General features: G+C 41.8%; 5 protein-coding genes across 7 annotated transcripts; 3 read left to right on the forward strand and 2 right to left on the reverse strand.

Moving 5' to 3' along the window:
• Window positions 1-17,761: 17,761 nt before the first annotated feature.
• gdf6a (growth differentiation factor 6a) lies at window positions 17,762-24,741 on the reverse strand. The gene is made up of 2 exons (XM_084558041.1): window positions 24,344-24,741; window positions 17,762-20,155 (listed from the first exon to the last, which is right to left on the reverse strand). Exons 1-2 carry the CDS (start codon window positions 24,702-24,704, stop codon window positions 19,170-19,172), a joined length of 1,347 nt encoding a protein of 448 aa, XP_084414167.1. The 5' UTR covers window positions 24,705-24,741; the 3' UTR covers window positions 17,762-19,169.
• Window positions 24,742-32,791: 8,050 nt separating this feature from the next.
• sybu (syntabulin (syntaxin-interacting)) lies at window positions 32,792-40,274 on the forward strand. 3 transcript variants are annotated; one of them, XM_084557567.1, is made up of 7 exons: window positions 32,792-32,830; window positions 33,067-33,253; window positions 33,750-33,950; window positions 35,638-35,737; window positions 36,628-36,780; window positions 38,040-38,195; window positions 38,475-40,274. In XM_084557567.1, exons 1-7 carry the CDS (start codon window positions 32,807-32,809, stop codon window positions 39,646-39,648), a joined length of 1,995 nt encoding a protein of 664 aa, XP_084413693.1. In that variant the 5' UTR covers window positions 32,792-32,806; the 3' UTR covers window positions 39,649-40,274. The 3 variants fall into 3 exon arrangements, with proteins under 3 accessions (XP_084413693.1, XP_084413695.1, XP_084413694.1); XM_084557568.1 differs by lacking the exons at window positions 32,792-32,830; window positions 33,067-33,253; window positions 33,750-33,950 and adding exons at window positions 34,540-34,613; window positions 35,309-35,345; XM_084557569.1 differs by lacking the exons at window positions 32,792-32,830; window positions 33,067-33,253; window positions 33,750-33,950 and adding an exon at window positions 34,497-34,613.
• A 453-nt stretch (window positions 40,275-40,727) lies between these two features.
• ebag9 (estrogen receptor binding site associated antigen 9) lies at window positions 40,728-48,772 on the reverse strand. The gene is made up of 7 exons (XM_084556366.1): window positions 48,499-48,772; window positions 48,017-48,111; window positions 47,553-47,634; window positions 47,233-47,397; window positions 45,875-45,985; window positions 45,505-45,596; window positions 40,728-44,638 (listed from the first exon to the last, which is right to left on the reverse strand). Exons 2-7 carry the CDS (start codon window positions 48,097-48,099, stop codon window positions 44,521-44,523), a joined length of 651 nt encoding a protein of 216 aa, XP_084412492.1. The 5' UTR covers window positions 48,100-48,111; window positions 48,499-48,772; the 3' UTR covers window positions 40,728-44,520.
• A 472-nt stretch (window positions 48,773-49,244) lies between these two features.
• Window positions 49,245-58,470, forward strand: ttk (ttk protein kinase). The gene is made up of 25 exons (XM_084556806.1): window positions 49,245-49,398; window positions 49,875-49,962; window positions 50,065-50,281; window positions 50,409-50,515; window positions 50,610-50,753; window positions 50,882-50,996; window positions 51,081-51,162; window positions 51,248-51,363; window positions 52,030-52,114; window positions 52,220-52,328; window positions 52,445-52,667; window positions 52,899-53,005; window positions 53,856-53,996; window positions 54,077-54,234; window positions 54,353-54,498; window positions 54,755-54,881; window positions 55,121-55,213; window positions 55,605-55,762; window positions 55,882-56,033; window positions 56,153-56,277; window positions 56,419-56,493; window positions 56,582-56,758; window positions 56,980-57,076; window positions 57,174-57,259; window positions 57,341-58,470. The coding sequence occupies exons 2-25, from the start codon at window positions 49,875-49,877 to the stop codon at window positions 57,410-57,412; spliced, it is 3,000 nt and encodes a 999-aa protein (XP_084412932.1). The 5' UTR covers window positions 49,245-49,398; the 3' UTR covers window positions 57,413-58,470.
• A 1,305-nt stretch (window positions 58,471-59,775) lies between these two features.
• bckdhb (branched chain keto acid dehydrogenase E1 subunit beta) lies at window positions 59,776-111,557 on the forward strand. The gene is made up of 11 exons (XM_084557140.1): window positions 59,776-59,990; window positions 62,294-62,371; window positions 63,130-63,198; window positions 67,202-67,335; window positions 69,792-69,947; window positions 72,325-72,433; window positions 75,985-76,082; window positions 78,667-78,777; window positions 99,425-99,511; window positions 109,012-109,163; window positions 111,114-111,557. Exons 1-10 carry the CDS (start codon window positions 59,795-59,797, stop codon window positions 109,150-109,152), a joined length of 1,179 nt encoding a protein of 392 aa, XP_084413266.1. The 5' UTR covers window positions 59,776-59,794; the 3' UTR covers window positions 109,153-109,163; window positions 111,114-111,557.
• The last annotated feature ends 32,622 nt before the right edge of the window (window positions 111,558-144,179 follow it).

The raw sequence follows: 144,179 nt of genomic DNA on the forward strand, positions 1-144,179 counted from the left end.
AGAAATCATAAATATCCTGAAGAGTACATCAGCATCGCACTTTATAATAAAAAAAATTACACTGAAACAAATGAGAACACACTGAATTTAAGTCTAGAACTCAGTTAGCTATGCAAGGTGTCAGAAACGAACAATTTACACTGAAAACAACTTTACGGGGCGCATCTCCACCTCTTCCTCTCATTCAGTCAAGCCAGTGTTTCCTGCCAGCCCCTCACCCGTAGTTCACCTATCAATCCTCTCTCAGCTCAGTCATCAATCTCTCCGAGAAAATCTTGTTGTTTCTGCCAGTTGTTTCCTCGGCTGCCAGCGTGTTTGCTGAAACCCCGCAACAGCTCCCCCTTTTCCTGCCGACTTGGTTGGAAGCTAATAAAACTGTCTTGGTCAGTCATAAGACACCCTCAGAGAGAGAAAAAGGGTGGGGTTGGGGAGTGGGGTGGGGTAGCAGGGTCACAGCCCAGAACAAGCTCAGTACTGTAGGACCTGAGTGGCTCAGCCGAGGGGAGGGTCTCGCTCCCGGACCTCCAAACCTGGAGGATGATAAATGGCATTTAAAGGAGACAGTAAAACACAACTATTGCATCAAGTCATCAGTTAAAGTTAATTACAAAATATATGGGAGTTTGATTGAATGGGTCTCTGGGGAGTGATCAGGCAGAGAAGCTGCAGGCGAGCCATTGAAAGTCGTCCGATGAGCGGCAGTGACTCATGCGCATTCCTTGAAGTGGGACCTGGTCTATGTAAAGGACTTCAGTGAGCGGAGATGATTCATCCCAGGCCGGCATAAAAGCAAAAGCCATGAGCGGATATAGGTAACTAGCATATTTGAGTCTTGATGTTGAAACATTCAGACAATCAGCTGTCATGTCGTAAGAGGGAACTGAGGTCCAATAACCTCAATGACTATTTTAAATGCTTCTTTACGGTATTCAAGTTCAAAGCGGGAGGGTTCCTTTTGCATCTGACAAGCCTTACATTTTTTGGGCATGTTTGTGTTGATCACATAATTGACACTGTTCTCTTTAATTTTGCATGTTGTTCCTAATTTGTCGTACTACAGCTACTACATGTACTTCTATGCGTCGATTATTTTTGCTCCATTCAGCTATCAGGAGCTTGTAGAAGCTTCCATCAAAGCGAAGTGGGAAGGGTTTAAACTTGACAGGCACCTTTTCAAAGCACCTTTACTAAGTTGTGTAGAAAACGATGCGCCTTTAATATAGGCCACTTTGTGACCAATAACATTGTTTCTAATTCAACATATTTATAGCACCACTTCTTCCCATATTTGCCCCTACCCCCAAACTCCATCTACATTGTGTACGGTCTACTACTAAACATTGCCATTGGTTATGAATGGGAAAGAGGAAAACTGTGCACTATGAATGCAATCCCTTGGGATACTGGATTACATTGATACACATTGGAGAAAAATTCACCATGCTGAACTTCCGGACGTCATACAACTGGGTGACTTTTGAGTCTTTTAGTTGTAGTTTGCATGATTTTGATCCTGCTGCATCTCCACAGTTTGAATTCACACCTATGTGAACAATTATCACCTTTAAACAGGCCATGTTATGCTCCTTGACAAGCTCATACTTTTATTTTGGCAGTCTGCTTGTAATGTATGTAATTTTTCTCACACTGTCATACATTCCCTTACACCTGAAACACTCCCTTTCAGCTCCTGACCGACCGACTTTGATTCATCATCAGTGCTTCATCAGTTTCATAACTACCGGCATTTAAAAGTCTTGCATTGTGAAGTAGATAAGAATTGCTGGACAGGAAACGAGATGTTTGAGACAGTTCAGGAGCAGTGTTTCTGTGGGAGAGATTAACTCCTTTAGTTGTGGACTTTGCAGACCTTTTACAAGCACAAAAATCTACACAATCTAACACAATAAAAAATGATGGGAAACACCCAAAATGCACCATATAGCATCTTGGACTGTAAATCTTAAAGCACTGATTCGATGCACATGGAGTCACTACTGGTCGTTCTACTGGAAGATAATTAAAAATTCAAGTGATTCTCGGTGCAATATGAATGTCATCAAACTAGATCACAGGCATCTTTGAACAGCAGAGCCCATGACAAACTATGTAAATGAAAACAGAGAGAATGGTATAGAGGTTAGTATGCATGCTTTATGTATGTGCTCACGTCTATGTTTGTGTGTAGGTGTGTGAATGTATGTTTAGGGGGATCTGTTACGCCTCAGACAGAGGGCTTTGTTACTGCTTCTGAGTGTTGGGGTGCAGCCGTGCATGCAATCAGTCTGTGTTTCTTTATAATTCTCAATACATCTGTTTTTTTGGCCTCCTATAACTCAGCGCCAAGTCGCCAACACAGTCGCACACACATGCACGCAGATGCAAAGAAGCGCGCGCACACACACACAGAAACTTTTGCACTCTCTTCCGAGCCAAATGATTTAAACCAGTTCCTCATTCAACTTGCAGACGCCATGTGTTTCTTATGTTGCCCTGACAGTCCCTTTTCACGAGGTCTTCATGTTTTATTTCAGAGTAAAAGGGACAGAAAGTCTAATCTCTGTGTATCATGTTAAAAAGTACAAATCACATTGAGGGGAAACGCTAGAAAAGAGAAGAGTCAGTGGTGCGGGGTGGGGGTGAGGGGCAGGCATGGTGGTGCTGGTGTATAAATCTTCATGGGGTTTGCAGGGAAGGAAACTCTTATGCTGAGGAACAAGAAGCACATGTAGCGAGCAAGCTACCAGGAAATTGGTATAGTCTTGTATGATTTTATAGGGATCTTGGGCATGCCCTTCACATTAATTAGGATGTGGAGTGCAGAGGTATTTTTTACAGGAAACTAAGTATGGAACCCCTGCTGTCCGCCTGAGGGCTACAGCTCCTGAGTGAAAAAAAACAAAAAACTAGAGGTCTCTGTAACCAAAGTAAAGCAGGATAATGCGGGTCATATGCACACAAACATGCTGACACACACCGAGAGGCTTGAACTCACATGCGCAGATATGCACGCATGAGCAGAACAGTATTCGCTGAGGGCAAATTAATGAGGTCAAATATGCATTCGTCACCAAAAGACTTGTTTTATTTTTGCACTGATGCTGTTAAAGAAAATTGGTTAATAACCAATCCACCCTCCAGATACCATAATATGGATTTAGTCAGTATTTAGTAGTATGTACCCTTTATTTTTGCAGTCATTTTCTATTTGACGGTAAATCTGTGATCTCTTCAAACTAAACTTTAATTGCAAAGTGAAATGCCTTAATTCTTAGCTTAGATCTGCATTCCTGTTCCAGAGCCCTTCTCCATTCTTAGTCTAGTGTGAATGTGTGTGGGTGTGCATGTGTGTTGACTGCCCATTTACAAACCTCCCTCTGCCCACCCAGGTAGCTCTTCAAAAGTACACAGCAGTAACTTCATCCTCAGTCTACTCAAACATGGCACCGCCGAAGCCTCTGCGTTCCTTCGCTACTCCAGACTGAGACCGGTGGGAACACAACAAAAAAAAAAAAAAAACACGTCATCAAAGTGAATTTAACATTTTCAGCGTCACAGGAGCATAAAGTATGTGTTTCTACACTCCAAAAACCTTTCAATTTTTTTTTTTATTTTTATTAGGCTAACCTAGTTACCCTGTGGTAGCCAGACTAAATTCTCATCAAAATGAGTCAGGGTAACACGCCATTTGGGTTTCATTACGGGGCGTGTTTCGACAAGAGAAAGGAAAATGCCTCTGCAGGCAATTAGATAGCCCAGCATACAATCAGAAACATTTAGCAGTAAACAAATCGACTCCTGCCCAAAATAAAGCCCACCCAAACGACTCGAGTGGCCCGGCAGATCTTTGCAGGGGTATAATCAGTTCTCAACGGAGTGACTGTGCTGGCTCCCAGACTGTACCCTATAGAATCAGACCTTTTGTTGATGAATCATTACTATTTTCATTACAGACACAGTTTCACGATTTCACGATTACTTGCCTTACTGTTCTCTCTCCGACAGATGTATCTCAAACAAAGTTACAGCTAAACCCAGCATTTCCTTCTGACGCTGCTCTTAATATTAAAAGCATTCAACTTGTGTGAAAGGGCCACGTCTACGGCCACACATTTGAAGTGAAATATGGCAGTAATTTTCTCTGCAGTTAAAATCAATCAACTAAATACACAAGTAGAGTTTGTTTTGTTTGGGAATTACTTTATTGGCACATTTGACACTACACAGTATTCAGGATGAGGTGCGCACATTTCCAATTATGGAGATGTAGATCTTTCACTTTTTTAAAGCAAGGGTTATTTCCACTCGTCTCTAATAAATATAAACTTGCTTAACTTTTCTATATTCTATAGCTCTTCTTACCCTTATTCTCTACTGTGGGGGAGAAGGCTCATTGCGGTGCAACATAGAAAACACAAAACTCAAGTGAGGTAAACGCCATCAGTTTGAGAATAGATGTGCTGCAAATGCTCTTAATGCAGCCGAACAGCTAAGCGCAGTACCAGCAAACACAGAAACACAATGCAAGCAGCGCAAACGACAACAGCAATGCTGCCAGGGAACCCCAAAAAGTCTGAAAGATTTTCATTAATGCCGTAAAGTCGGCAAATTAGTCGTGTATTTTGTCAAACAAAAGGCAAAAGGAATCAGGAGGAAAAAAAAAAACAACAACTTACATTTCAGTCCGTTTCCAACAGCACTGACGAGCAGCAAAGGTCTACAACTAGAAAAGTCCAAAGCCATGAACAACAAGCGCTGCCAAGCCAGGTCCATCACTTTGTTACTTGTCGTTGAGAATGTTTGCATGGCTGTATTCTGCAGCATTTGCAGCGCACGTGTTATCAAACTGATGAAAACGCTTCCTTCGGCTGCTTGTGTTTTGTCTTATTTTGCACGTGACCTCCGAGGATGCACAGAGCTGAGCTCTCTCTCTCTCTCGCCACCATAAATCTCTTTAATTTCAAGAGTCATCGCTTGAAAATGATTGAAAACTGTTTATTTCTGCACCGGGAGCAGCCTGGAGGTCAAAATAACATAGATAAAGTATTACTGACGGGGCTGCAACGGTTGGGACCGTCACCAGTAACCGTTGAGGAGTCACAAGATCAATTTTCTGGTGAAGTACTGATAATGCAGCCAGAAATATTGTTTTGTTTGAAAGTGTCACAAGACAAAAAAAAAAAAAAAAAAAAAAAGTTGAGATCTTGCTGTGCAGGATGCAGTGATGCAGTGGCTAAGTCTTCAGATCTCACTGGACAAAGAAAAAAAATCTCACTTTCTTCTCTTAAATATTAACTCTTGTTGCTTATACTTGTGACCGTTTGCACTCACACACACACACACAGAGACCTGTGGTAGATCTGGGGTTGCAGAGGAGGAAGACCCATCGGAGAGTGTAGCACAGTGTCAGGACAAGCTGTGTCTAAACGTCTCGATGTATGTTTACACAATCTAATGCACAAGTTCAAAGGTGAAGGGGAAAAGGGCTTTTAATGTTTCCGGGTTTATTTATTCAGCCTAGTGTCTGGCTAAGAACTAACTACTCCCAACCCACCCACGCCACCCCTCCCCGCCTCCTTCCCTCATCCACCGCACAAACCCTCACTTCAGGCCCTCCTACAAGGGCTCCCACCTAAAAATGACATCGCGGGGCCCAAAATGTGATTGGTGAGCCTCACGCAATTGCCTCTACAAGAACAGATCACAAGGTTTAGCGATAAGTCGCTTCATTTCGAGAGAAGAGACGTGAAATCTGAACGATGTGCGGAAGCCTGTGCATCTGTATTGCATATGTGTGCACTCGGATTCAGAGTAGATGTTCAAAATAGAGCTCACGCACACACACGAACACATACACACACACACACAATAAAAGTTGCTTTAGTTAAGCAGGCACAGTATGCCAAACTTTAACTGTTGTTCCTGTGAGCAGAGTCAATCATAAACAGTTGAGCCATTTTATTTGGCCAACTCGCTGTTAGTGGATAGCGTTGGCACTCTGGCCACAGGCTCATAAAATTGACATGTCTGTAAATTCATGCATTTATTGACACAAATTAATAGATGCAATGCCTTACTCCTCTATTTCATTCTGCGCTTTCCTCCGACCAGCTGGGCCGTTCTTGGATGAAGTTCCCAGTCTAAGGGAAATGCTTTTTTCTTTTCTTTTTTTTTCTATCTAGCTTTTTCTTCTTCTTCTTTTGTTTCAAACTCTTTTAGTAGAATCCTGAAGCCAGACTAAACACACAACAGAAAAGTTTACTGTGCACAGATGCACTGAAGTTCAGTCCGGGTCCAGGAACCGAAGCCAGAGAGTCATGGCTGACTGTATATTAATGGCTATCAGGGGGGCTCTCGTCTTCAGACAAGGACAAACCATTACATTACGCGGCGGAGAGTATATTTTTTTTGAGGGGGCAGTTTGAAACTCAGCGCTGGTCCGTCCTGTGTGGAGTCTGGGTGTGTTTGAGTGGGTTACCGGCGAGCGATCCATTTTCTTCTCACAGTCCAAGGAGCTCAGGTGCACAGGAAGCTGAAAGTCAGTGTCTGTTTTCCAGAATTCTGCTAATTTAATCTTATAAGCAGGTAAGTCATATTAAAAAAGCCTTTCACAATCCATTGCCGTATACCTCATTGTACACAAACATCCTTTTACCAACTGTAGAGTTAAACTTTTATCTATACTGAAAACTTATTTTTGGTATTTCAGTTAATGTGACTAAATGTTCAAGGAAATGATGGAAAACCAACTGTAACACCAATTTCCTCTAACACCAAACCTCTGCTCCCCCATTAACAGCTCAAAAAACATTTATTAATATAGTTAGCATGTTTAATTTCAATTTCCTGTTTGTAAAAAATATTTTTCCAGCAGATAATACACTTCGGTCTGCTACAGAAAATATATAATAGTTCAGTTTGGGCTCTCAGAGACCCCTGATTCCAGTGGATTTTTACATGTTCATGTTCACATTTTCTTTGCCTTTTTGGCGAAAAACAAAATAAATGACATTGCCGTGCTATTTTCCCACTCAGTACTCGTACTACACATAAGAATTTGAATGAGGTCAGAGGGAAAGAGAAATTTATGAAACGAAAATGCAGTCGTCATTTTTAATATTTTCGCCCGTAAACAATGAGGAAATAAAGAAAATGTCAACAAAATCAAAAGGACACGCTAAGAGTGATTGCCGAGGCGTGTCTGTTTGGTTTATTCAGCTGTATGAAGTTACACCAACTGGACTGACCTTGCTTAGAATCTGCTTTCTGATCCACCCGTGGATCCCACCCAGCAACAGGAAGCCCTGTACATTACTGGTTAAACGCGCCATGAATTATGGGCTAAGGTTTTACCCCGGAAGAAAGTCCTTTCATGTCGCAAATTGCAGCGAAAGAAGGAATGGCTCTCCTGTGGCTTTAGCTGATGAGTTATGGTGTTAGATGTATTGAAATGATACATTTACGCGGCTCGTCCCCCAGATTAAACCAAAGCAAACAGACAGCGGGCTTGAGAGCGAACTGACTCCGCGTTCTCGGTCTCGTTTTTTCCTCAGTTTCATCCTCGCTCCCCGCTCTCAACAAGATGTGCCAGTCAGTCACAGGACACCCTGCGGGGCTCCAGAGATCGTTGCCTCTGTGGGACAGATGAGGAGCAGGATTTTTTACCGATCAGCCTGGCTGGAAATCAGGAATGCCCTCCTTCTCCACCTCCTCATCCTCTGCCACTACCTCCTCCTCCTCCTCCTCCTCCTCCTTCCTTTCCTAATGGCTCATACCAAACTCACCGGGAGATCTGTGACCACACCGTCCTCAGACCATGAGAAGACTGCCACCAACTTCCCCAGAGGTGGAGGATTACGAGCGCAAATGCTTTGCATCTGTGCGCTTTCCTATCTGTGCATGCCAGAGTGCTGTTTCTACATACGTTTAGTGTAATGGGAGGCAGTCCAGGTCAAAGTTTCTTTTGCCTTGCAAACACAAAGAGGCAAGATACTAAAAAAAATCTTAGTCATATTTAACATCACTTGTGAAGTTTTTATTATATGAACTATTGATCCACTGGACTGGATTAAATGCCTACATATGCAAGTGAATGGCACTCACGTCATGAAAGTGTATCCACCAATGCCCATGCTTGTCGTGAGCCTTTTTATACGTTTCACTACTGTTCTGGTATTTTTATCATTTGATTTTTACGAGGACATCATTTTTTTTTCTCCCTCCTCCCTTTCCGTTGTGTTTCTTTGCCTCAGTTTATTCTCTTTACTGCCCCTTTCCCTGGAGTTCAGCTGGAAGTGCTCTGTTTTCTCCACAAGAATTTTATGACTCTCCAACACAGTGTTGAGACACAAAACACTTAAGCAGCTCTGGAAAAGACGGCGGGACGGGACTGACAAACAGGGACACAAAGCCTTGGAGGAATGGGGAGGAGAGAGATGGATACAGACAGGAAGAGAGTGTGTATTTGCGTGTGTGTGTGCGTCCAACATTTCTCAGTGTGATGACCAAGCATTTCTGTGTTGTGTTTTTTTTTTTTCCTTTGGCAAAGTTATTTTTTAATCTCGCAGGAAGTGTTCGGCTTCCAAAGGCCGTACGGCGTTAAATGTACCTGTTTTGCCCAGTAATGCTCCCGTCTGATGGTGATGAGCCAGATCTCACATGCTTAACGGTTCACAGGAACCCTGTGGCGCCTGTTCAATGTCTTCCTGAGGGTGGACGTGCATTTTTAGGGCCAATAAGTGCACAAGTGGCAGGGGTGGACGGAACAGTTCGCCTCAGATTAATCAGATTCGGTGCAATAACCCTGCAATCCTAGAAGTCTGAGGAGAATTCAGACTTTCATTTCCAACCCCTCTGAAGTAGACAAAGAGGTAATTTGCGAAAGCATCTGGATCCGGTGGCAGAGCAGGCCAAGCAGCAGTGTACGTTCCTATTCCCAAACCCCCCCCCTCCACCCAGACCCTCCCCCCTCATCCCCCCTCCAACCACCACCCTCGTCTGTTTATCATAGGATCTCCAACACACAATCAAACATGAAAGGATGAGTGCTCGCAAGAGCCTTTCTAGATTTTGTGGAAATGTGACATCTCTGGAAACATTTAGCCTGTCATAGCTGCCGCTGCTCTTCAAAGAGTGCCGAGAGGAATAGATTAATGTTGCTTCTGTAACAAACCTTCTTCCTGTCTGTTCCCCTTTCCTACTAAACACGCTGGCTCCCCATATCTACTGTAATCATACACAGAGATTACCGACTGCATAATAATAAATCAGCGAATCATTTTGAGATGTGTGTGTGTGTCTGTGTGTGCGCGCGCGTTGAGATGAAAAGGCATTTGTGCTTGATTTTTATATCGCAAAATGTTTGCTCCTGTATCCCATTATGTAATCTAGATTTCAACTAATCTATATGCCTTTGAGCCATGGCGACCAAATGGGAAAGGCATGTGAACACATAGCTCACGGTTGTATGTAATAATACCGAAGGGAGGTATAAGGTCGGTTATGCTATGCTATGTTGTCAGCATCACCAGAGGTCAGTGGGAATTACTGAATGTATGTGAAGGCGTCGCTGCATGGGTTTTAAAAGGGGTTACTCCTCATTGGATGAACAGACACAAAGACAACTTTCTCACCAGCCTTTACGTAAATGTGCATGTTATGTACACATAAAGTTAGTGTACTGAAATAAATTCAGAATATTTTGATGTCCATTTTGAAGTACGGTTTTATAAAAAAGGCTAAATCGACGCGGGAGAATACCCAAAAAAAGCTTCCACAATGAGCCAAAAAACACTTTTAGGTTGTGCTTGTTTATGGTGCCCATTGTGGTTCTGGTTGTGTGGTGTCTTTGCCTTCAGCCCAATACTGGCTGGTGTGAAAGAGTAAATAAAACTTGCCCAACCGAAAAATTAAATCCTGATGCCCCCTCTCCACTTTCATCTCGTGGAATTGCCAAAGTGGCTGGTTTAGTTTCTTCTTCGAGTTTTATTGACAGCGTGCAACCTTTATTTCTTCTAATATTCTTATATTCTTCTTCTCTTTTTTGACAATTTGCTTCAAATTTGCAGTTATTCTGTACATCCTTTGGTACGCGCTAAATGAAAGATGGGCACAAATACGGTGCACGCAAACTGCACTCTCGTCAGGGCCTTGAGAAAATAGTATTACTGTTTAAGCATGAAGAGAAACGAGAATAATAAAAAGCCTCAGTGTGTTTAATGTGTTTGTGTGAGAGAGAGAGACGCACACACATGGACACAGAAATTACGCTGACTTACATCCACCTCCAACATGTGCGTAAGCCCGTTCCTCACGCAGAGTCTGCATTTTGAAAAAGTGTCACAGTGATTTACCTCGCGAGTTTTAAGATGAGCCACGCACCCTTAAGTGTCCCGGAGAGAGACACTGAAAACCCACCAGCTCCGGAGCAACCTTCCATAGTTGCTCGTGACCTCTGACCCCTCTGTGAAGAAGGTCAGATAAAACAAGACTTATAGTTGCTCTGACATTTTCTTTTATTCTGCGTTAGCCCGATGTAACATAGACTTCAACTGCAGTGGTTTACCGTACCCGAACCTAGCACACATAACACTTTCGAATTAAAAGAGATACCTTGTATGTGAATCAATATAAACCTAAATAGAAAAACTAATATAGAGAGAGCCCCACTGTTCCCCATCAGTTAGCAAGGAGCCACTGTCAAAAAGAGCAGGGATATAATAATAACGCCTTAAGAGCAAATGTTGAGTCATAGCCATAGCAACAAACTTCAAAAATATAAGTCATGTACATGGTCCAAAGACTGATTTACAATAATATAAGTAAATAGCTGAAATTTGCAGGAGCCAGATGGTTGGTAGATTTCAAATTCTATACATAACTTTGGATCAAATTCGAAATTTTAGGCATTTAATAGCACTGTGTTGTGCAATTAAATGCTGTGATTAGGACTGATACTGAACACGCTAGGATCCGCCTCATAGGTGAGATATTAGCAGACATATCCAACCCGACTGTCCCTTCTCATCTAAAATATGTTGCAGAGTTCCTTTTAAATATTTTATTATCTTATGAGCTAACTCTGAATGTCGATGGCTCCCACCGGTAAAGAAGGAGAAACTATTGGAAGCCAGATTTAACACCCGGAAACACTGTGAGGTCCTTCAAAGATGCCATAAAATGATTCGCTCTAAATGACGGCAAAGAGAAAAGAGCTTTAGTTTATTTAATGGACTTGGACGTTTTGGTATCAGGCATGCATACATGAGTCAATTGCGAGTCCAAGTCATCGCAAAAAAGCTCTCCTCCACTGCAGCCTTTTCAGGGCACTTTATGAGCAAGAGAGGAAGGCAGAACTACAGGGACAGAGATGGTCAGACAGAAGGGAAAGGAATGCTGTTTACTCATTGCACTCATCCATAAGAGGGCTCCCCCTCAACAGCGAGTCGGCCGGACATTGCCTTGAGTTCAGGACCACATCCAGCGAACACCCAGCGAACTCCTCCCCCCCCTAAAATCCTCGACCCTAAACCGCCACCACTTTACCAACACAAAAAGACGCAGCACGGCACTTTCCTTTTCAACCTAGCATGCAGCTCACCCCCCCTCCCTCCTGCCAGCCACACCACCCAACACACACTCGCACACACACACACAGCCCTGGCCTCCCCTTTTCCCACCTTTGTATCAGCTGAAAGGCATATGGTTACTGCCATCCGATTCCCCCCTTGGCTGAAAGTGCCTTTCACTTTACCGCAGTTCACAAAGAGGTCAGACTACGGCAAACAGAAATATTGTGTGAGAGCTCCCCTTTTTTCTTTTTTTTTTTGGTGCCTGAGCTAAGAGATGTGAGAGACACAAGAATAGCAGGGGGAGAGAGAGTCTCTGATAAAGTTACATCTGGTCAAACAAACCTCACTCCATTCCTCATGCCAGAGCGGCAGAATTTATGCTGTAGTGAATAAAGAGCGGTATTTGAGAGAACTGACAGAAACTAACCTCAGACATGGTCAGCCATACATCATTCATTCATCTCCACATCCACGCACCACGTTTCTCGGGCCAGGTCGGATTTCCTGGTGGTGGTGCTCAAACAGCTGCAGTTGGAAACATGCAACAATGGGATTTTCAGTGAAGTCAAATGGTGATAAATCCAGGAATGAGTAGAGGAGGGCGCCCCGCGTGAGGTGACGCTCACAATGAGAAAATCAATCACCGGCGGGCAGGTAGGGTTGATAGGGGCGACGTGTTAGAAATATCACAGTGGCCGGTGTGTGTAACACGATGAGGCAAGTGTTTGGGTCACAAACCCCTGGGTCCTCCGGGCTATCTAGTCTCTCCGGCTCTCTTTGTGCTGCTCTAGTAAATGATTAATAGCGAGTGTTCCTCTGCTGACCTTGTTTGTTAAGAGACTTGTACCTGACAATTTGCCACAGTTTGTGCACAAAAAGAAAACCATTTCTCACAGAGACCCTTCTCCTGTTTCAGAACATCACCCCGCGTCGGCTGAACGACTCATAAAATAAGCCGAGCTCTTTGAACCGTTGCAATCTCTACCCCAGCGTCCCTATTGTTAACCTTAATAATTGCAGCCATGAGTTGCGGGGTAAATTTTCAATCGCAGCCCTGTCATTAGGCTGCCTATAGAGGCACCAATTTATGGCCAATATTTTTCTTGGCATTAAATTGACTCAGATTTGATTTCTAAATGGGAACTCTGGGGGAACCACACCAAAACAGCCTCTGGAAAGAAACCACACAGCCAAAGAGTCTTCAGCACATCAAACACTTCACAGCGAGCTAAAAGAGATTAATTCTGAAAAGCTGACTGGTGTTTACGTTGCCCTTTATGATGGTTCCTTTTAGTAGGATAACATTTGGTGAGAAAGTGTCAGACTCGGTTTTACTCGAGGCCTGCTGCTTTCCCGCAGACCGGGGACTCTTCGAGGAGGTCTTCCCTTAGCTACCTCCCTCCCGCCTCCCCCTTTCCCGCTTGGAGAACGGACTGACGACCGGCCTGGAAGTGTGCCTTGTTCCACGGGGCCATCAAACATTTATTCATCTCTTAAGTGCTTGCCAATAGCCTCGCTCCCAGACCTGGGCACTGCAACCCGCTGGGCATGTGGAGGGCACGTCAGGCTCACAGTTATGACGGTCATATAAAAGATAATGCGGTGGATTTATATCGTTTCTGTTGCAGTGTGTGTGTGTGTGTGTGTGTGTGTGTGTGTAAACACGAGCCAGCGTGCAAGTGTGTGTGTGCTTGTGTATTAGGGAATGCGGTGGTGAGGGGTTTTTACCCCTGAATGGAAGACTGTCTTGCACCATAAATCTGTCCCTCATTGGGAAGACAAAATGAAAATGGCCCCGTCATAAAACATCTGTAATGGCTCCATCTACCACCAACACATAATGGGGCAATTACCAAGAAGGGGGCTGGGACAGCATGAAGCCTTTAGGTCTCTTTGGTACACCACACAATGCTTTGGTGTACGTGTTTGTGTCTCATGTGCATATGTCTGCGCGCATGCATATGTTTTCGCTTCATTCTAGCTCGGGACCACTGTGCCAAGACCTTAAATTAGGCACAGAGCAAAAAATGTGCACTTTTGCCTGCTCGTTGACCCCGCGCGCTGTTCCCCGAGAAGACATTCTGCCCATTCAGCGCAGTGACAGACAGGCACATCTAATCTGAGATTGCATTATTGATGCCTGATCTTTTGTGCGGCCCGGCTCGGGGCCTGTGTCTTCCACACCTCGTAATCAAGCATAATTGAGGTTAACTGTACGGCACGGCTGAAACGCTAGACAGGTAAGCCGCAGCCTCTCATGATTAATGTAGTGTGTTAGTGTTCTGGGCTCTGACCTTTTGAGATAGGCCAGGCACCATTTTTAAGTGAAAGCTCTGCCTCTGCCAAGTTGTGGAGTTGTCCATCAAGTCCTCCTGCCCCCCGCCACCTCCCCTTTCCAAAGTCAGATCCTTGTCTTGCTGCCTCATTGCCCCTGACCCATGTTTGTTTGCCTACATGTCTCGCTTTACAATGCAGAACCGAAAACTCTCTCTTTTTTCTTTTTTACCACGCAGAGACCCTTTTTAAATTAGGGTATGTCTTATGTAGAGGAGTGAAAAAGTTAATGGACGATGATAGAGCTTGAATCAGGACAGAAAAAGCTGTGACTCCGACCCTGTGGTGGAGACTCTGGGATTGTTCCTTGTGTTCAAGCATGAAGTTATTCTGAAAAATTCTGAAAGCTGTTTAATTCTCATCTCCTTCTTTGATATTGCCAGTTAAGCAACACATTTTAGACGCGATGTGTACTCTAGTTGCCCCAGTGTCCAGAGCGGCGAACGCCATTGTCCGGCTCCCCATCAGTCAGCGACCCTCCCTCCGCTCTCCACAAGCCTCCGCGGATGTAAACTGGCAGCCAGGTCACGTCCTTGCCTCGTTCCCCAACATGAGCATTGTCAGAGATAACTGTGCAAATTTACTTTTGACTTGACCTCATTCAGACCCTCGCCCGAACACACAGAGACACTCTCGCGGCCTCGCGGGAAAACAAAAAGACGGTGGACCGTGAGCATACAAGAAGACAATCTTCCTTTATGCGGAGATTTGCAGGAGAATCTGAAGGTGTACTTGTTAATCAGGGATGGAGAGGACCCGGGTCACCATCTGTAACATAGACCAGGGGCAGTAAATGGATGAGGAGGGGTGAAAGGGCACCCTCAGACATTCCTTTAGAAAATAAACAGAACAAAAACGGGCTTCTCTGGACAGGTATTCCAAGCAGATCTATCAACTTCAGCGTTTGCTGTTTTCTCAGCCTCTAAATGCCTTCAATGTTGCATCTGCAGACTTTCCCAGCTCTGAAAACATAAATTACTTTTTTTTTTTTCTGGCACAAACACCGTTTCTACTGCAGTTGAAAGAAACTACTTTGGCCTCGTCCTCATATTTCAAAAGCCCAGTTGGGAGTAAGTTTAATGCAATTAGCAGGTTATCTGTGGTGAAGTGGAGGTGTCCGCTGTCTTCCTTTTACCGTATGGTCTCACAGGAGGGAGGGACGGCTTTCTGTTGTACCACAGAGGAAGTGGGAGAGGTGAAGACACTCCAGTCTTTTGTTACACTGTGGCTTCTTTGTCTGGCGTTTATTACCTGTCCCTGCTTCTGCAGCATCTGCCAAGTTCAGGAAGTATTTCTGCAGCACGTGATTTCCGATCTACAAAAAGCAGTTTTTGTTTTTCCAAAATGACCACCAGGAACAAAAACGGAGAAGAAGAAAAAAGCGCGACCTCTGGCTTTAAGGCACAAGCAAGTGTATTTAATGTTTGGGGCCAAGCCTGCCTTTGTGCTGAAGCCAGTGGTTCAATGAAAGGCAGCAGTATAGGGGTCACTTCAGGCATCTGCCGCACCTCTCATCTGCCCATCTGTGTACGCCGCTGCCCTTCTGTCCACTCACATCTAGAATCGCACCCCGCCTGCATAATGTTGCGTGCAAATGCGGATTTATCGCAGACATGCAAGTCTGCAAGAGTGTTTATATCCTGCATCTGTTTAAAAGCACGAGAGGCAGCACCTTGCGCTTGCCTTGGCTGGAGAAAGGTGTCAGGCTTTATTACAGGGGGGAACTGATGTATCCGAAAACCATAACGGTGGGAAGTAGAAGAAACCAGACAAGGAGGGACTCCTCTGGAGGCAGAAAGAAAAACTCAGTGAAGAGAGAAACAGTCGGTGAGGAATAAATAATGCAGTCCTTGCTGGGTTTTATCAGTAGCAGTTTAGAAGTCAGGCGTTGGCAGCTTCTTTTTTGCTCCACTTTCCACGCTTAAACCGTATCCAGTCGACAAATCAACGCAAAAGATCTGAAACCTCGCAGTAAATTCACTAATGCTCCTCAATGCCCGTTTAGCAGAATTTCTGCTTGCCTCGAGTTCCTCGCCGTCTGCGGGATCATCGTGATTTACGCCCTCCCTGTCACTGGTGAGGACATCGCTGATAACAGAGCCGTTAAGTATGAGGAACATTTATGTCTCCGTACGAGCCAAGACGTTCTCTCAAAACTTGGAGGCGCTCCCGGGATTTTCACTTGGAGCAACACCTTGTAGATCTTCACTCATGCGGCCTTCTCCAAAGAGGAGCCTCCACGCACAGATGTGGGGTGTCAAGACTATTTGTGTTATACATTCTCCACATTTCTGATGAAAAGGACCCCTCTCTTGGCCAATTTTGGTTTGCTTAGACTAATATATTAAGACCAAGTTTCAAATAAACACAACTCTCTCTCTTTTCTTTTTTGCTCTCTCTGCCCCAGTGTGGATGGACGGACAATAAGGCAGTTGTGATGAAAAACTTTATAGGAACATTTAACTTAAGAGTGAGGGATTGAAGCGGGTAAACAAAGCATTCCTTTCCCTTTCATCACCATTTAACTGTTCCCTTAACATTCAGTCTCACCTCCAGGCCAGTGCCCACCAGACCGAGGAACTTGTCAAATAAATATAAATCAAAAGGTAAAGGTTTATTCCGCTAAGTTAACATGCGGTTGCTTAGAAATTTAGACTTTAGATCACGCAGCCTAACGGCATTTCTAATCTAGAATCAGCTGCAAAGCCTTCGGTTCTGGCACTGGAAAGAGTCCCGTAGAGGGGGTGGGGGTGTGCAGTGTCTCTCGCGGTGCACTTGCAAGCAGCAGGGATAGCGTGGCTCACAGCAGCACCCCGGCGATGGTGTTCCAGACTCGTAGCCTGGAGGGCCATTTGGTTATACTCAGGGGAACGGTCGCTGTGTCAGTCATTTGCAGCGGCCGCTAAAGAGTGCACTTAGCATCCTCTGTTTCCCCCTAGCAAACATGTGGGAAGTGACATGATACTGTACAAGAGTCTGGACAACATATAACATTTCAAAGCAATTTCCTAATTGTTTCCAGGCCAAGGTCGATAGCTTGTATGGAAGCAATCCCTTCTTTCAAACTTTTCTTTCTTTTTTCTTTTTTTTTGTTGTTGTTGTTGTTGTTTCCATCCACAGATTGGGAAACATTAAAGTGTTAAGTAAACTTGACCCAGGCAGGGCTAATTCATTGGGAAATAGCTGTGGTTCGTGCATTCAGTGCCATATCAGTAACAGACAGACAGACAGACAGAGCGGTTCCTTCTACCCGGATGGTCACCATATGCTGATATGGTTTCTGCGGTGCAGTCCTGAGACATCCAGTCACTGAATAATCACATTTGTTGTCTATGATGAGAAGCGTGTATACAAAGGGTGAGAGTAGATGTGACCTGAAGGCAAAAGGTATATGTGGTCCAGATGCACTGCTCACGTCAAGGAGAATGAAACTTCAGGCTCAAGCAGACTGTGTATATCTACATGAAGCTGGCTCAGATGCTTTCTTACTCTTCAGCGTGACTTGTTTGAGGTTTTAAGGCTGTGATTAAACTACTGAATCACTCGGCGAAGAGAAAATATTATGAGTGCATTAGGTTTTACAATCAGTGACAGGATCACTTCTTTCAATTTAAGTAATCCGCTGATAAGAACTGAAAACAACTTCTAGGCCTCATGTTTTTACTGATAAAGAAATGTCCTTGATGGATGTTTTTGGTTTTTTTTTTTTGGAAGGGAGCTATTAAAAGGGCATTAAATAAATGAAATGAATGCAAAACAAACAAACAAACAAAAAAACGTTTGCATTAATCATGAGAAGGAAGTGCCAGACTGTTGGGCTTTGTTTTGAATTTTATTTGTACAGTAATGGTGTGGAATATTGTCCAGTAATATATGTATATAAATGATCTTATATATCATTGTAAAAGCTCTTTACACTCTAACTGAATGCACCTCAAAACTCAGATCCTATGCAATGATGAGGTAGACATTAATAATGGTATTTTCCGCCCTCTGCAAAATATCGAATACACCTTAAATTACTCTTATCAACGTAAGAAATATATGATTATCATGAAACTCTGTACATCACAAATAATAAAATAATTATAGAATAGAAATTATACCGATTTGAGTGCATTTTGTATATTTACAAAGAAATGCCGTTTGCTCATCTCTTCATTCGTTGCACTTTGTAAAGTTTTCGACTGTACAAATATTTACAGCTCCAAAAAAAAAAAAAAAAAAGGAAAGAAATGAACAGCAGTGCATTCAAAGCTAATGTGCATTTAAATATCGTCTCGTTTGCGAGTCCTTTTTCATTTTTTTTTTTTTTTTTTCATTTTTTTGTAATTTTCATTTTCGTCATCGGAGAAGACAAACTCTCGCTGACCACATGTCCTTGGCGCAGTCAGTTGTGGAAGTGCATTTCGTAAAGATGCAGACTTTTGAGCAAAAAGTTCGCCTCAGTTATGTGTGCTTTCTCTCTCTCTTTCTCTCTCTCTCTCTCTCTCTGTTTTAATATAATTGTTTTACAACAGGGCCCCAGTTTAGGCACAAGTCTGATTTTGTGTCCTTTCTGTCCGCAAATGCTCATGATCATCCGAGCGTCTCTCAGCTGGTCTCCATAAGGCAAAAAAAATAAAAATAAAAAAAATCTCTTGAAGGCATAACCGCCGCAAATCTTATCTCCTCTCCTTGGACCAGTCTGTGTTTGGTTTTATTAAACATTCGGCCCATTTATTATTATCATTACTTTGAAACAGGCACTTGCTCGGGCCTGTAATGACTCCAGAGTGGCAATTACGGCCTGGATGCATAGACCCTAAAGAGTTCAGCCCGGCTGCAGAGCTGCAACAAAGCGCTGCTTGACGGGCAAAGGCCGCTGTCCTCTGGCCTCGGCACGAACAGGTGCGCAGTCGGACTCAAAGGGTTCCCATCTCTCCTTCAGTCGGATCACACAACAGCATCGTGTGAGCCGAGCGGACACGTCTCATTCTCTGGGAAACGAAAGCATGTTTGCTGAGTGATAACTTGTTGCATGGATGACAATTAATGTGCTTAACACTTTAAGGTAGAGAGCGTAAGTTAATGTGACTGTACTGAGTCTGAATAAATAGAAGACGTCGCCTCGCGTGTGCATCCCTTTTGAATAAAGACAAGGCGCGTCAAGCGCCAAAAGCATTTCAGACCCGTGGGGACTTTATGTCTCCAACCTGGGACCCATGAAGACTTCTCTTAAAAAAAATTGTCTGTCCTTTTAAAGTTATTCGTGAGTAATGGCCGCTACCTGCACCCACACTGCTCCACCACCATGTCCTCGTACTGTTTGTACACCACGTTATTGCCCGAGTCTATGTACAGGATGCTGATGGGGCTGAGTTTGGTGGGGACGCAGCAGCTGGGTGGGGTGCTGTTGGGGTCCATGGAGTTCATGAGCGTCTGTATGATGGCGTGGTTGGTCGGCTCTAGGTGCGACCTCAGGGGGAAGTCGCACACCCCCTCGCAGTGGTACGCCTCGTAATCCAGGGGCGCGATGATCCAATCGTCCCAGCCCAGCTCTTTGAAATTCACGTGCAGCGCCTTTTTGCTGCACCTGGATTTGGATTTCTTCCCGTGCCTCTTCCCGTGCCGGTTGCTCAGCGCGGTCCTCCTCCGCCGCCGGGGGCCTTCTCCTTTGACCCCCTTCAGTGGCGACACCCCCTCCTCCTCCTCTGTCGCCTTCACCGCAGCCGCCACTTCCTTCTCACCCACCGACCTCCGCGACTTGATCTTCTCCTTCATCTCGTTGAACAGGTTCTCCCTCTTCTTGGAGCGGGTGTAGGCGACCAGGATGGCCTTCTCCTGCTGGGACCGGCCGCTCCTGTCCAGCCCCAGCTGCCTCAGGTCAACCTCGGTGTCTGACTTGCCGAGAGTGACCCTGAGCTGGAAGCAGAGCTGGTTCCCCTGCTGATAGTAATGCTGATGCTGCTGATGATGGGGATGTTGATAATGATGCTGGTGCGCCTTAAACATTTCCCACACGTTCAAAACCTCCCAGCCGGCTTTGGTGGAGTCCAGCAGGTCCAGTGACCTGGAGTCCAGCAGCCTGTCGGAGCGGCAGGGGTAGAGCTGGATGTCGTAGAGGCCCGTCGTCTGCAGGGAAGTCTGCAAATCCCCGGGCGCTCTCCTAAAGATCCTTAATTCCGCCCCGACCAGCTCCTCTTTTTCTGAAAGGGTTGAGACATCAAACAGATACTTTTGTCTTCGCAGAGGAGAGTGCAAAAGATCGTCTGCAAGGATAAAAGAAGAAAATAATTGCAGTCAGATTCACTTAGGGTGTACAGTGTTCAGAGAGAGGGGGGGAGGGAGGGAGAGAGGGAGGGGGACTCACATTCTCCCACAGAGGCCTTCTCTCTCTTTCTTGTTTTTCAAATGTCCATCCTGAACCTGCCTCAAAAAAACTATAGCTGACAAGACCTCAGTTTGGAGAGGAATGACCATGATTATATTACTCGAAATAACACTTGTTACTATTATTTGTCTCCAGTTAGAATTCTAATTATGTTTTAACATCTTTATAATCCTAAATGAGGTAAAGTTTACTAAGTCAAGTTAAAATTTCTACTATATATTGTGTGTTTCTTAATTTCATTTCATGCCAATGTGCAGCAGATCTGGCAGAATCTGGCTTATTTTGTCCACTTGATATCAGATCTGCCCTCAGCAATTTTCATTTTTTTCTAACAACTGTTCCATCCAACACCATTTGTCTATATTTTAATTCCACCCAGGTTTGAATCGAACCTGTGTCTTTCAATAAAAACCCCTCTCATTTTATGTGCTGACAGATTGATTCTTCATTTCTATTTAGAGCTGGAGAAAACTTTTTTCGAAAACTCTTGCAGAGTTGCACAAAAAAAGAAAGGAAGGAAAAAATTAATAATAATTAAAAAACAAGCAGCAGAGTAATGTGACGGGCCCTGGGTGCTGCCAGACACAACGGACCGAAGGCGACACACTGTACACTCAGCTGAACAATACACAATTAATGCATTATTCCCTGCTGGAGACCCAGGAGGCCTGCAAATATTTCATCAATGCGGAGCAGCGAGGCTGGAATACAACACCGAGACACACTGCACGATAAAAAAAAAGGCTTCGGCGCATATTAAATATCTGCATTTAAATATGTCGAGCGTGCATTTAAATACACACACAGCAGTGTTAAAATGTAGCTTGGACTGGTGTAAAACATATTAGATTACAAGTTGCACTGCATCCCAGTACAAATAGTTTCATTTGTGTGTGTGTGTAATTTCCGCTTTAAAACACATTTATTTATAGATTAAAAACGGGAGTTTTTGCAGCTATGGATGAAATAATTCTCTAATTTCCGGTGTTTTTTTTTTATTATTATTTGAACATTTGTTCCCAAAACTGACATCAGTTTGGGTAAAGGATAAAACTTTTATCTAAAAGATTTAATTTAATTTCAAAATTAACAATGGGATAGCCTATAATGGATGGGATATTTTTATCTCTGTCTAAAGAAACCTAAACTTAAAAATTGAATTAATGCTGCATGGTTTGTGATTCTTAATATTTTGTTTTATTATTATTTATTTCTCAGTTGTTTGTCGCCGTTTGTGTCTGGACGCGTTTCTTAATTAAAGTGACACCGCTACATCTAAACACCACTGTGATATAATTTGTTAAAGTTACTCCAAAGAGATATTTGACTCTGGTTGTCAGTTTCCCCTCTGTGAACCCTGCCGAGTCGAACAGTAAAAGTAGATTGAAACCTTGTGCTCCTTTCGGTGACTTTGTACGTCTGGTTTGCATTAGTTGTTTTTTTTTTTCTTTCTTTTTTTTTCTTTTTTTATAAGACCTCAAACAAATCGAATACAAGTTCGGCAAATAATTAACAGTTCTCAATTCCCATCTTCCTCATTAAAGCACTTCCCCTCTTATATTTCATCTCACCCTGCCAACGACAACATTCCCGTTAAAAACGCGCCTGCACGGACTGACTTGACTGAGCAGGCTGTTGGAATTACTGAGGGTTATTTGTGCTGACAGTTTTAAAAAATGGACAGTTTTCTTAATTTCATTATTATGTAAAAAGCCAATTTTTCCCATTACGCGTAAGATGCTTGACGATGGATAATTGGGGGAGAATGCGGTGGATTTTAACTGCTTGCTTAAAGCCTGCATCCTGTGCACTTTTGTTTGACCTTGTTGGTTGTATCTGAACAAATGCAAAACATGTTTTTGTCATCTATGCCTCTGTTTGGAGAGACAGAAAGAGAGTGAGTGAGAGAGAGAGGGAGGGAGAGAGAGAGGGAGGGAGAGAGGGAGAGAGAGAGAGAGAGAGAGAGAGAGAGAGAGAGAGAGAGGCCGTGCTCCACCATCTGCGCCTTAATGAGTTACCCCAAGTGCCAAAACTAATTTTCAGATTCGGATTATTCTTTTGTGATCTTGCCTTTTTCTGACCTCCAGGAAACACCCCGCCTGGTTTATAAGCAACTTTCATTTACCTACATAAGTGTGGAAGCAAAAGAAGCCGTAAATCTTCTGAGTGCAGGCGGTGTGACTTGTTTCTGCATGCACGAATAATGCGTACCAAACAAAAAAAAGAAAAGCGAAATGGGTATTTTACGCGTCAAAAGTTCTCCCGTGGGTAGAGGCTATATCTTTCCCGATGGAGGCGATTTAAATAACGACAATTCCCAGCTGAGGTTCATTGTGCAGGTTAATGCAATGCAACACTTTGGGGATGCTGGGAGGAATCCGAGAAGCAACCGAAGGCGCTTGAGCTGAAAGAACGGGAAGAAAAATAATTTTCCGTAATTAAAGTGGCGGTCGCAAAGGGAGGTTCCGCAGTAAGAGAAAAAAGAAAAAAAAAAAAAAGAGAGCCACTTCACAGCGGAGGAAGTGCTCTTTCATTTTTTCTTTCTCCTCTCTCGTCGTTTTTTTGGTGATGTGCCCATCGTGGCCGAGCTAGGTCATTATGGGAGAATAGACAGTGTTTGATATGTTATGACATGAACACTCAATTAGATCACCGAGTTCAAATACTCCAGTCAGCCGTTCGATGCCAAGCATCTCTCAGAGGGTCCAGCTCGGGGTCAGAGCCAGTGACACATCACATCAAAATCACAGGAGAGAGTGAGGCGTTTTTCCTATCAAATCAGCTCACACTGCAAGAAATGGCCACACGGACGAGCCATTTAACTTCAGATTCCCTCTTGTAACGTTGTTGTGGATGCGTTCAGCCGCACGACCGTGTAGAAAAACTGGAAAACAATTTGGAGAGTTAAGTTTGAGAAAAATAAGCTTCGAATCTTGAAATAAAGCTACCGATCTCCCTTTATATATAAATTTCATTTAAATTCAGTCATGAAAAAGGTGGCTTTCCACGTGAATAATTTCAGCTGCCCCTCTCCGACTCTGGACTTTAAAAGCTCATCACCAGAATGGACACTTTTTACAGCGTCCCAGAGCCGAGGCTCGGAGCGTTTCAGGCAGGAGGGAACGCAAACAAAGATAGCTTTTATTTCTCTCTCAAAGATTAACTCGGCTTATGTCCCCTTGTGTGTCTTGGATGTGTTTGTGTTTATCAGATTGTGTTTGTTCTCGTAGGCCGGTCAAATCACTTGGTTACACATGTTAACTGACCCAAACACCTGCTTCTCACACCGACCCGCTCTGCCCTTGGCCCCCAGCTCCCTTTGTCAGCACAAGTTGGCCAAACCGGTAACCATAATGGAGACAGATTGAACGTTTTAACCAGAGCCGGGTTTTTTAAGGATTTGACTCTGTTTGTTAAAAGCCAACGAGCACTTGAGGGCGTTCGCGGATTCGTGAAAAAATAAATCGACAATGAAACAGCCAACAAGTGTTTTAACTGGAAAATAGTATCCTCTGTATTCACGTGGAGGCTTGGGGGTAGAAGACTTTTTGCCGCAGCCCGCACTGACATTGATTTACAGCCTTCATTTAGAAAGCGCCTCAATTAGTGTTTTACTGTCGTGTTACCCGGAGGTTAATTTAAGAGTAATATAACTTAATCCTCGGAAAAAGTTACATGCTTCGGCGACTGAGAGCCAAACGGATCCGAAATTCACCACAAAGCGTAACACTTTGCAAGGAACAACAAATCAAACTTCAGCTTCCAAATCTTAACTTTGATTGAGGGCTTACTTTTTGTGATTTTACGAGATTTTATGGGCGTAAAGTGTGCGTCTGAAAACTCCCCCTGCTTACTTTAAAGCGTGCGTAAAAGTTGTAGCAGTTGGCTGTTTTGCCGTTTTTACGCGTCACTGTCGTTTTGACCATATTTTAGTTCTAACGGGAGAATATTAGACCAGTCCGATGTAAAAAAAAAAACAACAACAAAAAAACAAACAAAAAACAAGCAGTGCCACGGAATAAGGCAAACACTGAGCTGACGGAGTTGGCAGCGAATTGTAACCAACCTGTTCCTCTGTCCACAAAACTTGTTATGGTGTTGGCAGATTTAGAAGAGCGGAAAAAGCTGGCGTTTAGTCCGAGCTTCTCTGCAGCCGAGTATGTCCTGTATATAGACAGCATGTATTCGTGCGGAACAATGGCGTCCTTTGGGTCTTCTTTGTGATGTCCCACAATAGGATGCGAAGACGCGAGGATGTCTTTTAAGAATTTGGATGACCTTTGTCCGTTCTGATGAGAGATCCTGGCTCCCCTGTTCCTCCTTGGCGCCGAGGGAGAGATGATAGCAGCAGACTGGAAACACGGTATATTCCCAAGTAAAACAAGGAGGAGGCCCAGATATATCGTAACGACTCGAGATGCGTCCATGGCTGGAAGGGTCACCGGGAGATGTTGAGAAACTCTTTTTTTTCCCCCCTCCCTCGCTGAATAAAGTTGGATTCGGGGTGCCGCCGGAGCCGGAGATGGTGTGCGCTTCAGGGTCGGAGAGCTGCAACTTTTGCGCTCTCCGGTCGCACCAGAAGAAGTGCGTTTTTCGCTCTGGACTCCACACAAGAGCGGAGGCTGTTGGGCCGAGAGGAACACGCCCACATGGCGGCTCAGTGCAGGGCTTCCCAAACAATTTCATGTCACAGACTTTCAAACAGACGCGCACTAGAGCCAACGGACTGCCAGAGGATACAGAGAAAGGAATCAGTGTGGGAAACTTTGTTGTCGGTTTTACAGCGAATAGAATCAGTGTTTGGAAATTCTATTTTTATTTATTAATAGTATCATTATCATTAGAATTATTGAACGATAAAACCTTAATCATGCTATTTTATTAATCACATTACATTGAAATTAATTTCTTGCATATTCCCCCCCTATCGTCTATTGTAAGCGGTTTAAACTAAAAGCTTCTTTTCAGATACATAATGTCTCTGTCATTGACACATTTGCGAAATTGGTCCAAACTGGTTTCAGAAACATTACAACAGAGGGGTAGTACTTCTTATCACGAAGTCTTTGACAGCCTGAAAGCACCCAAGGACGATCATATCAGATTAGATTAGATTTTACGCACAGATGGGCTGAAGACACACAGCGTGACCATAAAGTTGTGACATTTTAAAGAGGACTCGGGAATCTTCCTAAAACGATTAATATTCAGGACTATGGACGTCAGTAATATGATAATGAATGAGGACAAAATAATGTGAAAAATAATAAAACACGTCCGGTCAGCTATCAAGCGGTGAATCTGTAATGTTTGAATTTATTAACAAGGTGGATTCACGTCAATCTTAAGGGACGGGGGCGTCACTGAATATCCTGAGTACTGAGGTCTCTTGGGCTTAAGTGTAACTCGGAGTGTGGACGTCGTAGTCTGGACGTGGAGTCGGTTCAAAGGCCCCTGAAGACTAATGAAAGACTCTAATGACCTCTAGTGGTCATTTTGTTCTATTACAAGAGAGGAAACAAATAGCTCCCGCATCCATGTAAAGAATCCAGGACAAACGCTGCATTTACGTTAACTGGGGAAAAAAAGCTGACTGAATGCGAAACATTTTAAGATAGATTTATGAAGCAGGAAGTGCACTTAACACTAACATCCACGCGTGTGTTTTTACTAGGTAACTCGAAGGCTCACATCTATACAACAGTCAAGAGATCTTGCAGAGATCCGTCTGCGTTGTTGTGCTTTGCCTCGCCTCAAGTTCATCTCTCATTTGTCTTGTGTTTTTCCTGGAATCAACCTTCACATGCACAACTCTCTAGGACTGAAAGTAACCTGAAGGACAGTCCACCATGACAAGTTTTCCCACCAGATAAATTCCTCAGCCCCAAGGCGCTGTGGTGTTAAAGGGTGGTCTTGTGTCTTAAACACAGCTTGACTCTGTCAGTGTACAGATGCCAATTAGCTGACTTCTTGATGAGCAATGAATGAAACAACTAATGTGAAGGTTCTCAGTCATCCAGACAGATTATTGTATGTAGCGAAAAACAACAACAAAAACAGCTAAAAACAAAGGCAACTGGAAGACTTGAAGACATTTCAGCACTCACCCAAGTAGCTTCTTCAGTACTAAGAGACTGGAGGGGAGCTGGAGTTTAGATAGGAACACTTGTGGGCACTGCCTTTGACACAATCTCATCAAAGTTTGCAAAAGTCAGCGCCTTGAATTACATTCTGTTAAATAAATGATCAGCTATGGTCTTATGGTCCAAAGTGGTCTCATTCATTTCAGCTTTTGTTTTTGTCCCAGAAACCAGGAGCAAAAAACCTGCTGCATTTGTGTTCTTGCTTGGTCTCTCTGGGTTGCGGCATCTCACTACACTACGCTTAGGTGTTCAGAGATGAGCGAAGTGGAAAGGCATTCTACACAAGGCAAACTGTGTCCTCCACGCATTAGCTACACCTGCTGTAACACTGAGCGAGGGGCAGTGTGCACACTGGAGAGGGTGACTAACGCAGAGAGCCAGACGACCATTACTGCTCACCTGCACACCTACGGCCAATTTGAAATCACCAGTTAACTTAACATGAACGTCTTTGGAGGCTGAGGGGAAGCTGGAGAAAACCTGCACAGAGGATCATAGAAAGTCTCCAGGTGGCCAGCACCCTTGCTGTGAGGCAACAGTAAACAGTGAAATGTTAAAAGTTCTCAGCTGCAGAATAGATTCCATTTAAATATAAGTCCAAATCTGACTATACTGCATTCCCCTGAAGGACATATATGTGACTTCTGACCTCAAGCATTGTTATTTGGCATATTGAACTGAATATTATTTTGAAGGCATTTGCAAGCACCCAGTGTGAGGACAATTCCAGGGGAGGCTAACACAAGGATTCATTTTAGTTTAACACAAACTATCAATTTAACACCGTCTCAAATAAGGCAGCTACCCTGTCCGCTGTCACAGCTAAATAGCTAATACTATAATGATATCAGGACATGGAAGAGGCTCAGTGAGTTTGCTGTGCGGATAGTCACAAAGACAAAGTTCTCTAAATACAATGTGAATCTTAGTTAAGTTGTTTGTTCTCCGATTCCGGCCTCTCAGCCATCGGTGATTTTAGCATTTAATCATGCTTCCTGCAGTGACATGTCAAATGGTTCTTGTGAAATAGGTCTGTGGGGACGAATATTCGAATGGACAGAGTGGAAAGGTGAAGTAACTAAGAGGATTTTCGTTGCAGCATATAGACTTACCACAGTATCTGGTTGTCCCAGCAGAGGGCCTCAGTGAAACAAGTCAGGCTGCTGCTCTGGGGTCACATGATGGCATCTTTTCAGTGTCCACAGAATTTCTCCAGAATCCCTTTTAAGGCACTTAATTGAAGAAAACACACACAATTTAGAGCAGATGGAACAATTACATGATTTCATAGAGATATAGGGCACAATTTCAATATTAAGGAAGGAGTCTGTCTGGTTTATTCATGGTTGCCAATCAGGGGATAGATAGCTTTCAAAGACTGTTTTTTTTTTCTTGTTGTTGTTCTTTTTAATGATTTTTGTTGTTGTGTTTGTAATTCTTGTTGTTTTTGTGTGTTTAGAATCTGTAAATGTCATTTGGGTGGATGACATTTAAAGCCTGAGTGCTGAATTTGCCTCAGCCCCGATTTCAGCACCATGGAGAGCCAACAGCCAATCTGATCCTGAGTAGCTGTTCAGTAGGCTGTCCCCCCCCCCCCCCCCCCCCTTCATGCAAATCACTGTACACACGGCCATGCGTTATATGACAGGCCTACACTACGCACTTAAGCTGGCATGGTTGTAGTATGAGTCCTGGCATGGCCGTGGGGGAAAAATGATGTTCGAGAAATCCGCGTAAAACCGCATCACTGATGGGCGAAATGTATTAAATTCTGGATTACTAAATATAACACAGATGTCACATGTAGCACATGTTAAAATGCACCTGAATGAGTCTATTTGATAAATGGCTTCTTCAGATGATGAAACACAGCACCACATAACCTACATTTGCCGTTTCCAAACATGCCAGTATAACATATAGCCGTATTATTTTCCTATATGTGTGCTGAGGGGCTTCTGGTGGTTAAGTAACGCCCCACGCGTTATGTAACACCCCCCGGGGATGGCAGGCACACTGTGCGCGCACTGCCAGTCCTCGCTTCTCGTCCGATCGAGTGTGTCATCAGTCTGCACTCGGCTCTCCTCCACCCGACGTCCGCGCAGCAGATCGGAGGCTGGCACCGCCAACAGAGGAACGAGCCCTTTGTGCTTCACCGCCTGACGCGCATCCTTCTGACAGAAATCAGCCACCGAGCATCCAGGCAGGTGCGTTTGTGCAATCATCCGATTTATACAAAATAGTCATATTGTTGTTAATTCAATCGCTGGGGGTGGCTGGGAGTATAGGCGGGTTGTTTACAAGTTGTTTACAAGGGATTTTATTATTTATTTAATGTGGAAAGCATCTGCGCAAATGTGCGGGGCGCCGCTGGGTGAAATCAGGCAAGATCGGGGTTTAAAGTTGGATGTTTACGTCGCCACACTTCTATACTGAAGGCATGAAAACACTCCGAGTATGGGGTCGCCAGATGGAGGGGGAAAATGGACATTGCAAATGTATATCAAGCTATTTGATGGAAGTATGTAAGAAATGGCCGTTATTGTATAGGGGACAGCACCTTATAGGTCTTTGTATAGTCAAGAAAAATGCCTTTAAAGTGAGATGTGGAAAACAAAGGGGGGCATGTAAACATGTGACAGGGTGTATGGGTTCCCTCATGGGGGCAGTGGCTCTGAGAGATGGCTTAAATAGCTGAAGTTCTTTCAAATGTAAGCAACAGCGGAATAATCAAATGATCAATATATTTGATGGAATTCCGTATTGGCTGCAGAAAGCAGAAAATCATGCAATGATGATGCAGTCTGCTGAGCTTAAAAGAAGTGTTGCAAACAAGGTGCTGCTCTGAAGACAATGTAATCTTTCAGTTTTTTTCCAAAATAGGTGATTGCACAGACTCACACACCGTCCAGTTGTGGATGGTGCGTGAGTCTGTGTTATCACCTCTTCTGAAAGTTCACCAGCATCTGCCTTCACTGAAATCAAACGTCTGACCATCTATTAATAAGCACATCACCAGTGCAAATGTACCGGCTGCGTCATGGGGCTGATGTCATTAGTCCGTGTGCATGATCAACATTAGAAAGCATGTACTTCAGCGTGGATTAAGGGAATTATTATCGACGCCCACTCCACGCTGTTTTAAAAAGTAGACCATCTGGATGAGGGACACTGTCAGTGGGACGCTGGTAAACAAGTCTTTAAGCCTCCACTCAAGCTCAGACAGCCTTCAATTCCTAGTATTACCAACTAAATCAGTGCCCCGCTCATTAGTTCATGTTTGGATACATTTTTATTTTTTTTGGAGAGATTATGGATCATGTGTGCAGGCATGTTGGGTTGTTTGTTGCTCGTGAAAGCCGAAAATCCCGTGTTTGCAACTTAGATCACGATTAGCCTTTTACTCAGCGGGTAGCCAGTCAACTTTGTCTGGAGTCAAGCAGAGAACCAAGTGGATAATCCTACCTTACAGACTCTACACGGAGTTTCAGGTTACGAGCTGATATTACTGATCAGCGTATTTTATCCAGGCACCAGAACAAACAGCAGAAGATGACTCTTCATTTGGCTTCAGGATGCCATACAGTCTATGAATTCATAACCTTGATGGTGAAAGAGCCCAAGGAGCATGTTGTTATGCTAAGATTTACCAATTTAGCAGTAGCTGCAGCAGTGTACGTAGAGCTTAGGTAGATGGGAATGTCATTATCTTCCAAGTATTGGACAAAGAAACTATTAGGTACTGAGAAATTTCGGTCAAAACTGCAAATCTCAAAATGATACATCTCCATTTAAAAAGCCAGTGGATCTCCAAAGAGCCAGAGGCATTCATTCACCCAGAGTTTCACGGCAGTTCGTCCAAATTTATGTTGAGATAGTTCAGTCAGGTCCGACTGGCAGCACTGCCCTCCCTAGAGTCACAAGGCTGGTGTGGCTAAAAGCCCAAGCACCTCTCTCTCCTCTCAACCACACCCTGTTTGATGGAATTATCACTTATCTCATCCGCTCAGCTCTTATTTCATTCCATCCACATCTATCATTTATCTTTGCCCCATTTTCATCACTATTAGTCGCTTTTCTGTTTTATAAAATGCTCTGTTTCGCCCTTTACTGACTGCAATACACTGGGACTACACAAAGCAAGCCAGTAGCATTTGGTTTTGTGCATGACGCTCCCTTAACAACACATGCTGGCTCAAGGACAGGCTGTTCATTCAGTCTGGGAAAAACAAAAGCTGAATGGCAACACCCACACATCACCTCAGAACGTTCTCGATATTCACCCAGCGAGGGAACGTGTCTGAGGATGAGCAGCAGAAGCCCACACTACGTACAGATTTATTCATAATTGGTTCCATCCAGCTCGAGTCCTCCTTGCATCTTTTTCTTTCTTTCACCCTCGGTTGCTATGACTGTTGCTAGGGCACGGCTGTGGCTGCTTGGCCTTGTTTGGTGCCTTTAATCTGATTCTGCCATGCTGGCGTGCCAGGCTGCACACTGCCAGCACGATGAGAGCGTGGATGCTTGAAAACAAAAATGAAACTGTGGGAGAGGTGGCGCAGGGCTGCCCGGAACGAAAATCTAATTTTGAGTCAGATAAACGGAAGGTGGAGTTTTGATTCCCACGACTCTCTGATCTATTTTAGCAATGCTCTCTGGGCCTTGGTGGTTTGAAAAAGATGGATTTGAAGACCGGGCTGCTCATAAAAGGATATTAGGTCATAATATTAGGTCGGTAAGTGGTGATATTAGTTCTTTATTAATTGAAGGGCTGTCCGGGGAACATGATCAAGGCAGGACTGACATCAATTTAGGTAAAAAAATAAAAATAAAATAAAAAAAAGGTACCACTTGGATGTAGGCATGGAAGACAGGTTTGGATTCACTGACGCGACAGCAGCACACAGGCCTTGGGGTCAGTTACATCATCTGTAATGCGAAAAAAGAAAAGAAGAAAAACAAAACATGTACGCCCTTACGCAACTGACCCCCTTAGGAGAAGGCGCTGGGAAGCCATCAGCGGGCAAGAGGAAGTGAAGTGACTGTATGCATTTTATTCGAGCATGAAGAAGAAGATGTGCATTATTTAGCTCTAAAAGCATCAATAAAAAATGTTTCTTTCTTGTTTAAGTGTTCACATACAAAAAAAAGTTCAGTGTTAGACTCTTCTGACATTGGTTTCTACTTGAAAGACTTTTAAAAGAGGGTATATCACCGCCCTGTGATGCATACTTTGTAGCTTTGGGCAGAAAGCCCCACAGTTTTGGCACAGGCGCCAGATAACATTGTCATCCTAATCTGGGATGACACTGATAAAATAATAATAAGGATAGATCCAAATATAAACAGAATAGCACCTGTGTTTTTTCTTCATAGCTGTACAGAGTCTGAAATCTGAACACTGTAAAAGCCGCAGAGTTAATTTGAGTTATTTTATATCTATCGCCATCATATATTTGCCTTTATTATGTACTAAAGCCACACCGCCGCACAGCAATGTTGCTCTGTTGTCACTCTATCACTTAGTTTCAGATTCAAATAGCCTGACAACTACTTTGTACGGTTTTTCATGATCCCCAGAGGTTGAATCCTATTAATATTATCCCATGACTTTTCCCCTAGCTACAAAAATCTTGACACCTATTAGATAGGATACATTTTAATAATCATCTTTAGACTTTTCTTGTAGCGCCACCACCAGTTTACTATGACACAGACATTCATGGTTCCCACATGATGTATCAGACCACTTTGCTGATCCCCTGACGCCACCAAGTATTTTCCCCAGGAGATGATTTGTTAAAACCTTAATCCTACGGCATTTCATCTAGCACCATTCTCTGGCAAAATGTGTGTTTATGCAACAGCTTACCTGTAAACAGGCCGATCTGCCTTTACTGCTGCCTTACAACTATCAGAATGTTAAGCATGGAAAACAGATTTTAAAATATACTGCTAACATCAGTATGCCAGTGGGATCTCTGTGAGTATGTAAGCGGACTGCTAGGACTGAGCTTACAGCACCACCGTGACCTAGCTGCAAGCTATAGACTCTGTTTTTATGGAATTATCTCCCTCTTTATTTGCTCTTTCATTTGGTTCCAGATTGACATAAGTCTCCCTATTTTTAGCATTTTTTGTTTGTTTGTTTGTTTGTTTCATGAGGTCATAAATTCTGTGTCATTGCCAGCTGTGGGCATCTTGTGCCATCTGTACCAGGCCGGATGTGGATCTGAGTGTGCGTTGTGTGGTATTTAGTGACGTAACATGAGTTCAGTCAGAGTGCTCTTGTTTGTGAAGGGTTTCATGTCAAAATGCGCCACAGAAAAAACAGACTCGCCTGATTTTTTTTGTCTCCGTTAGGGGAGAACGCTGTGTGAAGCACAATGGGACCATTCCAAGAATATGAGGTGAGTCTTAACATTGCTGCTGGACACATTTGTGAATGTTGAATGCTCCGACAGCCCCCATATTGATTTAGATTTTCTTTTGCAACAATGTGGCAAAGACAAAAATAGGTAATCTGTGAGGTCAACCATGTGCGCAGAAGTAAATATGTTAACAATAATAAATAAAAAAAAAGTTTAGGTATATTTCACAGCACTATACCCCTGCCCCCTGCTGTGACAAACCCTGCTTTGTACAGGAAAAGAAGTCATCAGAGAAAGGAAGCCCCCGCAGCCGCATCCCACGTCTGGTCCTCCATCCGTTCCGGCCAAAGGACAAGGGATCGCCTCTGTCTGATTCCCCCTTTTCAGAGGAGGAGGGCAAGGAGTGTGACATGAGCTCGGACCACTCCAAGAGAACCATCAGCACCAACAGTTTTTGCTCTGGTAAGACGTTCAGATCCAATAAAAGGATAGCCGAGTTGAAACGTCATATATACCTCAGATACTCTGAGCAACCAGCACCAGGGTATCAGGGTGCAAGCTTGTATAATGGTGCCCCTGTTGGTTGGTTGAACAGAAAAGCCATGGTGTATGTGTGATGAATGCCTTTAAATCTTTAATTCGGCAAGTAAGCAAGGATTATGCAAGATGGGATAAAAAATGCAACCATGTATATTTTATGTTAGCTGAAGCTGGCCTGTATTATCAAATACAGCAAGCACTACACTTTAAAAAGTACCTATGCGTGAACACATAATCCACTTTACAACAACTTTACAGAAATGACAAATAGTTGTGAAGGCTGTTGTGCTATCTGTTAAAAAAAAACAAAAAAACTCCCGGAGCTGAACCTTGAGCTCTGATTGACTGCTTGTGTTCGCTTGCCTTCCCTGCGCTGCCTGTTCCCGGCTATTACTGTCTGTGTGCCTGTCTACAATAGATGACACCGGCTGCCCCACTAGTCAGTCTGTGTCCCCCTCCAAAACCCCGTCAGGCTCAGAGCAGAGTGCCCACGGATCGCCCGTACTCCCCGAGCGCAAGACCAAAGTGAAGCGGGTGAGGGTGATGGCCGAGTGGAGCGGCGAGGCACGGAGCGCCCCGAGGCACAAGAGGGAGCTGAGGTCGGCCATGAAAGCCAGAGGTAAAGGAGAGTACGGAGACAAAGATAAAATCCCGTTGCTCAATAAAATCTTAAATCTTGGAATTGTTACTTTAGGTCTGCACTATTAAGATCTGATCCTGTGTCTAGATTTCTCGGTGTTGATTAAACATGAATGATTATTTTTACATACACTGATGTCTATACAGCACATTGCATATACTGCATGTACTTGTGCATGCCAGTGGCTCCCCATAGACCAAAGTAAAATAACAGTGTATTTGTCACATGTCAGCAGCTAACAGATTTCCAGGCATGAACAAACACAGGCAGGGTCGCAGCTGCTTGCCTAAAAGGGGAATAATAATAACTGGAGTGTCATTTGTGCTCTCTTAACACATTTCAGAAAAAACGCACAGTCTTGATCTCAAAATTTAATATCCTCCCTTTTCACCCGGGGGAAAGAGGGAAAACCTGCTTGATTCTGAGTCAGAGAGTAAGAAAGCTGATTGGCTGAGGGAATGGTTTGGGAGCTTAGCCAATTAGGCTGATTAGAAGGAGGCTACTACACTGATTGAATGTGCACAGGCTCTCATTTGACACACCAACTGGTGGAGGATCACTTATTTTTAAGCTATTTGCTTGTCACAGTCATCACTGGACACACTACTATGGTTTTGTTTGATGGAAAAAGATGCTACTCAGGTATGACGTTAAGTGGAGTCTTTACATCGTTTCAGCACAGTATTTGTGTGGCTAGCTTTTCTCTGCTTCAACAACTACAGCTGAGGTTGCCTGTGAAGTGTTTGTCTTGCAGCTTTTAAGCAGATTTTGTAAACGCAGTATCTGCAAAATTGCTGAGTCAATAGTATTGAGATCCTTGTGATCACAAGGCGTTTATCTTTGAGCTCCCATTAGTTGAGAAAAAAAAGGTCACTCACCTAAAAAGATTGATGAAGTCCTCCTTAAAGAAAGTTTGAACTTGATTCTGCAGTAGAAACTTGTGGAACAGGATGAAGAATTTTCTTGATGGATGGCAATCTGAAAAATAGTTGATTAGTTTCATTTAATGTTTTTAATGATTTATATTAACCTTTTAACCAATATTCTAATACTGAAAAAATGCAAATGTTCACCAGTTTGAGAATTTAAATGTAGTTAAATTCCATGTTTAAAGGAAAATATCTCTGGTTATCTCACTTTTTACCAATTAATACTTTAAAAAACTAATTTCTTACAAATACATTTGTGTGTGGTTTAAAGGAGGCTTTACTGGCAAATCTCTAAACACAAAACGAATCCTGCTGTGATTTGCCTAGCTAACTATACTTAGCAGGATTTCAGCTGTTTGACTTGATTTAACATTATTCAATTATTAAAAAATAAGTTTTTCATAGCAGCAGACACCGAAAGCAAGTGGAATGGAACAACAAGCAGGTAACAATTAAAACTACTAAAACGTTAAACTGTAGACATTTGGCATGTAAGATTAGCACAAGTTGAAAAGACTCAAAGTCAGAAATCTATTGAAAGTCTGCTAACATTAGCCAAAGCTTGCTAACGGCCTATATTAGTCACAATAGGCTACTGGTCAGGCCAAGAAGCAAAAGTTATTATCATTACAACTTCTTGTTTAAAGAATAATGTTATATCCTCTTTCAAATGCTGCATTTTTTTTTTTTTTTTAAGCCAGCTAGCATGCTAACACATTGACGCTTCTGCCCCGCAGGTAGTGAGGCAGACTTTAGCTCCTCCAGCAGCACAGGCAGCCTAAAGACCAGGGAGAGCCACACTTCCCATTCAGTTGGAAAGAAGGCTCCGTCACGCAGGTACAGTGGTGTTAAACATAATTTATACGCTACTAAAGTACTGCATTAGAGCACAAATTTGAGGTACTTGAACTTTTCTTTAATGTGTTTGTGCTGTTACATTAGACTGCACCATGTGTTTCCAGATACCCTAACACAAAATCTATATTTTGTGTAGGACTTTAACGACTCGGATCGCTTCTTTATGGAAAGCTACACTAGCCTAAGCAATGCACTCAAAGCATAGAAATCATACAGCAGTAGCTAACTGCAGCAGCCAACCATCACAATTACTCTTATCTTGCTCTTACAAAGCCATTTGAAGATGATGTTGTCCACTGACTGGCAAATGGAGCACTGATACTCTTTAGAAAGCGGCAGCTCAAAGAACTGTGCCAAACACTGCTTGTCATGTGAAGACAGGCTAATGACAATACAATAGCCATCTTCCTATTTGCAAATGGAGAGCACACTCAGACGTGGAAGGAGTAAATGCACTTTGGTTTTGTTGACACTGACAGAACCTCCGCTGCAATTCAGAACATTCCACTTATTCCACTTATTTTACTACTTCATTTATCAGTAAATTTTAAGATAAAGATTTGACAAAATAAATATATACCAAACCAAAAACACATAGGACTAATGCTTGCACCAGTGGTTGCTACGTCTTAGGCTGCCGACGTCAAGACAAAGAGCAGTGTGTATTCAGATCACTTTTATTCCTACAGAACTTATCGCATGTTCCAGTGATCAAATATCTTGCCAAAAATTAGATTAGAGAAAAAGTTCAAAACCCTTGATTTGTGCTTCAGGTTATTAACGGACAAAAGTGATCATTATGAAACATTCAATCTAGTTTTCAGTGACTAATGCTTCAGTTATTAATATTTTAATTTTCTTTGATCAAGTCGTGGCACTCACATCCGATCACTGCCAGTGTTCAAACCAGCCGGGAGCCCAACAGCCAACCGCGATGCAGAGCTCTACGCTCCCTGCAGGACTCCTCCCAGGATCGCGTCTTCAACCAACAGCAGCAGCTGCCACTCCAGTCCCACCTCCAGGTACCAAACATAGATTTTATGGATTTGTCTGTTTGAGGAAGTCCAGAATGTAATCAATTCCAAGGGAAGCAAGTAGATTTTGGAGACTAAAAGATTTGGCCTTTTGCTGTGTCAAAACAACCACAAGTGAGTGAGTGGGTGGGTGGATTATGCTCAGACTGTTCCGGTTTATTTCCCCTCTTGCAGCTGGCTGGGATTATATCGGTCATGATTTGGCTGTAGCTGGGATTAATGAGGACTTAATACAGCAAATGTCGGAATATGGAACCCAGACAGTGACCCCACTCACCGGAGCCAAATCGTAACTCAATTTGAGTGAGTGCACCTCACTTCTCAGAAAAAAATCAGGGTCCTACATTTTTCAGACGAACAGAACTGAATTGCCTAAAGCGCAGAAGTATTTGGGACCATGCCGCTTCTGGCTATGTATTTCTTGGAAGGTTTACCTCAGCTTTATGTCTGTTGGCCGCTCATAAGATTTAACTCCAGCAGTATTAAAAAAAAACAAAAAAAAACAAAAAAAGACCTTTGGGTTTTTACGCAATAGCAGAACCTGTTATATAGGTACAGCTTCCATAAATGCATTATCATCCTCCATATTTTGTCACTTTAAGACCTCCCCACTTTCCTCTGCCTGGCTAAGAGTCATATGACAGCTATTCCTCTCACATGCTACCTCCTCCTGGGCTGTTTCTATTTCTGGCAGGGATGCAGAGTGGTCGCTTCAAAGCCTCACGAATCCCAGGTTGCTAGGATATTGTGCTAGTGGAAGAGAGGGGCTTACATGCTGCTTTGCATATTGCCCAAATCCACCCACTCATCCGCTACATAAAAAAACAAACGGGAATCCTTTTATCAATTCTCTGAGCATGATAAATTACTTATCACAGGACTTGCAGACAACATTTGAATGCCAATGCAATTGGCTATAGATTCAGGTTTTTCTAGTAAGGTAATTTCTTTCCTTGCTAACTCTGCTTGTATTCAGATAACCCAGCATTTTGGGTTTTTAAGTCTCTAGCCTGCATGCCAGTAATCCTGTGTCAGACAGTAATTCCAGGCTTCAGGGAGCATGTGCTCTGACAGTACACTCTCAGCCAGACTAATTACCTTCTGCAGAAAGCGCTTTTGCTTTTAAGCGTCAAATTGACTTGTGCTGTTGTATCAAAGTGTCTGGTTGAGGAATGATAAATGATCAGTTCTGAAGGTGGTTTAACTTGGCCTTCCACTGGACTCATCATTGTCTGTATGCCCAACAGAAGAGTGGGTTTGGGTCGCTACCACTCCTGCGGAGACAACCATGGCATCAGGCCTCCGAATCCCGAGCAGTATCTCACCCCTCTGCAGCAGAAGGAAGTTGCCATCAGACACCTGAAGACCAAACTGATGGAGTCTGAGAACAGAGTTTGCGACAGGTTAGCAGCACAGTAGCTCCTGAGATTGAATCACTAGCCGTTTGTTTTTTTTAAGATGAGATGATAATGGTTATATCGGGGGGAGGGGGAAATGTGATGCAGTGGTTCTGATGTAATGCCTGCATGCAGCAACTCAGCTCAACCGTTAACATCTTGTGAAGTGTAACCCGACTGGGAAATAACCATTATATAAGGTTTATAAAAAGAACAACACTGGAGATGTATCTGAGTATTCAACTATACTTTAAGTAACTGAACATTTTCATTCCTATTTATCAGAGAGACGGAGATTGAGGAGCTTAAGGCTCAGCTTAGCAGAATGAGGGAAGACTGGATTGAAGAGGAATGTCACCGGGTGGAGGCTCAGCTGTCCCTCAAAGAAGCTCGTAAAGAGATCAAACAGCTACGTCAGGTGGTGGAAACCATGAAAAGCAGCCTGATGGAGAAGGATAAAGGGATACAGAAGTACTTCATCGACATAAACATTCAAAACAGGAAGTTGGAGTCCCTGCTGCAAAGCATGGAGCTTGCCCAAAGTGGCGCCAACCTCCAGGACGAAAACACCTTGGACTTTATCTGCGACAGCCCTGAGAGCTGTGTAAAGAAGATGGTGGGGGAGGAAGAGGGTGGGATGGAGCTGGGAGACCAAGGAGCGGAGGCAATGGCTGACAGCGGGCTGCTAGTAAACGATGAGATGGCCAACAGCGCGGACATTTTGGAGCAGGTCTTCATGTCCACTGCCGTGGATTTCAGTCAGGACTCAAATGGCAAGCTGAGGGCTGGCGCAGAATCTGGGCTTGGGGTGTCTGCACTGTCGGAGAGACAGCCAACTGATCAATCTACTGCACTCCCACCATCTTCACCAAACACTGTTCCCACCACCATCACAATCTCAAGCACACCTTCACAGCAGAACACAGAAGATAAAGAAATTCAGACTGACATAACTCCATTGTCTCCAGATCTGCAGGCTGTGCTGCTTCAGCTGTTAAAGTTCCACGGCGCTACAGGAGGGGATGCAGCTCTGTCAGCCCCAAGCAATCTTCTGGTATTCCCAACCCTACCCACATCCACAACTTCTTATCCTGCCACCTCACCTCCCCAGTCCAGCATGCTTCCAGAGACCCCTGACATATCCGCCGATTCTGGCACATACTGCTCTGAGCCTGCGGAGAGTCGAAGGTTTATGGAGGAGCTGGACTTTGACATTGGTGAAGAAGAGGGTTGCCTGTCACCAGGACTGGATGAGGTCGGCAAGCGTTACTGGAGCAACAGCTTCCTGGTGGATTTGGTGGCAGTAGCAGCCCCAGTGTTACCCACAGTGGCCTGGCTCTACTCGCGCCACGGTGTGGATGGAAGCTCTCCGGTATACAATATTGCCGCTCTAATCAGGGGTTGTTGCATCATGGGATTGCACTCGCTTCGTCAAGTCACTCACAGGCCTGATGCGTAATGGCTTCCGCATGCAAACACCTAACTTTAAACTAAAAGCACTTAAGCATATTTGTGAGATCTGTTTTTGTTTGACACTTGATGATATCAATGCAGTTACTTTGGTTCCGACACTTTATTTTGCACTGTACAGTTACCATGAGTTGAAGCTAATCAGATGGTGACAAGTAGGGGATTATATTTAACAGGGTATATTTATTTTATTTATCATTTCCGTGTATAAGCAGATCATCTGGGTAGATGGTTGTGTGTTATCATTGTCCTTTGGTGTCCCCAATTGTTGTTTAAAAAAAAAAGTTCTTTGTTAGGATGAGAGATTGTTAGGAGATGGAAGACTGAATGCTAATTTCTGTTTGATGGATTCTGAAATTTGTTATTGTTCGAAAAGAAACCTTAAACCTTCAGCCAAAGCTTTAATGTGAGTTCACTGTTTTGTGGAGTGCGTGTGTGTATACATTTTTCCTCCCTGGGAGTAGAGCTTTACTTGGTACAGCCTGTGTATTGTTCATAGATATTAATTAATGCTTCAAAGCAACCAACACTTGTTATGTGCCTGAGCAATGTGCAATACTGGCGGTTTACTTCAAATGTCCTTGTATCTTTATTATTAAAGCATGATAATTCTGACCGTGTGTTTGGATTCCTGATATTACGGACATGACAGGTTTGTTCTAGAATTATTTGACTTTAAAGTTTGATTTATGTAGGGGTCTGTTCAAATGTTTAGAAAAGACTGGGAGAGTTTCATTTGTTAAAGTTGTTCACATAACTAAAAGGGAGAGGGGGGAGAGTCTTAACCCAAGTTCAACCGAGCATTGTGTTCTCATGACGGCACATCTTGCGTAAAAGCTTTCTTAGCCAGTGTTTTCAGGCATCCTCTGGGTTGTGGAGCTGACAATGTAGAGTGCATTAGATACTTTACTGGGAACTCTCTGTAAAATGCTGTCTGTGCCCTTCATTAAAGTCCACCCACAAAGGCTTCCAATATCGCCTTTAGACTTTACGTAACATCTCCACATACTGAAAGTGAAAATTAAAGAAAAAGCTGATTAAATCTAAATGAACTTTCAGTCAGCCTCTTTGCTATGACGACTCCATTTTCACTCCTGCCATATGGTGCTGTGTCTTCAGTTGCATAACCATGACCTATCACTTCATAATGCATCAGAATAATGAGTCATCGGATGCTGTAATCCCTACGCCAGTCTGTGGATGCTAGATGCATTACTGGACAGCAGTGGGGTAAAGTCTGAAGACGTGAGTCTTGTAGACTCGGATGTGATTCTGCAACCACACGGCTTGTTCCCTCTCTGAAAACTGATGACGTGCATGGTCCCGTTTGAAAATGGGTCAGTCTCTCGGAGGTTTTGGCAAGCAGGCAGTGTCCCCAGGCAGACAGAAGTTACATCATTATGATGGGGGTCAAATGAATGATGTGGTACATACAGTGCTACTTTTCTGTTTGGAGTTATTTCTGCAGAAAACATAACTCAAAACATCCCATTTATTTCCCTTGTCTACTTTCAGGACCTGGAAGTAGACAAAGAGAATCCAATCAAAGTTCAACAAAAATATTATTCTTGTGCATTGGTTTATTGAACAAAATTCATCATTTTTACAGATCTGTGAGGTGCAAAAGTAACTGAACCCTTGTTTTCAGTATCTGGTGTTACCCCCTTGTGCAGCAATAACAGCAAAGAAACATTTCCAGTAACTGCCGACCAGCTAGAGAGAAGCAAGTATTAGTCCATTCCTCAGTGAAGAACCGCTTCAGTTCTGAGATTTTGGTGGGTTTCCTTACATGAACTGCTTGGTTCAGGTCCTTCCACAACATTTCCATTGAATTAAGGTTAGGACTTTGCTGTTCCAAAATGTACATGTTGTTCTCGTTTAAACCAGTCTTGTGTAGAACGACTTGTGTTCTTGGGGTCGTTGTCTTGCTGCATGACTCAGTCTCTCTTAAGATTCAGCCAACGGACAGATGTCCTGACATTTTCTTTTAGAATTTGCTGGTATAATTCAGAATTACTTGGTCTATCAATTATGGCAAGCAGTCTTGGCCCAGATGACTCAAAACAGGCCCAAACAAGGACGTTACCACCCTGTATTTTACTGATGGGATGAGGTTCTGATGCTGGAATGCAATGTTGTTTCATTTCCAGACATATCATTTAGACCAAACCATTCTACTTTGGTCTCATCTATCCACAAAACCTTTTTCCAGTAGTCTTCTGGCTTGTCCACGTGGTGTTTAGCAAACTGCAGAGACAGAACTGTTCTTTTTGGACAGCAGTGACTTTGTCCTTGCCACTCTGCCATGCACACCATGGTTGTTCAGTGTTCTCCTGATGGTGGATTCATGTACATGAACATTAGCCAATGTGAGAGAGGCCTTCAGTTGTTTAGAAGTTACTCTGGGTTCCTTTGTGACTATAATGCATCTTGCTTTTGCAGTGATCTTTGTTTGTCCAACACTCCTTATAGAGGATAACAATTGACTTAAATCTACTCCATTTGTTCACAATCTTGCTGATTGTGGATTTACAGATTCCAAACTATTAAAGGTTTTATAACATTGTTCAGCCTGATGAACAACAAGCCTTTTTCTGAGGTTCTCCACAATTTTTATGCAAAAATGTATAAAATTCTGTGGGTGGAAAACTTTTAAGCGGCGCTGTAAATTAGGGACTTTGTGAAACACTGGTGGCTTGAGCTAATGCTTAAGGCAAGGCTAATGTGAATATTAGCAGGAATAACATATACCATATTCACCATGTTTTTAGCATATTAGCATGCAAAGATTCAAACTAGCACTAACACCATCTAACTCTAGTTTTGCACATGGGTGGTCATAAAACAAAGGTGGAGGACGTATTATTACAATTCTCTACGAATGGATGTTCCAGATTTCATGGCAATACATCGAATAGCTTGACATTTGAATTAAAATTAAAGATAAACAGGAATCAATGAAGTTAATCTTAAGTTCATCTCCTTCTGACCACAGATGTCAAACAAAATTTGAATATATCAGCCTGGACCAGTGGTTCAAGCCCTGACCCACGCCGCTAGCATGGCTAATAAAGAAACTGTAAGTTGTAACTTCAATCTGTAATGTTACCTTTACCACAGCGATTGTAGGTAGTGTTTTACAAATTACATAACGGGTATAGCCAAAGTTATTCATCTCTGGATGTATGAATCCAAGCATTTTATTAAAAACCTGTGGACTATTACAGCAGCTACACAATCTGCCAAATCTGGACTGAGCTTGTAGACTCATTACACCATGTAATGTCTTTGTTTGTGCTAAAACATTACAGTGGGGGGGACAATGTGGGGAGAGGGGGAAAATTTCTGGGAAACATAAAAAGAAGTGAAAAATGAAAACGAAAACAACAATAACACCAACAGAACATCAAGCTGTTTTCCGTGAAAAAAACTCTGGGGGAAAGAGCACTTCCAAAGAAAACACATCCACAGAGACAGTTTTCTGAATTCCCTTGAAATAAACATCTGCTCTCAATTAAACCTGGCCATGCAAAGATCATCATCATATTTATCATCATAGTTTTAACTGAATCAGCACATATCAATGAATCATTTGATAACTATTAACCCAGCGAGGTCACACTATTTGCAAAGCTTTTCTAATTGTAACATTAAGTACAGACGTTTTCCTCTCCTGACTCGCATCAAACCATTCACGATCAGTCATGGACCAAAAGCGTATCACATCATCTACATACATTTCAGTTTCTCCACCTGCCGATGTTTCCACGGCAACAGTGACCAGTAACTCCATTTCGTAACTCTATTTCAGAACCATCAACTCAAGCTGTCAGCTTTATGTTTTCAGCAGAAGAGCAAGGAAGCAAAAATGTATTCTTCACCCATTATTGGCCAAGATATCTGGTCTGGGATCTGGGATTCCACTGTTTTGGAAAGATTTGTTTTATAAAAGACGGCATCTGTGCAGTGAGCATATCGACTATTTAACAGCAAAGATCAAACCCCCAACCCTCAAAAAATGAATGAACTGATGACTGGAAATTTTCTCCAATATTAAAAGCTGAAAAAAGGCGGAGAGTGAACGGCAGATCAGTAGCCATGAGATTACCATAGGAACCCACAGCTAGCGTTTATAGTTGGGCTAGATTCTAGTCTATGGTAATTTATCCGTACTCAAGTTTGAAAATCTCCAAGCTTTCTTCTAACGCCGATTTCCAGTGTAATAGGGGACAGCACAGCACAGGGAGATCACGTAAATATTGAGCGACATTAATTAGAAAAAAGACAATGAAAACATAAATATAAAAACACAATAATCGAGCAAACTGAGGGATGTCACTGGCATACAGTGATGCATTAAATAATTTACACTCCTTTGTCCTTTGAGGTCATAAAAAGACAAAGATAAGGAATTGTACTCCCTATTTGAGTTTCAAAAGGTAGCACAGGTACCATTTTATTTACAAATGTTCCTGGGAAAAAACTTAAAATTGAGTATTTTCCTATGCTACCTAACTCATTGAATCAGAATCTAAATGGTGCTTTCTATAGCTGCTTCTAACCTTTAACCTAAAATGGACTGGATTGTAGACCAAAATGATATTGCCATGTGTAGTGAGTACAACGAGTGTCTTATCTGCCCTCAAGACTGATGCACTGCACACTGCCGTAGCTGGAAATCCGACTAAAATGGCTGCTGGTTGAAACAGAATGAGAAGGAGGGCAGTTTGCTAAAAGATAAATAGCGTACAGTGATAATCCTGGTTGGTGTGACGACGTTAAAGACAGAGTAATGATCGAGCTAGTGTCTTAGTGCCCCCACCTCAATCCCTTCGGCTCAAAACTGAGCATTTCTAAAATGTTACGAGAGCTTGACAGCAATCTTCTGCTCCTTCTTCATCATCCTCTGAACCTCTTTCTCCATCTTTTTCCTTTGCTGCTCCATGGACCGCTTCTCTCTCTCAGCCATCTTCTGTTGTCTGTTAAAATGGGCAAGACAAACACACGATTGTAAGCAGTGTCATTACAGAGCATGTCAACACGAGCTAGGTCAGATGGGACGTTGTGCTCCTTGAGCCGCTGGTGTTGTAACGCTGGTGTACACTGTCACCTGCTGGCCATGAAATGAATCAACACTCCTCACGTAGAAAAATGACGATCAACAGGTTACTCAGAGAAAGCAGGTTACATGTGTAATTATAGAACGGCTGCATATGCACTGCAAAACGCAAAGCATGTGTCAGTGAGACAATGTCTACCCTACATCCAACTTAATTTGGAAACAAGGTTTACAAAGTCTGAATTTTAGTCGGTGGAAACCAACTTATTATTGATCATAATGATAATGATCATTTATTTATTGTTTTGTCAAATACAAATCTGGACAAAAGGATTTCTTGTTTATGTGGCACTTAGTAAAACCACCTACTGAGCCAGTGCTAATGTGTAAATGCAAAGATGCAGAGGTCTCAAAATAATAAGGCTCAATTGTATGTTGCCTTTAAACATTCTGGTTATTTTTGTTTTAACTGTTAACCATTTCAGAATGAACACAATTGTTTATTAAGACCATGAAGCCTATAATATGAGTTTTTTTTTAATGTTTTTTTTCCAACAAACTCTGCCCTTCATAATTAAGAATTGGAAACTTTGTCCTTCTACAACCAGGTCTCTACAGGCTGCTTTATGTGAGCTTGTGTGGTTAAACTGCATGCTTAGTATTGAGTTTCAATGTTTTCTTCTCTCCTGCACTGTTCATGTGGCAGTCTGAGAACTGGTTGGTTTAGCTGTTAAACTAGTATCTACTGCATGTACTGAATGCACAGAAGCTTTCGATTCTGGTTACCTGAGCACTTCTTCTGCCTCCCAGGCAGCATCAGACTCATCCTCCCAGGCATTTGTGTCTCCCTGCCAGTTGTCCATTTCTCCCAGTTCAGCCTGTTCCAATGAATAGTTTTGGATTACACCCATGATCACAGATTTTTTACTAAAAGAGCATACATTTCACACACATTTACTATATGAAATTATAGTACAAAATCTAAAACCATAATTCAGCCTTCAATTTCTTGAACTGTATTTTATGTTGTATTACTCTACAGTAGAAACTCTACCTGATCCAAAACATTTCAAACAACAAAAACTCTGGATATGTGGGGCAGAGAAAGCCCGCCTGAGAATTTACAGGCTATAAAGCTGCGCAACGTGCGACTTACTGAGGGTGGACTGAATGTCATCATATCCTGAGATGCAGCCAGTCTGCTGGAGAATCCTGCTGAGCCATCAGGCACCAGATAGTTCAAAGGCTCCCTTTTCTTCAGCACAATCTTAAATGTGGAAAGCAGAGAAAAAAGGGCAGTATTTAAAGTGAAACTCTTCACGATGCATTACTGCTTAACGATTACTAGAACAGACAAGCACAATGTGAGGACAAGAGCAGGTCAGTCAGTCAGCTGATGTTCACGTAACACTGGAGATTTGGTTACTGACCTTTTATTTGCTCGTCTAACCTGACGGTGAAATCTATACTCCAGTCCTTTATTTTCTAAAATGTACCAGTACCTATACCGAGCATTTCAATGTCAATGTCAATTCAGACACCTGTTAAGAATTTAATGAAATAAAAAATTAAACTACAGCTGTAATACTACACAATCCCCAGGTTATGCATGTAATATTCTATATTTACATTTTCTCAGACATGCACAGGTCTGATCATGCAGAATACATTTAGAGGTGATCTGGGACACAAAATGGCTACATTGTTTTAGCAGAGTGAGCACAAAGCATCCTGGGTCACACTGAAGGACTGCCTACTCAACGCCCTCTGTGTACATAGAGTTTATCCTCGTTCACTTTACGCTCCAACACGACAGCTAGAAGTGTCTTTTGGTTGAAAGCCACTTGTAGCTATTAATTAAGTGAACTGATACATACTGTAAATGTAAAAAACAAGAGATTAATAGCGTAAATTAATATTGAGTGTAATTCAGTGACAAGAATGGGATTCGTTAGGATAATTGGTCACATGTTTAAGCCGATGTACAGTATGTAAATTAGCCATGTGGAGTTAAGTTACCATGTTGTGCTACTGTTAGTGAAAGTCTGCTCCGTTTAGTCAAGCAACATCAGTTTCTTTTTATTAGGGAGATTTCTACATTTCCCAATCTCACAGGAGGCCGTTTGCAGAAGTGACATAAATCTGCATATGGATGCGTCCTCGGTTAGAGCTATAATCTGAGTTCAGGAGCAGAGATGAATAAATAATAGGGTGTGCTTTTCGTGAGTACATTAGCACATAAAACATTGAACTGAGATCTGATCACGAGTCGTCACCCGAGTTGCATGTGCATCAACCAAAACGCATGGTAACACCAAGTGTGAAGAAGGATTACGTTAAACAATATCACTCTGTTCTCAGTCTCTGAGCAAAGTTAGGATAGGGACATCACAGGGCTCTGAATGTGCATACATGGGTGAAACTGCAATTAATATTTTAATATAGAGAGCTTTACAAATCAATACCATCTCAGGGAGACATGTGACCACCCTGCTGCCTTGTTTGTGGACATACCTTCTGTGTTTTCCTGATAGTGGGAGCCATGTCTTTGAAGTAGTCGGGCTCTTCGTCTCCATCATTGGGCGAAGGGGAAACGTTTCCGTTGCCACCTTCAATTTTAATACTTGTGGGAGCGTCTTCATCCCAAGAGCTCCATTCTTCAATTTCTGGCTGTGCAGACTGGACGACAAAATACTACTTTAACGCAAGTGTACAGAGGGAGTGAAATCTCACACCACAGCACAAGCAAAATTGCACTACTCATGTCATTAGAATACTAAAGGCTAGCCCCTAAACACCCTAGGGCAGGTGCTGATGACTGACGCAACACCAACCTGTTTTGGTACAGATGATGAAAAATCCACTGTTGTCGGAAGGGTGATTTGATCACCACTGAGCTTGCGGCCCCTTCCACTTCTGTATTTAGACAAAATAAAAAGTTAAAAGGAAGTAATAGGTCAGCATAAAAAACAACAATGAACTGATCCAAAACACCACCGTAAAGTCACATCTCTTCCGCGTGTAGAGAGTGTGCCACCATCCAAGGTTTGAGCATAATAAACGTCCACATCTTAGGGCACGCGTTAAAAGCAAGCTATTTCAGTGTTATTTCAGCATAAATGTGAAGAGATATCTAATTCTAGATCAAATACTTAAAATAAAGAAAATCATATCTAGGTCCTGTCTGCTAGGTGTTGCACTACACACACATCTTAACTTGCCTTACAAGATTTTGACAGGAACGGCATGCACGCAGGCAAGTGTACAGTTTTAATGTCATGTATTCATTTGGCCTTACCTGCATATCAACCTTTTGAAGAAAGAAAGTAGGCTTGCAAGACATGTGCAGATCTTGAATAGACGAAATTGAGTGATGGCCATGATGAAAATGAGCTGGTGGAAAGGAAAAGTGAAAAGTTAGAGGTTAGCAGGAATGAATACAGCTTGTTTTGCTTCATCAGGATGTGCAGCAAAGCAACAGCAGGCTACAGGGAACAGTAAAAATGACAGGCTGGGCCAAAACCAGTCCATAACAAGTGTGCTGGCGTAGATGAATATTATGTAACAAGAACTGTTCAGGTTATCTCTAATCTGGAGAGCTGTGACACTTGCTCACTCTTATTTAAATATTGTGTGCCTTTCAACCAGAGAACAGGAACGAGCTATGGCTAACATTGGATGGCGCGAGTTCAAGCTATGTTTAACCACCAAAACACAACTAAACTATGTCTTCCCGCCAGGTTTTTGCACGAATTAGCTATTATAAAAATGCATGCTCACCTTGCAAGATGTCAAAATACCGTATGCAGGCCAACTGCTTTCTCCGTGAGTGGCAAAAGAGCCAAGTTCATTTATTTGCTAACCGATGCTTGCTAGCTTAGCCCACTGAAATACATGTTATTTCTGAACCCGTTAATACTCTTTCTAGGACGACATATTGGCAGGTACAAAGGTTACCGGTTTCATGTCCGAACCATGCACGTAACAGCTTTATAGCCCGATTCGGTTTCCCAACAAAACTAAATTTGTGTCGTCGCTCGTCTCTGTACCATGGCTGCCATCTTTGAATTGGGAGGAGCAGGAATAGGGAAGTGCCAACGTGACCGTGCTACATTCAGGCACTGTTCGTAAAAGCGCAATTTACAACTGATTTAAATTGTTTGAGCGAGTGTTCAAATCATACAATGCATACAAATATAGCTTGCAAATATATTATATTATATATTATAATATATTATATTGTATTATGTATATTTAAGTATACATGTAAAAATATGCTCTGTATTAACAGTTACAACGCACGAGAGATATGGCAATGTGGTAAACAACTGCGGTTTATATATTTAATCTCGGACACAGAAACACCAAAATAAAGCTGGTTTAAAAAGTAAGCATCTTAATTCATTTTTACATTTTTTTCATACATTTGCACTAATGTATGAAAAAGTCTCATCGTGACTGAACTACTGAAGCCGTTGCTTGATTGTACGTGAACACATCCTGACGACATCACGTTCTGCCCAATCAATACACAACTTGAACGGAAGTGGCATATTTGAAAACTGGCAGTTGAAGGCGAGCCTTTTTTCCCTTTCGTTGTGCATACTGAAGTCTGCTGGAAATATCACAAGAAGAGCTTTTTTTCCCCCCGTGTGCAAGGAATTAAAGGCGTCATAAACCGTGAGAAAATTTGAAAAGCTTTGTTTTTATTGTTATTGAATATGTTTTATACTTGCCCAGCGTTTCTCATCGTGAACATTGTTGCATGTACGCTAGCTAGCTAACCGAGCTAAGTTGTAAACATGAAACGGAAGAAATGAATCCATTAATCTGTATCGCGCCAATTAGATTCTGTGTTGCTAGTTATACATGACGGCTTTCCTCAAAGTTATTTTTGCTGGTCTTCAGAGTCGGATGGAACACAAAAGCAGTATTTCATAGGGGTATCACGATTTTACAGTGTCTTAACGTTAGTTGTTGTGATCGCCACATACTTGATGACATGTTAAATGCCTCTAAACGGTAAAATTACTAGGGCTTGGCTGTACCACAAACCGTTTAGACATATGCGACTTTAAGTTGACATTTCCTTTGTACGCCGCTTTGCTGTCCTTTCATTTAGCGGATGACTATGCTTATCCACTCCTCACTTTCAGATGGAAGAAGAGGAGCATACAGACCGACAGCAGCAGCTTGCCATGCTTTTTCAAAAGTTTAACAAAATTAAACAGCATCTCCACGAAGGTAATGGGAATTTAACTTGTCTTCTCGGTTATACGTCAGTGATCATTTGTCTGTTTTCACATCGTTATATTAGCCTTGCCCTTTTTTATTTTTTTATTTTAGATGACACAGATAACCAGGTCATCACCTCGAACTCGCCTGAATCAATCCTCTCATATTTGATGAACCTGGAGAAGAAGGGTGACCCTCACCTGGATCGTAACCACCTCACCCGGCTCGTCAACATTTATACCAGAGTATTCTCCAATATGCCACTGGGCTTGCATTGTCAGAATGAAAGCTACGCCAGGATGCTGGTCAGATTTGCAGAGCTGAAAGCGTAAGTAGAAATTGTTACTTGGGTACCAAAGTTGTAATCGTTTTTTTAGTTTTAAGTGTACGCTCATTGGCAGATCAAACAGGTAAAATTAAAGAAATAACTTTGACATGCGTTTTACTCCTGTTAGAATTCAAGATGTCAACGAGGCAGAGGCCAACTTCAACGTGGCGAGATCTCACAGCCAGAACTTTGCTTTTGTCCACATCGCACATGCACAGTTTGAGTGTTCTCAAGGTAGACAGATGTGCTTTTTGTTGGCTGAATATGTACGGATTCTCCATGAGGATATACTTCTGGGTATTTCATGTTCTCTGTATTACTTTAACAGGCAACACAAAGCGAGCCATTTACATATTACAGAATGCTTTTGATGTTGGTGCCGAACCAAAGGAACTGCTGGAGGCTGCCTTACAGAGCATGCAGATGGGAAAAACACAACTCGTGTTTTCAGAGGATAAGGAAAATGTACCACGTGAGTGTTTATTCATGTGTTACCCAGTGACATGTACAGCAGTTTTGAAAATAATAAAGTTTGCGTTTATTGGATCTCTTAACCAATCAAGCTTTTCTCATCTATCTGTTTTGTTTCCCTTCTGTCAGGATTATCAAACAATAATGTGCACGATTCTGTCAGAAAAGGCTCAGAGTTGCAAAAAGCGAGCAGAATATCAGACGGAACAGGCGACTTGCAGCTCTCCAGTATTTTTCCTTCAGGGTAATAACAAAAGCAGCATTCAATGTTTAAGAATTCTTCTGCTGAGAGGAATTACATCTGACTGTTTGTGTTTGTGGACCTCAGTGTGGAGCCCCTCAGTGGATCGTTGGATGACCAACTACCAGGCTGGAGATCGGGATCTCAACGCAAGAGAGCAGTTGGCATGGTGCGTTTCATCCTCCTGCATAAAGCTAATTACCAAAAAGTCCTTTTGAAGTATTTAATTTGTGTTCCTGCTTTTTGGTCCACAGCCAGGGAGAGTTTCTGTAGTACCTTTCTCAATCCCAGAAAAAGATGACGATGATGATTGCGTTGATGAGAAGCCTTCCAAAAGAAGTGATTCATTCATTCCTGCCAGTTTATCCAGGTAGTTTCTTGTTTAATATTTGTTTGTGTTTGACAGATTATATGTGATACCGTGCATTATACAGCATGCTTATATAGTAATTGCATAACACACCAAGCACTTCATGAAATAGTTGTGTACATCTGTGTATTTGTGCAATTACACAATCATGTGGCGATCATGTGATACAGATTAGAAGCTTCAGTCACTGTGTCGTGGTTGATGGTTCCAGGATGGTTTAATAATATTTGAAACTGCAAATGTCCCCCAGTTTTCAGCACAGCTTTCCCTCGAGTTTATTTAAAATGATGCAGAAAAAGAAACCTCCAGTTAGTTGCAGACTGGCGTTGTTGCTTAGAGAGGTCAGGTGTGAATAACTATAATGGCTGAGACCGCATTAACTCTATGGCTACTACAAGTCGGAAAAAGGCCCCTGTCACATGTCAGGGCTTGTGACATCTTTCTTGTAGTAGCTATATAGCTAATGTGGTCTCAGCCATTAGACCACAAAAGTCATCCCAAATCGATGTCATGAACATGACAATGTAGTTCAGTGACATCTCCAGTCATGGGATTTACAGTTTTAGTACCTTTGGGATACAGTCATGTACACTTTTCATGCATATTCTCTTGAATGTCAGTCAAATATGTGTTGTTTTTCTTTTAACTAAGTTAATTCTGTCTTAGGCAAACGTCTGGTTCAAATGTCAACTCAATATTTGGGTTCTCCACAAAGAAAAATGCACTAGAAGGGGATTTAGTCAATCTTCAAGTGAGTACAAATCATTATTTTTTTTGGTTCTGTGCTCTGTCCTGCTAAGGTGTTTATCCTGAGCTGACGAAAGAAGACTGACATTATTGTCTTTTGTGTTCACAGCCCCCCACTCTCAGCCCAGAGACTTACCCTGGACAGGATAATGCAGCTGCAGATTCCACCACCACACTCCTTCACACACATGACTCACGGGACCCCTCAAGATTTGAAGGTACTACATTACCTCTTGCCATTCTGAACTGAGTGGAGTGTGTCCGGGGTTGTGTGTGAACATCAGGCATTTAGTCCCATTTCCCATCTTGATGACACTTTGCATTTCTCTGGCAGATGTAACTCAGAAGTTCGATCAGGTCATCAATTCCAACTCTCCTGAGTCGTGCTGGACATACCTGATGAACCTGGAGAAAAGAGGCAACCCGCACACAGACATCAACCTCCTCAACAAGCTCAAGCACTGTTATTCTAAAATCTTCTCCAGGCTGCCCATCAGGCAGTACAGCAAAAACGCCAGCTACGCAAAAATACTCGTCAGATATGCAGAACTTAAGGGGTGAGTTGGGTGTAACGACCTACTTTTTTTAGTTTTTGGATTTTCTGGTCTGTGGTTTGGATCAGGCTAAATTTCATAGCTCATACCTAATCCTGTTAAGACAAGTATTTATTTGCCTTCTGTAAGTAGTTAACAATTTTACCTCCATTGTTATCCATACATTAATATGTTTCTATGAATGATTACATGGTTGTAGTTATTTAGTCGCATTTGTTTTGTTTTTTTCTGCAGGATTGAAGACTCGGATGAAGCGCAGGACCACTTCATAGTAGCCCGATCCAACTGCAAAGGTTTTGCCTTTGTCCACATTGCGCATGCCCAGTTTGAGGTCTCTCAAGGTATGTCATTGATTTTCCTGAATAGCTCCTAAATTTATACCTGCTACTGATGTATTTTCTCTTATTTTAATTGACTGCCTTGTCAACAATCATGTTGTGCCCTGGTCTAAGGGGATACGAGGAAGCGATGGTTGTAGACGCATGGGTTCTATTTTCACGGCCAAGCTTTGCTGCTGCTGGGTGGATTTATTCTTTTTCTTTCTGGATGTAGAGTGGGCTGCTGAAAGCCGATCATAACACGAAACTGACCACCTCAGGGCCAGGTTGCACCAGCTGCATGTTAAAAAAGCCGAGTATGCAGATGCACGTCCGCACTGACACATTCTACCGCAGTGACAGTTGCCCCGGTTCCCATGTTGCTATGGTTACTTTCTTTATCTTAACTTACGCTTTCGCCGAGAAACAACTATTATTGAACTCTAGTGAGTATATGCACTGCCACCATCTCTCCTCACACCCTCATGATGCATGCATCACGGCAGACTGTGCTGCCACATCAGTTGGTTTCAGTCTGCATGGGACACATTTTATACACAGGCGTCCAGCTGGTGCAACCGGACCCAGATGTTTGTACAATAAACGATTGTGGTGTCTCTGATCCAGTCACTTTTCATGCGCTCTTTTCCTTTTGTTCCTTACTATAAACCTATCAAAAGAACTCATTTGTATCTAAGTTAAGTAAGAACGGCCAAATGTGGCTTGTATGAAAATATTTCAGATCTAGCTCTTTATTCAGGCCGTGTGACAATAACAAGTTTGTGTATCCAAAAATGTTCATGTTTCAAAAGCTATAGATCTATAATGCCAAAGATTTGCTCTATGTGCTTTTAACTTGCTTCCTTCCTTTTAGGTAATGTGATCAAAGCAACTTCAATTCTGCACAAGGCCCAGGCTTTAAATGCTAAGCCAGCTGAGCTCCTGAACTTGGCCATTCGTAACCTTAAAGCTGGGGAGAAGCAGCTGGTGCCCAACCAGGACGAGGACCCCACAGGTAAATATTCGGTGAATCATTGTGTGGTGCAGAATTTGGCTAGTTTGACTGTAGTTTTAAATACTTTATTTTTCTAACAGATATTCCAGTAATCTCTACTTGGGGAGGAAACCAGGAGGTGCAGCCTCCTGCTCGCGTCCCTGTGAACCGCACAGTGGAACAACCGAAACCGGCCAGCAAAGAGCCCTTATCTCAGTGGAAGATCCCAACTCTGGTCAACCGGCATGTCTCTCCAGAGGTCTGATGGCTTCCTCTACTTTATAATTTTGTGCAGGTCTTTCTATGTGCTACCTCATGTTAGCCAATGTTTTGCAAGACATTAAACCTCAATTTCCAAAACTTTTTCGTCTTTTAAGGATAAACGCACCACCCCTCCTGACCCCAGACCCGTTCCTCGTCTGGTGGAGTCATTCCCTACTCCGTCCTTCCAACCTCCATCCAGACTGAACCCACAAGCAGTCTGTCAGACCCCCAACAGCTACAGTAACCCCAGTGCCAGCAGGTAATATTTTCACTTGGTGTCTTCGTGTTATGGTTTTAATACGAGTTGCAAAGTCTAATGCATTTTCATTGTCAGTCATTTTTAAATAGTACTTTAAATATCTTACGCTTTATTGTAACCCTCCACAAAGTTCCATTAACAGTCACTTCTACTTGAGTGAAAACAAAACAGTGTTTCATTTTTAGAATAGTCCTATTCAAATAAATTGTCCTGTGAATAGATATTTAACTCTTCATCTCTCTATTTCCTCACTCAGCTTTATTACTCCTGTTGTAAAGAGAGGCCTTGAAGTGTCTTCCTCTGCAGTAGCTGCACACAGAGCAGGACACGCTCAGCAGCCATGCCAATCTGTAAACCAACCTGCAGGTTTCCAGACTCCACAGGTAAAGCTAGTTCATGTCCTACTTTCTTATATTGTATTTTCATACATTCTATTCATTTTTGAGACTTTTCTGGTCTGTCATTAGCCACCTATATAGAACAAGCCACAATTCCTTAAAAGTGTCAAGCAGATGTGATTTCTAATCAGTTGGAGACATCGATAGACATGTAGCTTGTGGGGGAGTATGAAATTATTTCTAGAGGTCTGACAAAATCTGTCTTTGTTTGCATCTCATTTTAGCATTCCTTCAGTGCCTTGTCAAATGAATCCATTACGATTAAAGGAAAGCAGTTTTTCATCCTCAAGATGATTGGACGTGGTGGATCGAGCAAGGTAAGACATTCCAGATGAGTTCTTATGGTGTCCTTATGCTCTTTAGACTAGTGTGTAGGATTTAGTGGCACCTAGTGGTGGGATTGCAAATTGCAACCAGTAGAATTTAAGCGATCCTGTGGTAACAACCAGTTCAACATAAAAGTCAGGCAGTGTGTGGTTTGTCATTTTGGTTTTCTGTGGAAACGTGGTGGTACAACATGGCTGGCTGTGTGGATGAGAACTTGCTCCCTGTGTAGCTATGACGTGCTCATAAAAACACAATAATTCATGATTGCAGGAGATTATACACTAAGTCAACCAAATTCCACTCCTACCTAAATCCTACACACTGTTCCTTTTGATATTGCTTTCAAATGTCACAGTATGGCTTTTCCTTGTTTATGTCCAGGTCTACCAGGTCCTGGATCACAAGAAGCAGCTGTTTGCTGTGAAATACGTCGACCTCGAGGAGGCTGATGCTCAGACGGTAGAAAGCTACAAAAATGAAATTGAACATCTGAACCACTTGCAGCAGTACAGCGATCAAATTATAAAGCTCCATGACTAGTGAGTACCTGCCTGTCCAAAATAAACGTGTTTATCTTATGAAAATGTGCTATATGTCATGTTTACTTGTAATGTAGTTCCCTGCCACATTGTCCTGATCGATGCATATGTGTTTGCAGCGAAATAACCAACAGCTACATCTACATGCTGATGGAGTGCGGAAACTTGGATCTGAACACTTGGTTGAGAAACCGGAAAACTGTGAACCCCCTTGAGAGAAAGTTCTACTGGAAGAACATGCTGGAAGCCGTTCAGACCATCCACAAACACGGTTCTTACTCTTTGTGGTTCACATTATTGTTCCCTCGTTGATTTTCTTTGTCGTTCACTAAATGGCAGAGTAAATGATCTTAATGTATTAACTCTTCATTGTATACATGTTCCATCCAGGGATTGTTCACAGTGACCTGAAGCCAGCGAATTTTGTCATAGTGAATGCTTCGCTGAAACTGATCGACTTTGGCATCGCAAACAGAATCCAGCCAGATGTAACGAGCATTATGAAGGATTCACAAGTAAGGAAGTGATGTGTTGCTTACTGACTGCAGCCTAATTGAAGTGCCAGGTTTAAATATAACTCATTTGCGAGAAGAGATGCTGTTTAATCCAGAGTAAAGGGCTCAACGCTTTAAGCCGTGATCGTTTGTCAAACACAGGTAGGAACCCTGAACTACATGCCCCCCGAAGCCATCAAAGACACGTCATCCCAGGCAGGAAAAGCACGCTCAAAGGTAAATGTCTGCTACCGATTCAACAATAGGTGAATTAATTTGTGAATGGAGTTTAATATGAAAAATCTAATCTAATTTTTGACCACAGATCAGCCCCAAAGGGGACGTGTGGTCCCTTGGATGCATCCTGTACTGTATGACTTATGGGAAGACGCCGTTCCAGAGCATCACCAACCAGATAACCAAGCTGCACGCCATCATCGACCCTTCTCATAAGATCGAGTTTCCTGACATCGCGGAGAAGGATTTGCTTGATGTGTTGAAGGTGAGAGGCCACAATTAGACTTAATTAGTTTGATCTTAACTCAAATAATACTTCATATTTTATAACAGTTAAATGTACACAGGTGTTATATTCTCATCTAAGACCTCCATGTTGCAGATTTAATTCAAAAATTGATGCTTAATTAACTCCACAAATTAAAACGGTGAAAAACTTACAAGTGTTTCTGAGTCGATGTAAAAAATATTGTCTGATTTTATCAGCGGTGCTTGGTACGAAACCCCAGAGAGAGAATCTCTATTGCAGAGCTGTTGGAGCATCCATACCTGCAGCTGAAGCCACAAGCATCACCTGAACCAGGTACACACACACACGCATGTACAAGGTTTCTGTACGTAGAATCCCAATTCCCTGATCACAATTTGACATTGACCTTCCCATCTTTTCCCTGTTTCAGAACATCCATCTGACAGAGATCTGAAAAGGATCCTAACAGATCTTGCAGCCCTCCAGTCTCCAAGCAGCATTGTCCGAGCAGCTAATGTAAGATTCACTGGGTGCAGGAGAACTTCCTCTCAGAGAATGTGTGTCTGAAACACTAACCTTTCTTTCTGCTTCTGACAGAATTTGGCAAAAATGTACAGCAGCGGCAGGAAGCTGGATGTTGCAGAGTGTGCAAAGTCGTCGTCGTCTTAACTGTCCTGGACAATGTGATGTGAACGTTTCTTCTGTTTCTTTTTTTCTTTACTGCTCACTTGAGTATGTTTCCTGTGGCTATTAGTTCATATGTTTGTTTCCTTGAAACAAAATCACTAAACTGCTTCATTTTTACTTATGGTAGCTATAATAAATGTAAGCATATACAGTATTATATAGTCAAATAAACATACTGTATCCATAAGGGTTGTTGGCTGATTTATCACAGGTGATATAAACTGCTAGCTGACCATGTGTAACATCTTAAAATTATACTTTTGGTACAATGATTTGTAAAACGTGAAAGTTTCATGTATTTAAGTATTGAACAACACGATGTCACAAAGTTGGTATGTCAGGAAAAACAACTGATATGTTCCAATGTCCCATAGTAGCCTGGGAGCTAGATAAACTTCCCCACCTACAATGTCTTTGTGGTGGAAAGGTTGTCTGTAACCTCTCTGTTGGGAGTTGATTATGCTCCAGCAAAGATCTGCCGGGCCAATCAAATCTTTTGGGCGGGTTTTATACGACGATGGACAGAAGAGTAAAGGCAACGCAGTCATTACACGTCATGTGATGTGAGTGCCATGGAGCTGAATGTGTTTACTACAAAGTGGCTGCCTTTGGAAAAGTGAGCTGTCGGAGTCGTCTATGGCATCTGTTGTATAAGTTATTGACAATGAAATGACTAAAGGATGAACAATTAACAACGATGATGCTTAATGTGACATACTTTGTTGCTCTGATTGGTTGCATTTTGCTATATTTTGCAGCACAGCATTTTTTTTTATTATTATTCTGACAGAAATTAAATGCACATCTCATCAAATCCACTTTGAAAATGCTTCACACTATTAAAGATGGTGACTGATCTCTAACGCTAATTACTGCATTTGATTAGCCTCAAATACATCATGCAAAGGCAGGGAAGATAATGATCAATTGTGGATAATGGTACGTTTACATTTAGGTTTATATTATGCTTTCTTGTATGTACAACTGATGATGAGAATCTTCTCCATGTCACGGCACAAAAGACTGATGAGACTTGATCTCTAAGCATTGTAGATTTGTAACAAATCAGTCAATTGCTCTTGAGTCTGAGAACATGTAAATAGTGAAGAATAATCTCTGTCATGTTGGAAAACATATGCAAAAATAAAGTGTTGTAAAACTATGACAATGGACTCCTACAGTGAAAAAATAGTCACTGATATCGGTCCTACTAATGGCAATTTGCACACTATTAAAACTTATATTGTGAAAGATTGTGCCACATTTAAAACCAGAGTTGTGCAAAATGGGACCATACCCTGTGTGTTAGAAATATCCTGAGATCTCAGCACAAGGAATTTAAAGATGATACGTAAATACATCCACTTATTCCTAAAATCCGTAAGTTTGAACATCTGCATTAGAGTGCACACCGGATGCTGGCACGCACACCGCCCTCCCTTTTGACCAATCAGAACCTTTATCCGCTCTCGGATGCTGACAAAGAGGAGAGGCAAACAGGAGCTCTCACTCTGCCACTCTTTTCATGGGTACCACATAGAGGAGACGTTCCTCTGTTTTTTTTTGTTTTTTTTAGATTAAAAACCAAAACCATATTTGAACTACTGCTGTAATATCTCTTCAAACTTCAACACAATCATCTATTATATAATATAGTACTCAAAAACTAATAGGATAGTATATATCATTATACATATATCATTATAGTAGCAGAGCAAACAGAAATCAGCATGCATCTTCTCTATTTCGTGTTCATTTGTCCATATGCTAATATGCTAATTTGTAAATTTTTGCTTATACTATTTTTATTTTATTTTACTAGATTTTATTTTACTTATTTTTTTATTTCTATTGTATTTAATTCAATCTTTTTTATCTGAGGTTCTTAAGAGTGTTTTTTATGTACAACTAAGCTACTGTGACCAAGCAATTTCCCTTGTGGATGAATAAAGTTTATCTAAGTCTAAGTCTAAGTCTTATAAAATAAAAGGTATGAAGAAGTGTAACATTTATAGCATATATAAATTGCTCTATGTTTTTTTTCAGGCTTCTGTAAATTGTGATCATTTACATTAACAAAATATATAAATAAGCTTGAACTGAACTAAGTTGAATTAAAAAAAGATCAAAATCAAAATGACAAAGGATATTGTTCTGACATACACTATACAGTTGTCAATTTAACGTAGGATAATGACAGTAAAACATCTGTCTCACATATAAGACGAATGGAGTAAATAACCCGGAAGTGTTCTTATACGGACCACATTTTCTCCAGCGAGTGACGAGGTCTTCGCCCCACTAGACGATCTCCACGCTCCGATTCATTTTGCCCTTCCTGCTGGCCCAGTCACAACAACAGAGATGGCGGCTGCTGCACGGTTCTTCATCCGAGGGGCAAACTCCAGACTTTCCCTCTCGGGAGTCGGCAGCGGGGCGCAGAGCTCTCTCGGGTCCACTGTCCTAAACCTGTCGCCGGGCTGCAACTCTCGGTCCAAAACGCAACGGAGACACGCGGCGCACTTTACCTTCCAGCCTGACCCCGTCCCGACTCAATATGGTGAGTGAGTGGCTAGCCGGCTAACGTTTGCTAAGTTTATTTCATTAACAGCGACGTACTTTAGCGCATTCTTTGTTTAATTCAAGGACACAAGAAGCTTATTAGCATCGTAGACACCTAATGGTTGTTATATAAAACAGCTGTGCACCAGTTTTCCATTCTATTGTCAACTCTGGACAGAGAAACCAATGTCAAATGTATTTTACCTGCACAGCTGTGAACATAAATACTGATTATTTGGGTAGTGCATAGGTATTTATTTTTTACCCACATACTATAATAGTTTAATTGCGTTTAGGAAAAGTCATATCTGCTGCTATCATCTGTTCTTTCACCTTCACTGAGAGAGAAAAAAAAAAAAAAAAAGAACAGTTGGACCCAAAATGTCCTCCACTTATCACATTACAGTTGATGGGCATGCGGTTGGCTCCCTAGTAAAACAGAAATCATCTTACACTGTGCTGAAGTGAGCTTTAAAGGGACATTCCAGCTTCAGAGTAGGAGGTGGTGGTCGGGGCACGTCTCCTGTCTGCAGAATCAGACAGTAAGAAATGGACTTCTGTGTATGGGATCAGCAACAAAGCACATATTAGCCTCCGTGAACAAGGCCCACCTAAAACAATGTGTGTCAGTGCACGCTATAATTAGAATATTCTCGCCGCTTAAACCTACTGTCAGCCAGATCAGCACAACAGCCAGCTGAGGCCGTTACAGCGGCCGGTGTTGCTGTTTATTTAGACAGTAATTGTACCTTGCAGGGTAATTAAAAACTAATAGTGCAGTATGTCATGCTTCCTCCTCACACAAGTCAAGTAACGTGAAGCAAAAAACACACATGCAACGTACCGTCTTTCTTTCTTTCTTGGTTGCTGCCATTGCCAGTAAGCCCAATTGCCTTTGCATGATTTCATCAGCTGTTATTGGTCTATCATAGGTATATCAGCACTGGTGTGAAAACTAAATTAATGCTTTAATTAGGGATAATTTCACCTCCCGATCCGATCTTAAATAGACAAAATTTCCTCTCCTTTGAGATGCCTGAAGGCTTTCCTTATCTTGCTTGTATTCTCCTAGATCAGTGGTGTCAAACTCAATCAGAGAGGGGGCCGAAATTAAGAACTGACCCCAAACTGACCCCACGGCCCAACCTGAACGGATATTTATTTAAAATGAGACACCAGTTGTCTTTTCAGATGTATTATCAGAAATCATTCATACAGAAGTGTGAATTCAACTTTTTCTAAGCCGTACTAAAAAATATAGAATAAAATCAAGTCACGTCTGTGGCCTTTTTTGTGCGTTGCTCTCTATTGGGAGATTTCCACTGACTTATTTCAAATGAAAATGTTTATTTTTTTTTCTCACAAGTTAAACAGATTTAAAGGGGATGAAAATCGCACCTTTTGAGCTTTTTCTACATTTGGTATTTTTCATAAAACATCGTGAGATTAACGGTCCTCAGTTTCCTAACGTTATTTGCATGTTGTATGAATTCGCCGTCATCGACACTTTGAACTGACGCAAGAGGAAAATCGAGACTCGTCGAGACAGATTCTGTTTATTTAGACAGCAATTGTACCTGGCAGGGTAATTAAAATCAAACTAATAGTGCAGTATATCATGCTTCCTCAAACAATCAATGATAAGCAAAACACACATGCAATTTACCTTCTTTCTTCTTTCTTTCTTGATTGCTCAGTTTGCTGCTGCCGTTGTCAGTAAGCCCGATTGCCTTGTACAAGATTAGAACTCAACTGATACACCGTTGGCAGATTTCCTCAGCTAATATTGGTCCATATATCAGTATCGGCGCACAGTCTGTCTGATGAAAACAAAGTGAATACGTTGATTGGGGATCATTTTGCCAACCAATCTGATTCCGATCTCTTAATTTTGATGTATGTGTTTGCTATGCTAGTGAAGCAGCTGGCGAGCTATAGTTGTATACTATAGTTGTATAGTATGGCTCTAAAATCGTATAACTTGTCCTGGTATCAGAGTCTAAGTCACTCAAACAAAGTATGAGTTTGTTGTTTGTCCCATTGTACATATGATCCGGATGTTGGCGCAGTTAAACCAACGTAGTACTGAGAAATGACTAGTATTATTTGTTGAATTCATAAAAACAAAACACTGTGTGTCTCATTGACTGAAGGAAGTAAATCATTGCCAAGTTGTTTTTTGCGCAATAACTGGTATGATGAGTCATATTTGTCTTCCACAATATACTGTTTGTCATATCTGATTGCAGCGTGCAAGCTAATGATTTGATTTGTTTCATGTCCTTTTTTTTTAACTTATAGGACCCACCCAGAAGATGAACTTGTTCCAGTCGATTACAAGTGCCTTGGACAATACCCTTTCTACTGATCCCACAGCAGGTAGTACACCAGAAAGGGGAATTTATATAGTCTGTAAAAAAAGTATGAATCTAGTTGTCCAAGCCACTACTACATTAAAATCACCAGTGTGTGAAGTGAATAACATTGATCCCATTATAATGTATAATGTTCTTTTGGCATTTACAGCGATCAGCCACAACATTAAAACCACTGACAGGAGAAGTAAATAACATTGACCATCTTGTGACAATACAACTTTTGGACCTGGCATTCATTCATGTGGATGTCACTTAGACATGTAGCACCCACCTAGACCAGACCAGGCACCCCCACCCATTAGCAATGACACTCCTTGATGGCAGCAGCCATCCCCAGCAGGATGCAGCCTGACACAGGCACACACACAAATACGGCTTAGGAACAACTAAAAAAAAAACCCTGAAAAACAGCACAAGGTGTTGACCTGGCCTCCAAATTCACTAAATCTCAAACTGATCAAGTATCTGTGGGATGTACAGGAACAATCCTGATCCACAGAAGCCCCTCTCCTCAACCCATAGGACCCAAAGGCCCCCACTAATGACATTCTGTTGCCAGACATCACAGAAGGCCCATGTCCACAATATTAGACCTGCACAATATTAACAAGGTGGTCATAATGTTGTGCCTGATCGGTGTATGTATGTATTTATCTTTATAGATTTCAGTTAAAATCTTTAATGTGTGTCTTCTCTCTTCTGTTGATATGTGCTGAGCGACATAAAACTTTCTGATTGCTCTGTCTTGTCTATCTGCAGTCATCTTTGGGGAAGATGTCGCCTTTGGTGGAGTTTTCCGATGCACAGTGGGTCTGAGGGACAAATATGGTACGACGCACCTTCAAACAACACCATTCAAAAGTCACAATTGCAGAATTCGCAGTGTCGGCAACCTGTTGTCCAGTCTGTGCGACACGGGTTCGACACTAGATGGTAGCAGAACACTGCAGAGACTCTCATCACCCACTGCTCTTGCAAGATCACATTACCGCTCACTGTTCACCTAGAGGACCAAAAGGATCCGTTTGCACGTATGTGTCTAGTGTAGCAAGGTAACCTTACAAACCTGAGACAAAGACTTGATATAGAATGACAGTGCTCATTGCTGGGAGTTTGCTTTTGCTGCTCCCTTTTTTTCTCAGTTCTCACATTTGGAATAGTGCATTCATAATGCTGCAAGGTCTACCAGAGGATCTCTCCAGTCGTACAAGTGTGATGGAAACATGTACAGAAAATTAGACACATTAATTGTAATTAGGATTTAACAGTTTCTATCATATATGCAGCTTTACAGGCAGGGCTTAATAGGACATTCTTAGTGTTGTGCTTTAAAACTACATGCTGTGTTAATTACAGAGCTATACAATGAACGACATATACACCTAAATGCTGCTTTTGTGATCTCTCGCTTAAAGTGAGCTAGCAGTTCAACTTTATTTTAACGTTGATGCTGCTGTTTGTTGTGCAGTTGCATTTTACTGCATTTTGTGGTAAGATCTGTGTGTTCAGTGCTAAAACTAGTACTTCAGAGCCACCGTGTTATTTCACACTGTATCGTAGTAAGCTATTTGTTTGTTCTCTGTGATTTAAGGCCTTGAAGGAAGTACCAGCGCTAAATCACGCTCGACAGAAGTTGCTGCCGCACTGCTTCCTTCAGACCTTTTCCACAGCTGACGTTTTGGCTCATCACAGTAGAAAAAAAAATCACAGGTGTTACTAATAACATAAACGTGGCTCTATTCTATTCAAGTGTCCCACTAATCTGTGACGGAGAGCCAGCAGGCACAAATTAGGACCATGAAGCCCAGCACACACTATGCATTTTTTAATAATTGTCTATGTTGTGTCAGTTTAAGCTAAATGTTTTATATCCATGCAATCTTTGTATGCATGCTTAGACTAAACAGGACCAGTTCCTCTTCTTCGTACGGATTTAAATAAATACTACATGCCTTGATGGAACACAGAAGCGGGGGTGGACAGAATGAGCTTCTCTTATGGATGTGTTAAGGCCTGCCCATTGACAACTGAAGCCGCATCCTTCACAATGAGAGAGAAAAAAAAAAATCTCTAAAGGCGATTGTGTTTTTGCGACGGTGCAGAAGCTTTGCAAAAGCTTGTGGAATGCACAGCGCATAGGTGGACGGTAGATTCCTGTCCACACAACACGCTCTCTGGCGTTCTTCTTTGTTAGGTGCTCGTGCAAGCACGCTACGCAAGCCCCATATCCTCCAAACTGTGAGGAAAAAAACAAGTGATGTGTTGTAAAAAACAGTTGTGGTGAGCAATTTGTGGTTAAAAATCAGGCCAGATTAACAAAGCGTGTGTCCGCCTTTAAACCAAAGAACCAAAAAGGATTTCATTTTATCAATCACACCTGGGCTTTTCCTGTTGCGGTCGCGTTTCCATCCAAATGTCGTGCAAGTTTTAATCGGATTTCTAGAAAAGCAGCGGGACACGTTACAAATTAATGTGCTTTTCCGTCCAATACTCTTATGTGAATATTAGAAGAAAACAATGGCAACTGGGACTTGTTGAGATTTCTTTAAGACACTTCACCACTCATTAAAGTGGCTTCCACATGACTGATGGCAAGTTTAGAGCAAAAACAAGCTCAGTTGCCTTGAAATAGCTTTTTTTTGTTTGTTATATTATGACCCGATTGACTGAAAATCTTCAGGCGGCCACACAAGAGGTGACCACACAATGAAACAGCTGGTGGTGCCAAATCGCTGGGCAGACGCTATTGTTAAACTACAGCAGAGGAAAATACTCGTAATTATTATTAGTTTATTTATTACAAGAGGGATAATCAAACCTCATATAGATTAAAAACGGTGGTGGAAAACGTGGCATTTATGTTTGCTGAATTGATTTTAAAGTTTACATTTTTGTCATCGAGCCACACAGACATAATAGCTAATAGGATAGTGTCTCCAATGATACAGGAGTTTCCGATATTTTTAACATATATCGTATCATCTTTCGTGTATTTTATGATTTTGTCTCTTTACACTGGATAACAGTTGACAAGATTTCTTCCTCTGCCAAGCTCAAAAGGCAGTATTTCCATGTTTAAATTCAAAATGTTGATAAAAATAGGTGTGTCCAACTGTCTTACAATATGAAGGTGATCGCATCCTCCAGCTGAACAGCTCACTGTATATATGGCTGAGTTCAGGTCCTTCAAAACGCTCCGTGCAATTACACAAATTAATCTTTTTTTTTTTTTTTATGTTTATCTTGGTGTAAAAATAATTGGACGTCAACATTTTGCCTTCGTCGTTTCAACAGCGAGAAGTCTCGTCTCCATCCTACAGAAGCTGGCTTTGCCTTTTGTTTTCATTGACGTCAGAAGTGTTGACCTTTGGAAAGGGATCATTATTTTCCATCTCATCCCGGTGTACAGTGACGAGTGCAAAGCTGTTTTTATCCCTCTCACTACTGAAAGGGATGGTGCACACCTCTGCCACCCGCAGCCATTACACAGAACAGAGGTTAATGCAGGTTGGACACTATATGAATGGCTTTTTACGAGGCGGATGCACTCACATCGCTGATCAGCTCTCGCAACGCTGGCTACTTCTGAGTGCTGTTTCCTCCCTGAAAAAAACAACGGCACACATTGACTCTGTGCTCTCTCAGTGTTTTTATCCTTTTTCACTCAAAGCAGAGTTGATATCAGACAGCTGACTATAAAAGTCACATGTTTAAAGTTGCATTGTAGACTCATGTGAACATCCGAGGCACATACATCAACACGACAGAGTTATTTTTACATGCCTGTGTGTTTTTGTCATTAGTCGGCTTACTACTTATTGCTTGGATGACACACAGGAGCACACACACATGTTATTTGCTGTCACTTTCACAGAATTCTGCATTTTTGAGGTCAGCTACAGTCTGAGCGGCATGGCACTAAATTTTGATGTCTTAATTGTTTGTTCCTCCGAGGGTTTGTGGTGCTGCGGTCGCTAATTGAACTTTTGTGAGCACAAAGGGCACGTAAGGGCACAGTTTGACTGCTGAGAAGCACGCTTCCCAGCAAAACAGAAAAAGACTGCACTGGCAAATACACAAAGATGAGAGCAAAAATAACATTCTCAGCCCAAATTTAGCTTCCCACTCCTGCGGCTCTTTTTCAGATTATAGGGTGGAGAATGGAAAATAGTTTTTTTTTTTTTTTTAAACTTCTGTTTTTATTCAGTGGGGGTTGTGTGTGTGTGTGTGTGTGTGTGTGTGTGTGTGTGTGTGTGTGTGTGTGTGTGTGTGTGTGTGTGTGTGTGTGTGTGTGTGTGTGTGTGTGTGTGTGTGTGTGTGTGTGTGTGTGTGTGTGTGTGTGTGTGTGTGTGTGTGTGTGTGTGTGTGTGTGTGTGTGTGTGTGTGTGTGTGTGTGTGTGTGTGTGTGTGTGTGTGTGTGTGTGTGTGTGTGTGTGTGTGTGTGTGTGTGTGTGTGTGTGTGTGTGTGTGTGTGTGTGTGTGTGTGTGTGTGTGTGTGTGTGTGTGTGTGTGTGCATTGCAGGCCTGCTTAGCTACAGCTGAGGAGGAGTCATCACCTTGACACTTCATTTATCTTAGGACCGCATGGCATTGTAACAGAATAATCTTTGGAATCTCATCAGGAAGTGCGAGAAGCAACAGAAAAGCCCTACTATTTCTCACAATTGCAGTCATTCATCCCAAATGAGTAATTAAATTCTTCATGCTTTCGGCAATCCTAGCCGAAATGGCAGCCACCACACCTTAAACCTTTCAGAGGACTTTTATCGTTGCCTTCCTCGCTCAATAGTTGCCCAACATCATCTTATTTTTCCTCTGACTTTTTCCTCAGGTAAGGACAGAGTCTTCAACACTCCCCTTTGCGAGCAGGGGATTGTGGGATTTGGCATCGGTGCGGCGGTTGCTGGTGCCACGGCCATTGCTGAGATCCAGTTTGCTGACTACATTTTTCCGGCTTTTGACCAGGTACGGCACACTCCCTAACTCAGTGGAATAGTAACCCAAACCAACCCAGCGTTAGTGTGAAAACTACGGTTGTCAGCGGGGCTCAGAATGGAGCAAAGAATGACATTTACTGGCACTCACAAGGTGTTTGGGTAAAGGGATGTTGGAATCCTCTCCGAAAGCTGCCTTTTACATCAAAACCCCCGTCTTCTCAGTGTCACAACTCAGTAAAACCAGGACACGCACCATATAGTCATCGCTGCGATGGGCACAGTATATTCCAAAGATGAAATTCAACTAAAAGAAACCCAAAACATCGGATCACATTTACAATTATAGAATAGAGCTTCTCTTTTTTTCTCTATGAAAAACAAATATGTGGAAAAAATGAGCCTCAAACAAAACCTCAAGCTAACTTGACTCTCTGGCAGCATTATACTGCTGCATCACACAAAGCTTTGTAAAACTGTATTTGATAAACTCCAAACATATTATTCGCTAATAAAAGAAATGACAACAATAAAGGAAAATCTAGTTAGAGGTCTTGAGGAAACACCTTGTGTTTTGCCTGATGACTAAAAATTGAAGGTTGGAGTTAAAAAGCAATGGGGTTACTGCAGCCCTATAATCAGCTTATCATATCTGCTTGAGGCTAGTGGCTGAGGTTACATTAACTGCTACTAGAATAGAGTCTTTTAACCAAACTGTCAGCTGCTGAGCTGCGGTCTCGGTAACACAGGCCCCTTGAATAAAAAAAATTACTGTCAGTCTATTCTGCATTGTTTTTAAATCCTGTTTTTAACTGTTCATTGTGAAGCTCAGTGGGAGTACTGTTTTAAAGGCCAAAACCGGCTTCAAAGATCTTGTGGCAGAGAAGACTGACAGTGCCGTCGCACAGTTCGTTCTGTTCCGGCATGAAAAGAAATAAATGAGAAACAGTAAGAGCTAGACAGGAAGCTGTCTCGTCCTAGCGGAGTAAGGAAGAGTTAAAACCAGAGCTGGCTCCTCTGGGACCATGCTAATCAGTTAGTCTTCAGTTTCTTCATTGCAGATGATCGTGTTCTTGTGAAAATATCTGGAATGAAGATGAAAAATGAGAATATGCTTCTGTGTACAAATGTGGGCTGAAAGGTGTCCGACACGGGTCCAACTAGAGACTCACAGATGGCACGACATTTGCCAATGGCTGCTTGTCTTGCAGTCCCTAAAAATGACTATCTGCGATATCAAAAGAGTACACCACAAGCCCTTAACGTAGTGTCTTTGGAAAAATGATATGCCCAGTGTGTCTGAACTGAAGGTCTGCTATGTGTGTCAATTATAATTTGAAATCACAACTGCTTTCAAATTACTTCTTGCACCTATGCCTATGCTTCTTTGTGTTTCTAACGGAGACGGCCTTGCTTTTGCAGAACGTAATAGTGCATACCTCTATTGTTACGGCATCAGCAATCTAAGTTCGCCATCTTTTTTTTTTATCACTTTTTTTTTTTTATGTCTTTCCTTGTATAAATTTAATAATTCTCTCTGCAAATGCAGTTCAATTTGTATGGAAGTAAAGTGGATTCCTAGCACTACATCCAAAACTAAGACATAAGGAATGCCAGACAAAGAACTTCTTTCTGTCTTCCTTTACAAATGGATCTTCTTTCTCATTTGTTTAACATATTCCGTGTAACAGACCCTGAATGTCTGTCGTGTCATATACTGCAACCCAGCTCAGACAAAGCAGCCGAACAAAAGAAGCCCTTTCTGCAGCCTTCTTTTTGGTCCTGAGGAAGATTAATGTGACATTGACAAGCCGAGCAGGCCGGTGGGCAGTGCTGCTGTTTTACCACGCATACATGTTGACATTAGTGTCATTCTGTGTATTCTTGCCCTCCACAAGACAAATGTGAGCACCCACTGCTACGTCAAGGCGACATAAAACAGAATATGTGATAATGGAGCCTGTTTCCAAGAGCCTCCAGCCGCGATTCAGAGAAACGGATGATTGAACGTGGTGTCGGACCGTGAGTGGGCTCCCTCTCTCCTTCTGTGCTCTCACTTAAAACGATGCAGTCCAAACTGACCTTAGAGACGTATAAAACTTGAAATAACAGCCCACCTGAGTTTCGGGGAGGAAGAGTTGGGACGTCTTATTGGAGGAGGCCCAGTGTCAGAAACTGTAGAAGCAAGTTAGTAAGTGAAACCGGAGACACTTGGGGTGATAGTGCTCGTTAAAAATAAAGAAGCGTTTTAGTGTCTTTAAGAGGAAAAGCAGAGAGAATGGGTCTGCACATAAAGCCAGACACACTAGTGTGGTCTCTATTTAGAAGAGCAGGGAAAACTCTGTATTTATAACGTTTTTTTGTGAAATTGTTTCATTTATATGTTTATATATAAACAGTGTTTTGGCTGACCATTTCTCACAAAAATATCTTCCAGGCAGAGATTAATTTTTCTGATATTTTTTCCTAATATTTGCCCCTTTCCAGATCGTCAATGAAGCAGCCAAGTACCGCTACCGCTCTGGCAACTTGTTTGACTGTGGGAACCTCACCATTCGCGCTCCGTGGGGCTGTGTCGGCCACGGATCTCTTTACCACTCTCAAAGCCCTGAAGCCTTCTTCGCCCACTGCCCTGGTATCAAGGTCAGACCTGTAGTTCATTACAGATGTATTTTTTCCGCATTTCCATTTCCATTTTTTCTTCTATTGGTTAAGTTTTGAAATATCATCTCTCGTCTTCCGGCAGAACATCAAGGCTGATTACATTGGTGCTATGTTTTAATTCATTAATTGTTCATGCAAATGCAACTAAACTACAACTCACGTTTATTACTATATTACTGAAGGCAATGTGATATATTAGCACAATAAATACTATAAGATGGTCAGTGATTCCACATACAAACACAAACAAGCACATCTCCAAGCTGAAACGACAGGTTGCTGTTCGTCGTGAATGCATTCTGCTGGTTAGTACTGACCACTGACGTATATTTTCATATTTATCACAATATGAGCTTGTGCAGTGTAAACCAATTACAAAAGATCGTCTGAAATTTGACCAATCTGATGAAGCCCCTACTACCATCGAATGAACAGTATCATTTTATTGGTGAGCACAGCCAGCAGGATGGCTGGGGGATGAGAGAGGAGCTAGGAAAATGTAGTTACACTTCACATTTGTTTACTTCAGCCACATCGTCATCGCAGTACTGAACAATGTTATCAAACATTGAGGATTTTCTGCATATTGTGCAAGAGAAGGCCAAGTTGAGAGCGATTCACCTTACTGTTCTGTTAACCAGTCACACTTTTTATTGTCCACTCTATAAACAAAGGGAACAGATGTTTTATTTCCCAACTCAATTAAGTGAAAGTACTTCAACACAGTGGAAGGAAGGGCTGATCACAGAGGTCAGCCTCTTTGTCAGTCGGTCAGTATGTGACTAAAAGCTGAAAAGACTTGAAGACACGACAAACAAAGACGTGTAGCAAACTGACAAACACCTGGCCAGTCGTGCGCATTTTGTATTTGTGGCACGGACTTATTCCTCAAATGCTCGGCACAGGCAAGCTGCAGGCTTGTAAACCGAGGGCCTGCTGCTTGGACTCTGTATGTGTGAATATAACCTAAGGAATGAAACTATTAATCTCAGCTGCCCATTAGAAGTATGAGCCAGTGTTCAGTAAGCCCTGAGCTCTGATGGTGTCACTGCGGTGGAATTAACAGCATGTGTTCAAAGTAAACAAGTTCATGTTAAAATGTCAAAATGTCATATAACATCCCTCGCTGCCTCTTTTTAGCTGACCATACATGCGGTCATCGTGGAAATTTCTAGTATGCCTTGCATGCTGGGATGGACTGAGCAGTTTACAGCTAGAGTTCATCCGCTTTGAGTAACCACCGCAGAGAGCAATAAACATGTTGTCTCACTGCAAAGGTCAGCCTGATAAATTCTCATCTTTTTGCGTAATATCAGCTCTGTTCGCCGCATTTGAGGGTTTAGTCCCAACACACACCCTGACAGGCTCGACTAAGCTCTGTTGTCATATTTACATAGATTTCATGATTTGATGCTATTTTTTGAAATTTTGTCTATGTAAACAGCTGACATATTTAAAGAGCTAGAGAGGAGAAGATAAAAACAATTGCAGCTTCATAAAGCAGATTTCTTGTCCCTTCCGTAGAATTTGTTATTCCGTTTTGTGAGTGAGACGTAGCTCTTCATCCAACAGCTCACTGTGGCTGCTCCATCTTTTTCCATCACTCCCTGAAATGTTTCACTGAACTGCTGAGCCAATCGGCTGTCATCTGATGATTGTTTAGCCTTCTGCATTCATATCCAGATACCTGTTAACAGACATTACATTAGAAGTCATTACATGTTCATTCATTCATGTTCTGTAACCGCTTGTCCTGCGAAGGGTTGCGGGGGGTGCTGGAGCCTGGACAGATCGCCAGTCCATCTTTATTGGAAGCAACACAGAGAGACAGACAGCCATTTACACTCAATTTAGAATCACCAATTAACCTAATGTCTTTGGACGGTGGGAGGAAGCCAGAGTACCCTAAGAGAACCCACACAGACACAGGGAGAACATGCACAGAAAGCCCTAGTCGGCCCATGGATTCAAACCCAGAACCTTCTTGCTGTGAGCCACTAATTAATACAGCATTTTCCCCAGGATTGTCACTGTACTTCATATAATGGAAATAAATAATGACTGCAATACTTTTATCAGTGAGCCAATCTCCGTTTTTACTTCATATGCTGATATATAGTGACTCAACAGACTCCTTTTTAACTGAACATTTACAAGATTGACACATTTAAGTGGACTGGGAATCTACTTCAAGGCTTGTTGGCCTTGTATTACTGAGTGCCTTTTAGTCAAGCTTACATCAAAATGATACAAGACAGGCTATGAGATGTTAAATATTTATAAAGTTGTATTACATTTGAAAATCAAGGTGTCTTGGCTGCTTTACTTGGTCTGATCAATGTCATGTGTTCCCCAGATTGTAATACCTCGTGGACCAGTGCAGGCCAAAGGGCTTCTCCTCTCCTGCATTGCTGACAGGAACCCGTGCATATTCTTTGAGCCCAAGATCCTGTACAGAGCAGCAGGTAAGATGGTTTACGTGTAAACATAAATATGGAGTCAGCGTGAAACAGAATCCTTGTTTAGTTTTCTTCATTTGTCCGTCTGATGTTCAACTTCCTCCAGCACCGTGCCTTCCTTGGACCTCTGTCTATTTGCCTTCATTCTTTATTGGAAGCAAATGCTGTGCCTTTTACAAGCGTGAGGGAAGACAAGCAAACAATATTCCTGACTGCAAACAATGTGAGCGAGGTCAATAGTACCACGAGTGTGAAGCAGACATTCTAAATGGACTGTGAAGTGCCAAGCTGAGACCTCTCCCCTTCCCCCTCCCATCCTTGTGTGGAGGGAACATCAGTGTCCAAGGATAATCGTAAGGCCAGCATGGCTTTGGGCAGGCTGCCATGCAAAAAGGTGTCCAGCAATACTGTAATAAACTCTTTACAGTTGTTGGCAGCTCTTGCAAAACAGTTTTCCCTTGGCGACATAATAATAGTTTGATATCCATGATTTAAGACAGCAATGGAAGGCTCATTATTGTCATGAAAGACTCGACTGGAACAGATTGGCACCACCATCCACAAAAAAAAGCCTCTGATGTTTTTTTTGTGTGTGTTTGTTTTTTTAAGTTTCCTACTTTGATAATGGCCAGATGGAGTTCTTCGAACCATGTTTCTTTGTTGGAACTGGTTATACTTTAACATAAGAGATTAGTTAGAACTTGATGGTGTAACAAAAATAACATTATAGTTACTTCTACTTTTTTGCACCGTCCTTCTCTGTGTTACCTCAGTGATTTGCCTCTTGTCAGGACAGCAGTCGGCGGTGGCTAATTCATAGGCTCGCAGATTTCACATGTGTTTAAGTAAATATAAAAATTAGTATGGGTAGTTAATTCAGTCATTGTGGAGGCTTCACTGGAATTAAGTGATTTTGCAAAATTTTGTTATATTAAATCTTGATGTGAACAGGTTGATAATGATATTAGGTACAGTTTGCATCTAAATTTATTCTCCTTCACTAAGATAAAACTCAGTCATGATGTCTGACTGTCCAAGATTATCACTGACGTCCATCACAAATACAGTAAATGTCATGAAAGCCACGTAGAAATCATAAAAAAATTTAAAAATTATCATCTGGTAATTTTTCTTGCATTTTTCTGGGATAGTCTGTAGTGAGGAGGCAGAAAAGAAAATGAGAGAGTACCAGGACATGCGGCACAAGATTCTGGACTGAAACTGAGCTGTCAGTATTGCAATTGTGACTTTGCACCTGTATACCTAAGGTTAGACTGCAAACAGGAACTCCTAATAGCTAATATGACATACTGTGATATCTGGCCAACATGTAAACCCATACAGCTAACTAAGTGACTCTCGGACAGTGTTACACCCCTTGTTTACGTCCTCAAAAGCCATCACATTATTGCTATTGTGTTTTAATTATTACCCAATTAAATGTAAGAGGGAAGAATTGTAGATGGTGGTGTCATCTCATATTCGTCTAAGTGAGGGGGAGGCACAATGTCTAGTGTACCTGGTGTCCCTTAATAGACTTTAAATTACTTACTAAATGCTAATTAGTTGTTATTAGATCTCTTGCCTGTTTCCATAGTTATGAAACACAAAGTATACACATAGAATATATGACAAAACATAAAAGCAGATACTTAATACAAGCTTTCATCATTATTGATGTCTTTAATACCTCACAACTGTGACCTTACACTGTAGTAGTCATATGTATGTAGGAGCTAGTGGCTGTGAAAGAATTGGTCGACAGGGGATATGATAATGTAATACAAGCATTATGTTTCACATTAATGGGCGTCAACGGAGCAGCTAAGAGCCGGTGTCTGAGGTTGTGGCGGTGTTGTTGTTTGCAGTGTTGCTCAGGTGACTTTATTGGCCTCTTGTGGAGTGATGAGACGTTACATGAGTAATATATATATATATCTGTAAGACAGGTATTTCTTGCATCATTTCCATGATTGAATTCTGCCAAACACAATAACTTTTTATGAGGGGATTCAGAAATGTGCTGTTTCTGAATGATGTCCGGGTTCAAGTAGCAGCTTTACCTTGGTTTTCTTGCCTGTTCTTGTCTGCATCTCTTCCGACTTGCACTTTATTCAAAGTGATATTAATATGTTACCAGGTCTGATCTTGTAGTATGGCACCGTGTGGCTTTCACCAAAAAGTGGGAAGGGTTTTAATTTAGTTATGAGATCAACTTGTTAAACTGTCCTCTGAAAGGGGCTTTTACATTTTGACAAATCACTCATTTGCTCCTCACTGAGGGCTAGTGGTAGCATGTTAAGTTATTTGGATTTCCAAAAGGGGCAGAGCTAAGCAGCTCTCGTGCCATGTGCCTGTAATGATCTCTGCCTGGATCATGAAGTCATGTTTTTAATTGCAGCAGCCTCTACTTTCTTGTGCAGAAGAGGACCAAAACCACACATTTGTCCCATTGAGGCTGTTTTGTGGGGCCTGAGATTCCACTTATTAAACCATAACCTAGTTTTCATAATTTAATTTTAACATTCTGAAAAATACCATTATTCCACTCAATTGGCCAATTTTCTGTCTAGCCTGGAAGCCTAAACCAGGAGTTCCATATGCTTCACCAGAGCACTTGATGTTGTTTTAACATGGCGACTCGTCTGGATGGGCAATCTTTCTTTCCTTTATGGCTTTTCGAATGGCCAGGAGGTTCATGAAAGCCATTCAAGGTTTCCAGAAAGACCTCTCAGGAGTGTAATTACAATGACTAATTGTAATTTTGACTTCATGTGTTGCCTTGAAGCAGATCATTTAGTTGTTCACTTCCTCCAAAGTCCACTCACACTTAAAGTTCCTGTGTTCTGCAAGTTTTGGAACCAAAATCATAACGGTGAACGGTGTTAAATGCACCAATTTAAGATGATTGTTGTGTTCCTGTAGTATAAATACTGCTAACACACTGCTTGTTAAAAAGCAATGGCAGTTTGAGTTTATAAGTTTTTGGATTGTAATAAATTCCATGACTGTGCTTTAGTTTTCCAAGACATTGACAACTATTATTCAAACCATACACTTACTTGTGCTTTATCTTGGACTTAAGTTCAAAGGGAGGCCGTCTGCGGGGCTCCCCCTTTTGGACTGATATTCTGTTTATGTGGCCCCTTTTCTGACTGATACACTATCCCACCAGTGTTTTGCTGTCAAGATTAATCGGAGTTAAAGGCCCCTAGCTGGCAGAAGATCTCGTTAGATCATGCGTTTGATTGTGCTGATAAAAGCATACTGCCTCCGATGAGCGATGAGGTTGTGGAAAAAGCATGAAGAAGCTTTTGAAACGGGCCAGATAAAAAGTTATAGAGTAGGAATTTGTGTTTTCGACAGCTCGTTGTTTTTTCTTACCAGATTGTCATCTAGTCTATCATTTAGATGTACGGTCAGTTTAAGATTGGGGTATTTTACACGAAAACCACAGGGAGCATGGCGGAATGATGAATGGCTGTGTTTGAGTTTGACCCTCAGTTATTTTTCATGTGAGCTTGAATATAATGTGTTTGAAATGTGTGTTTCCTCAGTGGAGCAGGTTCCCATGGAGCCCTACACCATCCCGCTCTCGCAGGCCGAGATCCTACAGGAAGGAAGCGATGTCACTCTGGTTGCCTGGGGGACGCAGGTAGGCAATTCCACTTATCACTGAGGAGGCTCTCAGCGGGTGACCTGAGCAGTTTGAAGTTGTCATGTGTCTCAGGCTCATTTTCCATGGCCACAGGAAGAAAGGAGGCAAATCTCATCTCCACTAAATGACATTTAAAGCCACAGAGGCTAGCAGTGGATTAATTTTAAGACTATCACAAGCCCCCTGTGTCCTAGCAAGGCCACTCAGCCAGCAGCCTGAGACTGTATCTGCCCAGACATCTCCACAACATCAAGGCCGTTCTTAGCTCTCCGTGTGTTAACACTACACGTCAGTTGCACACTTTCCATTGTTGCCTTTCCTTTCATCCGAGAGGTTTTATTTTCTGCAGCTTGGTATAAATGTGCCTGTAACTCACCAGGAGTCATCTCCGACTTCGATTGTACCCAGACACTTTAACGGGCTTATCCAGGGCGTAATGTACCTGTGGCATGGCAGGGGGGTCGGAGGGCATTGAAGGAAAACGTCTCCATCAAAGCCAGTATTGTTGTTGAAGTGTGGACTGAAAAAGAGGATCCAGTAAAGTCGTGGAAAGCATAACAACCTTTTTGAAATTACTTTTTTTTTTTCCCCCACCCCATTACTTCCTTCGACTGTTGCAGGCTCATGCAAATGAAAATAAAGAAAACAACTTGTACAGACTGAAGTACGAGGAGCAATGTCCAATCTTAACAACAAGTGTCTGATCAGCCAAAGAAAAATATCTACTTTATTTGCTGCAAATAAGATAGTGTATATAAGGTTGAAGTTTTAGACTGGCTTAATGGCTCATCCTTATGAATTCATCCAAAGTAGCAGACACAGTTATTAAAATGCTGAATAATAGAGTCCTACCTTGAATGCTTTGGGGTACAAATTGTGTTTATAATGCAGTCCTATAATGGATGCTGTGCTTCTTTAGCAGAAAGTAAAATTAATCCTTAAATGATCTTATTCATTATTATTCTACTATGACTTTACCACCTATATACCGACAGCAAATACAAAGTAGCTCATTTGAATGTTAAACTTGTTTGTATGCATTCCACAATGTAGTTAGACGACGGTAAGCTTTTGTTTTATGCATCCAAAGCTAATTTATCTCATTTTATTTATTCAAAACTAAAAAAACAAATATTTGCTTTGCACCGTATTGGAGGTAATGTTTGAATACTTATACAGTATATACTGACTATACAGCTCAATAGTTACACTCATGAAAAGAAGTGCACTAAATCTTGTCTTTCTGAATGTTATGGTATTCAGCTTTAGTTTATAATAACTGAGAGAACTGTGTTTTCATGCTGGAGGCTGTGGTCTGTTAGTCTGGCTTTCGCCAGACTAAGTTCAATCTTTTAAGATTGAACATTAGTCTGGGGAGTCTGCCATGTAATTTCTACTGCACAAGAGGCGTGATCAACGAGCATAGTTCAAATGACTCTGTATGCAATTGGATAGTCATTCACCAATCAGACCATCGATCCGGGTGACGTACTTTGCAGAGCGACGCAAAACTCCAGGCAGGAAACGTGTCAACAGACGTGGATGGTTTGTAGGATTGATCAGCAGTCTGCAGAAGCAGCAATGGCAGAGAACGATTTTTGCAGGTTGTGCAAAACAAATATGAACTTGCCTTTGAAATCTTTTAAAACAGCAGCGACAGCGGCGTCGACGGATAGCTGTGCTCTGATGGCTTCCATGTTTCATGTAAACAACAAGCTGCTTGCCGACTTTACCGTCGCTTCTCTGACGTCATCGTTTTGAACCCACCAATAGCGCGCCAGGCGGATAAGCCCCTTTGTGATTGGCTCCAGAAAAAGTGGATCGGCTGCAGGAGAAGTGAATGTGTGGGTTTCCAGACTGATCTGCAGGGCGGAAAAGAAACCGCCGTCAGATCAGGCTGGCGAAAGCCAGACTAGTGGTCTGTAGTAATATTGAATTGTACCGATACACGTCTCTATTATTGTGGCAACTCCGTTTTAGTCAGTGGGATAGGCTAAATAACAGAAACACTTAAGTGTTTAATTCAATCCAGTTTAACAGTGCCACAAATTACATCCTCCAAAATGATCATACAGTTGATTTATCACCTTTCTGATGGTGATTCAGCATGAACTGAACTTAAGAACACTCATGATTTAGTGCAGGACTGTTGGAAAAGAATGCATTTGTTTTTCACCAGTATGCCTAATGATTTGTCATGGGAGTGTATGTCATTATAATTGTAAATGTAAGGCAGTATCAGTACTGTGGTATGAACATTTGGAGCAAATTTTGCCAGTGATGCATATGCATTATTTAATATCGCGCAACTTACATAATTATTTGGCTTAATGGGCATTTTGCAGCAGCTTTAAAATTGTACTCACGTTAAAACAGAACACGTCTGTTTGGGTTATAATAAACGCTGAACTCTGTGGCTTCTGGACATAATGTAAAAATGTGTTTATTGTCACTTGCATTAGATGTTTTTGTGTAAGCCTGTTAGAATTGGAAAACCACAAATCTAAGGCAGAATTTATGTTGTTGCAGGCACTGAATTGCATTATCACATTTGATTAGAAGGTTTTCTTCTTTCATTTAGATCCACGTCATGAGGGAGGTAGCCAACATGGCCCAAGAAAAACTAGGTGTATCCTGCGAGCTCATCGATTTACAGACCATCCTGCCCTGGGATAATGAAACTGTTTGTAAGGTAACGAACACACACACAGCTCCACATGCTTGACAACCTGAACAAAAATGCATTCGGTGCCAAACACATGCATTTGATATGTTGACTGCCAGTTTGAATCTTTGCTCATGAGCAGTGTCCACATTCTGTATAACCAAGTGGTAACTTTGATTCTTCTTTAGATTTAGATTTCACATAAATACTGTTATGCATTGGGATAATTTCCCTGCTGGATTTGTGTTTGTTGTGGTGCAATGTGAGGCAATGTTCCTCTGGACAGTGTGGTTCCCTTTGGTGCTTGATAAACAGGATTCCTTCCACTGCTGGTGAGGCTCCACTACTAGTTTATGTTGCCTCAGCCTTACCCAGGCTTCGGCACTCACCAAAACAAAATATTTAATTTGGGAGAGCTTTGAGAAAGGAGGTTGCTTTCCAGACAGTGTTCCATCTTTATTTACTTTGAAGTGGGGGAAGGAGTATGACACAAGACGGCTTGGGGAACAGTGGCACAGAAAGATTCTTTCCTGCTCACCAGAGGCGAGTGTCAGTAGACTAAACCACCAGGAGACCAGCTGGAGAGAGACAGATTTTCAAAAAGCTCCTTGGAAAAGCCAAAGGTGTGTGTGTTGAGGTAGACCTCTAGGGGCTTTATAATCATAAACTTTCATTATGCATGCTCTCCGCACTCAGGATGCCGCGTTTTAAATCTCTCTTGAATATATCACAAGCTGTCTTTCTGTGTCAACATGGCTGTTTTTTGTAGTTGAATAACCACATATAATTTTGCATATTTATTGTCCAAGTTTCATTCTCCTGCAACGTACGACTTTGTCATTGGGCACTGTGCTGCTCCTGCTGCCAAGCAAATCTTATAACCAACGGTTAAAGCACAGGATGAAACTGCGGTCGGAGGGTAGTAATTTAATAGGGAGTCAATTGGAACGGATGGCAGAGACTGTAATATTGTGCTGGCCCTGAAATACTCGCAAGTAGAAGTGAGCAGTAGTCAGTTACAGATTGTTTCTTCAAAGGGGGATTTTCAAGTCAGTGTCGTGTCCCATTAAAACAACAGCCATGAAATTGAATAGCGTGTTTAAGTGCTGCCTAGCGGGCCTAATGCCAGGTCTGCCACCTCAAGCTTGTCAACAACATCTCTCTGTCATTACCAAATACCCGTTAAGTATCTGTCAAACCCATACTGTTTTTTCCCACAACCCCTAAACACACAAACACACAAACCGACATTTGTGTCTTTGTGAGGAGGTACCATCTACATAATCCTTACCCTAACTATCTCAACTAAGTGCCTAATCCTAACCTTTACCCACTATAAACATCATCTCATTGTATCCATCCATCCATCCATCCATCCATCCGCTTTACAATATCCGGTCTGAAACCCAGTCTGAAACCCTCAGAGCAAGCTTGAAGGCGACGGTGGCAACGAAAAACTCCTGTCTAACTGGAAAAAACCTTGAGCAGAACCCAGCTCATATGGAGGGACCCATCTGCCTAAAGCCGGCTGGGTAGAGGCAGAAAAGAGAGCAGAGAACCTCAGGAGGAACGAGATAAACATACTGTCATCTGTCATAGACACATATATCTGATTAAAGCTTACATGTAGAATCTGATGAAGATACAAATACAACATATAACTGATGATGCTACATGACAGTTTGAGAATATAGGAGGAATCATCTGCAGGTTGGAGAATTGTTCATTCATGTAGGAGTGGATAACTGCAGGAGGCCATGAAGACTGGGCAGGTTGATGAGACCACGACAACAGTTGTAGTATGGAGCTCCACAGGTCAGAAACACACCACTCTAGGCCAGAGACACTCACAAGAATATGGTGTGGGGGTATGGTGTGATGGGGATGCGCGGGAGGTGGAGCACTGTCTAACAAAGTTTTGCTTGCCTGTGAATTCCTGCCCCAAGCGAAGGTGTTAAAGTATCTTGCAGTGTTATTTCAGATCGGTGGTACAGTGGAGCTAAGTATGACATTTACCCTTAAATCAAGTCTTAACAGGTTTACCCCCTAACAAATTTGTTGGGCCCAGTAAAATGGCACACAACGACAAAATGGCCACACAATGTTGGTATTCCTCAAGAAACTCACCCCCACAACTTAATAAAAACAAGAACACAAGCACACACACACGCACACAGACCTCGCTCCTTCTTTCATATTCTCCATTGAAGTCACTGTTGCATTACACTGATGCACTAGTATCCCCAGTGTTTCTTTTCTAGTGCCTGAGCAGCCAGCCTTTTAATCAAACTATTATCAGATTTCAGTGAAGGCTCCGAATTAATTTCAGTCTCAATCATGATTAGCATCACCAAGACTAATGCATAGGAATACACATTAACAGTTGTCATTGTATCTTTTAATTAATCTCACAGCTCACAGACGAATACCTAGGTGTGCAGTATACAGAATGAAAACAAATGTGAGTAGGTTACATAAGACTTGTCACTACAAATAAAAGATAGTAGAATCTGTGCTGGTGAGACGCACAGATGCAGTAGCTTGTTCCTTTGATGCCGAAAAGGAGCTGAAGACATAACGCTGAGATGACCTTTGGTTGTCTGAATGTAGACATGTCTGCCATTGTTTATTTGTAATGCTCGGCATGAGCTTTGCCTGTATTGGTGCTTCCTCTAGATTTAATCTGTAAATGTTACAGATACATTTTCTCTTTCACAAGAACGGTCTGTTTTTGTTCTTTGTGATTACGTTAAGGAGTTTGGGGTGAACAAAACATCGATAGGTTGGCTACTCTAATGGTTGAAAAAACTGTTTTATAATCTGTTGATTGACAACATTGCTTAAAAAAATAATACAAAGAAGTTTTTGCTTTCAGATTTTTAGGTTAGAGGAGTTTTCATTGTTTTCAGTCAGTGGTTGAATGAAACCATATTCTTAATTCTGTCATTTTTAGTTAGTTAGCTTTATGAAGATTACCAAGTTCACTATACACGGATCAGTCATAACATTATGACCACCAGCCTAATAATGTTATGACTGACCCATCTATCCACAGGCTCCACTAGACCTCTGAAGGTGTTCTGTGGTATCTGGCACCAAGCCATTAGCAGCAGATCCTTTTAAGTCTTGCAAATTACTTTCTACCAGAACCAGCGTAAACCTTTTCAGCAATTTCAGCTATGGTAGCTCATCTGTTGGATCGAGCCACTTGGGCCAACCACTTTCATCAATGAATATTGGGAGCAGATTAACTGCTTTTCTGTCACAGACTCACTGCTGTGCCCTCCCTGGACTACATTTGACTGGGATGACTGCTAAGTGGGAACACCCCAAAAGAGCTATAGCTCTGGAGATGCTCTGACCCAGCAGTCCCAATCACAATCATAATTTGATTGTTGTCAAAGTCGCTCAAATCCTTCCAATACTTGTGCATTTTCCCTGCTTCTCACACACCTGCTTTGATGGAAAAATGTTTTAACTAGCTGCCTAATATACCTCACCCACTCCACTGACAAGTGCCATGATAAGTGTGTGGCACTTCACTTGTCGTAAAGTTGTGGCTGAAAGGTTTAAGTGTGTCATTGACAAAATAATTATACTTATTATTAAATCTCTTAAAACCAATCAGACAAAAAACACCAAAGCTTATTGGTCATTTTTTCTGTGCCAATGAGAGTAGACGCAAATGCTTAAAATGAGAAACGGCCCTGAATGTCCTCAATAACCCTGCACTGTGGTGCCCTAACTACTGGGTGCTGCACAGCTGCTTTGGACTGGCATGACTTTAAATGCAGCCACAGGACCATCAGCCACAGGACCATCTCAGAGTTTTGCCACACTGTAACACACTCATGCAAGTTTTAAGCTTAATATCTATATTCGGCCACAGCTAGTGATTGGTCGTTACCAGTTAATCTGTGGTATGGTTTTGTGTTGATTCAATTTACTGTTCAGCCCAAAGATATAAAATGTATAGTTATTTAAAACAGAAAAGCAACAAATGAAAAGTAAAGAAAAGACATTCATTGGGGATTTAGTTTCTCACTTTTTTTACTATATTGGGAAGTCGTGTCAGTCTTGTAGTACTAAATGCCAGGTTTAGTCATCCCATAGAGAAGAAATCTAATTTATTGGTCAAAATATTATACTCTTACTATTAGATGTGAAATGATAATATCCCCTCCTGTAAGGCCATTATTATTTTCACTAGCCGTTCATTTAATCATGGCAGCAACACCCTTCAGAAACTCCTGCATGGTAAACTGCACTAATAACACGTCTTCAAAGCGGATTTACTCCAAGAGACACATAGCAAAACTCCTACTCTCACGATTGCTCTGATCCGACTATGCATTGGCGGGATCTTGGGTTATATTTTATTCCCTTTTATCACATCCTTGTGTAGCTCTGAAACATGGTGTGGTGTAGAAACCAGAATAGTTTTCTGCTCAGTAAATGGTTAACAACTTGTGGAGCCTTCTGAAAAGGCCCCCGATGAATGGATTTTTTGGTACCGATGCTATTCTTAGGTTTAAAGTGGGAGTAGCCAACACATTGTTTCAACTTCTTAATTCAAAAGATTGTACACCTGGTGTCTAGCTTTTCCGGCATGCACACGTCTCTGTAAGGCTGACTCTTTGTGCTTCTTATTAAATGGACGTCAGATGCGGCGAGCGTGCAGACATTGAGATAGGCCGCGGACACGCATCCGGCTGCTGGCAGCCAATTAAAATTTTTCATGTCCTGTGAGTCACATTTACCTTGCATATCTTTCAGCCAAGGATGTGTGCACTTGTGTATGTGTTCCATAGTGAGCTGATATGTATGTAGACTGAGTTGTTTTTTAACGTGGATGTATAAAATAAATGAAGAATGATATGTCTTCCTGAATGAGAGATCATTAAGCCAGCGCTATGGAGGAACATGGCATCTTTCTTTTCCTGAGGGATCCATTCTGGCAGCCACCAGCTATACTTGGATCTAAATATATTCAACCCTCTTGTTGACAAAGGGAATCATGGGCAGAAGTTGCTGTAAAAGTACAGGAAAACGGAGTGTTTTTTTTATTTTGTCCCTCCGTCCAGAGCGGTTCAGTAAATGTAATAGTCCTTCTTTAAGGGATAAACGAAATGGACGGTTTACCTCTGCCAGACCCACGGCTCAGATGATATGCTGTGGATAGACTTCCTGTTGTGCTTGGGCAGAGTATGTGTGGAGTTGTGTAAAGATGCTCATGAAAGGAGCACATCCTACTTAAGAGCTTTTTGATTCCTCACTGAGTGGGCTGCTTTACTCCCCGCTGTTTAATGGCCTTTGTTTTTGTTGTTCAGATGGGCATTTAGCCAGCATTTCCATCCCTTATTACATGAATCCACATTTGTTTGACTTGGCTTTGACGTGGCCGGTAGGGAGTATGAAAAGTTCTCTGTTGCTTTCATTATTCCGACAGACTGTCGCTGGCGATTCTGTCTCATCCTCAGGTTTTCCAGACTCTAAATCCAGCAGGTGAAGAATCCTAGTTCTTGCCAGGGCTATTTGTAAAGGCAGTCATCGGTTCATTAACTATGACTGAGCACAGTGCTTCCTTCAGTACCACACATGGATTTGCAGCAGCTTCTGCACATGGCACCATAAATACCACAAATAATAATTTTTTTTTTATTTTTATTTTAAAAATAATTGTCAGACTGCAGTGTCGAGCATGAAATGTCCACCCTAAAGAGGCCTTTCAATAACATGACCTGCTGGCTAGAATTAAGTTGTGTTAAGTGGGAAGCCCCATAGATGGACTCCAACATCCTTGTCCAGTCATCACAAATAACAAGCTCAAAAGTCATGTGAAAGTATGCATATAATAGTTTACCCAGCTCCTGGGACAGATTGGATCATTTCCTCTTTTCTTCTTCCTCATCAGTGTTTTGCAGCATTGATTTTCCCCTTTTTTTCAATGATGCTTTACATCACTACTAACTAAATAAGCATTTTACAAAAAGGAAGTTGCACAAGATGCAGTGGGTCAAGATGCACTCAGTGTAATGATACTGATATCTTTTGCGATGTTTTTATAGCCAGTGTTGTGTTGCTGTCTCTTAGTTACTTGCTAAGCACAAAGCTCAGTGTGTCATTTTTGTGTCTGTCTTTATCTCCTTTACCTCTCTTCACTGTTATTAGACTGCAGGGAATATGTTAGTCTGCACACGTCTTAGCAAGTGTGTGCTAGCCTGTAAGTTTACAAGTCCCATCAGCTTATAAAACCCCTAAAGTGATACTCCATCCAATCATTTCAGCGTCAAACACTCAAACCTGCTCCTTCATGAGCAAAGGCTACTTCTTGCTCAAGCTAATTTCAGTTGCAACATAATCCAATGTCAGTAATTCTTCATAACAGGTAGTCTAATCTAAATGTATCAGAGCTTTCCAAATCTCTCCTCCCCCCGGCATGATATTCATAATTCTCTTCTGTCAACCCATAAGCAGTGAACAATGTCTGCCTGTCTTCCAGTGAGCGTCCCTGCAGCAGACAGGAAGCAAAGCTCAAGTTGTATCTAGACTTTGAATTTGGCACTTCAGACAGATGATGGTGTTTTTCACAACGAATGTCCTCAAGCTACGCAGTTGGCTCACTGACCAGTCTATGATGGGTAACTAAAGCTGGGCTCAAACTACAGGATTTTTGGGTTGAATTATCCCCTGATTCATGCCTCAAGACAATTAGAGCAGAAATCTGGTCCAGACCTCGCTTGGTACCGAGGTTTGGCCCAGATTATTAGTTAATGTGAGCGGTTGACAGATCTGATCTTAAAGTACCCGAACCGCTCACAGACTCATTGTAGTGGCCTGTTTGACATTTAAAATCTTGGTGATTAAGTCAGTACTTTCTCAAATGTTCATTTGTCGTTCTGTCGCGACCTGTCCAGGATGTACACCGCCTCTTGCCCAATTTCAGTTAGTTAACAGGTTAGTTAACCAATACTTCAGTATTCTGAGGTGTACAGTGAGCACATGCTCAGGCGAATGCTTATGTTGCCATTCATAATAATTTTAAGATACACCAATCAGCCACAACATTAAAACCACTGACAGGAAAAGTAAATAACATCTTGTGACAATATAGTGTTCTACTGGGAACCCTTTGGACCTGGCATTTGTGTGCATGTTACTTAGACATGTAGCACCCACCTAGACCAGACCAGACACCCCCCACCCCATAGCAATGACACTCCTTGATGGCAGCAGCCATCCCCAGCAGGATGCAGCCTGACACAGACACACACACAAAAACGCTTTAGGAACAACTGAGAAAAAAAAAAACATGAAAAACAGCACAAGGTGTTGACCTGGCCTCCAAATTCACTGGATGCCAAACTGATCAAGTATCTGTGGTATGCACTGGAACAAACGTGATCCACAGAGGCCCCTCGTCTCGACCATAGGACCCAAAGGCCCCCACTAACAACATCCTGTTGCCAGACACCACAGGACACCCTCAGAAGGCCCATGTCCATTCTCTGATGAGTCACAACCTTTTTAGAGGCCCAAGGGAGACCTACAATTTCATCCAGGTGGTCATAATGTTTTGCCTACATCACCAAGCAACAGCAGCTGTTTTACCTGTGAGTAGTTGCTATTGTTAAAACCTCTTGGATTGTGACATGGCAACGCAGTCACACCAGACAAGTTGTTTAAAGTAATGCCAGAGTGCTTGTCATTATATTCACATTAGTACTTGATTTGCTGGACCTACTACAGTGTATGAATACTGCAGAACACTGCAGACTCTGGTCTTATACTCCCAATACTTGAGCTGGCCGGTGGGTCTCTGGTGTATCTGTTGAGATTTCTCCAGCTCATCTTCTTCTCTTAAATGCGAGGAAACTCTCTCCCTCTTAAAAGATGTCTCTTGGCTGGCGCTTCAGTTTAAGTCTCTGTGACTGCAACGCTGTCTGGATCCCAGCCCTTGAAGTGATGCAACCAGTTTGGCTGAACCTGTTCGCCCCCCAACAACACATGCACAAGAAGTCGCCTAAGGACATGCAGTGCACAAGTACATCAATATCTCAAGTATTAAGCAAGAATATAAATAAAATTATCTTGGGAGTCCCAAACAAAGGCAGAATTCACTGGATGGGTAATAGAGGACGAGGAGCGTTGTAGGGAGGAGCGCTTAGAGAGGAATGTGCATCAGCATCTGTTCTGATTCTTGGAAGTGATGCAGGTTATGTTTTGTGTTCTGAGTGCTCTGGGTCTGTTGACTCACTGTGCAGATAAGACGTCCTTATCAGGGCACGGCCCCCCTCATTCTCACTTAATGGCTTCAAGCTGTAATGTGTGTACGGAGTCAAAGATGGCAGGTAAATACAGCGTATGAAAGCAGCCAGGAGCCAGGCAGGATACAATGCACTGAGATATGTTTGTTTGTCATTCCCTCAGGTGGAAAAAGACGTGAAAGCAAACGGAGTCAGGGACCCGCTTGTGTTTTCTGTTCAGCGTCATCTTCACCATCACGTTCTCGTCTTGACTCCTGTGGTTGTTATTATTTTTAATACCACCTACAATAATTATATGGGGTGAATAATCTGTTATTTAAAGTTTGCCTTAAAGAAACATTAGCTGAGCAGCACTTTAAAACGCTTTGAATTTCTGTACTTTTCGAAAAAAACAAAACAATCTTGGCTTCCTCAAATGGAAACAGTCTCCTGATAATGCACAAAAGGCAGACTCGCAAGCAGTTTAAACCATAACTTTAGTATTTATGACTAATAAAACTGGCTGTTGCTTTCACTGGGAAAACCAAACGAGCAACATTGACACAAGTTGTTTTTACCCCATCCCCTCTCTTCTTCTGAATATGTTGTGGAAAATTTGATTTAAATGTTTGATTGTTCCAATTATTGTGGTTAAGTGATGTTTTTAATTGTAAGATCAGTTTGCCTTATGGCAACCATCCGACAGAGGTTTTTTCCATTTCCCCAGTTTTGACACAGGGTTGTAAGGACATATCTGGCAGCAGCATTTTTAATAACTGCATAATAAAGATCAAGAGGTTTTGTCCATTCTAAAGATATTCTTAGCTCAGTTATAGAATAAAACATGATGATGATGTCAGCTTATTAACAACCCTACTACTCAAAGCATTTATGTTTGTCAAGCAGTCCATGGAAAAGAAAATCCACTTGATTTTTAAATTTATTGATAATAAGCCAGAGAAAACTGAGAAATATATACTGTACAGACCGGACACATTTCCTGCCCCACCACTGAATTAGTCTGCTTTGATATCAAGCCCCCATAGTGGCCTCATTATCCTTTGGTTTTAGCGAAACTCGTGTTGAATTATGAAAATGAGTGGAGCACATCCAGAGAAGCCATCCCCTGATTGTCCACATGGAAATTTGTTGGAGTAAGTCTGCTGGCAAAAGCTGGTTCACATTACCCGTACTCGGTCTTAATTCGCCCATCATATGTGTTTTATTTAACCTGTCACAACACTGATGATGCTGAAACCCAAATTTGAAACATGCTCATTCATTCAAAGTTAATAAAGTCACAATCTAAACACGGAGGCATCACTTTTAATTTGATGTAATTTGACATTGTTGTGTGGCCTTGTTCCACCAGCACCCGCTGCCTCCTACGCACTTTACATTTTCATGTGACTTTAAGTAGAAATGATGACCCACCCTGTTTGCTTCATTTCCCATTTTGAAATATGAGCCTCAAGCTCATAATGATCAGCTCAAGGCTCGTTATGATAATCGTATACAACTGCAAATCGTGGCTACCAACAGGTGGGCTCCAGATGGTGGAAGAGGGCCAGTCTGTTCTTTGTGTGTTTAGAGCTGGTGTTAGTAGTAAGAAGAGGTGTTTCCACTGTATTTTAGACTAGTATTACACAAAGAGCAAGTGACCTCCCATGTGCTGCAAACTGTAATCTACAATTCAGCAGAAACTTTAAAGTGGTAGCTAAGAAACCAAATGAATATCAAGATTTCACGGTTAAAATATGTTTACTCTGTTGGTGTAGAAATTTGTAATTTTTGCAATTTATAATTATCATACTAAATAACTTTTTTAGGTTAGGTTATTAATTATTTTTTACTATAAAATGTAACAAAATAATGAAAACAGCCCTTTTATAATTCACCAGAACCAACTTACAAATTCTTTTAATTTACTAAATCAACGAAAAACAGGCAGTGTATTCTCACATTTAGTATTTTTGCTAATGCATCACAATCAGAATAGTTGCTAATACATTTTATGTTGATCAACTAATTGATTCATCGACTAATTTTAGCAGCTTTATGCTTCATGGTCTCAGATATAATTATCCAGATGTACCAGATTTCATGTGGCTTCTATGAGACCCGTTCCTGCTTAGCCATGATGTATTAGTATCTAGCAGCAGCTCTTACAAACATCTGACAGGTTAATGGCGAACTTTCAGTGAGAGTTGCGCATAGAGAGCGTCGTTCATCTGTAGATATTGGGATTGTGCAGGAAAATCAGTTTTTGGACAGATGGGAATCCCCTGTGGTGTGTTGATCACAACTGCAGGACTAAATTCTCTGAACTGGCTGTACATACCTCCGTTTCTCTTCAGCCGACTGGTCTCAGCCAGTATATGCTCACTGGCCCACCACAGCACCCCTAATATCTTTGGCCTGCTGTCACACACACAGACAGACACACACACACTGGAAACAATCAAAGTAGAAAATTAAAAAAGAAAATGGCACTGGAAGAAAGTGGCCAGAGGTTTGGGCCCAATATTCTTATTAATGCAGTCCATGTCTATGAGTTGTATGGGGGTGAGGGGGGGCAGTGTGTGTGTGTGTCTTGCTCGAGGAGTGTTTCAGTGATTATATCAGTGGAAAATTACTCATGCTAGGTTTTCATTGGTGGATCCGGCTCCTCTTTTTCTCTCCTGGGGTTGCTGGTGAAAAACATGGCGTAATGCATCATGAAAGAGCAACCCTCGACCAGCACTTCACGTCACGGCGTTTGGGTAATTCATCTCGATTAGATATGTATATCACAAAATACGACTTTAATGACGCCCATTTGGGGTTTGGGAGACGTTTTCAAGGTATGATAATCTCCCCTCCTCGTCTCCTCCAACCCCTCCACTTGTCTCCGACGGCTACGGACCACTTTTCCATTCTTCTTCCTGGCTGTAGTTAGCGCTCACATTCCACAGCTAGGCACTGGAGATTTCTCAAATTCTTCCCAGTGTCACTCAGTGGAGAAATGTGGCCTTTGAATTTGGCAAATCCACCAGTAGAGGTATTGAAAAATCATATACGCTCACAGTTGTTGAGACACATTGTTAGTATTAGCCATGGTTATTCTGTTGCCAGTGAGCACTACAGTTTGCTGAGCTACGTCTCCAACGCCAGACTGTCTCCTATACACTTTACTATAGCATACCCCTGAGATTAATTACCACAGAGCTTTGACAGTAGCTGCAAAAATCTAATTGAGACAGGGAAATGACACATTTTCTGATCCATCTCTTGATAAATTGCTAAATGTGGTACCAGATGATGGAGGCAATGACATTTTTTTGATTTAAAACAGCCCCTCTAAAAGCAAACGGCACACTGAATTGGCCGGTCTGTTGGTTCTTCGAGCCAGGTTGTCCGTTTTCCACTGCAGAGAACAGTTTAGCTAAAGAGCCTTGGCCAGAGGTGCGGGCAGATTGAGATCATCGAGGTCAACCCGCAGGCCGATAACGGGACCGAGCGGAAAACGCAGAGCGTCTGAAGTCACAAAGACGGGAGACACGTCCAAGAGCTCTGCTCAGATACAATACACACCACCAGATCGTCTGCTGCCCAGGGATTTTCCAGGCCCATTTATAAGTCAGTTATAAATCATCAAGTCAGTTACATAAACTGAAACCAAACCAAGACGTAATAATAATTTTTCATCGGTATTAAACTAAGTTTTTCTTTTTGCGCTCTGAACATGAATACAAATATAATATTTAGCCCTAATCTTTCAGACACACTTCAGAAGTATTAACAGATATTTAAACTCTTAAATATATTCATGTTTTTCACAGATACTCTAAACTTGGCTGCTCACTTTTGAAGTCTCGACTACTTTTTTTTTTTTTTCTTCAATGCATACTGTCTTTCGTATTGACATCAGAGTTTCCGTTTGTCACCTGTTCAGATGAGTGATTGTGTGTTTAGCCTGTGTCATGTACCAAAAAGTAATGCGGGGGTACTTTCAAAATCAATGCACTTAGCAGTTATCAGTGACCTTCATATAAAGTGCAGTAAACAAAAACAAAAGAGCTCCCATTTAACAGCACCGGTTTTCTTGGTAAATACGGTTTGTAAGGTTGTGTCTAGCATCTTGGAGAACTTGCCCCTGGTACTTCTGTGGATTGCATTTCTCTGTGTGTGCTATTTTTCTTCATGTAATACCACACCAAACCATCTATTGCAAGATTCCCTGTTCTTCTCTGCAAGTCTCGGTGTAGGTTTCGGCTCGTTGTCATGCTACAGAATAAGCTCAAAGACTGATCAGATGCCTACTTAATGGGATTAACACCTGAAGAATTTAAAACTGTAGGGAATAGGGGTTTCAGTCTGGATTCTGCCACCTCTATCCAATCAAACAATTGTCTGGTGATCCAGTGCAGTGGAAGAGAGGAAATCTCACCCAAGCCACTCCCATGCTGCAAATTGGATATACTCTTAGCCCCCCTCCCTTTTTTAAAAAAATAATATAGTTTCATGCTCGAAAATCCTTCCAAAATTTTATTATAAATAATTCTGGCTTTTGTGTGACAGTCACATTGACTACTACCTGACAAAAACAGTCACTTTTTATAAAGGAGACAATGGATCAAGGACAATATTTTTACAAAAAAAAACCTTCCTTTGTAGCGTATTGATAGGAGCCAGATGCAGTGGCCTCTGCGAGGTAGGAATGTCACAGGCACTGGGACGCATTAAACCAGCTTCCTGTGTGGAGGTTTGACGTTCTGCAGCAGGGGTTCTTTTTCATACTTTCCTCTTATTGTATTGTGGCTTGTGTTGACATTTAATGGTGCGTAATGAAAGTTATGGTGACACCAAGTACCGCTGTTTGCGTGGCATTTCCTTTTGATCATTATTATTATTATTAGTGTTATATACACTATACAGGATATTATAACTAGCCATAAAACTTCAACACAATGCGGTGAAGCTGTTCATTTCATTATCCAAGAATGTGTTGTGATCATATGGGGCAGATTTATGTTTGAGGCACAATGTGCAGTAAATGTGGCAGTTGTAATTTGGTAGTCATCCAAATGCAACTCCAGGCAAATCATAGCAGTTTATTAAGTTCTATGTAATGAAATAGGTTTTTTTTGTCATGTTTGAATTTCCAAACCACTGACAAATACTACATACTAGTTATAAATGTTTTCTTTTAAATTTTGAAAAGTTTACTTAAATGTATATATGCACATTTTACATCTTGTATTCTAAACACTGCAAGGAAAATTTAACAGAAAAAAAGCCAACTGTGGTTAAATGGTATGTTGGTGCCTAATAATTAACTAGACTGGTGGTGGTTGGTAATTTTTATATCAATTATATTGTATGTGTAAAGACCATCATTTGGTTAAAAAAATAATAATTATGAGTAATTTCCAGGCCCCAAGTTAATGCCTGTATAATGTTTTTTTTTTTTTATCTAATAGTGCAAACCCATTTTATAATGATGAACCAAGAAAATGCACAAATTTCTCATGTTTTAGAAAATTGAAATTAATTCTCTTTCATTTAGTTTCATTCAATTTCATAATTGTCTATTAATTTCTCTGCGAACAGAGAAAGAGCTGCACTGTCAACCCAGCATTATGAGCTTTTTAAATCATTATTAGGCTATGGCGTTGGATTGCACCGGGCCTGCATGTTGCAGTTGTTCTATCCAGTGTCTGTAGTATCCCTCTCAATCATAATAAAAAAACAACTTGCATGGTCAAATCAAAAAGTTCCCTGTAGATTACAATGTTGCCTTTCCAGTTCCTGGTGTGATGCATTGCCATGGTTTCCATCCCGAGTCAAAACTCCCAGTCTTAGTTGCTTAGAACAGCTATATAATTTTACATTATACGGGTTATCCTGCTGAGAGAAAATCCTCCTCACATGACATAGCCAGGAGGTTGCGTCCATAGAAACCGCTCGTATAATATGGTATACATGACTTTATGGAGCCTTTAAAAATGTTGATTGATTTTTACTACCTTTCTGTCTGCTCATACACGGGGCAGTGTGTGGGACGCTTGCAAGGAGTGTGCTCTGTCACGTGCATGTGTATACACACCGATTTGCGGTGTGGTTGCAGAGCAGAAAGGTAGTGTGTGTGTTTTTGTGCGACAGGGAGTAATTGAGTCGAATTGGTTTTAATGGGTCTTTATGGGATGTTTGGAGTTATTTCTGTCTGAGGTCTCCTCTGGCGTGCTGGCTCCTCTGGAGGATGGCTTGGCCCTCTGCCCAGCGCCGGGGCTGTTCTACACTTTCTCGTCTTCTCTTTCATTCTAGTGCTTTCTCGCCGTCTCTCTCTGGTTCTCACTTTCCCCCTCTCATTGTCACGAGAGAGAGCGAGTGATTGTATGGCACCGAAAGAGTGAATGTTTGTGTTTCCTCCCAACGCTGTGATTTAACAGGGCCTCCGGTTTGCCGAGCAGTCACCCCTCTCCGCTAATCGCAGAGCGCCACTTTAAAGGCCCCAACAAGTACTCGAGCCTCGTCCCGACTCTCATTTGTCACGGAGATCACATGGTGGCGCATGAGTTAGGACCCTGTGGTGGCCTCTCAATTACAGGGTCGGCAGAAGGGTGCACAGCCAGAGGATCCAGTGGCAAAGACGACTCCTCAGTGGCGGCACAGAACTAAACCCTCTGCTCCTGTCGCGTTTTGATGGACGGCTTGAGGGAAGAGAAGGCACATTATATGGGAAGACGGGGAGTCACTTTTACAGTCTTGTGTGTACGTGTGTGTAGGCATACAGTATAAAAGCCGAGCCGATTTTCTTTTTGTCATCGCTACTATTTTTATATTACGCTCGACCAATTTAGTGGTGTAAAAATAAAGATCCAACAAATAAGTGTTGGCAGCGTCTCCTGGAAAGATCGTTGCATGTGTTTCGAAAACCTTTAAAGCACATTATGTGATTCTGCACCAGTCAAACCACATCCCAGTTTAGCTCCAAGAATTGACTGGTCTTATTCACTTCTGTCTGCACACTGTCCTTTTACAATGAGTTAGTGCTCCATGATAACCATATATGGTTTAAACTTCCTTTCAACATCCTTTTCCCTATATTCTTGTCAGAGTTGTAGATCAGTCGATACCGATTAAGCAGTGTGCGTCCGCATGTGTGCAAACAACGCACAGATGCATATGTGGCTGTGTTGTGTGTGTGTGTGTGTGTGTGTGTGTGTGAGAGAGAGAGTAGGTTTATATGCCATGGGAGAGTGACATTTCCGACCTTAGCCTCTGAGGCCATGCCAGGTCGTTGGCTGTCAGCCTCTGAGTGTATAGGCTGCGTACTGGGGTCAGTGCTTTGACTGAGAGAACAGTTTTCACGAAAACAGAGTGGGGTAAATGGATAGTGGGAGGAGACGAACCGCAGCACGGAGGAACAACATAGCCAGGAAGGAGCCTGATGGAAGAAGAGACAGATCCAAGTTGTATGCATAGAGCAAGTCCTGAAGACGAGCTCCACGCTGCTCATTAGGTTTGGGTGTGTATGGGAATGGCACTAAACATGACATTTCCCCTGCAGCCAGCGGAACGACTTCGGCATCAAATAACAGCCCTGGAGCACAATGAGTAGTAAAGCCGTAGCCACGAGAGCTGTCGTCCAGCTCAGCTACCACCAGCCGCCACCAACCAGGAGCCCTCAATTTGAGTCGGAGTCAGCACTGGGGCAGGGAGCAGGATGTACCAAACTAGCGTCTTGCTTTGCTGAGGTTCTGGTATCATAAATATATGAAATATACCGCTAAAACGATTCCAACGATGAGGGAAGCTATCCCCAAAAATACAAACCTGGATCTCCAAACCAAGTGGCAAATACAGTTAATATACTGCATAAGGTTATATTCTACGTGAAGTAGGTTTTTCTACCCAGACATATATTGGAAAGTTCCACCCTCCTCTGAAATAAAACTGCTGAGGTGATGCCACAGTGTCCTAGCTGGCACTTATATCAAGCACGGCTCCGGGTGTGTAGCCTTGTTTTGTCATGTAATTATTGTCTGCAAAAATTCTCATGGCAAATGACAAGTTTACTAATTTATAGCTGAACTTTCTTGGAGATGGTTGCTTTTTTTTCTTAGAAGCTAGCCGGTGTTAGGAAAGATTTAAAGCCAATGCTTGACTGAGTAGAGTAGATAAAAGATCTGAATTTGAATTAAGTGTGACACCGGATCTCAGTTTCCCGTTTGTTGTAGGGTGGCACAAAATAATTTATCACTGTGTATTATATTATCTATCGGTTTCCCTATTGCACTCTTTTCATTCATTCATTCTGTTGTTTAATTAGGGTCGTTTTGGAAAGTGCATAAAAGACAGAGTACAGTAAGCACAAAAATACCTCTTAACTAACTGAACCTACTTTAAGGACCTGTTCAGCTGTACCCCAAAACTCTATATTCATCTTTAACTCACCTTATGTGTGTGCTTCCTTTGGTGTCCATTTTTTATCATTTTCAAGCGTCACTGCTCTTATTTTGGAAAGAAGACCGTTTTTGATTTGCAGGACATGAGCCACTCGGTAATAAACCCATCAGGCACGTGTCCATGATGTAGCCATAACAAAGAGATCTCCTAGCCAGCATGTCTTCCTGAGGTTGTATTGAAAGATTCATGGCGTGTTTAACCATCCTTTCCTCACTAAAGGCATATCATTTCTCCCCGTCCTTGGATGCGTCTAACTGATCATCTTCTTACAGTGTCCAGTGTACTTCCTCTGGCTCCAGTGCTGTCTGAGGAGTAGCAGCCCCCGGTTTTAATTCCAGTTTTACCAACATGAAAGGTTTCTGTCGTGGGCAAATAAGAGGACTGGGTGGCTTTGGAGAAAAGGGTCAAACCGCATGATGAGCGCGGGTGGTTCTGTCTCTTGAAAACCCTTCCAGCAACCGGAAGCAACTGGGTTAAATGCTACAGCCACAATTACTATGTAGAAGTTGGAGTGCTGTCACAGTCTCCTGTCAGAGATGTAAAAACAGCGGCGTCTGTGTGTGTCTCTTAAATGCCTCCTGAAATTGTGTGTAATTGAACCTAAGGCGATGAGGTGAGTTAAATGAGTTGGACAGCTGGGTTGTAAGGCCGGCCATGGATAGGTTGTAATTTCATGACAGAAGCCATTGCATTTGCCCTCCTGTGGAGACGGTGACTGTAGTGCGTTGAAGCAGGGAGAGACATGTTTAGCCATAAGCATCTTTGAGATGAATGTAAAACTCCTTGTGTTTTTATCTTTCACATGAATTGATTTTATCCATTCTGGCAGTGTTGCTCAACTCATGGCAGTGGCGATTGGGTGGTCACTTGGTCAGGCCTACTTTGCTCTCTTAATATGTATTAGGGTTGTCTCAATTAGTACTGGGTAGATGGTATCATGGTCCAATTCAAGCTTTTTTAGAATGGTCAGATCGGATTGGTATCAGGCTTCAGCCAAGGCCAATCTTTTGTAGTCATTTATTTAAGGTCCACCATAAACCTAAACCACGTCCCTGTTGTGTCAAAACCTCTTCTTCCTCTTCTGTTTCAAGGTGGATGGCTAGCGTCACAGCTGCCTAAAATGAACCAAAAGTACGTGACTGAACATGTCAGCTGTGTGGAAAAGCTTCATAAAGCAAGTTCTAAATTGTGCAATGTGAATGTTTGGCAAGATGGTAGCAGGAGATCATTCAATACTACCAACTTTATACGCCAAAGGGCTTCTTCAGGTACGCTCAGGCAAAGGCTGCAGTGAAACGACAACAGTGAACGCTGCGTTTAAAAGGAGAGAAAAGTTTATTCGAGACAGCATCAAGGTGAAAAATATTTCAGAGAGGGCGTATGCTGCTGGATGACCAGCCCAATTCTCTAACGGAGAACACAAGTTTTTCTGGAGCCATGGTATGAACTTCCCTCTCCTCGCTACATTAGCATTGGTAGCCTTATTTGTTGGACTTGATCCAGTCACGCGGTGCACATGTGATTTAGGAGAATACGATGAGGATTATGAATATTCAGGAGAGGAAATTTTGTTAATTTAAGATTGGATCAGTAACCAGATCGGCAAATGCTGAGTATCAACAGATCGTTTTTGGATCAAGGGGGAAAAATCAGTTGTGATTTATGACCAAATATTTATGACATGTATCCCCATACAAGTTTCTGATGATAGATAACACACACACCCATATACATATGCATCTATATCACAGTAAAATTTTAAAATATGAAGGAATTTTGCCAGCTTTCTTGGGATTTATACCCCAAGTTTGTTAGGCAATGCATAACATGTTATATAGCTGCAGTCCAGCAAGAAAATGCTGAATGTTTTTATGCGTTTTGGTTTTTCCCTTCTTCCTTTGTCACTGAAATGCATTGACTTCAGCTCCTCATATGAACTGCACTGCCTGTCCTAGACAGTGCCATATTCTGCCATGTTTTTTTTTTTTAAATATTTTTTCATTACACACTGACATGTATTTTTGTAGTAGGTTGAACATGGCTAATTGGTGGATACTTAATAACAGTCACTTGTGTTTAAGCTGCATGCCTTTGGTCTGTTGAGTCTATTAAATGGATTGTGATTTCACTCCATTAACCAGTGTCTGAAATTCTAATCCCAAGATATTGTAAAAACAGTAGCAAACTCCTCTCATGTTGCAAGCATCTTAGGAATGCACTCCTGAAGTGATGGATGCTCCCTGAGGGAGTTGACCAACGGGGAGATCAGGGCAATGCTGGTGTCGCAGCGTAAATAGGGAAGTTATGTTAACACTGCCTTTGTATATGTGTTTGCGCAAGATGAGGAATGGGTTCAGCATCAGGGCGGGGTAGATGATTGGGCAGCAGCTCTGTGTATTCGCCAGACCTGTATGAGTCATCGCGCTCAGGCAAACCTCACGGCAACATGTCATATCAAGACATCGCCCAACTCTCAGCCTCTCGCTTGATTCCTCCCCACTGTGCAGATTGCCAGCTGTTGTTATTGTCTTGCACTGTTGTTATTAACTTTCAAATTCCTGAAGATAGTGTCATATAATCAGTGAATTTTGCACCGTGAACTCATTTATCTCAGCTGGTCAAGGATGGCTAAATATGCAGCCCCAGAAATTGACTCACGCAATCTTAATCTTTGCATTCCTCCATATAGCTCAGCTTACAATACAATGTTTCCAGTGTGTTTTGAGGCATGTTGGCATTAGTGACGCAGTGCTGACTCAGTTATCCTCCAATGCTAGTGAATGATAGTGGCCACAGATATTTAGTGCTTGACAGCCAAACCAGGAACCTCAGCAATGTAAACATTCGGCTGTTTAGCATCAGCTTGAAGCCCCAGAATGCATGTTTGTGTGGATGTCAGGCTTAATTTACAGTGCCATATGGACATGTGATGCTTATTTTCAGCAGGTTATTTAGTTACGATGGCAGTTGGGTTTGGTTAGTGGCTTTGAGGGATGGAGAGGTATGTGACGTTCACCCAGCTGTGCTTAAATGAAGAGTGTATTGTGCAAAGCTGTGGAAAATCCATGCACATTCTTAAACATTCTCCAGAGATTCCACTCGTATACAGTAGTCGTTACACATTTCTTTAAAATGCTAAAACAGACAATAATAGGATAATTTCTATTGGTCATGTATCATATCACATGGGCTGGCCCTATTAATTGCAGGAAAGAAAGCACGACTGAATAGGGGAGAGTTTGCTGAAGTTGCAAAGAGCAGACATAGCTTTGGTCTGGACCGGTGGCAAGTGGATGAGATTATAGTATCGTATTGGTTTTATGCTGTGGTAGATAACGGGTGGAGCAGAGGCATCTTTCTGCAGTAATGTCAGGTTACAGAAAACCCAAATGCAATGCCTGGGAGGCTGAGACCTCTAATGTCCATGATTGTCCCGTTGGCCCGGTGTACCAGCCTAAATCAGCCCTCCAGCTCATACTGTTGTGTCCTATCCGTTTTATGCATGCACTCACAGACACACACAGCGGAACACAGCCAGACACATGCAGCCTGAGGGAAGATATAGCATACCACAGCAGGCGCTCTAAGTTGGTAACACCCATCTGCTGGCCCACATACTGCCTCGAGAGTGGCACGTTCAGTAGTTAAGCTCTCACCTCTCGATCCATAATACACACAAACTGGCACAGAAGTTTCTGTGTAAGCATAAATGTCAGACCGAGCAGCGACGGCCTTGTATTACAAGATGTTGTTAGGTAGTAACTGTTAAATGTAATTATCACACTGCCTTAATGAAATTAAATCTGATACAGTGGACTAATAATAGCAAGTACTGTTACTGTATTTGATGAAATTCATTTTTGAACTGTTCTCACTTGCAGTTTCAAAATATCTCACTGTGTCATCTGGTAAAGATTATCATGAGGTTTTTGAGTTTGGAGACCTGTTACCAATTTTTAAATCTCCTTGTTTTTCAGTCGGTGGTGAAAACCGGACGTTTGCTCATCAGTCACGAGGCTCCGATAACAGGAGGCTTTGCAGCTGAAATCAGCGCTACAGTACAGGTGAGAGTGCGCCGTCTGTGAGTGCATCCATGTATCTGGTGGGTAATGTATGTCTATGCATGAGTGGGAACAAACTGCATTTAATGAGTTTTTACCCCTAGGGGTTTGAGGTGGGGTTAAATGGTGCAGGTACTTAATGGTTTTGTCATAAAGTTGCACATTTGCAAATAGCCTCGCCAAATGTTCCCAGAGCAGTGTTTTCAAACGGCGAGGGCGTGCCTTCCAGGGGGCATGGGAGAGTTGAAGGGAGGCACAGCAGAGACGGGGAGGCGAAGATGATGTGTAAGATGAAAGGGAAGGTGTGTGCCAGCTGGCTGCTCACCAACAGCAGTTGCTGTGACAGTTCACGGAGAGAATCAAATAACCCGCTTTAAAAATATTTAGTGCTCAGTTGCCACACAACGAATAATTTCCCTTCTCTGAGGCAAATCTGAACACATTTTTTAACTCACTGTGACGTCACTTCTTGTATAATACAAACTTTGATGACCTTTGGAAAAAACTATTGCAAATTAAGTCCATACATTTGCTTAGAAAGCATGAAAAACATGTTTCTTATTTTAGAATTGTATTCTTTTTATCATTTTTTTTATATATCACTATAATTTGATGATAGTGCTCTTTACATCCTTGCTACACTGCAAACAGGAACTGATAGCTAGTAGCCATTTGTGCATTTGTATAGTAGTAGTGGAGATGCAACATGAATTTTCTCAGTTAGAAGAGTTTGCATATAACTTACATTCACATTATCTCCATATGCATGGTATAAACAAAAATCAAAACTATTCTAAACCAGTCACGCGTACAGTATTTATGCTTAAATGTCATACAAAATCAGTTTTAAAGAATGGCTCCCTGTTTCTGAATACAACCACTTGATAAAAAATGCTATTCATTTAAACATAACTGTGATTATATATGTTGGCTCTGACTAAGAAAGCATAGAAAGAATGATCTCCCTAGGATTTCATATTGTGCCTTGTGGAGCTCATTTGGAACGGTACTTCAGCATCATAAATCATTCAGGTACTTAATCATATTTGATGCTGCACATTTTTTTCAAAGTATTGGCTAAAGGCGTCGCACACTGCTAGTCTGACTCACCAGATATACTGCACACAGCTGGGATGAAGCCTGTCATTGGCTGTGAGTTTCATGCAAACTAGCATACACTTAAAATGGCAGGTTCCCATGAGGATTCGGATATTGCAATAAGGTAAGCCTATTTAGTTTGTTTGGTGAATATCTACATTTAATATGATTACAAGATTTGCTGTCTAACAGGGACCTTCTTGCATGATGCATTTTCTGACACCGGTCCTCAGTAGAAGTTGATTTGCCACATCTTATTACTCATGCAGCAGAATGCATGAGATACATTGACTTAATGAATTTCTGCAACAGCCGCATCCAGATAGCAAATGTTATGTGGATTTAATGAATCCGCTGAGCTCCTCCAGAGCTGAAGTATAGGCAGGCTTCACCTCTAGGTCACTGATCATCAAATTATGTTTGTCTTTCTTATCACAGTCAACATGCTGTGTGTCTTTTACTAGTTTTATGCTGTTTACTCTTGCGGTGTATTAGCCATTTTTATGACATGCACACACTCCTCCTTCTCCTTTGATAGAGCACCTTGACTGCATCCAGGATTATCCAGTGCAGATGCGGATCTGCGTAGTTAGGTCTGGCTATAGTAAACTATTACTATTACTTGCTTGTGCCATAGCATTATAGCAATTGTAGTTACAAAACATTATTATTTACAATTTATTGTATTGAGTGATAGTAATTTTGCCAATTGATTGTAAACAAAAGTAAACCTAAGAGTAAAGGAATTACAGAGCAGGAATATATACAAGAGCAGTGGCTCTGGTAATGCAAAAGGACTGGATGCTGTAGCCAAGACATGCCAGAGACTGCCGATGTCCAAGTCAGAGCTAAGTGCGATGACAAAATGAAAAGTCCTCCCCCGTCCCATCATCCTAATTGCAGCTACTTCTGTGTGGTGAGGTAATTACCTTCAGCATTGGGGTGGTTTCTCCCTGTGAGCTTCTCACTAAAGCAATGAGTACCCCTCTCCTCAGGGAGTAATTTATTGAACAGTGTCAGCTCTCCCCTTTATACCCAGCTCCTCACAATTCAGCAGACTAATTGTATGCATGACACTTCATGTGTTACCTGCAGCAGTTTCCTTGTTAATGTGCATGAGTTGGAGCTGTCAAATCAATGAATTGATCCTCTCCTCATTAGCTGTCTGTCAGATGTTGCTTTCTCCCCGTCTGTTAGGGCTTAAGTGGGTAGTGAATCATCCCCCTCATTTCCATGCTTCAACGTTTTAACATTGTGTACGGGTGACGTAAGTTGTTGGTGTTTTCACTGATTGCATTGATGTGCAGAGTTCACATGGCCTCAGGCGATTTGGCTCGTCTACCAGCTGGAAAGAAACTTTTAGAAATGTAGATAGGCTTTAATAGGGGTTCAGTCTGACCTACAAGGGTTCGGAGCACCCAACTGAACCCGACACCCAGAACTTTCTTGTATCTTTCCCGAAAGGATTGTGAGGCAGGCCCCAAAATTAAGTTGTGTATTCAGCCTCATTTTGGAAGAAACTATATACCAAGCATGCGGATGACTGTGGATAATGCTGTTTGACTGGTCTAAGAGGATTAGTGGGAGTTTTGGTAATTTTTTGGTTGCGAACGCTGCAAATCCAAGCAACAGTAACCACATCTTGGGAAGCTAATCAAGCTTACAGTATTTCCCCCCAAGATAATTGGTAGTGGTGTTTTTGCTTTAGTTTGGTAATGCCCACTAGTGTGATAGGAAGCAAACTTGGGGAGAGAATGACGTGCAGTAAAAGGTAGTAAAACAAGGGTGTTAAACCTTGGTGTCCATGTGGTATGCACGCTAACCATTTAGCCATGATGTCACCCTGATTATTGACTCTGAAATCAGATAATGCAGTACTATTTATTTCACATTTTCCTCTTCAGTTTCTCTTTGGTGCAGCTTTTGCTGAAGTCATTGCTGCCTGGTTTGATGCAATTCAAACTCAAATGCAGAAGAAATGCTGAATGGCAGATTGCTTTGAGTCAAAAAAATAACATGACATTTTTAATATGATTGCACAGTCCCACTCAGCTTTGATAACGGGTTGATAAGCTTCTTAAAGTACAGCTTTCGAGGGGATTGTGAGTCACGGGTCCCCATCAACAATAAACATCCTGGGTTTCAGGATGGAGTCTGACTTGTTCTGATTAGCAGGAGTATGAATGTGCCCTAAGTTGTACCGCAACTCCTTGTTTACTGGTGTGTATTTGTATCCATGAGGTTTAAAAACAAAGGACAAAAGGAACAACTAGTTGTCAGTGAAGCATGTATAGCCTGGACTCTGTTGTCCAGGAGCACTGTTTAAACTAGAGTTTGTTATTTCTGGAGAGAGCGTCTTCAGCTACTACCTGTCTACCTCAGTCTTCTTGGATCTAAATGAAAGAACCATTTATGGGTTTGATTCTCTCTTTTGTATTAAAAACAGAGGAACGTTTGGTAGGGCTTGGCAACCGTTTTTATCAGGCTGTTTAATATTGTGTCATTGGCTGGCCCCTTTTTCTGAGTGTGTGACTTATGACTGGATAGGATAGAGTAGGGTAGAAATAGACTGCGCATTTGTGGGCCTCAGGGATGCACAGACAGAAATGGTGAATCACCTTCTATGTCTTAACTCTTTAAACCGCTACAGACATGACTAAAGTAGATTCAGATTCCAGTTATTTGTGGGGACCTTGAATTGCCTGCTAGCAGTCACTGGTAGTGCTTTCATTATACTTATGTTATTTGAACTAACACAATCTGACATCCAGCCCAGCGCTCCCCGTTGAGTTGTGGTACTGAGCTAGGACATGCTTCAAAGACTGCAGTCTCCACTCATGCCCAGTTTGTGTTAACTGAGGATGCAGGCCTTCCACATATTCTGCTATATATGCCTTCTGAATAAGAGTCAGATCACTGGTCATGCTTGTCTGAACGAGAGGCAGCACACAGCCTGGGGCATTGCACCCCACTGTAAAAGTCATTGTAGCCCCCAACATGCCTTTCTTTATCAGGGGGTATACTAAATTGCTTTCAGAGCCTAATGTTTTTACAAGAGGGCTCGTTGTATAGATTTGAGAATTGGATACAGGTACGAACACACTACACAAATTCGTGACCCTTTATCTGATGAGTTAGAAGTACATTTTCATTCCAAGTCTTTTGACATACAGACGCGGTTCTGCATAAATAGCCTTGGGATACATTTGAATTTGAATCAGCTCAAAAACTGTAGCCACTCTAGCATCTCCCTGACAACCCAACGCTAAACACAAAAACGTATTAAATGGAGGAGAAATGGACTGAACTCACTTTTTTTATACTATTTGGAATTGGCCTTGTTGATGATACAGTATTGTAAGAACGACTTAAGACATATACAGTAATTTTTAGCTGAGTAGTTTTTTTTCTGCCAGTAAGAGCAAAGCAATGGTGCATGTGGCATGTCCAAGTACAGTATTTGTTTTAATGTTCTATAAATTCACAAATAAAACTTTGTATTTATGTAATAGCCAGCACGAACAAGCGAAGGTGAGTTGCTAATAAAGGCCAGGCAAGACAGACATTGGAGTTCAACAGCTGCATACAACAGTACACAAATGTAAATGTAATACCAGTTGCATTTTCACAGTTATAACTCCAACAGTATACTGTAACAATCATGTTATACTCACCAGTCCATTTCTCTGAGTGACGCACTTTACAGTATGGAGTAGCATAAGCAAACATAAGTAATGGGTTGCCGTGCCAGTTAAGGTGCTTTCAAACCTGTATTTCATTCCGATTGAGAGACTATTTTTTCCAAAGACGCATCTTGTAACCTACTTGGTTATGTAATTATATGGTCGTCGTGTAGGTCCGTGTATAATGGTAAACGAACAAACCTGATGGAAAATGCTCCCGGTTTAGGAACAACGACCTAGGTGTGAAAGCACCCTTTAGATTCACTGATAGCAAATCCATATTTTAAGCTTATCAGTATATTTGTGAATCAGGAGGACCATGAAACGAGGCTACAGCTGTTTATTTGTCGTTTTTGACACTTATGTCTCAATCAACAAACCTTGATTTTAACTTTGGTTCCAAATAGAGGTCTGAAGCCAACTTTATCCCACCCCTGGCTGAGTAATAAAACTTGTAGCTGCTGGCTAGGAGGTAGCATGTCAACTGCATACTGACAGTGATTTGTTGGTTGTTGTAAGATAATGTATTTCCAGAACATTAACCGTAGACTAACTACCCTGTTATCACATGAATAAAGCTACCCCCAGGTTATGGTATCCTCTGTATATTTCATTTTATTTCGTTGCAGTAGGATTTAGGACAACGCAGACTTGTCAGCGTTGCTTCTACACAGCCACGCTCAGCTCTTTATTTTCAGGCATGTAACCTCAAACATGAACCATCTAAGCCATTTGAAGCCATAATATAAACATTAATAACCGTTTGACTTGCATGCACTTTGCAGAGCACCACTTTATCTTTATTATGTTGAGAAGATAAGAACAGAGAACAAAATGATCTGATCACCCCCACAGGCTATATTTTACATCACAGGCTATGAGTGATGATTGTTCTTTAAGCTGAACATCACTGAGAAACATGTTGAGAACTCAAAACCAGTTTCAGCCTGTTTCCAGCTGAAAATGGTTTGGCCTGCCATTGTCTTCACTGATATAGCATGTGATATTGGCACTGCAACCTCCAATCTGCGGGTGTTTCTGACAATCTCTGATTTTTGTTTGACAGGAGACACAATATCATCACTGCGATTCTAAGCCCCGACCGTGAAGTATTTTTAAATCGTGCTCCGCTGCAGGACGCACGCTCTCTGGTACTGCCATGTTGACATATTTTTATTCTGACATTTAAGTATATTCCATATAATGATGCACTTCCCAAAAGATAAACACCGATTTGAATGAAATCTGAGTTGTGTGGCCATCTCTTGTCCAGCTGTGGTGGCAGGCAGTCAGACTACTGTACTTTTCTCCCACTTCCAGTAAATGTATTTAGAGGAGATTGCAGATCTGACCCAGACAAAAGAGCAAACTCCCTGGTACTGTCTGACTGGTTGTCTGAAGCCGGGCAGAGAATAGATCTCAGGGTTGTGATCTCGCTGGACATGGGTAATCACATGGGTGTCACTTCCACTAATACACCGAGATGAAAAGAAAGCACCTTGTGGAGTCTGATCATATTAGTAGGAGGTTTGTTTTCCCTCTTCAGTCTCCTGCAGAAATTCACTATTTAATAAATACCTTGAACAAAGGCTCATTCACTAAACACCATTCTGCCAGCTTTTTGCACAAGTCTAAACAGAAGTAAATTTACATGAATGCATTGAGGCATGATAAAAATGTTCTTATGCATTCAAGGGCTTGGCTCCAGGCAGACATTATTTAAGTACACTCACTGACATTTGACATGGAAAGTTTGTGACTGAACTTTGCCCAAGAAAACACCGTTGTAAGCTATGTGCCAGCTATGGCATGCATGATTGGCGCTCAGGTGATCTGAATAATCAGTATTGCAATTTATTGACACTTAATAAACACTTCTGATGATATCACAACCCAAATAGACAAGTTTGCTGCAGGCTGAGCAGAACTTCACATTTTCCATGAGCCAGATTTTCACTACTGAGATTGAATAGCCTTGATAGACCCTAAGGCCATGGACAGTTGTCAGAACATGAAAGTAGTGTGCTTAGGAAAACTTAAAGAGAAAATGAATGGAAAATACCAAGATTATCCTCTCACATCGCAGTAGTACAGTGGCTGTTGTCAGGATCTGCCACAGCCTGTTGGAGAGAATCCGTCACAGGTTACGCTGAAGTCCACATGGAAGGAGGAAACAGAGCAGTGAAGAGGAAAAGGAGGGTTTGTTGAGCTAGCTGTCTTCATTCAGTGTACATTCATTAAAGCTAATCACCGTTCATTAGCCGGGGCGAAACAGACGGCCTGTTGTATGGCGCTGGGTCCAGCCGCCAGGCCAGCACTTTATCTGCTGGTTCACTTATTATAATTAATGGTTTTAACACACAAGATGGCTGGTCCTTGTAGTTATATCAGTTTGGACATTTCAACTACTGCATAATTTCAACTCATTATATTTTAAGAAAATGCATGCAAAATAAGGTTTTCATCAGTAAACTAAATTCAGAACTTGCAGGTAGTACACACTACAACAAATATGTTTCCACACATTTCAACAAAAAATTAGCTTAAGGTATCTTGTTCTTTTTAAAAAAAAAAATAACCAATAATCTGATATTGCCTCCTAGTAGTTAAAGAATTGCTTCAAGTTGTTTTCCATGTATTTTGCCATTTCTGGGTTCTGGTGGATCCTGCCTTTGCTGCTGTCTCCCCAGGGTGCTTGAAAAATCCTAGACGTTTGGAATGTGACATATTCCTGAGTTAATGTGTTGGCAGGGTTTCGTCTCAAAGGGAATTTGGATCAGATTATTCAGGGATTGGACTGGATCGCTATGCAATACAGATCGGCAGCTGGCCTTCACCCACAGCTCCTTCACCTGTGTAGTTAGATTAGGAAGAGTACGACGGGGGAGAAATACGAGAAACCACCGCAACCACAGTTTTATCATCCAAACACACGCATCCAACTATGAAACCGCCGCTAAATTGTGTGATGTGATTGGACGCATTTATGTGCGCCTGAGTGCAGGAAGAGTCGTGAGAGTTTAATGGCAAGAAGCAACAGAGGGAATTTGATGTATAAATGTAAACAAATGTAATACATGTGCTTTATCCGTAGATATTCCAGTATTCCCCTTTAATCAAAAGCTTGGATTTATTGGTTTGATGTTTTTACTGTTACAAGGATTGCTTCTTACGTCCAATCTTGATAATTCTGGATTTGTCTTCCTATTTGGCAATCTGATATCCAGACTGGAAAGCTCCCTCTGCACCATGTGAGCTCCACAGACACAGAGAGCGAGCAGCAAGCTCCTGCTGCACTTCTCTCTCTGCCTCTTTCAATTTCTCTTGTTGTGTTGTATTTTTACAAGCCATAAAAGCGCTGAAGCACAAAAGGCCTCCCCATCAAGTCTGACATTCCCCTATGCTCGGCCAGATGTTTTATAAGAAATGAAAAACATAGTGTGAAACATACAAGTCCTGCCCTGCCAAATTTCAAATTGCTCCATGGCAGCCAGTTGGTAGGTTCATAATGTGGAATTACACGGATGGCTGAGTTTGTGATGCTGTCAGTGTCACAGAAACAGGTCAAAGTACGCTGCGTGTCAGAGAAGGCGAGCAGCTCCGTGGCAGTCAACCAGCATGCTTTTTTGCTTTGGTTGCTTGACTTGCTCAAAGATCGGTTTTAATGCGATAGAGGGTACTTCAGGTCCGTTTCTGCATCTGTGTGCATGTGGGTTCATTTAACTCATCGGGGGGTTTGTCCCATTTGGAGTGTTTTGGCCAGCTTCGTTCGACTTTGTCTCCACGGGAAGAGGTCAAAAGCTAATATAGAGACACGAGTCGTGCCTTGTTTTGCACTCCAGCCAAACTGCCCTGAGTAGCAGCCTGCTCTAAGGAGCCTGAATGATCCATTTTGACAATTAAAGTCAGCTCCCAAAAACTCAAACTTGACAAACTTGAAGGAATATATAATAACTTGTCTTATCATACACTGCCTGGCCAGAAAAAAAAAAAAGTCGCCACCTGGATTTAACTAAGCAAATAGGTACGAGAAGAAAGACAGCCACTAATCAGTGAGGCTAACTGACAAAAAAGGCTTCAATTTACTAGGGAGCATAAAAATTGGACTCTGGAGCAATGGAAGAAGGTCATGTGGTCTGATGAGTCCAGATTCACCCAGTTCCAGAGTGATGGGGGCATCAGGGTAAGAAGAGAGGCAGATGAAGTAATGCACCCATCATGCCTAGTGCCTACTGTACAAGCCTGTGGGGGCAGTGCTATGATCTGGGGTTGCTGCAGTTGGTCAGGTGTAGGTTCAGCAACATTATGTGCCCAAAGAATGAGGTCAGCTGACTACCTGAATATACTGAATGACCAGGTTATTCCATCAATGGATTTTTTCTTCCCTCATGGCACGGGCATATTCCAGGATGACAATGCCAGGATTCATCAGAATTGTGAAAGAGTGGTTCAGGGAGCATGAGACATCATTTTCAGACTACTGCATATGTATGATTGAGACAAGACAGTGATGGGTTTACAAGGATTTTGAGGTGAAGCTGATCTTTATCATTCAGCCTTTATCTCTAATGAACACATCTTCCTTCCCTTAAACATGTTTTCCATCATTTAAAGGATCACAGCCGTCACAGTGTGAACATCTTGACTTATCTTTCCTGCCCGAGAGAATGATGTTCGACAGCATAGTATTTATCCTGATATTTTTTTTTTTTGTACTTGCAGGAGGAGTGCTTCCTTAACCTAGAGGCTCCCATCAGCAGGGTCTGTGGTTATGACACCCCCTTCCCTCATATCTTTGAGCCCTTCTACATCCCAGACAAGTGGAAGTGCTTTGATGCAATCAAGAGGATGATCAACTACTAAATCCCTGTCAGGTAGGACAGCTCCGACAACTTCTTTAGAAGCAAATTTACGATGGAATGTAATTTCATTTTCAAACAGTAGCTGTGTATATTAAAGCCTGCCAACAACCCTGTACTCTACCCTGTAATCTGCATTATTTATTCCAGTAATATAGTTAGCCCTTTTCTCTACGCACTCTTACTGTTTCACATATCCCACCCTTTTGATGGAATAATTTACATTCTGACGTCCTTCTGTCATCACATTATCAGAAATCTGTCACTGCCACACAGGATTGCACTTTATCCTCCAGCTCACATTACTTTTTGTCTCTCAGTTGGTGCCACCGCCAAAATAAAATATTACACATTTCCAGTGACTGTTGCAGTGACTGTTTTATGAACAGAGGCCCGTAAATGTGGGCACTTTACAAATTGAGGGCTACCTCTGCTATTACCGACTCTGACATTCCGACTGGCGACATGCAATGAATAATGGAATTACAGTTTCTGGGAGTTATGCAAGATATGTTTCATAAGCCAACACCAAGGGCTTAAGGACACCATTAAAGGATTTATTTAAGATGGAAAAAAAAAATCTCGTACAGTTATAAAAGTAAGCAAAACATTACGGCAACAAAATAACAAAGGGATAGTTGCATTGCTCTGGCTTTGCGGAGGACATTTTAACTGCAATTAATGTCTTACTTAAGTCCGTGCTGGATACTTAATGGGGCACTCCAGCAATTAAATATTGTTCTGCAATAAAGTTAATGGACTTCAGATGAGGGAAAAATTGCGATATACCAGCCTTTCATTCCCACGGTGAGTCAAGCTTCAAAGACACCAGAGCCTTTACTTCCAATGATGCAACTTTGCAGCATCTGTTGTGTCGATTGTGTGACTGTAAAAGGCCAAGTTTTCAAATCTCCCCAGTTTCAGTTTGTAACTGACATCATCATCGTCATCATCGCTGAAATACTGCCTGCCGTAATGGATTACACTGAAGCTTTGATCTTAAAATCTTTCCCTCCATCAGCTTCTGTACAGCATAATTACCTTGGTTATCTTGCAATCTAGATGCAAGCTGTGAGAAGTGTTACCTGAATACCTTCCTCAGGTGTGACTAGATGGTTAAAATGAAATATGTGGTTATGGGGTGTACTCGGCCTTTCAGAGGAATGAAGAGTTGAGCTTGAAGATTTGGCAGAGGCGCCTTTTTACTGCATATTTAACAATTAAAAAAAGTTAAAGAATCACACATCTAAATACATTTTTGAAACTGGTCATGTCACTCAGTAGCGAATGCCAGAAATATAAAACGATGGACAGATTTTTCTGTGACACTGTAAACTGTCTTTGTCGGGATGTATGCAGTGGAAATTTCTTGAACGCATATTTTTAACGTGTGTTTCTCATCACTGCAAGGTCTACAGTTTTAGTGAAGCACGCACTGTGCATACAATGTGTGCGCATGCCTTTCTGACACTTTCAGTCTCCTGCTACGAAGCTGGACGGTGTCGATGAATACGTAGCATCTGTTTTGGGTGCATTCACACCTGCGTTTAGACCCGCTGACCTGTAATCAGACCACCCAAGGCTGATTGTAGTGGCAACTGTTAACAAGACGGGCATGTCGTGGATATGCCCATGGAGTTGCGTAACCTTACACTTCTTATACTGTGGTATAGCCTGTCGTTTTTCATTGTTTGCAGAAGTGTATAATAATTCTTGGAGATGGGACAGTCAGTCTGCCAAACGGTTTCATAATTCCTTTTTAATTGTCAGTGTCATCTTAAATCATAGCCATTAAAATGTTGGCCTATGAGGGATAAGAAGCCATTTGTTGAATTCTTAATTGAATCCAACACTTGTCACTTCTCGTCCTCACTGTCATCCAACTCCATCCAGCTCTACTTTTCCTCCTCATCTGACATCCAATGTGGATCGTTATTCATTTACTGAACCTTTCTCCTTTTCCAGAGCCAACTTCTGGTAGCCCTCAACTCCTTCCTTCTTCATACAACCAGTCAGTGGAGAGCAGCCAGGAAAAGACACTTTGTTGACCATCCAATCACAAAGCAGTATCCAGATGGGCTCCATGTCCTTGTGTGTCCTCAAGCTGAAAGACTGTTACCATATCTCTGGATCTCTGTTGCAAGGAAAAGTGACTTGATCCACTCTATACAGTAAAACGCTAAGTTTGCTCCAGCCTTCAACATAATGCTCATAATTTCATTTCCTCTTAAACAAAAGTTGGATACTCTGGGGAAACGGTATTCGGTTAAGTTTGTGATTGTCTGCCTCTGTGTGGTGTTACTTTTGAGGGAATTTGTCACTCTGTTCTAATCTTTCTCTAGTTTGACACGAATTGTACTAATATAACGGATCTGTGGTTTTTAACGAAAATAAAAATGTTCAGCATTAGTGTCATTTCATTTTTTTTCTCCCTGGTTTTTCTCAAATCATTTAGTTCGGTGGTTTATCTGGCTCATTTTGGAGGCTGAACCAGTACACACTGGTTTGATAAAACCTCAGAATAAATCTGGGAACATATTTTACCAATGAATTTTACAACTTGTTGAAAGTATTTCATGGTATTTATTACAATTGCTTTAGATCTTTCAGCCTGCCTGCTCTTCCTGTTAACCCTTCAGGGAAAATCTGAGTCATAGATGTTTTCCAGTAATAGTAGCACTTTGATTTAAACATATCTGAATTGAACTGCAGAAAATGTCAGAATTTTATGTCATGGCTAAAGTTGAAACTGCTTGGAAGTTTAGGACCTTTTCCTTTTGCCAGTGCTTCCATCACAAAATTGTCTTTCCTTGTTAAACTTCTTGTCCATCTCTTTCCATTTTAGATATTGTTATGGGGAGTATTGAAATCAAATCAGGGCCGCTATTGGAACCCTGCAGTCATTCACTGGGTGAACTATTAACTAAACGACAATGAAAACGGCCCTTTAAAAGTTGGATTTCTGCCCATGCTTCCATTAGGAGACATTGGCGAGAAACAATGGAGTCCTCAGCCCGTCTTGTCACTCTCTGAACCTGTGTTTGTTTGTGATGTGCACACACATACTTATATTTTAGCAATTTTTACATTCAATTTTTATGAATGTAAAGCTTGCGGTCAGGAAGTCATTAGAGAACAGGCCACATAATCAGGGGAAATCAAAAGAACTATGAATGTGGTCAGCAAATGTCTTGGCAAGTCTGTTAGGATAAATGCTTCTTTGTATACAAATGGAAGTTGTCACTTCAGGGTGATGCAAATATCAGCAGATTGCATCCCGCTTGGATTTTGATCAATTCCAGCTGCCTTTGAGATATGTAGGCCATGCATTAGTATGAATTGTGGCTGATTACCAAACTGGTAGCCTGGAAACCAGTGCAGCCTCCCTGCCTACAGTTTTTTTCGTGGTAGAAAGTTGAACGGGAGTCTCTCCATTGGAAACTGATCTCTGGCAAAGATGTGTTGGGCCAATCAAATGATTCGGGTGTTGTGGTGTACTCTACTCGATAGAGTAACCGCAGCATAGTCATCCACATCATCTGAGCACCATGGAGTTGAATCAAGCGCCCTAATGACTCTTATTCTGATAAGAATTGAGTGTGGCTATGCCAGGCTACCACACTGGACCAAAGGTCCTCCAGGCTGCAGGAAACATTAAAAGTCTGCCATGTACATGTAGAAATTGAGTTTTCTAAGGGTATTAGTTTCACTTGAAGCTCATGCTATCAAATCTCAAAACAATGAGCTAAAATAGACTAAAAGCTTTGTAGAACTGCTGTTCATTCAGTCATTCAATTCCCTGCTGATATGAAATCCATTGCTTAAAGCAGTATTTTGAGACATGCAGCGACATTAGCATTCATCAAGGTTCTCTCCGTGTGACACGAGTTAATCTAATTTTCACTCCCGTTTGACTTCACGTCTGAGAAATGTATCTCCGTGCCATGAAGTGCTGGATGAAACAGTGAAGTCGCTGGCCAAAAGGAAACACAGCAATGAGCTTCACCTATAATTAATCCACTTTATGCCTTCACTATATAACAGAAATGTGAATTCCCTCTTTGAGTCAAGGTTTCCAGTTGTATTTGTGTCAGTTGTGTTCCCATCTCATTCTTCAGGGCTCTCCAACGTGGTCTTCAACGCTGCACTGGCAGCCTACAAGAAAGCACAAATTGCTGTTCAATGAGCCAATCTGCCATGGCGATGCTGCGTGCCATATTCCCCACATATGCTCGGTTTACAGTCATGTTTACAAGCATGCCATGTCGTTGATGCGACGGTCTAATTGCTTGCCCTCGCAGTACATCACAATATCACTGCGGTATAGTCATTTACTCCTCATGCTGAAGGAAGAAATAATCAGCCTGCTAATGGAACATGTACAGTGGAGGCATAGAGCAGACCAGATGGCCCCGTGCCTCAAGGTCTTGCTTTTAATTTGTGCCTTAAATGCACATCAGTGGAGTTTAGGGGAAAGGTGAGAACGACTTCAAAGTGTGACTAATAGATGAACAGAGTCATGTTTTCCCTGTGGCACTGACTGGGATTTTTTAAAGGAAGGGGAATGTGGTGCAAATGTCTTGACAGGCTGGCCTAGAGTCAAATCAGCACATCAGAGAAAGTCCCGTGGTTTTAATGTTAAACAGCCATCTGGATGTTACTCGCTTTGCAGGTTTGGCCTCCTCTTTGTGTTATTTGGAAACATTTTTTGTATAGAGATCAAGACGTGTGCTCTAGTGTGCTCCACTTAACCGTTTTTTTGGAGCAATTGCTTCCAGTATGTCACTTTGTAAACAATTTGTGAAAGTGATTGGAACGGCTTCGTGAACTGTACAAGAAAACTGCATCACCGATGTTTTCTGGGTTTCCAAGAATTACACTCTGCTGCTAAATAAAAACTGGTTGGCAGCCCGTATTACAGATTGTTGCAAAAATAAACACATTTGGAATTTCTGTGATACGGTATCTGCAATGCATTCTCAGCCCATCTGGACTTTCAATCGTGGACAAGGATTTTTTGCACATTTTCAAAGCTGTAATGTAATCACTACTTTCCTCTGCACCATAATATTAGAGTTATGCTGGACTCTTTCCTATCCTACCATAGTGGCAACTATCAGATTTTAGGGCAGTTTACAACGCTTGCACTCAGCAGTCAATCAGGAAAAAGAGAGCATAGACTCGGGGAGTAAAGCAAATGAAAAGAAAATGGAGGGGGAAACAGTAAAACAATTCCACTAATGAGCAAGTATCTACTAAATCCTTGTGAAGTTTCAGATAGGATTCTCAGCACTTTCCACCACAAACCCTGGTCAAAATGTAAAGATAAAATCATGTATGTCATTTTGGTCTGGGTGAAAGCAGTGCCTCTAACCACGGCGGTGAAGCGGCCCCTCCTTTGGGCGGGGTGGCAAAGATGACCTCTGCTTGGTAGGAAGGCCATAATAGCATCTGTGCTCTGACAGTGTGTTATTACACACTATATTTACATGAAACGCAAAAACCAGGGGTGGTAGCTTCACGACGTGAAGCTATGGGGGGTGAAGATGCTCTGGTGCATGCCGAACCATACCACTAGAGATTACTAGAGATTATAGAACCGCTCAGTCTGTAATGTGGCCTGCAGAGCAGTTTAATGGTTGCACTGGGATGTTATACAGCATCATGTTCATGGGAGTGCAATGATTGAATATACCCAACTTCCATTTGCCATCTCATTTTCATAGTTAATTATAATATGTACAGCCTGTGATTGTTTGTCCTTTGGTTAATGTGGAAAATTAAGATGTTGGGAAAACAAATTTTGTGCATTTGACATAAAAAAACAGGTTGGATTCCAAATCGGTTCATTTCAGTTCTGCATCACTAAAGTGTGTTATGCACTGTTGCATAAATTGAACCGTGAACCCATTCCTCAGAAACATGTTCATTTTTACTGATAAGAAAAACACTACTGGTTTTTATTAAGAAAAAAAAAAAAAGCCAATGAGCACTACACCTTGTTATGACAGTTCATATCTGCATGACCACATTTATGTTGAACATACCTGCAGTAATGACGGCTGCTAATGCCTCTGTCAGTCAAATAAAAACTCTCCCAGCGTTAGCTTTGCAGAAACATCCACCGAAGTATTATACTCAAAAGTTAATACTCAACTTTTCTATAAGGCACTTACAACAATCAGCCACAACATTAAAACCACCTGCCTACTATAGTGTAGGTCTCCCTTGCGCCTCCAACACAAATCAGAGAATGGACACGGTCCTTCTGAGGGTGTCCTGTGGAGTGTTGTTAGTGGGGGGCCTTTGGGTCCTATGGGTTCAGGGGCAGGGCCTCTGAGGCCCTTAGCTGCAATCACCTAAGCCTTCAGCTGTGTCATGATGAAATAGCATTCTGCATTCATATCCAGTGCTATATTTATAGAGATTATATTAGCACTAATTGGATAAGTGATTCATCAAATAGTGCAAACATAACATTACAATACTTTAATCAGTGGGCCGTGTTCCCGGTCACCACTGTGTTAACAGACATTAAGTTCAGTGGTTTCCTGTTCAACTTCTTACTGGACAGCCCTATCAATCAACTACTTTCTGGAGACTTTACACACAAACTCAGTTATAGTTTTATGTGTAGCCGGTGCAGCCCTGCAGTGACCACAAGACCGATCCTGTCATCCTAAACATGCCATCACTCTATTCTCTAGATAAAGGATTATTGTTATAGCCTGTCATATTGATGGAACAGCCAGAGTTCTGTGATATCAATCCTCCCAGCAAGACTCATGGCTACCGTGTCTGGGTCCTTCTTCTCACAGAACAAGTAGTCGATTAGTCAACTTCACTGCTGCGCCACGGCGCTTTTAGCGTCGTGTCGACTAGTCACTGATCACGTGACAATAACAACATGGACGCCTCGAAACAGGTGAGGAGACCGGTGGGTCGTTGCCACAAATTAGCGGCTGTTCATCAAGCCTATGGAAATACTTCACCAAAGATGAACTACCCTGACAAGCAAAATATAAAGTACTAAAATACAACGAAAGTACAACTGCAATGCACACTCATCTGAAAAGGCATCCGCTAACACTAGCAGTGGAACGGTCCAAATCCTATCTCGGTTAACGACTTCACTAAATGCCCTGCGGTATCAGAGAGAAGGCTGAAAAATCATCAGTTTGATGCTGTATTTCATTGTCAGAGTTAGTAGACCTTTAGCTGCTGTACACTGAGAAGGCTATAGCCACTGTTTTTTCTTACAACACACTGTGAAGTACCATTGAATGCTATTAATGGTGCCGATTGGAGCTAAACATATATGCAGCATACAATATTGATAAGCGTGTGTGTTTATGTTCAGTGCTCTTGTGTTGTATTAGCTGACATTGTTTCTGTGGTTGTAGAGCGTGTTTTTTTTTATTTGTTGTTTTTTGTCCTTGATGTCAGTGAATGTATCATGCGAGAGACAGAAGTTATGGTCGAGTTGAGAGTTTGCCGAGTGAGAGCCGCATATTAGAAGTGTCAGAGTGTTTATGGTGTTGGTGACGGTAGCCCATGTTCAAGCTTCAATAAACTTTGTTTGAGATGCTACAATATGTGTTCAGGGCAAGTATATAGATTTAATTGTTGCAAAGCATTACTTTCTACTGTGTTTCTATGAGTGACGTCATCGGCGACTAGTCAACGTCTACTCGACTTTCACCACATGCAATCGTCGACTTTAAAAAATCTGAAGTCGTTCAACCCCAATCTCATAGCAGTTGACATCGGAACAGATCACTGACTTCTGTGGTTCATGGAACACAGATTGTATCTGCTTTACATTAGCATGTCAGTACATTTTATTACTTCCTGGAGATGGGGAGATATGAATATCTTCTGTTTCTTACATTGCTATCACTATGAATTGTGCTTTACAGACAAGAAAATTGTCAGATGATACCAATTCTACCCCTAAAGGCAGAACTGAACTTCTCTGTGCCCCTAAAGATTATATCATGTTAAGCAATCTGTCAAACCTTCAATTTGCTGCCGACAAATACTACTTTTAAATGATATGTGTATTTGCCTTTAAGAACACAGACCGTAGTGTTTGCCTACTAGAATCACAAGGGACTGATGGAGAACACCGGTTGTTTTTGTTCCATTTATCCAAAGCTTCATTACCCCATCAAACATTTACCTGAAAGCAGTGTGCTTACACGAGTTCATGCACACATATAAAGCATGCACTGTACATTAGTTCAACGATGCCGTGCGACTGAAAGAGTGCACTGCACCGCATATACTGTTTGGGTTTCCAAGCTGTGGTCCATTGCCTCTTTAAAAACCAAACAGAGATCTCACAACAGCACTGAAACACAAAACATATGTACATCTGCCCATATGACAGTCAGACTTTCTCCTCTCACACAAATGAGCTGGATATTGTGATTTTTATTTCTTTCTTTCTTCCCGGATGGTTTTATTTCTGGCTGTTTGGCCTGATGAATGGTTGCTATGGCGAGACCAAACAGTCCTGGTGCAAGGGAGGTAATTTTGCCTGGCTCTTAGCTCGACAGGGTGTTTCATGTACCAGTGACATCCTGTTGGACACAAAGGGTCGTTCAGTTTCATCTGACGTAAGTGGTGCTAATTTGTGTGTCTGAGAAATCATTTCCAGCCCTGATTGAAGGAGTTTTACTTGTCAGACTCGCACGCTTACAACGTCCATGGTAAACATGGATTCTGTTTTTTAAGTTATTCCCCACTTAACAAGGACAGAACTGCTATACTCCAGCCTGGTGGGAATAACACCGTTATTTTCTGTGAAAGCTGATACGACACAAATGCATACCATCTGCCCAAGTCTGAGTGTTAAGAACACAATGTTTGTAAAGCTCCACCTTGAACTTGACTCTAACAGACCCAAAATGCTTTTGGTGATGGAAACATTGTAGTTGTTGGCGAGATTATGTCATCATAGCTTTGATCGCTGTGGAAGCAGATTCAAGTCTGTTTTTGGACTAGGCTCTTTAGGACAGATAACTAAATCCCTGATAGATGATCTACCAGATTACTGTTATACACTTACAAAGGAAACATACAGAGCCCCTGAGTGCACCCGTGTTAATTCTTCTAATTCTCATCTTCACAGGAAAATGCTTATTAGTTTTAGTCACTTTTAGGACTGTTGAGGGCAATAACTATGTGCAGTGCGAAACAGCAGTTTGAAAAGTACTGAGATGAGACTTACACCGATCCAGGCAAAATATTCCTAATATTGTGCAGGTCTCCCTTGTGCCTCCTCCAACAGCTGTGACTCATCAGAGAATGGACATGAGCTTTCTGAGGGTGTCTTGTGGTGTCCGGCAACAGCATGGTGTTAGTGGGGGCCTTTGGGTCCTATGGGTTGACTGGAAGGGTCCTCTGTGGATCAGGCTTGTTACAGTGCATCCTACAGATACTTGATCAGTTTGGGATCTAGTGAATTTGGAGGCCAGGTCAACACCTTGTGCTGTTTTTCATGTTTTTTTTTTGTTGTTCCTAAACCATTTGTGTGTGTGTGCCTGTGTCAGGCTGCATCCTGCTGGGGATGGCTGCTGCCATCAAGGAGTGTCATTGCTATGGGCTGGGGGTGTCTGGTCTGGTCTAGGTGGGTGCTACATGTCTAAGTAACATCCACATGAATGCCAGGTCCAAAAGTTTCCCAGCAGAACATTGCACTGTCACAAGATGGTCAATGTTATTTACTTCTCCTGTCAGTGGTTTTGTTGTTGTGGCTGATCAGTGTATTTAACTTCAGTGTCAGTTTACATACCATGATAGAGGCTGCAAAAATAGCATGGTGATGCACCTTCAAAGGCCATATTCTTCCCACCTAATTTGCCACAAGGCAGTTTGCTAGTTTTCAGATTAGATACCTTATCCAATGCAATGACAGGGGTGCAAATTTTGGAAGACTGTCAGCCGTAGAAAGAGATTATGTATTTTGAATATCCAATAATCAAATAACATCATATCATATCAAGCAACATTGTAGTCCCATATTGTCTCGTTAACATTTTGTCTTTTTATCATCTGATATTAGTTTTAGCTTGTCAACGTGTCAAAAGTGGTCGTTGACAAATATGTTTCATCTCCATTAACGAAATTAACAAGCTACCTTCCAAAAAGTCAAGCAAAGTCTCTTAAAGTTTAACCTGAGTATCATCCTCTTTGTCCGTTGGTTCACTCAAGAGAAGGAGGAAAATCTGACTAATGTTCAAGTTTGGTCCAAGTCAATGTAGAGAAGAGAAAATCAAGAGCACTTTTAACAAGGAGGTCCTACTACCCTGCCAAGGCCCACATGCAATTGGGGCAGTATGCTTCAAACTAATTAAATTAAATTAAATTAAATTAAAATGACCCGAATTCGCATCCGATGATTGAGGTAAGACGTAGCAAAGTAACAGACATAGTGAGGGGTCTGTCTGTGTCTACATAGGAGGTGTTCAGATACCTCATTGACCACAGTTACCCATTACACATTAATGTAGTTGTGAGTTTCATGTCGCAGCCACACACTTCTAGTGCAAGGAAAATGGCAGGGGCACAAGGCTGGTTTGGCAGCTCGACCGATTAAAATCCAAACTCTCAGTTCCGGCAAACACACGATGCCTGATACACCTACATCGTGGACACGTCATTACTCGTCTCATAGGTGCAAACAATAACGAAGATTGTTCTGAAGTTAATTCCTGGCAATGATCATTCACTGTGATAGTCAGCTTTTCATCACTCTCTCGCCTTCACACTGTTAAAAGACATTCAAGCATAACCCAGCTTTTACTCTGGTTTAGGGTCAGTGAGAGTTTGCACACAGGACTTGTTCTGTCACATTTTCCACTGCAAAGCGTAGCTTTAACTGCCTACAGAAGTTAGTTCATATGGAGTTCAATATTCATTACCTATTAATGCTAATCCTAAGGTCTTGGTTTCGAACCCATCAGCCTCTACTGCCTACACTGGTTTTTGCCAGGTGCTCCATCCCACAATCCAGAGACATGCATGATTTATTGGTGATTCTGAATCATTTGTGAGTGTGAATGGTTGTGATAGACTTGTCCACGGCGTACCCTGCTTCTTGCCCAGTGAGAGCTAGGATAGACTCCAGCCCCCCAGCAACCGCCTAGATCTTGTCGGGAGGCGCCCTGCTGTCCAATACAACATCATAAAATACCACGTCACAAAGATCAGTCAACATTTTTATAAAATCTAAATCTCTTATCAAACCATTCATACAGTAGCAAAGACCAATGTGCAGAATATTCAGGCTTCTCGGTTTTGGCCCGATCCTTTCATCACTTTAATCCTTCCTCTGCCACTGGAAGCAGACAGTAAGTAGTGCATAATTAATTTCAATTAATTAATCTAATTAAGATTTATTCCGTTAATGACTCAGCCAAAGGCAGAAATTAAAGTTTTAGCTTTAAAATAATGAATCGTCTGTGGTTTTGCAGTTCAACGAGACCAGCCGATGACTTGTCACAACTTTGATTATCGGATCGCTGTAATAGAGTACAAGTTTTAAAAGGGAAACTTTATTTATTTGTTTTTATTTTTATTTTTATTTTTTTTTTAAGAAATTCACTTGAAAAAAGTAAGTAAGCAGATTACTTTTGTTACTTTACGTAAAATTTCGACATATTTTGTGCTACTCTGTCATTTTCACGTTGTAGATACCGTTAAGGAGCATTACTTAAACCTATAGTATAGGTTAAATTAGGGAGGATAAGGATTTGGATTCAGCAATCACACTTCACACATTTTTTATTTTTTTTTAAGCTGGACCCACAGGTTGAAGTAATTCTATCATGTTGGCTCAGCAACTTCGGTCTCCTGCTGTTTAAAGTCATCTTTCAGCACATCCCGATGGATTTTGTTTGACAGAAAAATGAGACAGTCCAGAGGCCTATTCATATTAGAGCCTCAGTCCTCAGATCTTTATTTTTTTCTCCTTTTGCTAACTCTGGACAGAGCCGGAGTCTGAATTTTTGACATTCAACACATTCTGGCTTCAAATTTGAAACTGCTGGTGACTTCTTCTGTTTTTAATGGACAAATAATGGTTCCACCAGAAAAAACAGTGCAGACTGTTACCCCATTTCAGATTTGAGTGATTGATGAGCTACAGTTCTGGGATGGAATGATAAAGTCTCAGCCTATGTGAACAAACAATCGGCGCTGGTTTATGCTTTGCCTTTTTGGAGGTCAGAGAGCACACGTGTCTTATCTTTTATTTAGAGTATGCAGTTCCGTTCAGTATACTATTCGCCGTGTGGGATCAGCAGGGGCCTTCGCCTCAGCAGCTAGATGAGTCCAAGAGATTTCAAATAGTGAGGTCAACTGCATCTACAATGCTTCATCTCCGTCCAGCACTTTGATTTGTATCTGCGCTGAAACCACCGGTGATAAGTACATATCACTTGTATCTCTCATCTCAAAATGATGTTTTGATTTCAGCTGCTCAAGATTTATTATCAGCCAACACAGCTTGACCAGTACTGTTTTCACCTTGTGAGTCTGTGTGTGTGTGTGTGTGTGTCTGTGTGTGTGAGAGAGAGAGAGAGAGAGACAGAGCGAGAGAGAGAGAGAGATCATGGCTAAATGGTGGCTTTGAGTACTGTGGCTTGTGCCTTTGGACAGGCGTTTTCCAACCATGCAAGATACTACCATAAACTTTACAGGTGTATAGCTGACATCAAAATGACCATCTTTGTTGATGGTGTGATTGTCATGAGTATAAAAGCTGCATCTTTCTGCATACCAGAGCTCCCTCTTTGACGCTGACTTGTGTCAGGTTGTGCATTACTGTTCAAACTAGCTTTCTTATTTTACACCAGTTATCTTATCCTCTGCAGCTGCAGTTACTAATTAGTTTGCTATGATGTTAGTCAGCCTAGACCAGACCATTAAGAAAGTTTGCTCTGGACATGACTAATAATTTCTGCTGGTCACATATTTCCTCAGTTTGAACATGCCAGCCCTCGCATCAAGCTCATAAATATGCTGTTACGCTTTTGGATTTCTGCTGGTCACACATTTCCACAGTTTGAACATGCCAGTCGAGGCTTGCGGTATAGCTTCCATTCTTCAACCCATGACGCACTGTCACTTTTTTAAAAAAAACAAAAAAACACTTGCAGACACAGAGCACTTAATCCACCCTTGCTTCCCAGATGTGTCAGATGTGCTGTTGAGCAGCGGTGCTGAAGGATCGCAAGGAACGCTTATTTTGCAGGGAGGGAAGAAAGGAGTCATTTGTGATCAGAGACGGGGGGAAATGTGTGAGCAGTAAAACGTTTCACCTTCCCAGCGGCTGAGTCAGAGCATTTCTCTCTGAGCTGGAAGTGAGGCAGCAGTTTGGAGGACCTGATATATGACTGCTAAAGTCACTGCAATGGACTGACCCTCGACCCAGCCGAGATTAGATTATTACCCTTCTGCTTTCATCCTAAAAGTTGACCAAAGACTGCAGGATAACTGAGAATCACGACTGTCTGAGATGTCTCAATCACTGCTGTAATTATAGGTGCTGCAGAGGAAGGATGAGAAGACATCCTAATGTCTGCAGAGAGATTGTAGAAATTTTAAACATGCCAATGGTTTGAAATTCCCTCAGGTAATGTGTTAGTTTGGAGTTTTGTTTTAGACCCTGACTTTGGTTTGTTCTTGTCGAAACATCTTCAGCATTCAGCAACAACTCTCCTCTCGACATATCTCTTCATTTCTAGGTGAAAATTATAGACACACTTTTCCTCATACTTTATTTATGTAATAATCATCCATGTGCATATTTAAATGTATAAGCCTATTAACATCAATAGGCATTTAAAGCTGCATGAATCAGTATCCGTATATCCACGTCAGATCACATGATTATGTAAAACGCGAAGAGGGTTGTTATTAGTGACGAGCCCACGGAAACTTTCACCCCACTCTGCACCTCTAGCAAGTGCTTTAGGGTCCTTTGGCTCAGTTTTTTGGTTTTAGGAAAATTAGGGTCTTTTCTGTTTACTCTCAGCAACCCACTTGGAGCAGAAACTACACCGCTAAGCACTTTTATCAAATGGCATGCTAATGGAGTTAGCAACTAGTTCTTCAAGAGAAACCGCTAGCGGCTAAAGAGTTCCCCTCAGGAGTGGGTGCAGACCAAAACTGAGCAAAAAGGAAAGTAAATACTGAACTTATCGGGCAGCCATAAATGTACCTCCAGATGAAGGCTAATGTTACTCATTGCCTGTTAGCTCTGTAAAAAGGTAGTGGATTGTGTCCACTATAGCAAAGATGATGAGACTGTGTAAACAGCATGTCCCCATGTATGGAAAGTATATATAAAAAAAATAACCATGACAAAGGATTAAACAATTGCACGCATTGCCATCAAAACTGAACTCCAACCCTTTAATCAAGTGACGTTAAAGGTCAACACGTGAAATGGGACCAGGTTGCATTTTTGCAGCCGCGGCTAAACTCCGAAGCAGGCCATCTAAATTGAGCCACTGTAAAACAGGAGGAATGACTCCTTCTCGGGTGTAATTTCTCTAAACTGCCTCAGTGATGGCGCGGCCTTTCCTGCCTTTTAAAATCGCTGATAGCCAGCTCCAGCTCCGGCTCCGGCTTCGGCTTCAGGGTCACATTCTCGAAGCGTGTGACCAAACCGCCGACTGCTGTCACTGCTGTGCTTCCCTCTCAAAAACAAACACACACAAAAAGTCACCTTACCAGTTATATTTTCGATTTCGTCCATGACTTTCTGTCTAAATGTTTATAATTTTCCGTTTGGAAGCTTTGTTTTTGTTTTGGTATATTTAGCCATCCCTCATCCTGGGCTCAGTGCCCGCTTGACAGACAGTCTCTAATTAGCACGGCAGAAATACATATTTAGAGACTTGTGGCTTTGGAGACTCTCTTTATTTAAGTCACCAGGGAGAACAATGGAGGAAACAATGGCTGCTTGCTGCAGGGAAGGTCTCTGCAGCACTGAGTTGCTGTAGATCTTTTCAATGTGACAGTCCGGTTCAAATTGAGATACTGTAACACACTCACTGCAGGAACTAAAAGCTAGTTTATTTTCTCCAGTGAGAGGGAGTTGATTGTTGTGCTGTGAGTTTTTACACACAGCATGAATAGCTGTGGTACCAAGTCTGGTAAGGATTTAGTTTGTTTTTGGCACATTCGTTCCATAAATAATCATGAATCATGGCGTAAATTGTGAATATTGTGGCTGCTTGTAATTAAGACAGGGGTTTGTTCCTCCTAATCACGGGTGACACGGGTGATTTAAGACATAATAACAAGACATTTGGGGAACAAAGTGTTTAAATCTCCCTGCGGCGGTGTTGATAAGAGGAAGCCGTGTCCTAATACTGATAACTCTTTTGGGTTTGTGTCGTCCATGGACACAGGCTCAAACAGGAAGCGTGGGTGAGTTCCGGCAGACATTTCCCATCGGCACCCCCACTGAGACTCCTTTTAAAAGTGAAACTTGAATCAAAGCCTCTACACATTCACTTGTCTGCGGTTCACAAATGAGTAAGCAGCTGGGGACTCCACTCCGAGTGCACTGTAATTTAGGGAGAATTAATTCACATCCATTTTAATTTTCCTAAAAAGTGTGCGGGGGCTGCACAGTAGACGATACCCCGGGGCAAGAAATTATACTTCACCCTGAAATAAAACAGCGGCAATTTGTGGCTGCAGGATAACGCAATTCTTCACTGTAATATCCATGAGTTTCTTCCAGCTTTGGCTTAACATGCCCAAAATTTATCACCACATATCACTCATTACTAATTTTTCTTACTAAAAAGAGTAGTTTTTCTAGTTTTATGCAAAATGGCTCTATTAAGGAGTGCTGGAAGCCAGATAAAATAAACAATGACTGCTAAGTTTAATTACTGTTCATTATTTAGCGGTGAGCATTCTGAAGAGAATTGCATGAGAGATGCTCATTGAGGTCTGCAGCTCTGTAGCTAGTATGAGGTTTACCGTTCAGTGTGACAGCATGCTAACATTTATTGATCAGAAGTCACCGTTCCACAGAGCTGCTATTAAGAGATCCGGTATGAAAAGGCGCCTTGTGTCAATCAGAGGTGACTGTAGTCAAGCCAAATGACCTTTCATTTTCTGTGCCATTTGTTTGATAAATGACCTAACTGAAAAGAAATTGAAACAGAGCTTTATCTACTGTATATCTCTCCGTCATTCAGCGGGCGGCAGCGTGGGCCCAGATGTGTAGGTGTAAACATGTCAGTAATTAGGCCACAAGTCGCTCTGATCTCCCTTCAAAGGCGCTGACTGCTGCAGACACACCCTCTCTATCCATATCCCAAAGCCACTGGCCGTCCCTACACCCAAGGCAAATATTTGGGGAAATAGCAATAAAAACTTGTGTTATAAACAGACAAACACACACATTAGCATTTGTATTGCTACACTCCATCGTCCGAATATGATCCCTTGAGTTGTGATCTGCAAAGCCGTCAGTCATATATAATAGTGTACATGTAATGAGAAGCGCCCTAACAAATTATAATAAACTGTGTGCAGAAATAGTGCAAAAATAAGTGTGTAGTTGACATTTGGAACACACTGCCGATTCTCTGACTTTCTGAACATGTTTGGACAAGCACACATACTATATGTTTGCGCTGAGCATGAGGTGCAGCTGAGGGAGAACAGATGACTTCAAATATGTGAGAGCAACACGGTGCCAGAGCCTCAAAAGTCAGATTCTGTCCGTCTGTTTTATTTATTTATTTATGTATTTTTGTGCATGTTAGTAGTATTCTTTCTTTTTTTTCCCAGTTTTTCCACCAGTGGTCCAAAACATAATACCAATACCAAAAAGCCAATAAACAAATTCAGCTGGACTCATGCTTAGATCCTGTGTGAGGGAAAATAATACAAGTAAGATTCACCAATTTAAGCATCATCGGTGCACAATTCATTTGTCAGTCTCCTCAGTCGGTACAGCAGATTCCAGCTTTCTAGTGCAATATGACAAAAACTTTAAAATTGGACATGTGAGGACTAATATGCGGTTTAGACTTCTGCGTCAAATTCACGCATATGCAGACCGCATGCAGTTGCCAGCATAGATGAGCTAGAAGAGGAGAAAAGTAAAATCTGAGAAAAGGCTATGTGAGTAGTTGATATGCTAAAGCACAGCTAATGCACAACATGTTGACCATCTTGTGACAATTCAGTGTTCTGCTGGGAAACTTTTAGACCTGGCATTCATTCGTGTGGATGTTACTTAGACATGTACCACCCACCTAGACCAGACCAGACCAGGCACCCCGACCCCATAGCAATGACACTCCTTGATGGCAGCAGCCATCCCCAGCAGGATGCAGCCTGACACAGGCACACACACAAAAATGGTTTAGGAACAACTCAAAAAACATGAAAAAAAGCACAAGGTGTTGACCTGGCCTCCAAATTCACTAGATCCCAAACTCATCAAGTATCTGTGGGATGATCCACAGATGCCCCTCCCCTCAATCTATAGGACCCAAGGAATTAGTGTCATTGGACTGATTGGTAGTAATACAGCCAAACATAGAACATCTTGTCCATCTTGTCTTGCTACATGAAAGATGAAAATAAAAGTGCAGGCTCAGGGAAAATGGAGCTTAATCATTCGAAGTGGTGAAAGAATAAAACAAGGTGCACATGAGAAAGCTTAAACGTGAACTTGTGAGTCAAACCAGGGGTTGTGTTTAGCAAATTCTAGACAGTCTATTTATTTTGCTCACTCCCATTTCGGTAACAACGTGCTCATGATACCTAACAGAGCCCTGCTGGTACTGTTTCCTCCAAAGTTAAAGAAACAGAGCCCAGATTCCATATCACATTATCATCAACCACCCGCTGAAAATGAATCCAGCAGCAGTCTGACAGCGGCATGGACGCACACAGCACAATCAAATTCAGCTCATTTGTATATATATATATATATATATATTTTATTATTATTATTATTACTTTTTTTTTCTTCCACCCATAGCCTCCCAGAATTCAAATCTCAGCTTTTGGAGATAGCTGCCTGTGTTGACAAATGTGGGCTGGACTGAAAGAAATCATATGAATTACACTGTGTAAACTCTGTGTGGAGACGTTTAGCTCGGACTCCTCCACATGAATGTTTGACTTGACATCAAGTCTGTTAGTTCTTCTAAATATTGATTATTATTCCAGGACGATAATCAACCGGTGCACATGAAGGAATGTGCCCAGTAGTTTCTGTTATTTTTTCATTGTGTAAGCCAGAAAATCAGTTACTGGGATGTTATGCAGTAATGAATGATTCTGTTTGAGTTGGTAGAGACAAATAGAAAAGGAGTGCATAGAGTAAATAAGTGAATTTAGTTAATATATACTGCACAAGAGGAAAGATTGACATGATATGTGAGGAGCTTTAGACCCCATCATGATGTCGCCATTCTATGAGCCATGTGCCTTACAGTCCAGAAACTATTGATGATGAAGGAATAAGGACTTTAGATCTGGATGGACATGACATTGAGTGGTACATCGGTTGAGCTACTATTAAATAACAGGGTAGGAAGCTAGCTGTCTAACGTAATATGATGATTAAAAACATTAAAAATGAACATGTGAAGGTTTTACCAGCAAGAATTACCAGCAACTAAACTGAACTTTATACCTCCAACTATACCAGAATATCGTTGTTTACCCAGAATCCATCTAATCTATTCCTACTAAAGGAGAGGTCATACATGCCTTACTCTCAGCCTGTCCCAGATGCACAACAACTCTACAATAACAAACACGCTGTCAAGTCATATATTTTAAAAAGAAAGTGCATACCCATAGTTATTCATTCCACAGACATCATTTCGCCAGTTACAATCGTTAATGACAGTACAGGATGTTGTTTTAAATCACTGGAATGAAATGCTGAAATCCGTTCCGTGAGAGAAACTGAGGGCCTTCTTAAACTCAGCCCGCCTAGGTCTTCCAGGAGTTCCTATGGAGGCCCGTCCACAAGACATATTCGGAATAATAGTTTATTTCACTCACCTCTAACGCCGTCAGTTTCATTTCACACCTGACAGGACATTTCCCAACTAACACGCTTGAACATATTTCCGAATAGCTGAAGAGTTAATGCTGTTTTCTGTGACTTCAGTTGGGTATGACAGCCTATGATCCATAGTGCATGCCACTTCAACGTAGACGTGTGAGGCCCTCAGTGTTTGGTTTGCATCTTCTTCTCTAATGTAGAAAGAGGGCAGACTGAAGAAAAAGAAGAAGATCTGCTCCTTATATAGATATGAAGGGCTTCTTCTAAGATGACGTAAACTTGAGGAGTCACAGTTTCAGTTGATTGTCCAATATTCCAGTTTTGCTAATAGGTCCCACTGCATACACACCTTTAAATCAGGATATTGTTTCAAAGCTGCCAGTCTGTTTGTAGCTTCTTAGTTTTGTTGAACTTTTTTTTAAAGTCATCCTTCACTTATTAATGTACAATAGTCTAAATCGGTACCATTACTCACAGTGATTGAAGTTCATTCAATCTATGTCTGCAAACAAGAAGAAGTCTTGTATCTTAGACTAGGACTTTAAAGGGGAACTACTGTTTTTTACAACCTGGACATTATTTCTGGCATAAAATACGATCGTTTACTCACCCATATAACTTTTGTGTAATTTGCAGTCAGTCAGGAGATATTTAGATCTGCGTATATCCATATAGTGGGAATGACTGGGGCACCGAAACGCAGCCTCTAAATAACGCATTATCTGCCGCAAAACTTGTTCATTTCACCAATATTTTGTTATCGTACGCTAGTGCTATTCCCTGTTGAGTCCGGAGTTACCTGTTATAGAGTACGATAACTAAATATTTGTGAAATTCGATGCCCCAGTCACTCCCACTATATGGATATATGCGTATTTAAATATCTCCCGACTGACTGCAAATTACACAAAAGTTATATGGGTGAGTAAACGATTGTATTTTATGCCAGAAATAAGGTCCAGGTTGTAAAAAACAGCAGTTCCCTTTAACATAAATGACTCAGGACTTAGCCTGAAAATATGTATCCCTTTATCAAAGCCCAAGGATTAATAAGTAAACTGGCATGGCACAAATCGTGGCATACGTGGCAATCCCTTGTGCCAACTACAGAGCTCTTCACTGGTAGAGCTGTTCAAACAAACAACAGTGTCACGGATCCACCCACCGACTCGCACTTTGACATCCACCCAAAACAAGATGACGGATGGCCCTCTAAATTACACGGCCACGCTGCAATCTGCTAACGTTACAGCAACTAAATCACAAAGTGACATAACATTAACGTTACTCATTGAAAATGAATGGTTTTCCATTGGATTGCCATGTATGAATCCTGTTGCTGTGTTTTTAGCCTGGGCCCCGACTGCATCGGAGATTGATCAACGACCTGTTAAACAACTGGTATTTGTCTTATAACCCCAGCAGACAATCAGGTATTCAAATACTACCTTGCTACCAGTCTTTGACGGATCATCAACAGTAGCCTAATGTTCCTACTTCTCCTGAAAAGCAAAGTTATGACTCCAGACTCGAGTGGAAAGCCTTGCAACTATAACAATGACTTGGTCTTACCACTGCAAGTTTTGTCTTTACATGTTTACCTGTCCTCTCGCCACAGTTACTCGCTCTGAAGGCTGTTTCTCATCTCTACATAGCCTGTTTGACACATTACTACATACAACTGAGTCACTCTGCAGTTTAAACTAGTTCTTTGTTTCCGTTCTTAAAACCTCCTCTAAGGTTCTATGTCATCTCTCAGGACTGACGATCAACGGAAAAACAAATCAGTGGAAATTAAAGGCTTTGCAGGTTTCTTGAAATTTGAATCCTGTTTATAACATACTGTACATCAACAAGGACCACACACAAATGAACTTGTATATCCAGTACAAATGATATTTGGTTTTTCCAGCAATAGTCTGGAGCCTCTTCACACAACCTGACATGCCAAAATACTTTATTTATTAAAGCAGAGAAAGGAAGATAAATCTTTAAGAAATTGTCTCTCTCTCCTTTTCCTTGAAAGGATGCAAAAATATCTTTTACCTTTACAGTTTTTCTGACCGGCCTGAACTTCCCATATTTTTATGTGTCTGCCTCCCTTCCTGAGTACTCTCCAAGTTTCCTCTAATTGATTCTCATCACGTTCCAGTGAACTGCATACCAAGCAGGAGAGCTGATTCAGGACACAGGTAGGAGCCGCCAGGAAATATTCCAGAGGTGCAGGTTTGTGAGAATTTGTAGCTGAAATTTGGCTCGGGAGCTGCAGGGGAGCGCAAGCTCAAGAAACACTTGCCCACAGTTCAACATAAAATCTTGGCAAAGTGATTAGCCGGAGGTCACAGATTAGAAACAGATATCGAGGAAAATATGACACCACAGGTGCCAAATCTCTTATATTTTGGTCCTGTTGTTATGAAATTCACACAGCTGCATTCATAAATTGATAATGTTTGATGAGCTTATGACAGCATGCCTTAAAAACTGAACCATATTTTTGAGCCCAGAATGTGTTTTGGGTCATTAACACAGATAAAAAGAGGCAATTCCAACAAAAATCCTCACTGCGCTATCACTCACCATATGGCCTTTCTACCGTGCGACCCACATGAGGCATTGTGCCCTGAGATCAATTGAAGAGAGATATGAAGACGGTATTTCATTTTGTTTGGATTTTACTGGATCTTGTGCTGTAGTCCCAGGCTGTTAATTCACAGATGTTCAGAGATGAATGCCAGCCATTACCTCCATACAGCTTCTGCCTGTGGACTCATCCCTGTCAAATTATTGTATTTCCAGTCACAGGACCTTGAAAAGCTGTGCTATAGAGCACATGTCCTCATGTGAACTCAGCATTACTGGGCTACATGGTGTCAAAGCTCATGGTTCTCATGTAATTACACATCTGTTGTTTTTCTTTTCATTTTTAATTCATATTTTTTTTTCCATGTGAAATATTTACCCAGGCCAGTCTTAATCACAATGTTGCTTGTGCTGACGCTGGCCTACGCTCATCTTGCTGCGCCAACAAACCCTGCAGTAGAGTATTTACTGCCGCAGAAGGTGCAATGATACGTTTGAGGGTCGTTTTTGAAGTTTCTCCTCCATAGAGAAGTGCACCCTGTCATTTAACCCTATTCCCAAGGTCTCCTAGATGATCTATAATATGAAATCATATATGGCTGACTTTCCTGTTTTGCATTGCACCATATATAACAACTACATGCTACATCCTCTGTATATTATACTTGTAAAACGAAGCATGTAGAACTAACTACTGTATGCCCTTGTTTAACATAATAACACACTCTAAACTGACCTGAACGGTGCCTAAAGTAGCTTTTCCCACACACACAGTTGTGTGGACCTCGGTGGTCCTTCTTGACCCTCTGTGTGATTAAGTATGCTAGCATCAGCCCAGTTCTACGCTATAGAGAAACCTCATGTGCCATAGCACCCTGTGTGTTCCTTGTTTCACCCATGTCATCCCATCTGACCCGGACTGACAGCAGCGCCTTTTTTTTTTTTTTATCTGTGATTTAAACCTCAGAATTCAACCATAAATTGAGTTCATATGTGAAGGGAAAAACATTCGCCCCAGGCTAGTGTAACCCCTTATTACAACTGATGTTTTTTTCCATGGATCCTGACCAAAGTGTTGCACTTAATAGATGGACAATATGTGGAGGGTAATGACAACTTTCATCGCCGCATATGTGTTCTAATTTTCTGATGATTCTTTCAGGACAAATGCAGATGAAAGAATAGAAGATGATATCATTCTGACTCGTGGTTATAGTTGATCCTGATCAGTCTATGTTCAGATTATCTATATTATCACACAGAACGAGGTCTGGACCAAAAACTGAGAGTTATTACAAAATTAAGCTGTCAAAGGTCTCAATTTATAAATATGCTCATGCATAATACCCCAGTTATTCTGCATTTGTCATATTTTCATTTTACACTAACATCTTTAAAAAAAAAAAACGCAATTTTAAACCTGCACTAATTAAAATCAGTGAAACGTGTCATTCGTAGTGACAAACCAGTGAAAAAAAAAAACAGGCAGATTAAAAAGAAAACCTCATTTATGCACCGAATGACCGTGACTAATTGCTGAACACAGTCGATTTGAAAGAGTTTGATATTTGCCTCAAGTGGAGAAAGAAAGACCAAAACAGAGCTAAATCACACATTCATCAATTGACCAGAAAACTCCAGCGTTGCTCTAAATCCGCTTTGCGACTTTATATGTCAGTTCATTCTGCTCGTTTCATGTCGCACAAGAAGAATCACTGTTATTTTCTTTTGGTCAAAATATTTGCGCGCTGTATAAATACAGTATTAAACACAAAGTTAGCCTGGAAGATCGTAATGTCACATCAAACTCTCTCACACACAGATCAAGCTGCAATTCAGTATTGGTTCATTCACATGGAACCAAATAAAGCTGGCGTGATTCTGCCCCAGTGTTGCTTTTGGATAGCACGTCTGGGTCATAAAATCAGAGGCGAGATGTGTAACACAACAGTGGCTGTGTCTAGTGTGGCGTGATTGGCCATGCAAGCTTTTCACTTCACACAGGCAATGATTCGGCTCGCTGACCGCCTCCTCTTCCCGAATGAAGAGGCAAGAGCATGGGCCTCCCCATTCCATCTCCATGCATTTCACACCTTACCACAGCAAGGTGGAATAACGGTTCTCACTTTGAACCGGCTGTGTGGACTTGTTTGGTTTTCTTGAAGACGTTTCATCTTTCATGCACTTCTGGGTGGGGGTTGAGAACTGAGACGAAAAAGGAGGGTGAACGAGGGTGAAATGTTTTGTGACTGAGTCCACCTACCCTGTTCAGAGGGGTTTATGTAACGTTCCCGTTCTCTCTCTCTGCAGCTTACTTTATCTGACTTGCTTTGTACTGGTAGTAGGGACTGCATATTCATTCATTTTCTGTAAATGCTTGTCCTTATCCCAGCTGTCTTTGGGAAACGTCGCCAGTCTGTCGCAGGGCTAACACAGACACACTCACTCCTACGGCCAATTTAGAATCACCAATTATCCTAACGAGCATGTCTTTGGACGGTGGGAGGAAGACGGAGTACCCGGAGAGAACCCAGGCAGGCACAGGGAGAACATGCAAACTCCACACAGAAAGGCCCCAGTCGGCCAATGGATTCGAACCCAGAACCCTCTTGCTGCGAGGCAACAGGGCTAACCACCACACCACTGTGCCACCCGGACAGCATATGGAAAACTCTATTAACACGTCTCATTCTGTCCCTTTTTCTCTATTGCAGCTTCAATTACTCTAAAATTCCTACGAGCTTTGGCTCTCGCATGTTTGCATGCCGCGCTCTTCTCCTCATGTTTCGAGAGATGAAAAGCATTTCAGACTGTACAGTAGCACATATTCTAGCGTACGATATGCTGTGATTCATGCACACAAACAGACGTCATAAGCGCGGATCTCTGGGTGACACTCTTGACCCATGATCCTCTTGTCTCCTGGTACAAGCCAGCACTCATTAATTCCTGTCCCTTGACCTTTGACTCCACGAGTGACGCCTTGTGTCTCCAGCAGTGCGCCGGTGTTGACTGATGTCGTCAGTGAGTCACAGGCACGGGGGCGCCGAGCCACTTGTGACGCGCAAAGACGAGCGCCGCGGGTTTAGAGACAAACGGATGCCACTGTGCTAAAACTAAAACCCTTATTCCTTGTTCACATTATGATTAAAGCCGATTGATGTTGTTTGCCTTTCAAATTATTCCTGCTTTGTTCATTTGACAACTTCGGTTTTATGCTCAAGGGGAAAGCCGACTGTTACTCTACGTTTTAATCAGGACCGCCTTATCTTCAGCTTTTTCCTGTCATTTATTTTTAGTACATGCAATTTCCTCAGTATTATCCATTAAATGTAGAAGCACAAGAAGATTATTCACTGATTATAACATGACCGAGAAAAACATTACATTTTCCATTGCACTGTCGTCTCATGGTCCATACGCCCTCACATGGTCTTGGTTTGGCCCACATGGATCTCATAGCGCAGACTAAATGAAACAATCCTCTAATCCGTACATCCCTCTGTTGTTGTAACCACTTCACCTTGTTCCATTGAAGAAATGTTCCAATTCAATGCGCTGTTCTTAAGCCTTCAAGATAAGACCATGTTTTTCACCATCTCTGTCTAATCAAACTCTAATGTCGGATGACGCAGACCTTCCAGACCTCCTCCTTGAAGCAGCTTGGCACCTGGTTGAAGTACACCAGACAAGACTTCAATATCACGCTCATCCAGCTGGTTTTTTAAAATTGCATTTGATGGCTGTAATAACAGTAAAGTACATGTAATATTTTACTATTCATACTCCTAATGACCCCTTTTGTGTCATTGCTGCACTTAATCAGAAGTAACTAACTCTAATGCTGTAGTGGAACAAAGCGCGGCTGCAGCAGAGATGAAACATCCAGCCAGAGAGTGTGACACACATGCGACAGGGACGGCATCCAAACAAAATAATGATGTGCTGGCCAGGGCAGAGGCGACAGAAAGCAGCTTGTTCTGGTTAGATGCTGACCGGTGTGTGTCCCCCATTGAAGCCACAGGCGCGAAGAGCCGACAGCAGTCCCAACGGCTCGGAATACAACGATAAAATTGCTCATTTATTCACTCCGTCTCCAGATTCCAAAGTGATAATCAACTTCAGCAGGATCAGCAATAAATGCAGCAACAGTCGGAGACCTTACAACAGAAAGCAACTGAAATTAATGACAAAACAGACAGCGGCGGGACGGAGTGAAAAAGAGAGTAGAGATTAATATGGTTACCTAAAGAGCCCAGTGTTGGCACCGGTCACTGTGGATCAGTAACAGCAACTTTAGGACGTGATAGGAGCAGCATGCTTTTATGTATATCTATAACAGGCATGTCACCATATGGACCACATATTGTTTGACTCAAGGCTCAAAACCGCAATCAAATTCTCTTTTGACTCCAGATGCAAATCCCTGTCGACTGATTCAAGACATATATTATATACAGCCTTCAAAACCAGGAACCACATAGAATTTCCCCCAAACCATGCAAGGAAATGTCTCTTTATCTGTCCAACTACTAGCAGTAGTATTATGCAGAATACTGCTAAAGTGTTACAGATTTCATAGTCGTACCAAATTAAATTTAGATCATTCAAAGATTTTATTGAAGCAAGAAGCCGACATCAGAGTCCTGAAGTTGTGTTATGACCCGGCTTACCCGAGTTACAAAATAAGGGCTTATTTCATTTAAAAGAAAAAAAATGGTGAGACGAGGGGATCTTCTGCAGCCGAAGAGTGGAGATGTCTTCTTAGGTCTTTTTCCAGCCAAGCCCCACATCAGGGTTGGGTGATTAGGACAATGAAAGCACCCAAAGACACTTGCACTGCCACTGCAAGGACAGTGGTGGGGGTCCAACGCAGACATGTGTTTTCTGAGAGCCAAACTTAGCACCTCACAGTAAAAGTGAATTGCACTTTGCATACCAGGCTACCTAGCTAGAGCTTTGATCGCCATGCTAACAGTACCTGGCCCCTCGGGTTGGTAGAAAAACAGAAGTCCACAAACCAATGGAGTGTGTTGCTATGTCCATTTAAATTATGCAGTAATACAAATAGGTGACACATCATAGTGTTCTTCAGTTTTAATCTGGTGTCAGCCCTCCTTTGCAAAGATTCTCAGTAGCTCCACTGCATCCGTCCGATCCGATGTTGGCACAGCTCCCGAACAGCAGATCAGTCACTTCATGATGTGCCACAGATAAGCACATCTTGCTTTTGTGATCATATATTACACGTTTCACACGCATGATTTAAGTGAAAGCAGACCAGAGTTTTCGCCATATGGGCCGCATATTGTATGACTCAAGATTTAAAGTTGCAAATAAATGAAACACTTTTGATTTTCGCCAATGGTGGTTAAAGAAAAACATTTCACTTGTCGACATTGTGCGTCCATTCACCAGTTTTTATGTACATCTTAAAGTTGTGTAGGATTTAGTGGCATTAAGTGGTGAGGTTGCAAATGGCAATCGAGTGAAATACTTATTCCTCTCTTCTACTTTTCCAAGAAAACCTAGGGAGGGAGTCAGCTTTTCGTAGGTACATCTAAAATAACATGATTGTTTCTATAGAGCTATTAAAAGGCCTTTTCAAGGACCCATTAGTCTGGGAGTCTGGGAGTGTATCTGGGAGTGTATCCCAGACTGAATATGAAGGGCTCATTCTAATGAAAAGACTCTTAACAGGTGATTATGCACTAATGAAAACTATTTCATTTCTGATCACATATCCCCCGTAATAGCCCTGACTGGTCCTTTAAGAGTCCATAAAAAGTCTTAAAAAAGAAAAGTCCAAAAAAACATCAAAATACAAATGAAACAGACTGAATGAATAAACAATGAAGTACATAACGCATGCAACCTAAAAAGCAGTATGAATACAAAGGTCTACATTATTATCCAGTTCAGAGAACCTTGGAGAAGGGCACTGTGTCATAATGTATTAGTAATAAATATATGATATTTTATGCATTTATCACAACATGTACTGTATATAAAAATTGTTTTCTGTACTATGCAGTTAAGTGAATACCCTTGCAGTAGCAGATGTGCCAGTCTATAAAATCTCCACAGGAGTGGATATTCAGGATGCCTGCACGGTGGAGTAATTGGACAATAAAGTTGTCAGACTCCTGTTTGTCCTGTGGCGATGCGGCGCACTTCTAGTAGTGTGATCGAATTTAGAGTAGATGCACAACACCGACGCCAACAAACAAACAGGACCACATTCGGCTGACGCAAGCAGCCACCGTGCAAGTTATGTAACCTAAAGTCTGGTATGTGGGGAACTGGACAGAGGGAGGTGGAGTTGGGGAAGACGAGCTTCCTTCTGGCAGATCAAACAGCACGTCAGTCTTACTTATTCTATTGGCCGGGGGTGACAATAATTCTCCTCTATTTCCCGGCAAACATACTTTAATAATAAATTATTCTGTCTGTTAACACCTTGGATCAATGAGAGACTCCTTAATGACAATCATCAGTGTGGAAGAGATGTGAAAATCAAGGCTGTAAATACATTTTTACTTCAACAGCAACCAGAGGATTTCAGCTGAAATGGCTCTAAATACAATTAAGAGAATTTATCATTTACAAAACTCCAATTAAATGTGACTTAATATAAGTGACTGTGTTATCCAGACTGTTGTCTTGAGTGGCAGTGAAATATGGGAAAACACCAAAATGAATATTTTTATGCACAATTCTTCACATGCATTTAACACATACAGTTTGTATGTGTGTATCTAAAGTAGAATTTATCAAATTGAAAACTATTATTAAAAAGTGATCGTGTTCTAAATTTTTTACCATGGACACAGTCCATTCGGAAGTCCCCCAAACCAAAGCGCTGACGCACACATTGACTTTGTCTCGAAACAAAACCACTTTCCAAACACCGATAAGAGCAAACCAATTTATTATGCATTTTAAAGAAGCCTGTTTGGAATAGGGGAGAAAACAAACTAAAAGCCAAAGGAGATTAGAGTTGTACCAGAAAGATATTATGACTTGGCAAAATATCTCTCTGAGATAAAAAGCAGAGACCCATCCTAACCAAGTACAGGCTATGTGACCACAAACTGGCAATTAAATAAAAGGAAGACACAGAAGTCTCAAAAAACAAAAGGAAACAAAACATGTGGTCTCGGGTTGACGGGGGCAGGCTGGGACAGAGATACACTTCCTCCTACAATGCAACACAGTCACTGAAATAAGCAATACTTTCCTTTAACTTGAACTCTGTAATTTCAGAATTCAAAGAGCTTAATAGACACTCAAAATTAAAAATATATAACTTGCTGCAAAACGGTTCATCAGCATGGGACGGTGAATGACCGAGACACACACAAACATCATGCGTGTGTTAGACTCTGCATGTAAATTAATATATGAATCTTTGTGGCATGATTTTTATGATTAATTATAGAAAAGGCACAACAAATATGCCAATTCTTGTGTGTTTGGTGTTCAATTTAGAATCCCATTGCTAATCCTTGTCTACGTGCCATCGATGGTTTCCAGCCCAACATCTGTTCAAAGAATGTCAAAACCGCCCAAAATATTAGATTGATATTTTGTTAACTACTTTAAGCACCCATAATGCTTGCGTTACTACAGCCTATCATAAAAAGCAATGCAGTTGAAGCACGGAAATCATCCAGCAACAAATGGTAGCAGCCAACCACCGCAAGTCTTCACATCTAGTGACTAGGGAGCCATTTGATGCCGTTGTGTGTTCCACTTCTCTATTCTTTAGAAATCAGCACAAGCACTGCACATTCAGCGTGCTCACACACACGCACATTAAAAAAAAAAAAATGCACACACATCCCCTCTGGTTTAGTTTCAAATCAGGAAAAATTGCCTAAATGATCCCACACCCGCCCAATTTGGTTTTTTACATGCAAAATAAAATTTTAAACCACCAAATTGGGCATGAAACCACCTGATCCGGCAACAGTGGTCCTGCTTCCGAGGCATTTGATAAACACATACCATTGCTATAACCCTTTGTAGAACAACACTGATTCTGCTATGTCAGTTCAATTTCAATTTTCAGATTTTGTCATGCAGGGAAAACTGTTCATTTGACGCTCCGAGCACAAAATGTCTCCAAAGACGCATAAACTGAACAAAACCGCTATGAAGCGTCACTTACTCAGCTATCCATCATGTCCCTCTTTGACATGATCGCTAACTTTGTATTCGTGGCAAGAAGGATTATTCATTATTAATTGTTTCCAAAGGGAAGTTTTGTCCTGTTTAGCATATACAAGGGGTTAATGATAACATTCATGATGAAAAAGTTATTTAAAATATTAGACGAGTGTCAGAGGTGAGGAAGTTAACCGCATACAAATAACCAACCACTTCATCCTCAGCCATGAAGCCTTGAAGCCTATTCATCTGTAAAACTGAAGTGCTCCATGAAAACACTCTGGGTGTTTTGCAAGAGCTTTCAACAGCCAGCCACTACGCTGTATGGAAGTGTGGTTAAGATAAATATTAGAATACGTATAAGTATAATGCAATACCGTTTAACAGTACAGTACATTTTAGCTAGGTATTACCATATAAAATATGTATATAAATACATGATCCTCTTGTTTGTGTCATATTTGCCTTGCCTTGAATAGTAATAAAATATAGGAGCTCTTATTATACATTTTCTATCCCGTTCTTTATCTTGGAGCGTAAACTGTTAAAGATTGAACTTCATTACAAGGTTCTGTAACTTCTTTGAGGTGTGTGTGTGTGTGTGTGTGTCTGTGGATGAGGATCTGTATCATCATGTCTGTCAGAGTCAGCTGTAACCGGATAATTACTATCTTCTCACTTCTCTCTGTCCGGATGCCAAACGTTCCTTCGTTCATGACTACGACCACCACTCACCTGACGGAAAAGCTTCTTGACCCACTCTGCCATTAACCATCCGCGATAGTAAAGAATAATATACATTAGGCCTTTGGGTCCTATGGGTTGAGGGGAGGGGCCTCTGTAGATCATCCCACAGATAGTTGATCAGTTTGGGTTTTTTTTTTGCTGCCGTTATTGAGGAGTGTCATTGCTATGGGGTAGGGGTGCCTGGTCTGGTCTAGTTGGGTCCAAACGTTTCCCAACAGAACATTGTATTGTCACAAGATAGTCAGTGTTATTTACTTCTCCTGTCAGTGGCTTTAATGTTATGGCTGATCGGTGTCAATTTTGAGTTTATTTCACTCCATGTGAGATCACGTAATCCTGCATTTAATGGTCCATGGAGAGAAACTGTTTTGAGTCTAACTGTTTTGCTTTTCAACCTTGGTGAAGAGTAAAACACTTTATGACTACCCAGAGAGTCTTAGACGCTCTTCAGGGTGTATCTCTTCCTGGTCCAAGTGTAGACGTCATGACCTGAACCTCAGAAAATTCATCAACACATGCAAACTACCAGAAATCCTCAAAAAGAGAAACATCAGTTCATAAAGACATACAAAAATCGAAATGATGGAAACAAGAAATTGTGGAACAAGACAGACGCAGCTCATGACCCGAAGCCGAAGACATGTTGGTATTTATGTAATGGCTGATGATGTTCTTTCTACTTTCTGAGCCTGAGGATAGAAAGAACAATTTGTTTTCCAGAGTATTCTTAGCACTGCCTGCTGCTGCAAACATAAGGTTTATGAGAGGGATGACACTGAACCAAAATCATGGGCTAAAAGATGCTAAACGGCACTGAATAGCTGAGTTGAGACCCAGTTCCTGCCTCGCTTTACATCGAATATATTTTTACGTGAGTGGCTTACAAATGCAGCTTAAGCTCCCAAGGTTATCATCAGTTAGCTATAGATTTGAGATCACAGCACAAAGATATCAATAGGAATAATGCACAGGGCGCAAACTAGCTGATAACAAAGCAAGTCAAATCTAAGAGCCCCGTCACATGTGATTGGTCTCACATGACATGTTTACACACTGTGTGTCGTGACCAGAGCCAAAGCTTGATTCTTGACTCCGTGCTTGAAGTAAAACACTGGTGATGTTGCCAATATCTCTACAAACCATGAAACCCCCACCACGAAGACATCGGCATAGCATGAAACCACACATTTCTTCACACAACAGTGTGATTTCACTAAGAGGAAAGATTTTCTTTTTGAGTTTGGCATGGAATTAGGCGATATTTATTACTCTTGAGCAGCCATCAGAACAGAGCTGCAGAGCTGGCTCCAGGGCTCTGCTGACAAGGAGTTTGAAATACAAGTCATTGCTGCTTCGGGGTACACGTTATGTCAGGTCTTTGAGGTTAACCTAAACACTGTAGAAGAGTTCCAATAGCCGTGTGTTCCAGCTGATGGATACATTTTCACCTGGTCTCCTTTACAACAACTACTAGTTCCCCCGCGGCTATTATTCTGAAGCGTTTCTGATTCTGTCTGACCGTGATATCATATCTCATAACCACGACAGTTTCAGTGCCACGACCAGCCCTGTTGAACTACAGGGCCATCTCAACATTCTGCACTCAACAGATATTTCATTAAACGTCGCCTTAGGGCAGAAACTGATGGACTGTTGCCCAATCTCACGGAGTAGCATGTGGGATTGAAACTGATTTATGTCCCTGTCCCCAAGGGCAGCCCCACTGCAGGTGTGTGGTGAGGTCAGTCTGACCCTTGTGTAGTCGGGACACGTATGAAATAATAGCCCAAAGTGATACGGCTGGATAATTTGACAGTTATTGGCGACAGTAACAGAAAAAAAAAAAAAGTACAGAAAAAGGTGCAACCATAGGTTCATGGGAAACACAAATGATGAAATGCAAAATGATCTATGTTATTAATTTTAAAATTAAAACCACAACTATTCTGGAATCAGTTATCAGTTAATTTTTCCACTGTCATACTACAGCTATGCAATGCTCTAGTAAGGTACAGCAGTGCTTTTAGCTAAATAAAACATTGCTAACACCAGCACTGTTACTGTATCATGCTCAGAGTTTTAAAGTTTTGCATGTAAAGTTGCCCACCATAATCAACTTAGTTTTGCATGTTAGCGTTTGCTAATTAGAACCAAACAAATGGTGCAGCTGATGCTGGTGGTAATCTAACTAATTTTGCAGGTATTTGCTTGGAGTAACTAGACTAAATTCTTATGAGAATATGAGTTATATGAGAGCGTGTTTCAACCCATACAGAAAAAAAAATACCTCTGCAGGCAATTATATAATCCTGCAACCAATCAGAGCCATTTAGTTCAAATTCACAAATTCAATACATCTGGGCTTAGCACTGATGCCTCACAGCAAGAAGGTTCTGGGTTTGCATGGTCTCCCTGTGTCTGCGTGGGTTCTCTCCAGGTACTCCGACTTCCTCCCACCGTCCAAAGACATGCTCATTAGGTTCATTTGTGATTCTAAATTGGCCGTAGGTGTGAGTGTGAATAGTTGTCTGTCTCTTTGTGTTAGCCCCTAGCGACCTGTCCAGGGTGTACCCCACATCTCGCCCAATGACAGCTGGGATAGGTTCCAGCCTCCCCGCGACCCTTCACAGGACAAACGGTTACAGAAGATGAATGAATGAATACATCTGGGCTCAAATGACATGAATAGGTTTCTGTAAATCTTCTGTTCATCATTAGTAAAGCCTTCCCAAAGGATTTGATTGATCTAATTTTGCACGGGCATAATGCGTTCTTAAAGGGGAACTACCGTTTTTTTACAACCTGGACCTTGTTTCTGGCATAAAATACGATCGTTTACTCACCCATATAACTTTGGTGTCATTTGGAGTCGTTCAGACGGTATTCAGATCCGCGTATATCCATATAGTGGCAGTGACTGGGGCACCGAAACACAGCCTCTAAATAACACATTACCTGCTGCGAAACTCAATCATTTCACCAATAGTTTGTTATGGTACGCTAGTTGAGTCAACTCCGTTGAGTCCAGAGTTACCTGTTATCTATTCGCGGACGTGCAGCGGTTTGTTGTTTGTTGGTCAGCTGTTCCTCTCTCTGCCTCCGCATCCTCCTCAAAACGGTAAGGACATCCATCATAAACAAAGTTGTCCACAACCTCAGAATCGGAAAAATATTCAGCCATGTTGCAAAAAACTAGCAGTAGCAAATTACAGGTAAACAAGAGATGACATCATCCAGGTCAGAGGTTATTAGGTCAATCTACAGACCCCGAATGATGAAAACAGGTAACTCTGGACTCAACGGGGAATAGCACTAGCGTATCCTAACGAAATATCGGTGAAATGAACGAGTTTCACAGCAGATAATGTGTTATTTAGAGGCTGCGTTTCGGTGCCCCAGTCACTCCCACTATATGGATAAATCTAAATATTATCCAAACGACTCCAAATGACAACAACGTTATATGGCTGAGTAAACGATCATATTTTATGCCAGAAATAAGGTTCAGGTTGTAAAAAACAGTTATTCTCCTTTAACAGACCAACCTTCATCCTACAAGAATTTTGTGGATTTGGAAAGTTCAGGCAGTATTTGGCTAAACCAAGGTATTGGGCATAACTTTGACCTGGTGTAATCAAACATATTACATCCAGTGGGAATCGTGAAAGTCTGCACCAAGTTTCACAACAACCACTCTAAAAGTTATTGCGGTGTTTTAGTCTGGACCAAATTAAAGGACTGACCAGTTGACAGTACGGCACTGGAGCCAGTTCTCATTTCCAGGGTGTCAGATACTGCTGTTTTGTCAAAGCCGCTGCCATTGCTGAGATAAGCATTGAGCTTTTTTGGCACTGGAGCTATGACTCATTCTAACTGACTCCAGCGTTAATCCAACGGCTGCAATATTGAGAGACCGTAGCCAAATTCTGTTCTGTGCTGCTCTCGTTACTGTCCTTTGAGAAGTTTCCTTCTGATATGTGCTCTGTGTTACACCAAACCCTGATCTTTTCAGAAACCTAACCAGGCACCAAGTGAAAACAAAACTCTCTGACTTATTCCTTCACCACCCATCAAAAACTCTTCTAAGAACTTGGCTATTTAAAACTAGAAATATTGTTGCTGGAGCTCACGGTGTCTGATATTGATGTTGATATGTTTGGTTCATCAAGGCTTTCAACCCATCTGGTGCTTATGTCCACTGCAAAACAGCTGTATTTGTTTCTCTGCCAATGGGAACACAATGGAAATCGTCATCCGGACATAGTGTGACTTACAATCAAGACGCACACAAAAGGTTCAAGTTAAAGAATGAAAACAAATTGAAGTAAGTCACCTAAACATGAAAAGAAACAAATGATGACGTTTACACTCTGGGTTCATTTTAAAATCGGAAAGACAGAAAGGAACAAGCACACAGTGACAGCTGAAATTAAGCAGGATCCACATCTTTGATT

Source organism: Chelon labrosus (genome assembly GCF_963514085.1).
Source record: "Chelon labrosus genome assembly, chromosome: 12".
NCBI classification, from domain to species: domain Eukaryota; kingdom Metazoa; phylum Chordata; class Actinopteri; order Mugiliformes; family Mugilidae; genus Chelon; species Chelon labrosus.

Bases quoted from the DNA above. Each gene is read 5' to 3' on its own strand.
- gdf6a (XM_084558041.1), bottom strand. From the start codon at position 24,704: ATGGACGCATCTCGAGTCGTTACGATATATCTGGGCCTCCTCCTTGTT. The intron at 20,156-24,343 runs GTTGGTTACAAT...TTATCCTTGCAG, and splicing joins TTTTGTGGACAGAGGAACAG to ACGATCTTTTGCACTCTCCT.
- sybu (XM_084557567.1), top strand. From the start codon at position 32,807: ATGGGACCATTCCAAGAATATGAG. The intron at 33,951-35,637 runs GTAAAGGAGAGT...TCTGCCCCGCAG, and splicing joins GTCGGCCATGAAAGCCAGAG to GTAGTGAGGCAGACTTTAGC. The intron at 35,738-36,627 runs GTACAGTGGTGT...TCTTTGATCAAG, and splicing joins AAGAAGGCTCCGTCACGCAG to TCGTGGCACTCACATCCGAT.
- ebag9 (XM_084556366.1), bottom strand. From the start codon at position 48,099: ATGGCCATCACTCAATTTCGTCTATTCAAGATCTGCACATGTCTTGCA. The intron at 47,635-48,016 runs GTAAGGCCAAAT...GTCTAAATACAG, and splicing joins TTCAAAAGGTTGATATGCAG to AAGTGGAAGGGGCCGCAAGC. The intron at 44,639-45,504 runs GTAACCAGAATC...CCATTTTAACAG, and splicing joins GAGGCAGAAGAAGTGCTCAG to ACAACAGAAGATGGCTGAGA.
- ttk (XM_084556806.1), top strand. From the start codon at position 49,875: ATGGAAGAAGAGGAGCATACAGACCGACAGCAGCAGCTTGCCATGCTT. The intron at 50,754-50,881 runs GTGAGTGTTTAT...CCCTTCTGTCAG, and splicing joins GGATAAGGAAAATGTACCAC to GATTATCAAACAATAATGTG. The intron at 54,235-54,352 runs GTCTGATGGCTT...TCGTCTTTTAAG, and splicing joins ACCGGCATGTCTCTCCAGAG to GATAAACGCACCACCCCTCC.
- bckdhb (XM_084557140.1), top strand. From the start codon at position 59,795: ATGGCGGCTGCTGCACGGTTCTTCATCCGAGGGGCAAACTCCAGACTT. The intron at 63,199-67,201 runs GTACGACGCACC...CTTTTTCCTCAG, and splicing joins GGGTCTGAGGGACAAATATG to GTAAGGACAGAGTCTTCAAC. The intron at 72,434-75,984 runs GTAAGATGGTTT...GTGTTTCCTCAG, and splicing joins GATCCTGTACAGAGCAGCAG to TGGAGCAGGTTCCCATGGAG.